The sequence below is a fragment of the Paralichthys olivaceus genome, chromosome 23 (assembly GCF_024713975.1).
Source record: "Paralichthys olivaceus isolate ysfri-2021 chromosome 23, ASM2471397v2, whole genome shotgun sequence".
In the NCBI taxonomy this organism is placed as follows: domain Eukaryota; kingdom Metazoa; phylum Chordata; class Actinopteri; order Pleuronectiformes; family Paralichthyidae; genus Paralichthys; species Paralichthys olivaceus.
In genome coordinates this window covers 15,558,383-15,691,485 of record NC_091115.1, presented here as the reverse complement: position 1 = coordinate 15,691,485, position 133,103 = coordinate 15,558,383, and the positions used below count along the sequence as shown (strand labels likewise).

At 39.1% G+C, this 133,103-nt stretch overlaps 3 protein-coding genes and 2 long non-coding RNA genes across 7 annotated transcripts; 2 read left to right on the top strand and 3 right to left on the bottom strand.

The window, feature by feature from the left end:
- Nucleotides 1–13,710: 13,710 nt before the first annotated feature.
- On the bottom strand, nt 13,711–14,572 carry LOC138406808 (uncharacterized). Of its 2 annotated transcripts, none has more exons than XR_011240195.1 (2): nt 14,347–14,572; nt 13,711–13,998 (listed from the first exon to the last, which is right to left on the bottom strand). It is a non-coding gene; the product is annotated as an uncharacterized lncRNA (long non-coding RNA). The 2 variants fall into 2 exon arrangements; XR_011240194.1 differs by having other exon boundaries at nt 14,199–14,528.
- A 99-nt stretch (nt 14,573–14,671) lies between these two features.
- On the top strand, nt 14,672–18,682 carry LOC109637476 (tubulin beta-4 chain-like). The gene is made up of 8 exons (XM_069520177.1): nt 14,672–14,795; nt 15,237–15,340; nt 15,511–15,619; nt 16,268–16,378; nt 16,613–16,857; nt 16,978–17,300; nt 17,383–17,727; nt 17,834–18,682. The coding sequence occupies exons 2-8, from the start codon at nt 15,284–15,286 to the stop codon at nt 17,979–17,981; spliced, it is 1,338 nt and encodes a 445-aa protein (XP_069376278.1). The 5' UTR covers nt 14,672–14,795; nt 15,237–15,283; the 3' UTR covers nt 17,982–18,682.
- On the bottom strand, nt 18,037–21,860 carry LOC109637477 (uncharacterized). The gene is made up of 2 exons (XR_011240193.1): nt 19,710–21,860; nt 18,037–19,620 (listed from the first exon to the last, which is right to left on the bottom strand). It is a non-coding gene; the product is annotated as an uncharacterized lncRNA (long non-coding RNA).
- Nucleotides 21,861–22,069: 209 nt separating this feature from the next.
- rergla (RERG/RAS-like a) lies at nt 22,070–26,456 on the top strand. Its single transcript, XM_020099860.2, has 5 exons — nt 22,070–22,238; nt 22,379–22,435; nt 23,703–23,776; nt 24,308–24,456; nt 24,623–26,456. Exons 1-5 carry the CDS (start codon nt 22,187–22,189, stop codon nt 24,906–24,908), a joined length of 618 nt encoding a protein of 205 aa, XP_019955419.1. The 5' UTR covers nt 22,070–22,186; the 3' UTR covers nt 24,909–26,456.
- A 2,681-nt stretch (nt 26,457–29,137) lies between these two features.
- On the bottom strand, nt 29,138–75,898 carry arhgef39 (Rho guanine nucleotide exchange factor (GEF) 39). 2 transcript variants are annotated; one of them, XM_020099815.2, is made up of 12 exons: nt 75,768–75,898; nt 74,773–74,926; nt 72,792–72,886; nt 65,385–65,505; nt 64,414–64,532; nt 55,390–55,460; nt 49,764–49,892; nt 41,648–41,877; nt 37,086–37,174; nt 33,200–33,335; nt 31,829–31,926; nt 29,138–31,191 (listed from the first exon to the last, which is right to left on the bottom strand). In XM_020099815.2, the coding sequence occupies exons 2-12, from the start codon at nt 74,905–74,907 to the stop codon at nt 31,152–31,154; spliced, it is 1,263 nt and encodes a 420-aa protein (XP_019955374.2). In that variant the 5' UTR covers nt 74,908–74,926; nt 75,768–75,898; the 3' UTR covers nt 29,138–31,151. The 2 variants fall into 2 exon arrangements, with proteins under 2 accessions (XP_019955374.2, XP_069375742.1); XM_069519641.1 differs by having other exon boundaries at nt 75,720–75,839.
- Between the last annotated feature and the right edge of the window lie 57,205 nt (nt 75,899–133,103).

Sequence of the window (133,103 nt, the reverse complement as noted above, 5' to 3'; positions counted from 1 at the left end):
CACATACAAACATACATATATACACATACACACATACAAACATACATATATACACATATACACATAGATACATACACATACATATAAAGACATACATACATACCCATACATACATGTACAAACATATATACATACTATACACATACATACATACATATATACACATACATACATACCCATACATACATGTACAAACATATATACATACTATACACATACATACATACATATATACACATGTACACATATGTATGTATGTAAATATATACACATAAATACATATATACACATACATACATAAATATATACAGATACATACATACATACATATATAAACATGTACACATATGTATGTATGTAAATATATACACATAAATACATATATACACATACATACATACATAAATATTTATATATATATATATATATATATATATATATATATACATACCTATACATACATATACATACATATATACACATACACACATATACATAAATACACATACATACATACACATATACACATACATACATACATATATACACATACATACAAATATACACATACATACATATATACCCATACATACATACAAATATATTTACCCATACATACATGCATATATACACATACATACATATATACACATACATATACATACATATATACACATGCATACTATACACATACATACATACATACATACATACATACATACACATATACACATACATACATATATACCCATACATACATACATATATACACATACATACCCATACATACATACATACACACATACAAACTTACACATAGATGTATACATGTATACACATACATACATAAATACACATACATTCATACATATATACCCATACATACATACATATATACACATACATTAATATATACCCATACATACATATATCCATACATACATACATACATATATACCCATACATACAAACATATATACCCATACATACATACACATACAAATACATAGACATATATTCACATATATACATACATATACACACATACATACATATATACACATACATACATACATATACACAAATATACATATATACACATACATACGTATATACCCATACATACATGTATACACATACATACATAATTACCCATACATACATAAATATATACCCATACATACATACATACATACATACACATATTCACATACACACATACATACACATATACACACATACATATACATACATATATACCCATACATACACATACAAACCCATATATACACATACATACATGCATATATACACATATATAAATACACATATACACATACACATACATATATATACACACACACATACATACATATATACACATACAAACATACATATATACACATATACACATACAAACATACATATATACACATATACACATACATACATACATACATACATACACATACATATATAGACATACATACATACCCATACATACATGTACAAACATATAGACATACTATACACATACATACATACATACATACATATATACACATACATACATACATATATACACATACATACATACCCATACATACATGTACAAACATATATACATACTATACACATACATACATATATAGACATGTACACATATGTATGTATGTAAATATATACACATAAATACATATATACACCTACATACATAAATATATACAGATACATACATACATACATATATACACATGTACACATATGTATGTATGTAAATATATAAACATAAATACATATATACACATACATACATACATAAATATATACAGATACATATATATATATATATATATACATACATACCTATACATACATATACATACATATACATACATATATACACATACACACATATACATAAATACACATACATACATACACATATACACATACATACATACATATATACACATACATACATATATACCCATACATACATACAAATATATTTACCCATACATACATGCATATATACACATACATACATATATACACATACATATACATACATATATACACATGCATACTATACACATACATACATACATACATACACATATACACATACATACATATATACCCATACATACATACATATATACACATACATACCCATACATACATACATACACACATACATGTATACATGTATACACATACATACATAAATACACATACATTCATACATATATACCCATACATACATACATATATACACATACATTGATATATACGCATACATACATATATCCATACATACATACATACATATATACCCATACATACAAACATATATACCCATACATACATACACATACAAATACATAGACATATATTCACATATATACATACATACACATATACACATATACACACATATATACACATACATACATACATACATATACACAAATATATACACATGTATACATATATACACATACATACATATATACACATACATTCGTATATACCCATACATACATGTATACACATACATACATAAATATATACCCATACATACATATATACACATACATATACATACAAATATACACATACATACATATATACCCATACATACATACAAATATATTTACCCATACATACATGCATATATACACATACATACATATATACACATACATATACATACATATATACACATGCATACTATACACATACATACATACATACATACATACATACATACACATATACACATACATACATATATACCCATACATACATACATATATACACATACATACCCATACATACATACATACACACATACAAACTTACACATAGATGTATACATGTATACACATACATACATAAATACACATACATTCATACATATATACCCATACATACATACATATATACACATACATTAATATATACCCATACATACATATATCCATACATACATACATACATATATACCCATACATACAAACATATATACCCATACATACATACACATACAAATACATAGACATATATTCACATATATACATACATATACACACATACATACATATATACACATACATACATACATATACACAAATATACATATATACACATACATACGTATATACCCATACATACATGTATACACATACATACATAATTACCCATACATACATAAATATATACCCATACATACATACATACATACATACACATATTCACATACACACATACATACACATATACACACATACATATACATACATATATACCCATACATACACATACAAACCCATATATACACATACATACATGCATATATACACATATATAAATACACATATACACATACACATACATATATATACACACACACATACATACATATATACACATACAAACATACATATATACACATATACACATACAAACATACATATATACACATATACACATACATACATACATACATACATACACATACATATATAGACATACATACATACCCATACATACATGTACAAACATATAGACATACTATACACATACATACATACATACATACATATATACACATACATACATACATATATACACATACATACATACCCATACATACATGTACAAACATATATACATACTATACACATACATACATATATAGACATGTACACATATGTATGTATGTAAATATATACACATAAATACATATATACACCTACATACATAAATATATACAGATACATACATACATACATATATACACATGTACACATATGTATGTATGTAAATATATAAACATAAATACATATATACACATACATACATACATAAATATATACAGATACATATATATATATATATATATACATACATACCTATACATACATATACATACATATACATACATATATACACATACACACATATACATAAATACACATACATACATACACATATACACATACATACATACATATATACACATACATACATATATACCCATACATACATACAAATATATTTACCCATACATACATGCATATATACACATACATACATATATACACATACATATACATACATATATACACATGCATACTATACACATACATACATACATACATACACATATACACATACATACATATATACCCATACATACATACATATATACACATACATACCCATACATACATACATACACACATACATGTATACATGTATACACATACATACATAAATACACATACATTCATACATATATACCCATACATACATACATATATACACATACATTGATATATACGCATACATACATATATCCATACATACATACATACATATATACCCATACATACAAACATATATACCCATACATACATACACATACAAATACATAGACATATATTCACATATATACATACATACACATATACACACATATATACACATACATACATACATACATATACACAAATATATACACATGTATACATATATACACATACATACATATATACACATACATTCGTATATACCCATACATACATGTATACACATACATACATAAATATATACCCATACATACATACATACACATATTCACATACACACATACATACACATATACACACATACATACATATATACCCATACATACAACTTACAAACCCATATATAAACATACATACATGCATATATACACATACACACATGCATATATACACATACACACACATATATAGATACACATATACACATACACATACATATATATACACACACATACATACATATATACACATACAAACATACATATATACACATATACACAAATACACATACAAACATACATATATACACATATACACATACATACATACATACATACCCATACATACATGTACAAACATATATACATACTATACACATACATACATACATACATACCCATACATACATGTACAAACATATATACATACTATACACATACATACATACATACATATATACACATGTACACATATGTATGTATGTAAATATATACACATAAATACATATATACACATACATACATACATAAATATATACAGATACATATATATATACTTATATATATATATATATATAAATATATATATATATATATATATATATACATACATACATACCTATACATACATATACATACATATATACACATACACACATATACATAAATTCACATACATACATACACATATACACATACATACATACATACAAATATACCCATACATACATATATACCCATACATACATACAAATATATTTACCCATACATACATGCATATATACACATACATACATATATACACATACATACATATATACACATACATACATACCCATACATACATGTACAAACATATATACATACTATACACATACATACATACATATATACACATGTACACATATGTATGTATGTAAATATATACACATAAATACATATATACACATACATACATAAATATATACAGATACATACATACATATATACACACATGTACACATATGTATGTATGTAAATATATACACATAAATACATATATACACATACATACATACATAATATATACAGATACATATATATATATATATATATATATATATATACATACCTATACATACATATACATACATATATACACATACACACATATACATAAATACACATACATACATACACATATACACATACATACATGCATATATACACATACATACAAATATACCCATATATATATATATACCCATACATACATACAAATATATTTACCAATACATACATGCATATATACACATACATACATATATACACATACATATACATACATATATACACATGCATACTGTACACATACATACATACATACATACATACACATATACACATACATACATATATACCCATACATACATACATATATACACATACATACCCATACATACATACATACATACACACATACAAACTTACACATACATGTATACATGTATACACATACATACATAAATACACATACATTCATACATATATACCCATACATACATACATATATACACATACATTAATATATACCCATACATACATATATCCATACATACATACATACATATATACCCATACATACAAACATATATACCCATACATACATACACATACAAATACATAGACATATATTCAGATATATACATACATACACATATACACACATACATACATATATACACATACATACATACATACATACATATACACAAATATATACACATGTATACATATATACACATACATACATATATACACATACATACATACATATATACCCATACATACATGTATAAACATACATACATAATTACCCATACATACATACATACACATATTCACATACACACATACATACACATATACACACATACATATACATACATATATACCCATACATACACATACAAACCCATATATACACATACATACATGCATATATACACATACACACATGCATATATACACATACACACACATATATAAATACACATATACACATACACATACATATATATACACACACACATACATACATATATACACATACAAACATACATATATACACATATACACATACATACATACATACATACACATACATATATAGACATACATACATACCCATACATACATGTACAAACATATATACATACTATACACATACATACATACATATATACACATACATATATACCCATACATACATGTACAAACATATATACATACTATACACATACATACATACCCATACATACATGTACAAACATATATACATACTATACACATACATACATACATACATATATACACATGTACACATATGTATGTATGTAAATATATACACATAAATACATATATACACATACATACATAAATATATACAGATACATACATACATACATATATACACATGTACACATATGTATGTATGTAAATATATACACATAAATACATATATACACATACATACATACATAAATATATACAGATACATATATATATATATATATGTATATATATATATATACACATACATACATACATACCTATACATACATATATACACATACACACATATACATAAATACACATACATACATACACATATACACATACATACATACATATATACACAGACATACAAATATACCCATACATACATATATACCCATACATACATACAAATATATTTACCCATACATACATGCATATATACACATACATACATATATACACATACATATACATACATATATACACATGCATACTATACACATACATACATACATACATACATACATACACATATAGACATACATACATATATACCCATACATACATACATATATACACATACATACCCATACATACATACACACATACAAACTTACACATACATGTATACATGTATACATGTATACACATACATACATAAAAACACATAAATTCATACATATATACCCATACATACATACATATATACACATACATTAATATATACCCATACATACATATATCCATACATACATACATACCCATACATACAAACATATATACCCATACATACATACACATACAAATACATAGACATATATTCACATATATACATACATACACATATACACACATACATACATACATACATACGTACATATACACATGTATACATATATACACATACATACATATATACACATACATACATACATATATACACATACATACGTATATACCCATACATACATGTATACACATACATACATAATTACCCATACATACATAAATATATACCCATACATACATACATACATACACATATTCACATACACACATACATACACATATACACACATACATATACATACATATATACCCATACATACACATACAAACCCATATATACACATACATACATGCATATATACACATACACACATGCATATATACACATACACACACATATATAAATACACATATACACATACACATACATATATATACACACACACATACATACATATATACACATACAAACATACATATATACACATACAAACATACATATATACACATACATACATACATACATACATACACATACATATATAGACATACATACATACCCATACATACATGTACAAACATATATACATACTATACACATACATACATACATACATATATACACATACATACATACCCATACATACTATACACATACATACATACATATATACACATGTACACATATGTATGTATGTAAATATATACACATAAATACATATATACACATACATACATAAATATATACAGATACATACATACATACATATATACACATGTACACATATGTATGTATGTAAATATATACACATAAATACATATATACATACATAAATATATATATATATATATATACATACATACCTATACATACATATATACACATACACACATATACATAAATACACATACATACATACACATATACACATACATACATACATATATACACATACATACAAATATACCCATACATACATATATACCCATACATACATACAAATATATTTACCCATACATACATGCATATATACACATACATACATATATACACATACATATACATACATATATACACATGCATACTATACACATACATACATACATACATACATACATACATACATACATACATACATACATACATACATACATACACATATACACATATACACATACATACATATATACCCATACATACATACATATATACACATACATACCCATACATACATACATACACACATACAAACTTACACATAGATGTATACATGTATACACATACATACATAAATACACATACATTCATACATATATACCCATACATACATACATATATACACATACATTTATACCCATACATACATATATCCATACATACATACATACATATATACCCATACATACAAACATATATACCCATACATACATACACATACAAATACATAGACATATATTCACATATATACATACATACAGATATACACACATACATACATATATACACATACATACATACATACATATACACAAATATATACACATGTATACATATATACACATACATACATATATACACATACATACGTATATACCCATACATACATGTATACACATACATACATAATTACCCATACATACATAAATATATACCCATACATACATACATACATACACATATTCACATACACACATACATACACATATACACACATACATATACACCCATACATACACATACAAACCCATATATACACATACATACATGCATATATACACATACACACATGCATATATACACATATATAAATACACATATACACATACATATATATATACACACACACATACATACATATATACACATACATATATACACATATACACATACAAACATACATATATACACATATACACATACATACATACACATACATATATAGACATACATACATACCCATACATACATGTACAAACATATAGACATACTATACACATACATACATACATACATACATATATACACATACATACATACCCATACATACATGTACAAACATATATACATACTATACACATACATACATACATATATACACATGTACACATATGTATGTATGTAAATATATACACATAAATACATATATACACCTACATACATAAATATATACAGATACATACATACATACATATATACACATGTACACATATGTATGTATGTAAATATATACACATAAATACATATATACACATACATACATACATAAATATATACAGATACATATATATATATATACATACATAAATATATACAGATACATATATATATATATATATACATATACATACATACCTATACATACATATACATACATATATACACATACACACATATACATAAATACACATACATACATACACATATACACATTCATACATACATATATACACATACATACATATATACCCATACATACATACAAATATATTTACCCATACATACATGCATATATACACATACATACATATATACACATACATACATATATACACATGCATACTATACACATACATACATACATACATACACATATACACATACATACATATATACCCATACATACATACATATATACACATACATACCCATACATACATACATACACACATACAAACTTACACATACATGTATACATGTATACACATACATACATAAATACACATACATATATAGACATACATACATACCCATACATACATGTACAAACATATATACATACTATACACATACATACATACATACATACCCATACATACATGTACAAACATATATACATACTATACACATACATACATATGTGTACATGTGTATATATGTATGTATGTAAATATATACACATAAATACATATATACACATACATACATACATACATATATACAGATACATATATATATATATATATATATACATACATACCTATACATACATATACATACATACACACATATACATAAATACACATACATACATACATATACATACATACATACAAATATACCCATACATACATATATACCCATACATACATACAAATATATTTACCCATACATACATGCATATATACACATACATACATATATACACATACATATACATACATATATACACATGCATACTATACACATACATACACATATACACATACATACCCATACATACATACATACACACATATACATAAATACACATACATACATACACATATACACATACATACATACATACCCATACATACATATATACCCATACATACATACAAATATATTTACCCATACATACATGCATATATACACATACATACATATATACACATACATATACATACATATATACACATGCATACTATACACATACATACACATATACACATACATACATATATACCCATACATACATACATATATACACATACATACCCATACATACATACATACACACATACAAACTTACACATACATGTATACATGTATACACATACATTCATACATATATACCCATACATACATACATATATACACATACATTAATATATACCCATACATACATATATCCATACATACATACATATATACCCATACATACAAACATATATACCCATACATACATACACATACAAATACATAGACATATATTCACATATATACATACATACACATATACACACATACATACATATACACAAATATATACACATGTATACATATATACACATACATACATATATACACATACATACATACATATATACACATACATACGTATATACCCATACATACATGTATACACATACATACATAATTACCCATACATACGTACATACACATATACACACATACATATACATACATATATACCCATACATACACATACAAACCCATATATACACATACATACATGCATATATACACATACACACATGCATATATACACATACACACTGACTGGCTGACACATGTGTATATATATATATATATATATATATATATATATACACACACACAAGAGGTGGAGGTGGAGAACATGATACTTGTATTCTTGTATCTTACAGTAGATATAATATGATATATAGTATAGGTATAATATATGCATACAAATACTTGACTATACACGATATACATACAATAGATCATCTACTATGAATATGTAAATAGAATGTGCAAAAAGACAATTATATTGTATAAAACTATATATATATATACATATATATATATATATATATCAATACGGTTAATATTAACACATATCACATATGATATGAAGTAAATGTTCCAGTATTGGAACAGAGTTTTTTACAGGGTAGGTAAAAGTGTTAAGTCACATTTTTACATGGACCACAGTATAGAAAGGAATAGAGTTCATACACAGATTGAAATATGTACTTATGTTGCCTTGCTGACCAGGAATAGACCCCCATTGGAAGAGCAGTTCAAAAGGGGGTCCAACCCGGCACTAGCAAGGTGTACCTAATAAAGTGGCCGGTGTGTGTGTGTGTGTATATATATATACTGGATTATTGCACACGGATTGTTCATCAGAGTGATGGCCAGAGGAAAGAAGCAGTTCTGGTGTCTAGGTGTCTACTAATAATAGAGGATCTAAAACTCATATTGATCAGAAAATGATTCCCCATCATATGATAAGTGACGCCATGCAGAAATCACAGAAAAGTAGATCATGCGGGGGCTCAAAAAAAACATTTGTCCATTTATCCCTGCATCCTAAAAATAAACTGATTGTATGGAAAGAATTATTTTGATCATCATGATGTCAGACAATGACATGATGCATACATTTTAGCAACTAATAAGATTAGAGACAAAATCTACAGCCTTTTCACACTGACCAATCATTCATCATCATATGGTGTAAATTACACTGATGACATCATTATGATGTGTCATTTTTACAATATAAAAGTAAGCATTGCTTGATTGGAGTATAAACAATGTGCACGAGTTACGTCTCCCTCCTCTGATAGTTTTCATAGTTTAGTTGTGATTTGTTTTTCGTCTAATTTGGACAAACTGTTTCTAACCAGTTTCATTGATCAGGTTTTTAACTCTTTTAAACATCATCATATTCCCAGAATTGACGTGCACAACATTTAAACAAGCTAGTTTTATGAGGACATCCTGTAGTATCCTCTTTGAAATGTATTTGTCCGCCTCATAAACCAACAATCAATATATCAAAGAGAAGTCAGTCCCTCATATCTTCGTCCTGACACCTGGATCTGACAGTTTAATCCTCCACACCTGGATTAAAGCCCCCTCAGCCTGCAGGGACAGTACTGTACCATGGCGGCCGTGGTCAGAAACAAAGCCCACTGACAGCGAGCGAAAGCTGAGTATCAGTCATGGTTCAGTGTGGGCCTGCAGCAGCAGAGCGGGGGCCTCTCCACGGAGGTATGAGCAGCAGAAAGCCTGCTGGCTGACATCAAATGAAGAAGCGCTTGGCTGTGCTCGATGAGGGCGGCCCCCAGTGAGTCCAGGTGTGTGTGTCTACAGATGTTTCAGCCGTTCAAACGGAGATCAGACCTACCAGAGATAAAATGAAGCTTCTTTTCAGAGGAGGTGGGAATGTGGACAGTCAGTGACAACACGTGGTGGTGCAGTACCAAAACAGGCTCTCAGCATAGGTCATTGAGATGACGGTGAACTAGAAATGCTGTCACAAGCTACCACCACACATCTGTGTCCACCACAAATATTGGTGTTTGGGTTCCTATGTTCCAATTCAATCGGATGTCTCTGAATCAGGTTTGAATACTCCAAAAAAACAGAACCTTTTAAATACAATCATAGATATTAAATAAAAACACAAAAACTAATCAGATGATGATAATAACACAGTAAGCCCAATGTAAAAAATGCTGTCGTGAATATTGATCATGGATGCTGATCTTGGATTATAATAACAACTAGACTGCTTGGATACACAATATGCTGATATATAATACTTTTATTGGCAACATCTCTTACAATCATGTCATCACTGCTCCCGTCTTCTCTGTTAGACTTTTTCTTATGTATAAATACTTTAAACATTGATACGTGTCTTAATTTAAGTTAGATGCTGACTTTTCTCATCAGTGTTGTTATTTAGCTGATGTTCTCAGTTACTCGCAGCAGCTATTGCACTTTTGTCCTGGGAGAGGGATCCCTCACATGTCACTCTTACAGTAGTTTTTCCTTACTCTTGCTGAGGGTGGAGGACAGAAGATCTTGCACCCTGTTGATACAAATTGTTATTTGTGAGTATGAGGTATACAAATGGTATCTGACTGATGCGATTGATTGATTAATTGAGTTTGACTTTAAACAATGCTAATGTTGGAGCACATCACAAGTGCTCCCTTTGCAAGGACCATAAAGACCCAAACTTCTAACATTTTTACATTCAACCCTTGGAAAGATCAGGTAGAACCAGACCTCATAAGAACATCGGATAAGCAGGTCAGACAGGAATTGTGAAGTAAAGAAACCCCATTCTGTAAGTAGTTTAGAGTCCCTTTGGATTTAATACACATAGATTTCAAGATCCATAAATTATTCCCTGGGAAAGTTGTGAAAATGATACATTTTACGGTTCTTGCACGTATAGGTGCGGTGAAATGGATTGTGCCTAGGGTTTTAAAAATCAAACCCCCTGCTTTTACTTTGCCCTAGATACAGTAAATTCATCATGGATCTATCAGGCAGGATCCAAATTTAACAGGAAATTCACCATTTTGAATTTATTGGTCAAATTCCTTTGCACGCCTTTTACAATGATCAGCTACTAATGATCAGCATTAATGTGTGCTTTGATGTGTGAAATGAAGAAGGCTCCTTCTGATGACATTGCATCATCTATGAGGCATAGGCTCCTTTGATGACATCGCCTTTTCTATGTAGCACCTTATATGATATCAGAGGAGCCTTATTCATGTAGTAGAGCTCGATTCCAAAACACAACTGACACAAGTCACAACTCCAGCTTGATCCTGTGAAAAATACTCAGAATCAAGACCAGACACTGCCTATTAAGTATATACTGTTCTAGTTCAAATTTTATTTTGTTGATCTAGCTATGGTTAGCTAGCCAGAAAAGGAGCTAGATAGTTATCCAACATCTGGGAACATTTGTAACAGCAGTTATTCTCACTATTACACAATGGTGTAATTTCAAAAAGATTCTTAGTGTCATCTTTTTTTTCTGGAATGATTTATGTCTTCTGGGATTCAGATTTATGAAGATAAGTTAGATAAATAGTTGCTGGGTAACTTGAACTGTGCACATGGTCGTGCACATGAGAAAAAGCAGACGTTCTCTGCAGTGAGAGTTGTGTTTGAAATTTACTTTATGTTATCAAGGCAATGGAGCTCACCTGGGGCACCATCCATCATAACTCCACACTAACTTTCATTGACCAATCACATTCCCAGTTAGTTTTGATTGACAGTAGCTTTCTCCATCCTCATTCACAGAGAGAAGAATCTATCTGTCGGACTACAAGTTTTTAATTTCAACCACAATGAGAGAGATCGTGCACCTACAAGTCGGCCAGTGTGGAAACAAGATCGGAGCCAAGGTTTGAAGAAACGTTTTAAAAGTGTAATAGAACAAATTCATACTGAGTGGGCTGCTGAATTAACTTACCTGGCGACAAAGATAATTATAGTCCATGTTAAATTTGACTCTCTAGGACAGGTCATGCTAGTTAGCCGGCTAATTTAACCCCTAATGTTTGTTCTCCTCCAGTTCTGGGAGGTGATAAGTGAAGAACACGGCATCGACCCAAGTGGGACTTACCATGGAGACAGCCAAAATCAGCTGGAGCGAATCAACGTCTACTACAACGAGGCTACAGGTAAGCATCATTTTGCCAAAGCTTTTCCAATGATCATCTCATTTCCACAGGAGTCAATGTAATTCAATACCCCCGGAGGGTTGTTATTACCCCAACCATCCAGCAGGTGGTCCTCATCCCAGGGGGTCCTAATCCCCTCCTAGTTACTGTCACCATTTTATGAAACAACAAATCAAACCCCAGCTAACAATGTCAGCTTTAATTTAACATTCATTAGACTGCACATAAGGGAGTGATCTAAATCAAGATGTGTTGTATTATGAACAGATATAAAGCAACAGGCTGCAAAATACGAGGGATTAAAGTTTATTTATAAACCACTGTCTGTGCTTTGTCTTGCCATTTAAATTTTAAAATGGTGAATTACAAATGTAAAACGCCTAAAACCCTATTAACTTGAGACTTGAAGTTATCATCTCACAGTATAATGACTTTCAATCACTAGAAATAGACAGAATTAAATACAAACTATGTAGTAGAGTTGAATGTGCTTTTCCTCTCTTCAAAGGGCTTCGTATTTAATGACTGTTAACTCAATAGTAGTGATGGAAAAAGGGAGCGATCTTTACTTGTGTACTATTTTCTTTTTCAGCATTGTTTGTGTGAATTGCCTGTCTGTATTCATATTCTTGCCCCTGTCATCAACAGGTGGGAAGTATGTCCCTCGTGCAGTGCTGGTGGACTTGGAGCCAGGAACAATGGACTCTGTGAGGTCTAGTCATTTTGGCCAGATCTTTAGACCAGACAACTTTGTCTTTGGTGAGAATTGAAATGTCAATATGAATTTGTATTTAAACACGGCTTGATTTGATCTTTAAAACTGAAAGAGTTGCTTTCCACAATTCTGCAAGAGTAAAGGAGTCAGTCCTCTTCAGAATATGCATTGCTCGTTGCAAGTAAAAGGAGTTTTACTTCACAAATACTGTGAAGTCATATTGTAAATAGATCAAGAAGATTTTTCTACTCAAGGTTTTTCTGTATTTGCATGTACAGGCCAAAGTGGAGCAGGTAATAACTGGGCTAAAGGCCACTACACTGAGGGAGCCGAGATGGTGGACTCTGTCCTGGATGTGACGAGGAAGGAGGCAGAGAGTTGTGACTGCCTCCAGGGCTTCCAGCTCACACACTCCCTGGGTGGAGGCACCGGCTCTGGCCTGGGCACGCTGCTTATCAGCAAAATCCGAGAAGAGTATCCTGACCGCATCATGAACACTTTCAGCGTGGTCCCCTCACCCAAGGTACACCTCACTCATTAAAATGTTATCAGATGTTTGTTGCTTTACTTGTTTCCTCTGTGCTTTAATGGTGATCCTGCCTCCTCCCTTTGTCTCCTCTTTCCCTTTTCTCTCCCTCTCCAGGTGTCAGACACAGTGGTGGAGCCCTACAATGCCACCCTGTCTGTCCACCAGCTGGTCGAGAACACAGATGAGACCTTCTGCATTGATAATGAGGCCCTGTATGACATCTGCTTCCGTACACTGAAACTCACTACACCCACCTATGGTGACCTCAACCACCTTGTCTCCTCCACCATGAGCGGGGTGACCACCTGTCTGCGCTTTCCCGGTCAGCTCAATGCAGATCTGAGGAAACTGGCTGTCAACATGGTGCCCTTCCCCAGGCTGCACTTCTTCATGCCAGGCTTTGCCCCCCTGACCAGTCGGGGCAGCCAGCAGTACAGGTAGCGAGGCAGGAGCCACATCAGACCAGCCAGTAGTATTTTGATGTATTTTGAATCTCACCTGAATTATCTCTTTTTCTAGGTCACTGACAGTTGCTGAACTCACCCAGCAGATGTTTGACACCAAAAACATGATGGCTGCTTGCGACCCACGCCACGGGCGCTATCTTACTGTCGCCGCCATCTTTCGGGGCCGCATGTCCATGAAAGAGGTGGAGGAGCAGATGTTGAATGTGCAGAACAAGAACAGCAGCTTCTTCGTGGAGTGGATCCCCAACAACGTCAAGACGGCCGTCTGCAACATCCCTCCCCGCGGCCTCAACATGTCCTCCACTTTCATTGGCAACACCACAGCAATCCAGGAGATGTTCAAGCGCGTCTCAGAGCAGTTCACGTCCATGTTTCGCCGCAAGGCTTTCCTCCACTGGTGAGTGAAATAAGACTGATGTGTGTGGGGAGAAGGTTGTGTTCTTGTGCTGGCCTGTTCTTACTCAGAATTCACACAAGCTTTTACTTTACGTCCATTGTTTCAGGTTCACTGGTGAAGGTATGGATGAGATGGAGTTCACAGAGGCTGAGAGCAACATGAACGACCTGGTGTCTGAGTACCAGCAGTACCAGGACGCCACTGCTGAAGAGATGGGCGAGTCTGAGGGGGGAGATGAAGAGGAATTTGCCTAAACCGCAAACCATGGAGACAGCAAACAGCACTGAGGAGTGCAAAGAAATTTTGCCCCTTCTTGCTGTTTGAATTTTTTCAACTTCTATTTCTTCTCTCTTGGGAAAGATGCTGAACCCCTATAGAACAACAAAAAGTGCCGCTAATAGATGCACTGTATGAATGTGTGTGTGAATGGGTGAATGGAAAACTGTAATATAAAGCGCTTTGAGTGGTCATCAAGACTATAACATTTTACCATTTACCACACTATTTCCTTCATGTTTTTTTGCTTCTTTCCGATTGGATTTTTTTCAACTTCTGTTTCTTTTCTCTTTGTTTTGTGTCACTGTTAGACCCTGATGGCAACAATAAAACATCTGGCATGGGTCAACAAACACAAACACACTTAAACACACAAAAATTTAATTCGGTCTTAGAGAACACAATCTTGCAGGCCCACCTCATCACTCTGACCATCCTGTTTCACAGTCAGCACCATGCTGTCACTGTGCTGGTCCCGGCCACGTCCACACCAAAAGCCTGAGATTATCTGACCTGAGACTGTGTGGACAGCTCTAAGTAAAAGAGTGAATACACCCAGGACACATTTAAGATCTGATCGCTCACACCACATGGTCTGTGACGCATATGGCCACATTCTATTAGAGGTGTTAACTAGGGCTGTTCGATTTTGCCCAAAAATAAAAATAAAAAACCCCGATTTCCGATTTTTTTTGTGAAATGACAAAAGGCAAAGAAAATATTTCAAATATGCAATTTTTTTATTGAACATTTTGCAAATAATTTCCCCATTGGCCTTGCAGCTTGTAGCGGGGGTCCAGCACATGAAACAAATGTTGGAAGCCAGCTGTATATATCGGGGCCATGTCTACTGCGATGTGAAACGCGACTGCATCCGTAAAATTTTTCCACCTCCTTTCGGTCTTGTCATGTCTTGCGGTACACCACGTGAAAACAAAACCGGCAGAGTTACTTGCTTCGGAGTTGGTGGTGGTGTAGCCGCATCCACGTTCTCTTGAGCCGGTACGTGGTTTCTCTGGAGGTGTTGAAATAAGTTAGGCGTGCTGTGGTTTTTAACTCGGAGACAGACTTTACAACGTGGAGTATCTTGCTCTTCATCCGAAGCGTCGAAGCTGCTTCCACACAACGGACTTGCTCTTCCTCTTGACAACGAAATCCAACGCTGACATGTTTGTTTACAATGTGTGGAGGACGGAGGCGGAAGTCACCACCACGGCAACACATACGCAGCCCAGATACATGAACGGGGGGCTGTACCGTAATTACCCTAGTTGATATGAAAAATCGTATTTGCGATTACGATTTAAAACCGATTAATCGAACAGGCCTAGTGTAAACATTATGTTTCCCATATTACAATTGAGTGACAGATCTCAAGTCTATGGTACCATGTTCGTTGGCGCGCTGTTGGAGCTCATGTGTAACCCTCCGGTGGAGAATTGTTCGTACTCACGGTCCCTTGGAAGCTCTGACAGCTGGTGGTACCGGTCCATTCGAACCCCCCGACACCGCAGCGAGCAGAGGGAAGAAGAGAAGCCCTGTCGACGTGCAGGAAGTCCCTGGCGGCATTTCCCGAGCAACCTCTACCGCAGCAGCACGAGCGGCGATGTCCGCACACTAACATTAAAAGTCAAAACCTCAAATGAATACACTGTTAGAACACCAGACATGTGCGAAACTTTAGCGCTCCTAATATTTATACTCACTCAGACACTTGTAAATAAACCCAGGCTTCCCACAAGCAGCCTGGCGCAGGTCCTTCCGCTCCAGAAGGCGCACGCTAGTCAGCTAACTCAGTTTCACGTGCTAACAGTTGAGCTAATTTAGCAACAATGCTCACTCAAACGTCTCCAGACAAGGCTCACAGTCCGGCTGGTTTAGGCTACACTGAGTCGCAATCCCGCTGGGTCTTAATTCTTGCAATATATTGTATTTACTGAGAATAAAACGAAGTTAGAACAGCGTAATGTCCTCTCTCATGTTCTCGCGTTTCTTCACGCTCCGTCTCCTACGGTCTGAACTAAGTCCCGCCCTTCACAGACCCCCGACAGGTCAAAATCCCACCCTGACTTGATTGATTGACACCTGTCCATCCAATAAAGAAACAGAAAACGGACTTGAGAAGTTCAAGGTCTGTTCGAAATATTGGATATTTGATCATCTTAACAAAAATACACAGTTTCCCATATTAATGCAGAAATTAAACCACATGAGTAATACATGAAGAATCTAAATCATCACGAGGATAAAGCTACATTGCAGATATTAAAGTACTACAGTAGGAACTTAAATCAGTAGGGCACTACACACAGGGAGTTGCAGAAGCTGTGTTCATGTGTGCATACTTAAGATTGATAACCATGGAAGTGTCACATCTGGTGTTGGTATAAGGTACACAGCTACAAGTAATGAGACTTGCAACGTGTGTGTTAGATTTACAGTGTGTGCATGATGTAGCATTGATAATGGTCAATAATATTGACAGCACAGAAGCAGTGGGGGGGTGCTTAGGGGCCCATAAAGGCCGGATCTCAACGTATAGTGTTGATGTCACTGCAGAGCAATAGACCCTGTCATTTGCAGGAGGCAAATTAATTTGAGTATTAATGTCCTCATTACATCACAACTCTGAAACCCACTTAACACCTTCAGCAGCTCACTGATGAAAATAGCTTTATTCTTCCTTTAAATGCAAGACCACCAAAAGCCAGTGAGAACAACAGCTTCGGCAGAGAGTGGAGGAGGCCGATGTTAAAATAATACATCACCCGTCCTGCTGAAGCAACATTTCTGCTGTGATAATCTATGTGGGAGAGAACAGTCATACTGCGGACCCTCGGCAGAAATAGACACATATCTTCACTCTGCCTATGCTCCTGTTCAGTGAGATGACACAGTAAAGGATATTTGAAAACCTTCTCTAAATATTAAAAACAACAAACTAAGGAGCTGATTGTCCCTAAAACGGATGATGAGCAGCAGAAGCCGTGGGTGGGATTTTGCCCCTGAAATGTTTCGTTTGGGCCGAACGTCTCTGACGGTGAACAGAGCTCATTCCTGGACGAACTCCAGTCCAGGACAAACTGTCAAAGTGCATTTCATATCTGCTTTAGCCTGTTTCAAGCTCAAAGTATTTATGCTGCTGATTTACATTATGTGATAGGATGCATAACAGTCAGTAAACATTACAGTGATAATTTAATCTTCCATGTCGCCCTCCTTCAGAGTCAGTCACAATCACACTTGCTTTTATTAGCTGGATAAACGTCCAGGCAGCATACTCTCAGCCAATATACTTTGGTTTTTATTCATATGAATTTAGGACGTTTTGAGTCCAGACAGTCCCAGTGTAAACATATAAGTAGACAGAACATAATAAGTACTCAACACATAGTACACAGTACGACACAGTATGCAGTCATAGGGCACATGGTGGATAGGATGAGAGTAGTGCAAACCAGAATACTGCAAGAATACTGCAAGAATACTGCGGTTTGTAGAATTGATTTTAACATCATATGGCTTGGTTTATAAATTACTTACTGGCCCTAGTTCCTCATCCCTTGTACCCCTGCTCTTCAGTCTGCTAAGCAGGTGTTGCTCTGTGCACCGGGGACAAGACAGAGGGTGGTCGAGCTGTCCACTGCCTCAAAATAACCTTCTTTTATCAGACAAGCTTTACCTCTGTCTTAATAAAATGCCTCTCAATCATTCATTATCTCATGCATTAACTTTGTAAACTTGTAATTGCACCAGGTTTTTATGTCACCAAAGCTCTTAACCTATTTCTAAGTGCTTTATAAAGTTAATAATTAGTTTATTATTATCATTATACATTTAATATAATAATTATAGTTTTGAATACAGGGATCTGATTTTTATAGGGTATTTGCAGATACTATGGCTGCATATTTCTCATTAAGATTTACTGAGTTAAATTAGACACTGTTCACTCTCAGTCTATCCAACAGTCTGATTCTGACACTTGGAGGAGGAGCAGGAGGAGGAGGAGGAGGGTCGTGCAGCTAATTGAGGGGCCACCCACCGGCCAGCATGCACACCGTGCAGACTCCGGCAGCTCTCGCCCTCAGCTCTGCGGCTCTTTACCTCCTCGGCTCCTCAGAGTGATGACATCTTGAGGGAGACTTCTGCTCCAGAGACTGAACTGGTTACCACAGCCAACATGAATGAGGTGAAGATTGCCGTGCTGGGGGGTGAAGGCGTTGGCAAATCAGGTAGGAGAGCTGGGACACATGTAACTGAACATAAGTAAGACAAATTTGTCTCCTTTAGTGGACCTCACCTGACTAATTGTCTGTATACACCTGTCTGTACCTGTCTGTCTGTTTATACCTCTGTATCTGTCTGTCTGCAGCTCTCATCGTCCGGTTCCTCACCAGGCGTTTTATTGGCGAGTATGCATCCTCCTCAGGTAAAACTAATAATTAATTACCTGTGTTTAAATATTAATAATGATTACTAAGAATAATACAAAATGAAAAAGGAATAAATAGGTACATTTAAAGGGAGAACACCCGGATATATTGTGAACACATTTAATTTAATTTTACTTCTTTGTCCTTATTTCTTATGTGTTTTTCATTACTCTAAGTTTTCTATTTTAATTATCTTTGTATGTATGGGTTAACCTTTGATTCTCAATGAAAATATTCCTTTAAAAAAATAACAGTAACTATGTCATGATGGAAATCCTGGAGTTGGAACAGTGTGGCTGCACAGATCCAAATCATAACAAACTTTATCTCAAGGCACTTTACATAGAAGGTCAAGAAACCCAACAGTCCCAACAGTGAGCAGCCCTTGATTCATTCTTCATTCTCCTTAAACTATCTGATCCATTCATTTAGTCTTATTTTTGAATCTGCCACCCTCTGCTCTGAGGAGCCACGCTCCACGATGGTCACGTGACCTGCGAGTGACTCAACATTGTCCTTAGATAGTGACTCAATATGCCTTTGTTTTCCTCAGAGTAATCTGGTTTCATGTGCGCGAGTTCTGTTTCGCCTTCAGACCAGAACAAATCAGCAGAGCCGAGAGGAGCTGCTGCAGAGTCTCTGTTTACCTCTGGCCTCGGGTACGTGATTACACGTGAAACGTTCTGGCCTGATTAAACTATCTACAGTCAACTGAGAGCACACATGCTCGGTGTTGTTGATTCTGCTTCAGCTTATTCGATGCTGCACTTTGCCATTAAGAAGGTGCAGGGCCTCCGCCAGTGTTTTTTGAGCCTCGCCACTTCTCAGTAAAGGGTCTGTACAAACAGACTGACACGCAATGAAGTGTTTTTCAGGTACGTAGCAATAAAGGGACATAAGTCTCACTGTTGGTGACACATGCATGGTTCGTGATCTACAAATATTCACAAAATATACAAATGCATCACCATCACCAGCCAAATTTGATGTTTACAAACTGCACATCAGCCTCCTGACACCACAAGGGATGAGCTCAGAGGCTGTCTGAGATCCGCAGCTGCACCCTCACCCCCAAGATTCATTTTTAAATAATACAAAGACCTCTTGCTTGGATGTCGACTTTTTAGTTTGAATCGCAGTGAACACAATCACAATAATCAACGGCCCGTCGTTTTGTTAACTTGATGAAATTCTTATTACACTCTTGTATTATGAGGGTGTGTCTTCATTCTCTTGCTCCTTTCTTTACTCGTTCTTCCACAGAGTGCGTGTACAGGAAGTGTCTGTCTGTGGATGGGAGGCAGGTTCATCTGGAGCTCTATGACCCCTGCTCTCAGGTGAGTTATTATTTATGGGGCCGTTTTCCTATTATTGTTCCAACTGCCGTTCTATTGGTTGGAGAATTTTGACAGACCAGAGTTGGAGCACAGTTGGAGACACATTTTGAGCACAAGCTGAGCTAATCTAAGCACAAGCAGGGTCTACATGAGTGCAGGCATTACAAAATCTGAAAACATGAAATCAATAAATCTTTCTCTAAAACTGAGAGGCCACACTCTTGAGTAAAGAGAGGAAAAGGAGCATAATTATGCATAATTGAAACATAACCCCATTAGTATCATCCATCTTAGTTTGCAGAGCCAGTCATGCATGTGGCCGTCCTCAGCTGAACCACTGTCCATTCATCTGAGTTAGATATCAAGGCCAAATCCATAGACACATCACAACCACAAACTCTAAACCCTGCTTAAAGTATTACCCCCTCCATTTATTTGCTGGGACAACAGTGCACAAATTATTTTGACCACATCCATGTTTTTTATTAATTGACTTTTAATATTGTTAAACTGTGTTTGTCTCTGTTTCAGGCCTGTGAGGGTAAGTCTGCTTTGAACAGCCAGATCCACTGGGCTGATGGTTTCATTTTGGTGTACGATATCAGCGACCGCTCCTCCTTCCTCACCGCCAAAGCCACCGTGCACCTCATCCGAGAGCTGCACCTGGGATCTGCCAAAAGGTGTGGACTAAGATCACTTTACCCCCCGCCAAGGTTAAAGCCCCTTTATCCTGATGTGCCCCAAATTCCAAGTTCTTTCTTGGCCCTATTAGTGTCCCATATTCGGAAATGTAAAGTGATGCACAGATGCACCTGTGAGCCTGCTCTGCTTCTCCTCTTCCCACAGGGACGTACACTCACTCATATTTCTGGTGGGCAACAAACAGGACCTGTGCCACATGCGGGAGGTGCAACGTGAGGAGGGTCAGCGTCTGGCCGCCGAGTCTCACTGCCAGTTCTACGAGCTGTCGGTGGCTGAGCACTACCAGGAGGTGGCGCTTATATTCTCCAAGATGGTGCAGAAGGCCAGCCAGGGCAGCAAAGCCAAGGAACGCAGGAGGCGCCCGAGCGGCTCCAAGTCCATGGTCAAGCTCATCAACAACGTCTTCGGCAAGAGGAGGAAATCAGTGTGACGTGTCGTGTACGAGGACGGCCGTCAGTCAAGACCGGGACGAATGGCTTCATACCATCATTATCTTTAGTGTTGCTATTTATTAACATTGAACTGACACACTGTAGAATCCATGGTTTGGCTCGTAACTCAGCTTTAAATGTTTCTCTCGCTTGATCACCGATCATGATTGGACACAAGACAAAACATACACTTTCCTTAAGCTTTAAATGATTAACATGTGTTTTAGTGTTGGCGTATTGCAGCTCCTTCGTCCTGCATCGTGGTACGAGATGGTGCTCGCTTGTAACGTGGTTTGTCGTCAGTGTCAGAAGCTTAAAACTTATCTCACGCGACTAGAGTAGGGATGTGGCGCTGGACACAGACGTTCCGAAAAGCTGTGTCGAGATTCCGAAGCGATTTAGGTGTACAGACTCGATCCTTTTCAAGACACAAGGCTCTTATTTTGAAACATGTGACAGGAAAGACTTGCGTTAAGCTTGCCAGGCACGACTCAAGGTGTGACAACGTGGTGATCACGTTCATGAATCACAAGCATGATTGGCTGAAAAGACGTCAGGTGAGAAGAGACGTGTAAACACAGACGTGATCCATATTTTATTACAGATTACAACTGATAACACTAAGTGCCACAAAATGATTAAATATCGTACACCACGTGTTATTGATCGCACATCGTACAGAAGGCAAAATTATCGCACAAATATGTTAATTATCGTAAATCTGGCAACACTGCTTCATGTATTTAGTATTTATGACTCCCGAGGGATGAGACTATTAAACGTGGAGTTAATCATATATTGTGTGGGAGTAAATGTTTTTTTTCTGTCAAATAAGTTGTATTACATTGTTCAATATCCATATTAAACATGGATGACTCCTTCCTTAGTAAGCTGATGTCAGCCCTTCAGCTCGTTCTCCCACATCAGTCTACACGGGCAGTGTTGTAGATAATAATGTGCTGCAGCATACAAATAACCAACTGTTCAGGTTTATTACACAGACGCTTGTTGACATATGTTGCTGTCACTGGGCTAAGCCGAATTAAAACTTATGTTGTTATGGCTGTAACACCGCTGACGTTTTTACAGCTCAGCTGAATTCCAACACATATATCTACTAACAGGAGCATAAATAGAAACATATATATTGTGTTTGAAAGAATAAACCAACTGTTCTATATCGTAATAACCAGGTAACAGGTGTATTTACAAGTTGCTATCTTTTTGATGCCAAGACCTGAGACTTGACATCCTGTGTAATTCTTCATCATCACCCTGCCAATGTTCATGTCTTCTTAATGATAAGTGATGATGAGTAGTGAATATACATTTGCTCTGTTCATCGGCTGCAACTTGCTGTTAAATAATATGTCTGTAATGTCAGAAGCTTGCTGTCGCCAAATAAAAATGTCTGTCTTATTCTGTAAATCATTTTTTTAAGTGGACATGGTGAGACCATTGGACAGACAGTGGACTTGAATAGAGCAGCGTACAGTGAATAGGACTGTTTACATTGATATTGGCTTTTCTTCTTGTAGATAATAGATAAAATAATTAAAGTGAGTATAGGTTTTTATTGATCTATTATCGTACAACCTCAGGATCTTACAAGAGACATTATGTTCAAAATCAAAGCAGAAGCTGACATATTCAGATCTTTTACTCTAGTAAAAGGACATATCCAACAGCTCTTTCCCATAATGCAACCCAGTGCATCTTTTCTAGTTCCTTACATTTTTAAAGAAGAAGTCAAATGGAATTGGAATCACTCAGCACTTGTAAATGAATCCAGTTCAGCTGCAGAACCAGTTCAGTTTAGGAATGATCCAAACACATCAGTGCATTCAGCGTAACACATTTCTGCCCGACTTGGTGAGGAAGTAAAGTGTTTCCATGGGGGGAATGTTTGGTTTCAGCAGGTCAGAGTTGTGTTCAGCCTCAGTGGGAGCTTATCTATCATGAGCTGAAATCACTCTCAAACTCCGGTTTCGCATTCCAGCCCTGAAATGTCACCAGTTTGTTTTGCGTCTTGAAATCTAGTTGTCAAACAAACCGGTAGCAGCAGGGAGGGAGTCCTGACATCACAGCGACATTCACACTCAGAAAGTGAAATGACCTGTGTGCTGATCAAAAACTACCACGTATCCAACATCTGTCATAACTAATATCTACTATTACACTATACTATGTGTTAAACTATGTTAACTAGAAAGATTTAGACCTGTTAGACCTATTAATGGTCATTCATTTACATGTCACCAAGTCTGCTGTTTACGTTTAATATCTAATATTTTATTACTCAGGAACTACTTAATAACAATTCAGTGATATCATTCTTTGGGTACTATTCAAACTAATTGAATGTAATGATATTATTTTATATATTATTACTATTATTGTTCAATTTCAGCCCATTTTATCTGTAGCAGAAACAGCCAGAAGAGAAGGGTTGGGGGGGGGGGGTGTCTGTACATATGATCATATCTAAATCCCTGTGGGATCAGGGGGTTGGGGGGGTGGAGGGGCTCTGCCTGCTTCTGGAATCTTTTTGATGTCGTTGAGCAGAATGATGTCTTACACACATGGCTCTGGTTATGGAGCTTTCTGAGGGTCCGGCACCTGACGGCCTCCTGCCTGGTAGACCCCCCCCCCCCAACCCCCCACCCCCGGTGTTATGACAGTGGATTTGAAATCAGCTTGGCGTGCGGTGGCTCCTAAGCTGTTCCAACTGTTGAAAATCCCCCCCCCCGACTTTCTCTCTCACATTACTCTGCAGATCCTCGTGACAGACGGTTCACTGGGAACCACCTGTAGCCCAACACACATGGAAGAGCTGCTCTGCTGTGTCCCTGTATGTGAAACCTCCGCTGTGTTAAAAGGAGCATGAAGACATGAGGGTGTCTGCGAATCCTTGAAATGTAATATCACAATGTGTGGCAGTAGTAATAAGATAATATAGCTCACTGCTCATCCCTCGAGCAGAGTTAAAACTCAACTGTAATTAGAAAAAGCTGTATCAAAGATATTTAATTCTGCTCTCAGTTAAGATTCTATGAAAATGCCAGAACACATGAGGTATGTTTGGAATAAATAAGCTGCTTTTAGCCATCATCTCCGAATGTTAAGTCTTAGTAATGGTCTAAAAGAACTGCTGTTGCAAAAACTTGATTGAAAGCCCCTGATTTAAAACTGTCTCATGTACACAGAGAAAAAAATAAAATAAATAAAATGTAATTTGCTGTTTTTATTTTTCCTTGTGCCACCCTCGAGACAAACTGTGTTTTATGCTTTCAGAAAAGTAAAACTATACACAGTGATATTATTCCAAATTTAGATTTGACTCTGGGAAATGACATCTTTACCAATATGTTAAAACTTTATGAACACATGACCTGTATTAACTTGACTTGTATACAATGAACAGATGAATCTCCACTCTTTAAGATCAGGGTGATAATGGCAGGACTGTGGTGCACCACTGTTAATTGTCCCTGCTGTCCAGTAGGGACACTGTTGAGCCTCATCAAGCTGCACTACAGTAGTTTATAAGATTTGTCTTTGTCGCCACCCTGTGTTCATAAAGCTGTAGTGCAGGTTTGGAAAGAAGCAGTGATGGAGGTCTGAGGACTGAAGTGACCACCGACCATCATCTGTCTTCGAAAATAGAAACCTAATCACTTCCTGTTCTCTGCAGTCCACATATAGAAGAGATGAATATTTAAAATATCCCCATTAGCGTGACACTGGCCTGAGCCGCCGCTCAGTTAAAGATAGTTTCAGATCAAACATCTTCAGATTTGTGAACTCGAAACACATTTCTACTGTCGTGTGGTTTAGTTCTTTCTTTTTTTTTTCTTCTGGCACTTTGGACTGACGAATGCCACATGGTTCAGCCGTTTACTGTGAGGATGAATGACAATTAAAATGAAACTTGCAACTTGATCTAACGTGATTTCTTATTCTTATTCAACGATCTTTTATCGGCCTGAGTGAACAGGAGGGAAGGTTAGTGTTAATTTGAGCTGCTCACTGTTATTGTAGAAACATAAAAACCCTTCAACACTTTGGTCCATGGTCGATATGTGTGAGAGAACATGACGAGAAGAGTGTGGGATTCTTTGGATCTCTCTAATTTCACATTTTAACTGACAGGAACCCTTGAGTTTAAAAAGACTGTTACTCTCTGTATGCATCGAAATCAAAGAGCTTAAAAAACACAAACACACAGTGACTGCTCGAAGAATTTTATTGCAAAGTTGCCATTAATCCCATGTATGATTTGTAAGCAGCTTTACACAGAATCTTAAAAAATAGTAGAATAAGATAATAAAAATAAACTGTCAAATACCCACACAACTTTTAAATACAAAAACAGAGTTAGTCAAATCTACCTTAGTGAAAAGAAGAATATATTAGTTGATTGGCTTATAAGATGTAATAAAATATAGGATAAAGGACATTATGGTTATGATGTAAAAATAAAAAAGGTATTAAGATAATCAGCAGAGTGAACATCTGTCTGAACAACCAGATTTTCACACCTGGTTGTTCACATTTCATTGAAATCCCCAGAAATGGATTTAGGATGTCATTTCTAAAATGCAATGCACATGATTAAATGCACTCATTTAACATCAAGTATGAAAAGACAGACGTCACTGTATCACCGTATGTCGTCCATGTTAAAGCTACGAATACCTGCTGTATATTTGGCAGCAAATCAGTCAATCAAATCATGCATTCTATAAAAATGTCTGAGCAGGACTGGTCCTGTGGCTGCGATCAATAACGTGATAATTCATATGTTCATGTTCATGTGAGATAAAATTGATGGCATGCATAAGATGAATAAAATAAATACTTTGTCATAATAATGGAACACCTCATCATTTTGACCGTTACTAAATAAATGAAACATTGTGAAACAAATAATCAGATAATAAAATAAAGTAAAATGCATCAATGAACCAATAAATTGCTAAATAATTAAACTGCGTAATGAAACCGAATATCATTGTTACATTGGAATTTAGTTTCATTATAGACATCGTTATTTAAAAACAGGATTTTTCTCTTATGGGTTGAAGGTGTGTGTGTGTGTCTTCATGGTTGTGAGGACACATCATTGGGCAAACACTTTGTTGTGATGAGGACGTTTTGGACGACCCCCCTAAAATTCAAAGGACTTTTAAAGATTTCATGTCAGAGTCAGAATTAGGTTTGATTTAAGATGTGGATCAGTTTTAATGTTTAGCCTTTTGCAGTGATGGTTACGTGACAGTGAGGGAATGGATTCTGTCATTGAGTGTCCTCACAACTATAGAAAGATAAATGAGTGTGTGTGTGTTTGTCTTTAGAAAAAGGGGCATTGGAAAAGAAACTATTTTTCTATGATGAATTTCAATATTAAAATGTGTCTGTGTGTATTTTATTTATTTACATTTTTGGTTCATAGATTTAATATTTTAATCTCTATTTACATGATTAATCGTTTCATAATGTTTGATATTATGTCATTTCTCAGTGTGTATGTCCATTTTTGTATTTCCAAACATAATCACTACTTACATGTAACAATTGCCTTTGGATTACAGAGAATTCCACATGGCTGCTTCATTGCTGGTAAAGCAGCACAGTGGCATCTTCATGTTTGGAGTCAGTGAAAAGTGAACGCAGGTGAAGATCAGAACCACTCTTACAAAGAAGTGAGGGTCCACTTATAAGAAAGTGACTTTCCCCTGCAGATATCCAGATCTCTGCCATTTGTATTTTCCTTTTTCTTGTGTCTGTCCGTCAGTAAATAGAATATAAAATGCTGACTGAAATAAAAATATGAGTGGAAGTGTAACATTTAGGCACAGACTGTGAATAAGGACAGAAGTGTTGTATCACAGTTTCTAATAAAACATTGTGAGTAGATGAATCTTTGCTGGGGACCAGCAGCAGAAACATTAAATCAAACTTTCATCCGATATTTGGTTTTAAAGCAGCACATCGACGATACGTTATATTGCACAGGATGAGCGGAGGCTGAAGCTGCTGTTAGTGACAAACCAGACTTCTCCCGACCTCGTGTTAGAACAGAAATAATCAAAGAGGCTGCGAGCAGCTCAGACAAACAGTAGCATGAGCCTCGTGTTGCAGAACGGTACACAGACATCAGGCTGAAACAAAACTCTCAGACTGAGCTGTCCAGGAGGCTCCGTCATCTCAAGCTGAGAGGCTGAAGAACAGTCGGTCCATTAGAGGATCACGCAGCCAGAAGTGGACGCCTCCGCACCGCTGGGCACAAGAACACAGATTTCAAACCATAGAGTCAGAGAGTCACCACATCATCGGCAGCCTTCACTTTGAAATATGCCCGAGGTCTGAATATCTGCTGCATTAAGGTTAAGTCTCTGTACAGATCTCCTTCAAACTGATACGATTTAACTACAACCAAGTTAAAAATACTTTTATCTCATCTCCCTCGCTGAAAACTCTGGAATCTACGAATGTGCCAATATTAAATGTTGAACCGTAGAGTGCACAGTGTTTGCTGTTCAGGTAAATGCTGTCTGATATGTGCCTATAACTTTTTACAGAACGTACTGGAGGTCAGAGAAAGAAATGGAAAAAGATGTTGAGAATTACTATAAGATTTATCTCAAAAGAAAAAAAGACACTTTGTACAAAATAATTATTAATAAGAAATAATATTGATTCATTATTTGTAGCCCCTTAGACAAGTGAAGTGATAAAGTTGCAGATGACAGTGAAAACTAATTTAAAATAAAATGATGAATCATTTTGCACTAAGTCAAACAGCACCATGAAAGGTTTAGCTCTAACACTGAAGTGAAGGAACAAAAATCAAAACATGTTTTCAAGTGGAATGAAGATTATAAAGTTGTCAGACCAACAACTAACATCATCCCACCTCTGCTCTGGAGCATCGGACTGCTTCATCCTCTTGGGGGCGCTGCCCTCCCACTGAACTGGAGGCATGTGAGCGCGTTGGGCGTCCTCGCTCGTCTCCTGAAGAGAGGATGTGACGGCGGATTACACGGGATGAGTATTCAAGCTTTCGAAAAAAATTTAGTTTTAAAAATGATCTCCGCAGTGTAAAAATATTAATGAACCACTGCGGTTAAAGTTTGAAAAGAAATATCCTCAGGTCGTTTGCTCTCACAGCATTCATGTCTGCATGCACAGTAGGTAAAGGCTCATTGAAACATATATTTCTAGTTTTATAATTTGTTATCTGTGAAATATATGTAAAGAATAATTACAGAATTGTTTCATATTTTTCCCAATTTCCTCTATCTCATTTTGTTTTCGTTTTTTCTCATCCTGCTTCCAATGAAAATTATTGATGCCGTGACTAAAACGTCTCCCAGTTAGACGCACATCGACCTACACTGCATAATCCACTGGTTAAATCAGAAGGCGTTGGGGGAGGTGGTGGTGAGTCCTTGAGAACCAAAATTGCAAATGAAAATCCAGAATTTCCTCCATAGTTTTGAGTTTTTAACCAGACACATGTAAAAATACAGGCTCTTGGAATCTGTCCTCACGTTTTCAGTCCAACGTCGATAAAATCCAGATTTGTGATTCATCATCTCTTTACTTCAAACATCACGTTTGACTCAATCACTTCCTGTTCTGCAAATTTAAACATATGGATAAGTGCAGCTTTATCTGTTATAGGAACAGTTCAGTCAAGATTTCATCCGGGTTATAAGATTACTACTATCATTAATAACTTTCTCTGCTATCGACGACATCAGTGCATCTATGAATATCACTCTTATTGGTTATTATCTCCATTATAACCACGCTGACAGAGCAAAAATATGACACACCCGTCTCTCTTCTCTTCCCCATTTTACTCTACTAACCCCAACCGGTCGAGGCAGACGGCCGCCCGGTCACAGTCTGGTCTGGTTCTTGATGTTCCTTTCACAGTTTCTTCCTCGATTTGCTCCAATTCGCAATTGTTCGGCTCCTCTCTAATTTTGTAAGGTGTTGACTTTAGATGATGTGATTTGGCACAATGCAAATAAAAGGCTCTGTCGGTTCTCTGTCCCAGCAGGCACCAAATTTGATATCTTTTTGAATCTTAAATAGAATTTATACAATCTTGTTTTTCCCTTAAGTTCGATTTTATGAATTTGTTCGGTGTAGTATCATCTAATAGGACGACTAAATTCAACCTGTGTCTGCTGTGTTTGGGTTTATTACCGTCTGCACCTGGATGAGGACATCTTTACTAGTTTGAAGGGATTGTACCACTGTGTGTGTAACTCACCATGTTTCTCTTCCTGCCAGGGTTGCTGCTGCTGCTGCTGCTGCTGGGAGTGTTGTGGCTGTCAGCGGCGGAGTGAAGGGCTCTCTGGCGCGGCTCAGCTCTTTGATGCACCACTGTCTCTTTAGACTGCAGCTTCCTGTAAAGACAGCACACTCAGTCAGCGGCTAATCTAGATCATACAGCAAAATCACTGCGTAGAGCTTATAAAGTTTCTGTTGAATCTCTGTGCGCTCGTGTTTTCTGTGGAAAAGTCACTCACTCACGAGTTTGCAATGTAAAAAAAGTGTCCCCTGGTGGACAGACGGTGTACTGGACTCAATGCTTAAACTAAAAACGAATTTCTCTACTCATTGTTCTGGACACATAAAAGATAAATAAGGTAAAATAGGACATAACACAGTGAAATGTGAAATATGCAGTGGCAAAAAACTTTCCTCCGAGTGGTCAATACATGATGAGCTTCACACCCAGCACCGCTCGGCTATTTTCACCATATAAGGTCCATTAATCTCAAAAATAGACTTAATTGTCAATTTGTCTACGTGTAGTTTTCACTGATGTTCCTGTACATCACCTTGAATCGACCTCTGTATTTAGATTTAACATATACAAAAAAAAAAGACTTATTTAAAGAGTGTGTATCGTTATTAATACATCAATGTGTGATTTGAACCCTGTTCTTCATATTTTCACCAGCTCAACTCTAAATCACACATACTCTAAACCTACACCAGTTGTTCTTCCTGGTAATAAGTCATAAATGAACAGATAAAACAAGTTACACTTATAACGTCTAATTTCTATAAACCACTCAGTTCAGCAAAGAGTTAATAAAGGATAATAAGGAAATCGTGACCTGCTACATGATTATGAATTTATCTTCTGAGGTCGGCCTGAAGACCCTCTCCACCGTGTGAAGATGAGAAGTAAGTGAGAGTTAAACTGTCTTTAGCCTTCATTACATCCCTGGTGGTCAGGCCTCATCCTGCCTCACCATTCACTTAGTGTCGCCAAGCATTGATCTACACACTAATTAAGTCCCCTGGCTAGAAGATGTGTGTGTCTGTGTGTAGGTACTAGGTAGTAATACGATTCCTGTAGAACAAAAGGAAACACAGAAAAGAAATACAATAAGGAATTGAGGGGGAATAATACGAATGTGTATGTGTAAAGTGGATATTTTGACTTGAAAAATAATGAAAGATGCCCACCGGTCTAATATGACTCAACCACAAAAATAATAAATGTTTGATAATCACTGAGAGCAACATCCAATAGATTCAGAGATGTCAGTCCAGAGAGTGTGTAGTCTTAGTTAAATCAATAATTCAGCTGTGTGTAGACACACACTCACACCCCTCAGCCCTGCACTTCTCCCCAGTGGTGTGAGTGCTGCTGACCCCTGGTCCTCTCAGCCTGTCCCCTCCTCGGTCCTCCATCACGGCTAATTACACTCCCTGGAGTTTAGAGCCATCAGCCTGCAGCCTCGGCCCCCATCTGCTGCAGCGTCTGAGCTCTCTGACAGCCTCCCCTCTCTCTCTCTCTGCTCTGACAGAGTGATAAACTAATAAGTCTGGCTGGGCACACAGAGGTCGGGGTGAGAGGGGGTTGGTGGGGGACCTGAGCGGAGATGGACCCTTCCACGTAGCCAGGCTGACTCGGACCGTGCTCGGGGGAGGTGGGGCCAGGCGGGCAGGGAGTGGAGTTACTGAGGTCTGGCTGATCAATGCTGAGAGACAGACAGGCCTGAGGTCCAGCACCAGTGTGTGTGTGGAAGTTTTGTTAAGAGTCATTGTGCACCTTGTTAGTCGAAACACTCACAGATATTCATATTTCTACCACCTCATTAGCTACATGCTTCTCATCAGGTCATGAAAAAATACCAAAAATAATACATCAATTAAGCTCACAGCAGCTAAACCCAATTAAATGAATTGTAAAGGAGACTGGGGATATTTTATATTTTTTCTTCTTGTCACATAAACCATGGACGGACCCAAACGAACACTGAATGTAACCGACTCACATGTATTTCATGCAAACACACAGTAGTTTGTTTCAACTCACACTAGAGGACCGACTGTGGATGAATCAGCCACTGGAAAAAACTTTTCAGAAAGAAACTAGAACATCACCCAGTAGAGAACATTCCTCCACCAAACACTCCTCTTATGAAACCACACTTAGGCCCGGTTTTGTGATCCGATCACAAGTGGGCAGCTACAAGTACAGGTGTGGATGTACTCAGATCGGACAGCGATCCCATCACGCCAGACCTCATTACACAACAGAACTCCAAAAGAAAGCAAAAACGAATTCCTGGATCTGTTCCACAATTTAATGGGTTCTTTCCTGACCCATACCACATCCTCCCAGAAAGTTCCGTTACACTACGTCTAATAGTTTTTGCGTATTCTTGCTTGCTTACAGACTGAGAGACAGACAAAAACACAAGGAAACATAACCTCCTTGTTTCAGGTAACACAAAATATGATATTAGAAATAATGCACATTGTAATATGTGTTGTTTGTGCCAATTACTCACAAATAATGTGATAAGAGCACAATTGTTTCGAGGGCATGTTGGTTTTATTTAATTTAGGACATTTTTGGAAACAAGTTTGCTTTTGAGAGAAAAGACACCAAACACCAAACGTCTGTCGACTTAAATGTATTTGATGCAAAAGACAATAATCTACAATATATCCATCTGATGGAATGATGCAGACATAACATTGATGGCTGAAACTGGCATTAAAAAGAGCCCCAGGCTAAATTATTAAAGACGGTCCAACTGACAAGCTCTGACGTTATCTGTTCCGCTCTCTGCACTGCAGGAATTAAGAAAATAGATTCCCATGTTTATTATTGCTCAATAAAAGTTATACGTCTTATCTCTCCAAACTCTATTTTTAATGAAGACATTTGTCTAGGATGTGTTTTCAGTGTTACCACAACAAAATAGAGATCGCACTCTCTCGCTGAGCCAGATTTTCAGATTCAGACCTGTTTTCAGCTGCCCCCGCTAATAGTTCATCAGTTGGTTCCTCAGATATGTTATTTTTTATTATTGTGGCAGCCCCGAGAACATCTTTCATGTTTTCATGAGAGGTGTATGAAATTCGGTTTGATCATTATGAAACTGTGGCGGGACAAATGAGACTATGGCGAGCAGTCTAAGTAATTAATGCAAAACACTGTAATGTATGCGAGCAGCCTGGAGCCCACACACCAGGAGTTAACTCATTTATACAAACATGGGTTGATGATTAAAAGCAACTGCTGATCGTTATGTTAGTGTTCACGGATTCAATCTGAAACGGTCCGAGCATCTTCTGAAGTGTCGTTCGGAAATGTTCGCTTGGAGTTCCGCATCATTCCGAGTGGATTCGGTTCGGTGAAGAGTCCTGTATTAGTTTTTCACTTAGGATAAATAATGAGCCATTTTCAGACATGACCTCTGGGTAAAATCCGGAGAATTGGCCAGGGAGTGAACCCCCGGTTTGCCTTTCACACACGCACAACGCAGCGGGAGGTTCTTAGCACAGATGCGTTCACAGCAACAACAAATTATTGACATTATTCAGGGGAGAGGCGGAGCAGCCGGCTGCAGCAGACAGAAACAGGAAGTGACCTATTAACTCTGCTGAGTAAATCATGTGATTTAGTTTACAACACCCCGGCTGTTATCACCACAAACTGTCTTGACATCTTCGTCGGTGTCCTATACGAGTGTGACATTGTTTTTTCACCAGGAGATATTTGTTTTCTTATTGTTTTTTACTTTTCGATAGAGTCCAGTGCATGTCTGAAAGCAGCTATAAAGAATGGATCTATTAACTTATAGATCCGTGTGTGTGTGTGTGTGTGTGTGTAGAGCAGGTACCTGATTGCTGAGTTCAGACTTTGGTACCAGTCATTCAGATCCTCCTGGTTGCTGGACATCAGCAGGAGTTTGGCTTTGGGGAAGGTTAACTGGAGGAAGACGAGGCAGAGGAGATGAATTAGGACGATTGCTGGCAGTGTGAGTGTGTACTGTGAGGTATTGTGTTGTGATGCACAGTTGCAAGAACACCACAGCAAAATAAACACGATTCCATTAAGATTGCAGTGAGAGGAAATGTAACTAAGGACAGTTTCATAATTTGAAGTATTTAAAGAGGCACAGGAACGATAAACTTTGTCTTCCTATCAGGTTTGTGTTGTGTTTCAGAAGCCTGAAACTGCAGTAACACTATAAAAACAGTAGAGGGTAGGCCAAATTAAGCAAAATCCTTCTCACTCTGTCAGCTCGTCATAGGAGCAAAACCTACGGCCGCTCCTCACAGGCATCCATCGGTCCTACAACTGTGCAATGTAAAGGTGAAGAAGACGGAGAAGTGCACGGCGAGTAAAGAATCTGATGCAGTCAGGTCACATTTAGTGGGAAACTATAATCGGCTGGACAGAAACGTGTTCTCGGATGTCTTGCTGGCTTGTCAGCGTCCTCTGCCTTTGAGTCAACAGTAATTATCAACTCTCTCGCTCACGTTGTTAAAACCAGACTGTGATTGTACTTGTCAAACAAACCAATGGGAGACGTCTGGGCCCAAACGAAAGGGGCTTTTAGAGCAACGTAATTACATTGGGAAAGCTATTACAGGGGATCAAAATTAGACCTTCACCACATTTAAATGGCCTCTCCCATTTACCTGTGGCTCCGGCCTCCATGAAGGAGACCGGAGACGGCGAAGAGCGGGCAGACAGGAGGTATTGATCATTTCCATGTGATTTTGGACAGAACTTTAACGCTCGAACAGAGGAGCATATAGCTCATCAAACATAATGATGTTTTTACACAGAGGGAGGGGCGTGTCTCTCATTATGCATTAAATAGATTAAGATTTCAAATGTACCATCATCAAAAGTATTATCTAATTACAGAGTTCAGTGAATGGGGCCCGATTTGAGTGGCGCATGATATTAGGCACTCGCTACTTGGGGGACGGCGGCTGATTTATGCACAAATGCATTCCACTTCTATTGGAATGCAGTAATTAGGGATTTGTCAGGAAATCTGACCCTCTTAGGTAGAAATTACTTTGTATAATAAGAACGGCAGAGCATGGAGCCTCATCGCTGCACATAATTTAGCTTGATTATTTATACATCAAAGAGAATCTGTCAGGGATGTGGGAAAATATTCAAGGAGCGAGGGAATATTAGCAGGAGGAGGACTGCAGACAGAGAGAGAGAGAGAGAGAGAGAAGAAGGAAGGTCGAGGCAGACAAAAGGGAAGGGAAGACAAAAAGAGGGAAAAATGGGCAGAGGCACATGTAAAAGCGAGCTCTCTGCTAACATGCAACCAGAGAGGGAGCAAAAATAACAGGAATTTTAATAAAAGCATTTTTTTCCCCTAAACTTTGCATATAGATTGCCATGGCATTTACTGCTGTCAAATTTAATTTGGCTTTAATTCTTCATGGCCCTGGATGACGAGGGCCCTGGAGTGCTGACAGCCCTTTTCTTTGAGCTTAGGTAGGGGCCCAGGATCAATAATGTGTCCTTATGAGAAATTACAAGTAATGCTATTGAGTATGCATCTGGGCCTCGGCGGGATAAGAGGCTAATGAAATGCCATTTCTGCCATTAGATAATGTGCAGCGCGGCCGGCGGAGAGCGGCGACAGGCTTGAGGAAGATGTATTTACTGGAGGGGCCGGAAGAGATGGATCTGCAGCCTAATCTGATCCAGCAGCTGAGAGATTCTGTTGCAGCTGGCAGCCATCACTGCACACGCACACACACACACACACACACAATCACCCCAAATAATACAGCTCTGACTAATCTCCCCATCAGCAGCCTTTTCATTCGTCACTTGAAGGATGCTTTTAATTCCCACTGCTTTTAAAGATGAAGTCACACAGGCCGAGCTGAAGAGACCATCACACATGCTGGACACGCTGGAGTCTTATACACTGAACTACATTTACGTGCATCTACCCTCATCTGTGTTTTGTGCTGCACATCCTCGGAAAATATATAAACTACACATTTGTGAAAACCCTGGACTCCACCGAATCACAATATCTCAGTTGATTATCACGACAAGTTTTAAACTTCTTACTGTGGCCTGAACAATTATTAACTGTCCAGATCTTTTTATTATCAATAATTAAAATATCTGCTTATTATAAGTGCTTAATTTTCTGTCTAGTTTTATGAAGTCGCTTAGTGCGTGAGCCAGCTGTGTGAGCAGACAGAAGAGGTATCAAACCTCTCTGTAGCCGCTGTGCATCACAGGGAGGCACATTAGAAACACAACATAAAGAGCTCTTTGAGCGAGAGCGCATCAGCTGAAATGAATATTGATACCGCGCAGCATTGGCACTAAACACTTGCTGCATAAACGCTTTGGTTACTTGCTCAATGACGCACAACTCGTTCCCTTTGAATGTTTCACGACAGCAACTACATCATTTAGACACAATTTGTCAGCCAGCAGCTGCACCGAGACCTGGAAGACGGATCAGACTGAGAGGAAAGACGCAATAAAAGACAAAAAAAAAAAAAAAAAAAAAAAACAAGTTAAACTTTTGGGCGCCATCAACAAGGGCTTGAAGGGATTAGGGAGAAGAGGCGAGGTAACCGCAGGTCTCCTCTGACAAGCGGAACTAAATGACATTTCATTCAGGGAGACTGGAAAACATTCAGGAAACCTCCGTTTGGCAGATTATACAACAGAAGCCATCAAGGCCATAAGTAAGACAAATCAAAGCAGCATTCATCAAAAGAGGAAATTAAATAATGCCTCTGCTAAGGACTCACTCATGTGTATACTCAAACCAACGAACAGATGTCTCCCCACCTGCTGCCCAACAAACACTTTTCTCTTTTTCCTTTTCAACTTTCCTACAGTTAGTTACGCAGGACATCACAGAGCCTGTGCCAGCTACTGCAGAGGGCCCTCGTCTACAGCCCTGTTGTACAGTGAGATCTTTAGTTTGTTAAAGACCTTCAATAAAACTGTCACACAGTGATAGCCAATGACTTCAAAATCTGACACAACAGTATTTTATTTCCTTGTGTGCTAAGAAGGGTATTGTTTTCAAACCTTTGTGTGTGTGTGTGTGTGGACAAAATAACTCGACAACGCACAAACTTGTTGGGAATATTACTTGTATCTCCATCTCAACTTTCGGAGTCGATTGATCAAAGGACAAGGTCAAAAAGATATCTCTGCAAAATAACAGAGACAATCGAGAGCTTGTGTCGATCGGAAAATTAGTAACCATGATATAATAAATGATAAAATGAAGAAAATTACGTCATGCATAGTTTAAAAAATGCATGTTTCCGGATATCTCTGCGTTCTGCAAGACTATAGCAACAACCTAAAGATTTTTTTATATTAGAAATCATAACTTGTGTGTATTTGAAAGGAATTATGTCATCATGGCATCACTAAGAAGTCAGAGAATTATGTTATATAGCTTAGAAATGCATGAACTTTTGAGACCAATAACATTAAACACATTCAACAGTGTATTTATTTTATGTGGTGTTATTGAGAGCACTATCAATTATAGCACTATTACAATATGAAAAGTTAAAATTGTCTGATTGGGGTATATTTGCAGGTTCTGTATTTCTGTATTTTCTGCTCAATCTGAATTCTTTTGAATCTCGTATCAAATCTGTTTGTTTGGTCGGAAATGAAAATGTGCAGCACGGTAACAAAACAGGTTTCAGTTGTTTTGTTTGTTGAAAATTCATCATTCTAGCTTTTGTTTGTCACATTGTGATTCAGTAACCAATGAACAGACAAGAATGACTCTGGCACTAATGTGAACCGAGAGCATAACGTTGTTGCGTGTTCAAGTGCAAGAAGAGTCATACTTCCTCACATTGTTCTGTCCTCCACCATCGGAGCCCACCTCATCAAACACCACAGACAACTGTGCTGTGAACATGTAACATTTCCAAAGCACAACATTTCAGCCAATTGATAAATGGTTGTTTACTAAATTTAACAAGACCATAACAATGTGCAGGCACTTAATCTGGAACCTCAAGGCGACATAAAGAATTAAACCACATTGTGGTAAATAGCTTCATCAATTTTAAATAAGGAAAGAGCTTTGAGAGTGTGAAAAATGCCAATGAAATGTCTCTTACAGACTATGTATGGAAAGGTGAAATATTTCCAGTGTAATCATTCATTTCCTGCTGTTTTCCTTATGTATCATTCTTCCTGCTACTATGATATTTCAGCTTCTGTTCATAAATGAGTCAACACTCCATTATTTTCCCCTTCCTGGTTTTTTAATGTTGTTTCACGCCTGCTTTCTGCCAGATGAACAATCTAATAAAATATTCCAAGATATCCCAGAGACACTCTGATCGATCTAAAGTCACATGAACCACACAGGTAACTCTGCTAAGGCTCTATTTGGCTGATACTCACGCTGAGCAGGCCTCCTTTGCTCTTGGTGTGTCCGAACACCTTCTCCACAGTGCAGTCCTGCAGGGGGAACATGTGCTGGCCGGTGAACTTGTCTCCATTGGTGGGATGCAGGGGACTGCAGCGCTTGGCCTGCAGCAGCATGTCGGAGAACAGGAAGAACATCTTGGGCTTAGCCTCTTTACCTTTAGGAGGAACCATTTTCAGCCAGCCCTCACGGATGTACCACCTCCCTGTGAGAGGAGGGGAGAGCAGACAGAAGCATGAATGGTCATTATGGTTAGCAGCTCAGTTCTTGTTTGAGTTTCAGGGAAGCTGCTGGTTTTTCCAGTGAACACTAAACTAACAAAATTATAACTTTACAAATTACAAAAATGATATCAGCACTGTTGCTGATCTACCAAGCCATGTGGGTCTGTCTAAATGCAGTCAACCAGCAATGGCCAAACTCCTCACCCAAAATATAATAATTGCATAAATACTAAACCACTGCTGCAAAGCTGCAATGTGTATATACAGTCTGTACCTCTCGCACAAACTATAGTACATCTATAGTTCTATGCACATCACTGTTTAACCCACAGAATTACAAAGTCCCCCTATGGTGCCCCTCTGAAGAGTGTGCTACAAATGACATTAAAACATTAAATCAAAATGCCATGGTCAAAAAATCTGATTGGTTGATGCTTAGGTCCAGATCTAAGATAAGATAAAATAGCAAATAAATAGACAACACTTATAATTGCAGGGAAATGTAAAAAATATATAGTTTAGAGTTGGTCTCTAGTGGGTTTAATGGTTAATTGTCTGTATTTATATTGCGCATTCACCAATTCACACACACAATCATACAGCACTTCTGTTTGCAGTGCTTTCTCTTATACACACACAATCACACACTGTTGGCACAGCCGCCAATTTGGGTTTCAGTATCTCGCCCAAGGACACATTGGAATGGAGACTGGGATCGAACCACCGACCTTCAGGTTAGTGGACGATCCTGAGCAGGGGAGTTAAGCTCCAGATTCCATTAGCTCTATTTATCTCTACAGACTCTCTCTGTGTTAGCAAATGAAGATGTGCAAGGCCTTCTGGTTAGATTAGCAGGCATCTCATTTTAGTTGTTTTCCAAAACACACAGCCGGCAGCTAATTGTATCACCTGTAGCTAATGGTCATTGATCCAGGTTTCTCTGAGTCTGTGCATCAGTGTTTGGAGAAATGACTTGAGGACATGACTCTGGGAACTTCGGACGTCTAGACCAGTTAACACAATTCAGTAATCGACATTTGATGATTTATGCTGCTTAGCTTATTTTTAGGTTTTCATTATAAGTTGCTCAAATAAAGCCAGCAGAAGGGATAGAAATCATTAAATTTAATTTATACCTGACAACAAGGGTATGTTTTTGCTGCTGTCCTTTTGTTTGTTTGTTGGGTGATATTCACATAACCTGGATGCTGGATGGGACATGGGCCCAGAAAGAACCAATTCCATTATGGCTTGGATCAAGACAAAGGGATGGATCCAGGATTCTTTTCTGGAGATTGGGCATTTACATTTTAACCAATTTCCTAAGGAGAAATTCCTGGTCTTGATGAAATAATAATGATAATAATGATAAATAAGGCAAATTTAAGGGACTGATAATTATGCATGTGCACAATCTGGTGCAGCTTGATTGAATTTAAGGGGGCAGTTTGGACCAGAGGAAATTGCTCTACTAGGTACCATTCTAGTAAACTTAAAGGTATTTGCAGATGTTGAAACCTAAACCAGATATAAATTCAAGACTGATTTTAAAAGGATTCAGATTCAATATCTGGATTTAACACTGAATTTCAGATTTGATGGTTGTGAATCCAAAACCAATGCAGGTTTATCTCATTTTACAGATTCAGTATAAAAGTGGTAATAACCTTTGTCTCCTCAGCATCAAAAAAAATAAATAATGAAACTAAGCTATGCTGACTTGGAAAGATAAATGAAGGCTATTCAAAGGGAACAAAAAAGACAAGAGAGAATCTAAGACAGACTCAGTGGGAGGCAGGCATATCAGGGTGTGGCTACAGAGGAGCGCTCTCATCTCTTTGACTGTGATTGGCAGCAGCGTGATGATAGCTAATAAGCAAAAGGCTGACATTTGGATAGATAAAATGAAAATTGAGCCCGAGTTCCAGGATGTTTTTGTAATTGCCCCAGCCAGTAGCCTGTGATTGCAGCTAGCCTGAGTGGCTGGAGCTGTGCCTCTGGGGCTTAGAGAGGACATTTTCAGCTACAGACAAGTCTACTGAGATTAAGTGGCACTGCCAGGCGGGGGTCAAATTGCTTTTAAAATGCCATGGGTCTGAAACGGAAAAAAACAGTCGAGAGACATGCCACGACTCTCTAAGGTGCTCTGTGGAGATTGGAGCAGTGGTTGTAATCGTTCTATTAAATATGATATAAATAAAACCCTGCTTGAGCCTTATACGACTCTTTAAAGACGCATTTACTGTGTGTGTAGTCAATAACCACTCAAACATGCTCAGTTAAAGAAATTAAGAATGTTTTAAGTTGAAGACAACCGTAGGGGAACTGGATGCCGCACAAATGCACCACACCCTCAGATCTGTCAACTTAACTGACAGTCTTGGGACTTATATCAATATTGTATCTAACATACAATATAACTGCATAGACAGTTTGTGTTATTTAGCTTAAATTCACAATCAAGTAAATTCAAAAAGAGGTACGAGTAGGAAAAAGTACTACAATGGGAAATGTGTTGCCGTGGGTATCCATCCTTCAAGTATAAATACACAACTGTCTTGTAGCCATATACTCTCAGTAAGAGTGAGGTATACCAGGAATGAATTATTGTCTTTCTTGATGTCTTCAGCCTGCAGCCTTAAAATGTTGGTACAAGATTTGAAGGTTGTATTTACAGAAATACTCAAATAAGTCCCCCTTAAGCTGTGGGATTTTCAAAAAGCAATAAAAAGCTAAAACAGCAATTAGGCAAATCAATTAATAATTTAAGGAGTGATTTTATCTTTAGAATGCCCCCCCCAAAAAAAGAATTTACTGGTTACAGCTCATACATGTGAGTATTTGCTGGTTTTCTTTAGGGGAAACATTGTTTCTAAGAAAAAAGCTATATAATTTGAACTAATTGTTATTATTGGGCAGTTTAATGAGCCAAGGGGGTCTTGTGTTTCTGACATTGAGTCTGAATATAGTAAAAAAAGTGCAGGACAAGGTAAAACTTTCTCAGAAACAATTCATTAAACCTTTGTTGCCTGGGAAATGCCAACATTTCTCAAACCACACACCCAAAGCTTGAGACAAACATTTTCTGTTATAAATTTTGATGCTTTCAAATAAATCTTCACCAAGTACTGACGCGGTGAGGAAAATGTAAAATCAGCAGAATGCCCCTTTAGAAAAATTCAGATTCTTTTGAACAAAAGTTTATCTACAACATTGTTCCTCTCAATTCACCTCTGAAAAAACTATGAATGTATTGTTTGATGATTGTAGATATAAAAATGGCAGAATATGTCATCTTCGTGTTTGATTGATGAATGTTCTAACCCTAATGTCATATTTACACTGGCAACAGAAATTATGTTTTGCCCATAGATCAGACTCAGATTGTACGGTGGCACAGGCCTGAAAAAAAAAAAACATAACAGCAGCATTCTGCGATAACAGTGTGTTATCACTTTTAATTCACACTTGGGCAGTTATGTGTTGAGTGTCTGCTCAAGCATCAGAATGCTGCCAGTGTCCAGTGTGCCGAAACGGACATATTTCAGCAGACATCAAGTCTGCTAGTTACCCAGATGTGTTTGTATCGTCTTTTCTCCTTTCACTATTCAAACCATACGAACGATTCAACTATTCTAACGATTGCTTCTGACCCGAAGATGTGAGCTAGAGTTCGACATCTGTCCTTTATTTTGCCCTTTAGGAGGAGAGGTGCTGACATTCATACTCTGAATAAAATATCATACACAACACTTGTCATAATTCATTACTATCTGTTGAATACATATGAATTATTGTACTATGTTTAGTAAAAAGTTGATTACTTTTCATAAATTTAGTTGTACACACTAACACGAACATATAAAGTGTTTATTAATGTACTATATGTAAACGTACAAACTTTATTAAAATTAATTGAAACTAAATTTAGTGGCACATTGGAAAGTATGGCTGTGGAATGGGACAATAAATAGAAAGTCAGTCGGTGTCAGTCTATGCTTTGACTTTTTTCACACGACATGGATTCAGGAAGGGAATTTGCATGAAGGCAGCACAAACAAACACGGAGGCGAGTGAAGTTGACACAGGAGGACGACTCCAACCAGGCAAAACTAAACGAGGAGCTCGTACCTAGCGGGGCTACATCTGTTGCATAAATATAAAAATTAAATAGACTAGGAAACCATACATTGCAAATTATATTACAAACTGGTCCCAGCCGAAAACTAGAAAACAACAAAACTTTGAGCATCTACAGAAAAAAAGTCTCAAAGTACATTGGAGTGTTTGAAAGAAAGCCCAGACTCTGCCTGCAACACAACATATGACAAGAAAATAGAAACACAGGGATGGAAGGAGATTAACAGCTGCTGTGAGACATTAACATCTGTTAAGACATGGACCTGATTTACACAGAAAAATTCACAGAAATTCACAGAACATGTTCTACGTCATGATGTGCATCATTAACTGGTTAAGAAATGACCGATCCCAGGATACGAGAGTTCGGTGATATCACATGGCCCTACTGGAAAATTCTCATTTTCCAAACCTTTGAGATAGTATCAGATATTCCCTATCAGACCCCCTACCTGCTCGAGTTGAAAGGGTCAGAAGGGGTTGGATGTGCTCTAGGTGAGGAGGAGTCTCTTTGTGGACCAGGTTCCCTTTAGACCCCCCGCCTACATCTGACCGTCCACGGTACTTTGAGGCAGCGGCGGGTTCAAAGAGCAGGGGGTGCCAAGCACTCCTCTCCATGTCCAGGCCTTTCAGCTTCCCTTGTCAAAGAGCACCTCTGCACTACTACAAAGTCTTTTGGGCTGGACCAAGTGGGGGTGCTGTGGAAACTGGGGCAGGAAATAAAGGTTGATCTACAAAGGGTCCTGTTCCTCCTGGTGTGTCAAAGGCCAGAGGAATAACAGAAGCAGAGGGCTGCCAGTGTGGCAGAATGAGGACAAGTCAGCTTTGGCATTGTTGAGTTCGGAAAGTCAGGAGACTTCTTTCACCTCGTTTATATGGACTATAACCGAGGTGTGTGCTGTAGGTCAGACACAAGGAATAATGGAAACTTGAATATTTAAGTTCCTTATGACATTCAGTTACAGATACGGTCACTATTACATAACCTGATTGCAACCAAGTCTTCTAGATCAACTAAATTGAGGAACTAATTGGAAACAGATTCCATTTTCTATTAGCATAGTCGGGAAAACTGTCAATATTTGGCAAATAGAGCAATGTTCATTCTCTAAGGTTACAGAATAACAATTGTGTTATCATCTATCATCACATCAGGACTCTGACCCCGTATTCTTCCTTGTAGAAGGAAATTGCATAAAGAAAAAACGGAGGGTTTTATAATTATTATTATTAGGCCATGTAAGTCAGCAGAAGGGGAGAGAGGCTTTAGAGAGGGCGGCACTTACCACCCACAAGGTCGTACTCAAATGACACGACAATCATCTCAACCAAAGCATCATTTTCCAAAAGGCTGTTTGATAAATCGAACACTCGGTTTAAGTGGGACAGGATGAAGGACAAGTCAGAGAAATTAAGGAGTATTTCAAATGTAAGAGGTTTTATGTAGATGAGGAGGTAATTCCAAAAGTGCTACGAGAGGCCAGCTGAAAGTTTATGTTGGTTGTACGATGCAGCTCTCAGAAGTAATAAGTATAGCATAGGGAGTCTTTAGATTAATGGAAAGAACGTCAGTAAATAGGGTAAAAAATTGTCGTTGGCAGAGCGCATGTAAGGAGGAAAAAAGAGGAGAGCAAGTCGTCCTCAACATAGGATGTGATCAGACTGTGTCACCAAAAATAGATGGTGGACAGTTAAATAAGCTGCTGTCAGAAATGCACGGAACTCCAGAGATCCTCCGCATTTTCTCCAGAGGACGTTTATGTGAGAACGCAAATGTCCAAGTGTATAGATAAATACATATAAGTAAATAAATGAATATCTTTTGGAAAGATAGTTATTCCAGAACGCCATCATGCTATTTATATGTTTAGACCTCTGTTTAAAGAGGTTTTAGATATATTGTATTTTTGTAGAGGTGCTGTTGGCAGGTCAGTCTGGGCTGGTTTGTTTGGTAGATTACCTCGATGGGGGAGCGGTAGTGGTTATACTGTGGCTGTGGCAGTGGGCTAGTTAGCATGGCCTTCTGTTAGCATGCTCGTTAGACCAGTGTGTGTATGTGCAATTTGATAATCATGCCCTGCTCAGAACTGGTCTTAACATCCGTCCTGAGAGACCTTATCACAACTGGATGCAACCCTTAGGAATGCAACAGGAATGCAACCCAATGCCCAAGAAGCTCAAAAGACTGAACCTATTTTCATTTTTACAAAAGCAAATATTGAATCCTCACACGGGAGAAGCCAGAACCAAAGAATGGTTGACATTGCTGCAGTCGCTAAAATGATCACTGGTCAGAATTGCTGTCAATTCATTTTCTGTGGACTGACTGTTAAATCATCGAAATGTTTCAGATCGAAAATGCAAAAAAACCTCAGTGTAGGGGGAGAACTTTCAAGGGAAATAGAGGAAACATTTCGTCATTTCTGCTTCTTCAAGTTTTCTTAAGACTCACAATAATGCTTAATTGAATGAGGTAGTCTGAGCCCTCGACACCTGAGACAAGAAAAAAGGAAATGCATCCATATAAATGACAAAATACGAAACACAATTACGTGCAATAGTCAGGGGGCATAAAGGGACATACATTTGAGAAAAATCAATGAGAGACATGATACAGAATGTAAGACATCTTTGTTTTAAATTGAAGGAACAGGCTGGCAGACACAAATATGCAGCCTCCCAGGAAACAGGCTGACTGTCTGCTGTATCAGTGTCCCATTGATTCAGGCTTTGTGTCTCACAATTGCCCCCCCCCCCCCCCCCCCCCTCCCCGTCTCCGACAGAGCTACTTAATATGTTTGAGGGGCTCCGACGCCTCTCATCTGTAAAAGGCAGAGCTTTTCTTTTACCCACATTAGAAGTGGTGTTGGTGGGAAGGAAGTAGAATGGGTCTGCATGGGGTTACGGGTTGGGGTGGTGCTGCTGTTGCTCTGAAGTCTGTCTGGTGGGACCGAAGCTTTATTGGCTGGAAAGGGAGCCGGCGGAGTTGCAAGGGCCTGAGAGCCTGGATGAGAGGAAGCTTTTGAAACTTCCCACATCGGCATTAGAGAGATGAGCTGCTATTCAGCACCCGCTCCCAGCCTACACACCAACACATCCGTAAATACACACACACACACACACACACACACACACACACACACACACACACACACACACACACACACACACACACACACACACACACACACACACACACACACACAAAGCCAGCCTGCATATCTGAGCAAACACACACTCACGTTCACTCGCATCCAGCAAACACACTTTGGCTTCCTTTTTATCTGCTGGTCCGTTAGATGAGACTGGGCTCTAATTGGTCCTGGGGGATATTGGCAGGACGAGCGGATCAACGAGGAGGCCAGGCCCTCTGGAGACAAACAACAGGAGAGGGAGTGGCAGGAAGGAAAGGGCCACAGCTCCACAAGTAGAGAGGGAACCGTGACGAACGAGGGCCCGTAAATGAGCGGGAGGGAAGGCAGGATGACGAGGAAAAACAATGGCAAGAGGGACAGGTATCAGGTAATAGAATACCATTGACTAAAAACTATTCAGACCAATGTCTCCATACTTGGCTAATTCTACTTCAGTTTATCTATACTTCTAAACTCACCCCCCTCCCATGTGTCCCATAGGACATAGAGCAATACATGCAGAGGGGGGGTAGAGGGGAGATGGAGGTGGTTCTTGGACGAGATGAAAGGAATATGTGATCAGAGACTCTAACCTGCAGCCAGCACCTTTGTACTCCGTCCTTTCAGCAGTTTCTGCACACGGCAAAGCTGCAGGTGGTTCTCATGGCGCCTGGTATTGTTCTGGATGCGCTGGGACACATCGCTTACTGCAGTCACCGCCCCTGCGGCACACATGCACACAACACTTTTATTACCGGACATGTGAGGACACTCGCCGATCCAATCTTTTCTGAGGGATAATATGAAACAGATTATAATCAAAATCACGAAGCAGGACTGATTAATAGCAAAAACATTTGTCAGGTTATATTCCTGTATAATCACATGAACTTTAAATTGAATTGACAACATCAGAAGTATCAATAACATTGCAATAAACATTCGATAATACATTACAAACATGATCTCAGCACAGGTGCTCTTTAGTTACAAATGCCCATACATAACAAAAAGCATTTCCCTTTCGTTTACCACAAGAGCTAAAGAAGGCCTGAAGCACATGTAAATATAGAAGTACATGGTTGGAGCTATTTCAAATCTTCCTTTAAGGTCCTACTCTTCTTCTTGTCCAGGATTTATAAACCTGAGTCACTAAGTCATGTTTCATTTGTTTACAGTATAAGACTTCTTTACTTTATCACAGGTAGTTTTAGAAGAAGGGTTCTATTAAGATTTAATCCGTTCAGCTTATCAATACTCCTTATTGGACTGGCACTTTATTTATCAGGCCCAGACACCTTTAATGCATGCTCTCCATGACATGCATTTTTACCAATTAAAGCAACTGCTATGTTATGATAACAACACATATGCTACAGCCCTTTTGTCGTTGGTGTGTAGAATTTTGTGATATCTAGTGTTGAAATTCTATGTTGCAGCTGAACACCCCTCACCTCACCCTCTCCTTCCAAACATGAAAAAGAACCTGTGGTAGACTTTAATTGTCATAAAAACTCAAAAGGTGTTTAGTTTGTTCAGTCTGGACTAATGTAAAAAACATGGCGGCCTCCGTAGAGAGGGTCCCCTCGATGTAAATATAAAGTATATAAATATAAAGGGTATTTTCTGGGGTAAAGAAAACTACAGTTCATACAATTTAGATGAAACAAACTAGTGAAAACATCATGAGGATTATTCTACATTAAATTTCTGCCAATAGTTCTCTTTCACATAAATCTTACACACTGGACCTTTAAGTGTATTGCAGGCTAGCAAATGCTACACAGGAAAAGGGAAATGGGCATTTCAGGACTAAGAGCTAAGAACCTTTGCTTTTGGAGGCTCACTCAGCATTGAGGCCTGATTGTGCTTGATTTCATCAGCCAGCACTTGCAGAGAACTTAACCGAGCTGTGCAAATTGAAATATCCAGACAGCCCTGATTGGGCCGGATGGTCTGCTGCGTGGCTCAGACTGGGCTGGGTCTTGTGTTTGAATGTGTGTGTAGGGGCACCAAAGCATGGTAGTATTCATTAGGGGGTGCTAGTCTCCACCACAGGGGCCCTCGTAGCTTATAATGCATTGCCCTCCTGCAAATCAGCCAAACTGTCAGTCTGTAATTGTATGCAAACAACAGCAGCCCAAAATAAGCTTAGCTCATTTGGTTTAAGTGTTCACTACAACATCAGACAAAGATAGGTTCCCTTCCCACCTTATCTGCTGTTGAACGTATAAGGCTGACACTAGCTAATATTAAATATTTTAACTCAATAAACACCTACAAATTAACCCTCCAAATTGCAGTTCAGATTTCTGGTGACACTGGTGGTAACAGCGGTTAAATAATAGGGGTTCAAGGTTTTTGTTGGCAAGTACATATTGAGCACAGGAGAGACAAACATACTCTAAGCAGCTTCAGGCAACATCCACACTAAACTGTTTTAGTTTTAAAAATCATCACGTTTGATACGTCTGAGTGTTTGAGCATCGAAAACAGACACTTGGAAACACGTCTGGCCCCAGTTTTAGTTTAGTTGGGTGCACAGGAGTGGCAATTTTCTCAGGTCAGTCAGAAACTGAGACTTGAAATTGTGACGTGACCTTTTTCGCTTCCAAATTGGGCCTAATCGGTTATTCCTCAAAAAAAAAAAAAAAAAAAGAAAAAAGTGGTGACTGCAAAATGGATGATGAATTACAAACATTGCAAACTTTCAGCAACAGTTTTACTACATTGTCTGTCTTACGTTTCACCATCGTTAGTTTTGAGAATTTACACAAGTTCCTGTTTATTGTTTTATTATAACCATACATTATCGTAAGGCACTTACATAGTAAGAGACCTTAGCAGACCCAGACACAATGTGAGCAACCATCTGCCTCATCCAGTTGGGGTGAGCGGAGAAAAATGCATGAGAGGGGACAGGTAGGTGAGAAATGGAGCCTGAACGCTTGTCTGAATGAAGAATATTTTTGTCTGTAGCATCATTTTAAAACGAAAACATATTAGTGTGGATATTCAGAGCGAAATAACTACTGGTGTTATACTTGATGTCACTTTGTTTCAATGAAGCATAAAGAAGTCTGTCAAAAAGCTGTGTCATAGCACTGAGTGTGGCGATTTGATGGTGCATCTGTTTCCATGTTGAAATAAAATATCTCTTCCAACCAATGCTTACGATTTAAGGACAAAAGGTGTTTTCGGATCAGAGGAACTTTTCTGGTTCTGAGACAAGTCGGAAGACCCTGTATGTCTTACAGAAGTGATGTTTCCATACCAACCGTCAGCGAGCGTGCCACACACAGAAAAAGCCCTTGAAGGTGCTGAACGCAGTCACAGTTCTCGAGTTGTGAAAAGACACTCAAAAGTAAACTAACCCCGCTGTACTATAATATGCAAATGACGTCTTTTGGAGCGTTTGAAGAATAGATTACAGTGAGAAAACAGCATCTTGTTTTGATAAACAACTACATTTTCTTGCATTTCTATTATTTTAATCAGTGTCTAACAATAGGCAAAGTGGGCCTCAGGATAAACCAGCACACTGAGGAGAGCACGGGGGCCCAGAGGCAGCTGCAGAAGAAGAAAAGATTGAGGAGGGTGAGAGAGATGGAGGGAGGAAGAGAGAGGGAAAAAGCCAGGGAACACATTGTTCTTTTCTCTTTTTTATGTTTTTTAGACTTTTTGACTGCAGAGGTGATTCACATGCATGTTTACACATAGTGATACTTTGCTGTAGAAATACCCTGTGACAAGTAAATGTCTTGCAATGAAAATGTTAATTAAGTAAAGGTAGAAAAAGTATTAGCAAACCAAAAGAAACTGTTCTCATTATACAGAATATTCTACAATCATATCTATTAAATGTCCAGGGTTGAGAATTAGTCATCACTTTAATGTGGCAGCTTGTAAATTGGAACCCAAAGTGTAAAATAAATGTAAATATAATTGAGTAAATGCAATTTCATTGAAGATTGAAGTTTTCAGGTTGATTTGAATTAGTTATTTGAAGCTATAAAACGAGTTGTGTAGATTGGCAGGTGATTGACTTGTGATTGGTTGAGCAAATATATCGATTGCACTTCTACCAATGTCATCCGTCTATTATATACAGACATCGGTTAGAAACTCACGGTGGATAAGGTTGTCCATACATTTAATTATGGACAGAGTTAAGCTAGTTTTGAACAATACCCAGCTCTACTCAATTATTAAGTTGAATAGCAAAAGTGAACAACTTTCAACGAAACGCCATCAAACTAATGGATCTTCTATTAATGGTACCAATCCAAATCTATCTGTGTGAAACTAACTCTCTCACAAACTGCCTTCCTTACTTATTTTTGTACAAAGCTTTAAAAATCTTTGCCCCGGAACAAATAGGCAAATCATCAAAATAGAGAGAAGCATCCAATTACTGTGTGTCAGCCATAATAACTGCTGTAAACATTTAGAACTACATCATTAACGCGTCCAAAATAACAACAAACAGATGGATTCTAATTTCAAGCTCAACTTTCCTGCTTTTGTTCTGAGCGCCGAAACTCTGCAGATGAACTTGATCCTCAGGGCGACTTGTCTACACTAAAATAATCATGGCCTAATTGGCTCGCTTAACTTCACAACAATTACAATGTAAACCAAACAAGGCATCCGTGTAGATTTTTTTTTTTCCTCCCTTTGTTGTACGTGTTTGGAATATTTTCCATTGCCAGCTTAAGAAAAACAACAGCTCCTAATTACAGTATTCTTGGACTGAGTTCTGGCTGAGGCATTAATAATACATCTGGCCCATTACACATTCTGAAGACGACTTCCGCCTCTTACATCTCTTTATTCGTTTTATTCACTATTTAAAGTGTTTGACCGTGGGATGAGGACTGTTAACTTCTACGGTTAAATCTCTGACAAAGTGGGACAGTTGCCTCTATTCTACTCAGAATTGGTTATGGTTACTACAGTGGTGTAGGGCGTGAGATGCCGCCTGATGAAAACTGCTAAAGTGATGTCATTACTACAATTAAATCCAACCTGAAGGCACTGCGAGGGAAAGAGGGAGGCTTGAGGGGAGGGAGAAAGAGGAGAGAGAGAAAAAAAAAGAGACAAAGACGAGGAAAAGCAGAAGCCCAACAAGAAAACAATAACAACAACAACAAAGCCTCTTGTGATTTTATTTGCTCGTTTGCTTAATCAGATACAATGTGATTTGTCTGGAATTTCTTTTTTCAATTATTCCCTTTACAATACAACCGTGCTGACTGTATGAAGTTCCTCCTGTACCCCCAACCCCCAATAAAAAGCAGAGGAGTTTAAAAAAAGGATCTCTAATGAGAAGAGGAAGAGGCGATGGTGGAGCGCATTTAGAATATGTACCTTCATCTTAGAGTCAGGGGCTGTTTTAATTTGTAAGCAAAGGCAGCACACCAGCAATGAGATTTTAATTGATACACATAAATAATTCCTTGTGTACATCCGCACTTGAGTCAGATTTGCTGTTTATTTGACGATTGAAATTAGTCATTATCGGGATTCGTGTTGATGTTGGAGATTTTATTTATTAATATAGCTCCCGCTTAATATCCTCTGATCCGCTCCCAATTAATTATGTCAAAATCCACATCAAACTAGAACTTTACACGCGCATCTCGGCTCGCCTCGCTTTCATTTCTCCGCGAGCCGAGCACTGCTGTGACAATAACAACAAATGAGGAATGAGAGGGAAAAAGCACTTTCCTTTGTTCCTCAAATGAAGATAATGAGGGCTGTCTTTCACTATGAGTCTGACTGGTGCGATGAAAGTCTTCACAGGTTGATTTTTTTCTTCTTCTTGTTATTGCGTGTTTGTTTCCCCACTGTTGGAGGGCTAGACTTTTCTGATGATCGTACAGCTTTGCTTAACTCTCCTGTGCTCCACGCTGCTTGTTACAGGTAGCAAGAGTCCCACTGTGCGCGAGCCAGAAGTCTCTGTGTCTAGTGATGCAAAGCACATCATCACACAAACACATCACTTGTTGTTAGGTTGCTGCCATGGAGGATCCTGACAGAGCGGGAGAGGCAACAACGCCGACCCAGGGTTCATGCATGTGCAGCTCAACACACATCAATAAAAACACACGGTAAAACCCACACAGGATCAATCTGCAGGAATTTTCCTTGAAAAGTAAAAAAAAAACAAAAAAAAACAACGATTGGGGGCGCAGCATGATCAGAAGAGACACTTACTTGAAAGCTGCTCAAACTCTGGATTGTCTGGACAGGTGTTGGCGGTCAGGTCTTGTAAGAAATGCATATACCTGGGAGAAAACCGAAAAACAAGGTCACCATCTGAAATACGAGCGCGAGCTGAAACTAGCAAGACAGACTTTTTGAGTCATGTAGTTTTGTCTTGTCACTCAAGCCTCAATGCGGGAAAAGCACCAGCAGCGTTGTACAAAATGCACTTCAGGGGAAATCAGAAGTAACAGGCCCGATCATGCACACAGTAAGGCTCCAGACTTATGGTGCAGATGGAGAGAACGGCTTTTTGCTTTGAAGACTTGTTGACGGTGACAAAGTCTGACAGATACAGCTGGAACACCAGGAGATGGAGATCTCCCCTGGTTTTACTTTGAGGCTTCCCCAGACACATTGCTTGGCAGAAAACAAATTACTCCATCGAGGGGGGGTTTGTAAATGACGTGTGAATCAAGAGGCAACCTGGTAATAAAATGGACTTCTTCACCTTTCGAAAAAAAGTTATAAAATCAGATGAAATCCATCAACCAGAAATCTGGCAAAGAGTAGATACCAATCAATGTATTGTGTTCTTAAGAATGACAGCCTAAAAACTACAAATTCAATCTGGCAAGCTCACAGGGCCCAACCCTCTAAGAAACAAATGACTTGCTCCCCTGCCCAGTCTCTGTCAGTTGAGCTACAGAGGAGCGGTCTCATTTTTAATTTATATAACATTTAAATGTCTCCGGCTACATCTAAACCAGTGCGTTTTAGTTTAATAACACATCATTGCTATGTTGACGCCTGCTGGAAATACTACTCCACACATTTGGTAATTTAGTTTGCAAACTTCAGGGCTGTGGCATTTGGAGACGATGACACCCTTGTTGTAAACACTTACTGCCAGTAACAGTTCCACCCATGAAAATAAATTCCTAATCTTACTTTTCATTATTGTTGCTCCTTGTTCATTATTTTGCTGCAACCAGGTAAGTAGACAATCTGCTTCCTGTTTACTCTGGTGTGCAAATTCACAGTGTCACGTTTTCAGATGCGTTAGTATGGACGGGGATTATTACTGATACAGAGCTAAAACACTCATGTGGAGGGAGAGTCAGTACTCAGGCTCGGTTACCTTTGTTACTTCAGTACTCAGGCTCGGTTACCTTTGTTACTTCAGTACTCAGGCTCGGTTACCTTTGTTACTTCAGTACTCAGGCTCGGTTACTTTTGTTACTTCAGTACTCAGGCTCGGTTACTTTTGTTACTTCAGTACTCAGGCTCGGTTACTTTTGTTACTTCAGTACTCAGGCTCGGTTACTTTTGTTACTTCAGTACTCAGGCTCGGTTACCTTTGTTACTTCAGTACTCAGGCTCGGTTACTTTTGTTACTTCAGTACTCAGGCTCGGTTACTTTTGTTACTTCAGTACTCAGGCTCGGTTACTTTTGTTACTTCAGTACTCAGGCTCGGTTACTTTTGTTACTTCAGTACTCAGGCTCGGTTACCTTTGTTACTTCAGTACTCAGGCTCGGTTACCTTTGTTACTTCAGTACTCAGGCTCGGTTACCTTTGTTACTTCAGTACTCAGGCTCGGTTACTTTTGTTACTTCAGTACTCAGGCTCGGTTACCTTTGTTACTTCAGTACTCAGGCTCGGTTACCTTTGTTACTTCAGTACTCAGGCTCGGTTACCTTTGTTACTTCAGTACTCAGGCTCGGTTACCTTTGTTACTTCAGAACTCAGGCTCGTTTACCTTTGTTACTTCAGTACTCAGGCTCGGTTACCTTTGTTACTTCAGTACTCAGGCTCGGTTACCTTTGTTACTTCAGTACTCAGGCTCGGTTACCTTTTTTACTTCAGTACTCAGGCTCGGTTACTTTTGTTGCTTCAGTACTCAGGCTCGTTTACCTTTGTTACTTCAGTACTCAGGCTCGGTTACTTTTGTTACTTCAGTACTCAGGCTCGGTTACTTTTGTTACTTCAGTACTCAGGCTCGGTTACCTTTGTTACTTCAGTACACACTATTCTTTCCGTTTTTTAAAAGTTAAGTAGAAACTAAATTTAAATTCAGTCTGAAGAAAATTTAATCCATTTGTGGCACATTAAGGCAACTTATTTCAGTTTCAATCTCCGTCTGAAGTAACAGTTGTGAAGCGCAGGCTTGCTCTGAAATCTTGATCCTTTTCACTGGGATGATGTTACCTTGAAGTGCATTGACAATTGACATTGATTTCCAGTGTCTGTCTCTGCCTGTGCAGCCCTGTGTTTGTGCAGTCTGGGATTGTTTCAGAGACACAGCGGTGCCAATGAGAGAGGCCATTATTGATGCCAGCAGACTGTACACCACCGCCCGTGGGCCATTTGGTGGCATGGGTGGGACGAGACATGTGTTGGAGAGTAACAACTGTGTAGTAGGAAGGTGTTTGTGTGTAGAGGATAACAACATAATGGTGGTTCTTCAAGGTGCTCTCTGTATATCAGTGAGCTACGTGAAAAGATGTCAAATTATTTTAATCATCTGACTAGTTAAGTATTTGTATTTCTAGAATATTTGCTTTGTTTTAAAATATCAGAAAATAGCGAAAAGTAGCCTCTTTAATATTCCCAAAGGTATTCTGATTTACTAACACTTCAAAAATCACATCACCATCAAAACTTCCCATTAGAGATGTAACCATCACATTGTTGGAATATTTTCTAATGTCTGATGAATTTCTTCCTCAACAAATTGAATTAACTGACTTGCATTTAGTGTGTAATTCTACAAATATTAATTAAAGCAATATCTTTCAAACAATTTGCATTACATGTGTGTGTTAAATACCTGTGTGTATTGGAATGTAAATGTTATCCTGTGTGTGCTCTTGTTCCAGGCCATGTATACATTTATAAGTTATGTTTCATTTTCATAATTACTGAGTATAATAGTTAGCACAGATTGTTTCTGATCTCTATTCTATACGATAAATAAATTATTCACTTATCCTGCTTAGTTACAGTACAGTCCAATGCATGGTGGGCATTTCACGTATTTAACTCACGTAACAGCTTATACTGTAACACTTTCAATGCGTTTGCTCGTCCTCAGTGGTGGCTGTGGCCGAGGGGGTGGATCATCCTCCAAACAGAGGGTTGGTGGCTCGATTCCCAGCTCATGTTAAAATTGGCGCCCCCCCCTATAGATGTTGAATGTATCTTAAGTCGCTTTGGGTAAATGACATGTAATGTAATGTAATCTGTGATGTCGTAATATCAGATTCACACACTGTACTTCAATACTTTTGCAGCACTCAACACCCCTCTGTTTACATTACAGTGCAGCTTCTGGGATAATGAAAGTTGAAGTGATGCTGTTCGGCCTGAAATTAATCTGATCAAGTGTGAGTGTGTTGTAGATTTTAGAGGAGCTAAAGGAGAAAGCAGCATGTTAGCATGGTGGTGGGTCTGTGACTGCAATACAAATGTTTTTGTAGTCAGCTTCTCATTGGAAATGAAAACGGAAGCTCCAATTATGCCTCCTCCAATTAAGAGACATTTAAAAGGAGGAATAATTTCACATCTTCCTCGTCTTGTCTCATCATGTAATAACAAATACATTACAGGTATTATTAGCAGCGGCGCCCCTCTTTTCTTATTAAGGAGTGCAGACGAAGAGCTAATTAAAGCAACCGCGTAACAAAAGAGAAACACGCTGATGAGCGTTATTACGGCACATTTCAAATAATGTAAAACCAGACTCTCTCATTTAGCTGTCCTGTCCCGCTCATTAGCAGCAAAGCAAAGCAAAGATAATTAGACAATAACATAATCCGAGCCATATTTATAACAGTTAATATATATTCTAATGATGAACGCAGCTTCAGAGAGCGTGTCCTGGTGAGGGGATGTTCCTGCCACCGCAGCAGCAGGAGCCGCTAATTCCTTTGTAATATGCAGATGATATGCAGCCTTTTTTCCCCTCTCCCTCCCTCCTGGCAAACACATCAGGTCATCTGGGCATTTACACACAAGTCGGTAAAGGGAAAAAAGAGGAGGAGGAAATATCTGTCTAATTATTTTGCTTCAAATTTGTAATTAAGAGACAAGAGGCACTGGCAGGCTTCTGCATGGGTTAGTGAACATGGCATGGGCTTGTGGGTAATTACTCAACTTTAATAGCTTAAAAGCAAAGGAATGCACATTCGTGGAAAATAGGACTGGAAAATACTCCACAGTCCAAACTTAAGCAATTAATATGTAATATGAAGTGACTGAAGAGAGGATCTTATCTCTCTGAGAGTGTGAATAAAGCGGCTCTGTAGCTGTGGACATTAGAAAACACTTCAAAGTCCAGAATGCTTGTATTACTTGTGCTGCAGCATTAGTCAATTTAAGCCCAAGGCTTCTACATCCACCTGTCATTAAAAGGCTGGCACGGGCTCACCTGAAACAGGGCTCCAGGCCAACCTTTACATTTGTTGCACCGGTGCACTTAATAGTTTCACTTAGGTGCACCAGCACATCATTTATGTGCACCCAAAACATTTTGGCGCCGCAATAATACACCTAATATACCTTTTCTCGACAGTTCATATATGCATTGGTAATTTCTTAACAAGGGCTGGGTTTGATTCCAGTTGTTTGAATATTGATTCAGTTCATATTTCATCAAACAATAGCAATTTTGCCTGGATATGACATACATTCTGAGGGAACTAAACTGAACAAGGAAACCTCTAAGAAAAGTCCATTCTTAAAAATATTAATGAAAGCCATTTCGACATTGGCTGTCGCAATTCTTCAAATGCTTAAATCACGAACAAATCCTTATTTCGTTAATACAATTCACAACCCAGTCGAAATGACTTTTCCCACAAAATGAACTTGTTGTTATGGTTTAGTTGTACATAAACAGTTCCTAGATGACATGACATGCCAACATTTGGAGACTTTCCGACTGAGCAATATAATCAAATAATGTACTGCATTCATATGTGCCAACAGGAAGTCAGTAGATGCCTTAATCAGTGTTTCCAATTAATTATCTAGACTGTGGTGGCCTTTCACATTCTAATTTGTCCCACCACAGTTCCATAATGAACCAAAAAATGTTTTCCACTTCTCATTTAATATAATAGATCTCTTACTTGGTGTGTGCAGTTCTATTTGCCACGTATTCATGCTATGTCCATAGCGTTTTTACCATCCACACAGACAGTCAGACCTCATATAGTTTCAACTGCAGTTGCGGCATCAATGCAGTTTTTTTCCCCTCACGTGAAATCGTATCTATAACTCTTTAGTCTGTGTCCATTTATTAGATCCTGTTGAGCATGAGAGGGTGCATGTACACCCCCGCTAAAGACTGAATTCATTCTGTAAGAAACGCTGCCTTCATCTCTCATGCTCTCAATCATCACAACTAATCTTTATTGGCCCAAAAAAACTGAAACATGAGGATAAATGTGGAGGTTTTCTCAGCATACAAATTCTTTTAATTAAAAATCTATAGACAAGAAAAGTTGTTTTTTTATATTGAGTGAAAATATTAATGCATTGGCCCACAATGGCATTATTTGGACAAAACTGATTCAATAATATTCAATGTTCATATTCAGTGATAAGGATTTTGAACTTGGGAAATGTGGATTCTAAGTTCAGGGTCAATAAAATTAAGTAAAGATTCATGACAAACCACTGTGGAATGCAATAATTGAGGCACTTTACTGCCATCCTCTCTACAATAAAGCGGAATATATTTTTTCACTAAAATCCGGCCCAGTACCTGTAGACCACAGAAAGGAGCCTTTTCAGAAACATTTTCAGAATTCCTTTTTTAAAAATTAATCAAAAGTCCAACCTTGTGTTGGAGGACCTCGCTGTGTTTAGCTGAAGGAGATGATGGAACTACTTGAGCACATAAAGGAGTCAATGTGAAAACCCACAATGATAAATTAAAGACCGCATAAGGCATGAGTAGTGCTCGCAGCTCCACACTTACTGCTTAGCAAGTATGACAATGACCCCACAACTTCTGGAGAGTTGCAGCCTTTGCATACAGCACACACTGGGTCGTTCCCTTGTTAGACTAAGTGATGCTCGTCTTAGAGCAGATATTTCTCCAATTGCTGCCCTCTCTATGAGAGCTGCATCTCTAAAATCGACAGAAACATGGCCAATACAGACGGAAAAGGTTGCTACTCACTGCCACAATCAACTCAAGGCCCCATCACTGTCATAATGGGGGGCTCAGTGGGGAGGACACCAATCCAGCTGGCTCTAGCGAATGCCACTTAATAAAGGCAATGATTTTATTCCTCCCCTGGCAGCAACATAAGTATCCGCACTCAACACATCCTGCTCGCCATCCATCATTCTTGAATGGTGATAAGTGACAACAATTCCGTGCTATTCCCAGCCACAGAGCCAGAGCAAGGTAAGACACTCATCCATTGATGACCGTCTGCCCGTGCTACTTAAAATCATCATAAAATTAAGACGTGTCCCTCGAGTCTCCTGTTTAACAGATGAATCAATAATGATGATGCGGGGAAATGTGGAGCAAAAGGCAGAGTGAGAGGGCCGAGATATTTTAATCATTCACTAACACTAGAACGCCTGGGCCACACTGATGTATGCACAGCGTGTGAACCGGGGTTATTATAGTTAACGAAAACTAAGACTAAAACTAAAACTATCATTGAAAAAATAATTTAGTTAATTGAAATAAAAATAAAAACGACAATTACCAAAAAAAAACCCGGAAACTAAATAAAAACTACAATGAGCAATGCAAAACTAACTTAAACTAAACTGAATTGCAGATAAATTCAGCTTTGTTTCCGTTGTCATTTCGTTTTCTCCCTCGATTACTGCCTGTCCTGCAGGTGATGGTTAAAGAATGAAATTAAAGGACTTGATACACCATATTTGGTGTCACACATTGTTTCATCCTTTTTCAAGTCAAGGCTTTCTCTGAATACCTGGAAAAACTTAAACTAAATCTAAATAAAAACTAAACTGAAACTAGTCGATTCCTCAAAATAAAAACCAAACTAAAACTATAAAATCGCTTGTTGAACTAACTAAAACTAAACTGAAATAAAAAAGCAGAATGAAAAACTAAATTAAAAAAAAAACTAATGAAAATTTAAAAACTATAATAACCTTGACCCAAACCCAAAAACATGAAGCATCCCTCCCAGCAGTGACAATGGCTTTGCAACTGTTGTGTCATTGGTGTGTTGCTTCTTTTGTAGATTCTTTGGCCAGATGGAAGACATGACAGCTGTCATAAAGTCCTGACATAAAAAAAATGTGAACATGGCACTAACACTAACAAACAGTGGCGACAAATCATCAGTGTACGCACAACATGTCAGGATATACCTCTGTCATATTCGACACGTCACAGCTACTTGTGTGTGGTGATGACCCAAGGCAACAAACAGCCCGGCATTCTTTGATTGTATCAACTGTACAGAGCCCAATCTGTTTTCAAACCTGTTTGCCTTCGGTATGCCAGCAGCCAAAAACAAAGTAGAGCGACCATTCCATTACAACCCTTCAAATCACTGCAGTGTTGTGAGTGAGTGACCCATGGATGACCTATGGAGTTCACAAAATAAATAAATACCAGCCAGCGGTTTTGAGTAACCCAGGGGCTGTGTTTTCCTGCAGACGCAATGCAAGTGCAAGGGCAAACACAATCTGTATGCAATTTTCCTCAAGCACGAGTCTATTGTTTTTGTATCTACCCATAACTGAAACTCAGCCCAACTCCACCTGCTGATTCTTTATCCCTCACAGTAAAATTGTATTCAGCCTCTCCTCTATGTTGCACCAAGCTGAGTGAGCATGGTTGTACCTGGCTTGCACCAGCGCCTGTAGCCACCAAAAATGTAAGAAAAAAAAGAAAAAGGTATTAATGAATCGATACGTTTCTGGTCAAACCTAATTGTGTTTGCTTTTAAATAGAGAAAATAGAGTCCCGAACAATATGACATGCAAATGTAAAAAGATTTGAGAAAAGCTTACGTCCAAAAATAATGGCATGAAGAATCCAGGCCGAAAATGTAAAAGGGCTTTATTTAAATGGGCCTGAAGCTTTAAAATACCCCAACACAGACTGGTTTATGCCTTCATCAGGCTGTACTGAATGTACTCCATGCAAAATATAATACCCATGGTACTCACATAATGAGCTGCACAGATTCTGAATATGTGAAAAAGAGAAAACTGGTATTGGATTGATACTCATTGTTGGACATACTCTGAGCTGAGGTAGGAAAAGAAAAGGTTGGATTAGTGCATCCCTCTCATTCTCTATGGCTTGGAAGCTGCATTAAGACTTTCACATTGTGCCTTATGTGTGGGAACTGTGAGGGAATAAAAGGGAAACCCATCCTTTGTTATACAGGGGAAAGTGAACACGAATGAGATATACAGCAAAGTGTCTCAGATTGAAAGGTGAAGAGTCAGCCCATCTCCCTCGCGTGATGGATGAATGTAACATTACGAGTGCGCGTCTATACATCTGGAGAGATGAGAAGATGAGGAGGGCCTAATTAAGACACGAGGCAAGCAGCTTGATAAACCAGTGTCATGATATCCGCTGCATCGGGAAGCACGTTTCAGCCCGTTTCTCCTCCTTGTTTCACTAATTAACAAGCAAGATCAAGACCGCGTGAAATTACAGCTAACAAATACTGGTGTTTAACAAAAGGGATTTTGACAGTTTCTGGACAGTCTGAGTGCTACATGTGTGCTACACCAAACAATAATGATTACATCTGTCACGGACGCTATACGTGGTGCAACGTAGCGGGTGACTGGTGAAAAAACAAACAAACCAAACAGTAACCGAGGAGCTCAAGTGTGAAATCTGTGACACAACAGAACTCGTGATGGTGGAACAGCAGAACACACAAATCAAAATTTGTCTTTTCTCTGTGCAAAGTTGTTTTTATACAACTTGGGTATGAAATAGAAATAGAAAAGGGACATATAGACTTCCTTCATTTTCACAGAAGACAGAAGGCGGGCTTACTGATCAATCCGCTGAACGGGAAGTTGCAGTAAATCCTCCAACTTGTGGTCGTTGAACTCTGGTCGTGATTCCTGTAGTTTCTTGAAACGTCTGAAAGCCTTGTTTTTCTTCAGCTGGATCTGAGGCAACACCCAAAAAACACATATACTTATTCTCTTAGCCATACAGGTGTTTTAACAAGTCATGTTTCGTGAGGTGGAAGAAAGGATTTCCTGGGCTGTCTGCTATGACAGATATCCCTGTTTACAACCTGAAAGCTCCTGCTGCCTTTGGCCATGAAAATAGTAAATGAAAATGTCCTGTGCACACTAGACAGTCTTGACTACATGTTGTTTAATGTCAATAGCTGCGTACAACGTGTCTTCTCCCCCAGGCACATAAGGTATTTTGGTAATAGCAGAATATATAGCCCCTACAGCAAACAGGTATTAGGAATAAGCCTGTGTTCAAATGTTAATGCAACATTTCATTTGTTTTTTAGCCTCTCATGTTTGTTTATGGAGGGGGAAATGTCCATTCACAGTATAAGCTCAGGCCTCCTTAAAGAAAATAAAACCAATGAAACCTCCTTAAAAATCGAATTTCTTCTGATCGGCCAAACTGATTCCCTGCACTGAGCGCTTGGGAGTGCTACCTCATCCTTTGTTAACATTCTTAAAAAAAATCAATATAGATATGACCATCTCTAATGGTGGCTCCCAGAATGCCGGTCCACAATTCAAGGATGTAGCATTTTGACAAATCTGACGCATGTTAAGAGAACGTGCTCCTTCTCTGTCTTGACTGACTTTTTTAAAGGAAAGTTGAAAGTTTCTGATTTAAATAATGTGAACAATTGCGTGAGGAATTTTTTGACAACTTTGACTACAGGGGTTATTAAAATCTAATCTAATGTAATGAACAGCTTGTCAAATGCTCATTGGTCTGATGCAGAGTGATAGCCACTTGGAAAGGAAATGTTGAGTTCCTACCCCGAGCACTTTGCTGGCATTATAGATGTTGTCCACATACGTGCTGTAGTGTTGCAGGTGTGGACAGAACTGGTCGAAACCTCGGCCAAAGTAGCCGTTCTCCAAATGGACCAGAAGTGATCTGCAAACAAAGGAAATGGATGTGAGCTATAAATAAACACAATAATATCACATCAGAACTTACCATGACTAAAAAGAATGCAATTTTTCAAGACTTTTAAAAGTAAAAGTACACAAGATGACACATACAAACATTCTTCCTCATTGCAACTATTGGTTATTCTTGTCTTGGTCAAAAAAGTGCGATGTTTAACACACTTACACACACACACAAACATTAAATAAAATGACTTAATTGCAATTAAATTATAATTAAAAATAATTAAAATTGTAATTATATTATCAGTGTATACATGAATGTTTATAATATTCATAATGATGATTTCATTAGTGTTATGAAAGACCGGAGGTCCCCGCGGAGGTAAGAAGAGGGAGGAGGAGATGCAGAGCTGGATGCTAAGTGCCGGGAGAAGAAACCTTGTATACCTTCTGTGATTATGGGGAACTAAAGATCTTTCCCCAATAAGATGGAAGAGCTAACGGCGCTAACCAGGCTGCAGAGAGAGTACGGGGAATCTAGCACGAGTGCTTCACAGAGACCTGGCTAAATTAACTCACTCCGGACTCGCTCAACTCTCTGGACGGCTTTCAACTGCTGAGGGCTGACAGGAAGGGGGCGGTAAGAGGAATGGTGGGGGAGATGGTGTAACCCGGGGCTGTTGACCTCAACAACAAACAGGACTGGTCCACCAACAGAAACATCTTGTAGAAGAGGGGCCAGAGTCACCTCCATCCGCTGTGCAGGAATAAATAACAAGGATGGCTTCTGCAGTGTTTCTACTGGGGGTGTGGATGCACTGGGAGGAACAGAAAAATACTAAATAAACGGGTTAGGAGAGCCAGCTCGGTCATGGACTTCCCTCTGGATTCCACTGAGGACGTGGGTGAGAGGAGGATGTTAGCGAAGCTGAATTCCTTCATGGACAACACCTCTCATCCTGCATGACACCGTGGGGGCCCTGAGTAGCTCTTTTAACTGCAGACTGCTCCGCCCACAGTAAAAGAAGAAACACTTCCGCAGGTCCTTCACTCCCACCGCTGTCAGACTCTACAACCCCATCCGTACTGAAAAATAAAATACTGAGCTGGTACTTTCTCATGTCATGTTACTTATATGACTTGCAATATTTCTAAGTAAAATGTCATTTTGCACACTAGTAATACTGTGTGTAATGTGTACACACAGTATTACACGTCTTATTGTGAGTTCATACCCACATCTTTCTATATTCATACAATATTGCATACTATTGTGAATTTATATATCTATATACAACTTTCTACAATTGTACTATATAAAATATACTTTTGTACACCTCAATACAAACCATTTCTGCAGAGAAAGGTGTATTGAGGTGTACATATTCTGAATTTACTTTGTTCCATTTCCTTTTTATAATTGTATTCTCTTGTCTACCTCGCTCTGACTTGCCTGCTGCTGGAACAACAAAATTTGTGTGGATCAATAAAGTTTTATCTTATCTTATCTTATCTCCTGAAACCAAAAGTGTGTTTTGGTTGCCTCAGAATGATCCTTTTATTTCTATATCAGGAGCTGGTCTTCTTCCAAGGAATGTTTTTCCTGATACCTGAAGGCCACTATACGTTCCCCTTACACAATAGGAAGGAGAGGGTGAGGCAGTGCAATCTTCCCTACAAGACTAAATCCAATACGCTGAACATTTTCATCATTCAGCCCTAAATCAAACACAATCAAACATTTGCTCGAGTGTTCTCTATCGTTTATAATTCACTGGGTCACTATTTCCAGGGCGTTCTCCTCCCGGTCAACCAACAATGGACAGGTTAGCGTACAGTGCAGCTTCTGAATGAACTGCTGCTCCTCATCAGTGGACAGACGCAGCTCAGATGCACCTTAAAAATAACTTTCTTTTCGCACAAGGCACGCATGTTTAGAGTGAGTGCGGAGGTTGAACAAAGTTCAGAGGATTGCTTCCCTGTTAATGGGTGGTTTAGCAGACGGGGCTCTGTCATGTCATTTGAAGGCCCTCTCCCTGTGGGTGACGTATTTTTTCCTGGGACCCAGATGGTGGGTCTGTCTTCGGGGCACCCAGGGCCACTTTGTAGTGAGAACATGCCTGCTGAACTCAGGAACAAAACAACTAGATCAAGGCAGAGGCAAAGCAATCGTTCAGCCTGTCAGGCACATTACAGTAACACGGACGCAATTGGTTGGGGGTGTTGACACTTGTGAAGGAGCTTGTTATCCAAACTTAGAGGAAGTACCACACACACACACACACACACACACACACACACACACACACACACACACACACACACACATACACACACACAGTCCTACTCTAATGATGCTCCCAGAGACTTCTGTTCGTACATGCTGTAAAAAGGAACACTTTGCAGCTGAAGTTGATTTAAATAGATTTTAATGAAGTTGCGTGCCAAGGTAGCCTCTGTTCATAATCAGGAGATGCAGGAGCAGCCGAGAGAGTTCTAACGAGGGTAAAGGGCGGGAAAAACTGTGTTTCCGTTTTTTCCACCCTCTCTCACTGCCAGAGGCTATTATGATAAATGTGAAATTATGGATTACATTTTTATACTTTTTTTTTTTTCCTACACACAGCAATTAAATTGTCTGGCCATCAGCGGCAAGGAAGGAGATAACATTAGCATTCTGTGTGACACGTTAATCCACATTAATTCCAAGCAGTTGTGACATCTGTGGTGGATACAACCTTGACCAAACAATTCAGGGTGAGACGCCTTCATTTGGGGAATGCTTGAACAGAGGAATACTAATTGTAATCAGAGAGCGAGGACATCCACGAGACACAAATGACTAATTACTGAAATAATAAACATAACCAGAAATCACTGATAGGAAACAGTAACTTTCTGTGAACTATGGGACGTGTTGTTCATGCTGCGTTGACACATACGACATGTACTGGACACTGCACTTCTCCCCGTATTTTCTCTGGAGGAGGTGCACGTGTAAATGCAAATGTCCCGAGTGAGACGCTCCGTAGTCTCTGTGGACTTTCTCCACCTGGCCTCCTAGAATAAAGTCTGTAGAAATCAAGGAGAAGTGGATGTGTGAACACAGCGATTGGGGGGGGGGGGTTGATGACGCTTCTAAAATGTGACGCAAAAATTAAAAAGACATCCATACTTTTCTGCAATGAGTCAAATTTTTCTTCATAGCTTTTCTTAGATTCTTTCAGAATTCAGCTCTTCTCTCGCGCTGACACGCACTCACGCACACAAACAGTGAGATCGGACAAGTGTGAACTCAGACTCGGTAAAAACAACAGAAGTTGTAAACTGAGTCAAAGTACGGACAGTCGGAGGAGATGGCAGGGCGCTCTCCGTTTGGTTTCATTCAGTCGGCAGTGTGCGGCATGAGAGGAGCAGTAAATTACTGACGGAGCCGGTAAGAACTGTAAGACTATAACTTTTTCACCGTCCAAACATGTTTGAAAAGACCCAAATGAGCTCCCTGTGCATGGCTCCCTGGGAGTCTGCGCCACTGACTCACCATTGTTCTGACTGTGTGCACTGATTAGAAATGAGCTTGGCTTGATCACATTCCAGGGGCGAGTCACGTGGTCTTGCTCTCTGGCTCTTTATCTAACATACACTCTCTCACTCACTCGCGTGTACATACTCTCTCACCCAGATGTGCTCGCAGGTACTGAAATTTGGCGCCGATTGAATGAATGTGAATCGTACCTGGTAGTACTGGTGTTATTCGGTCTGCACCCTTAAAAGTACAGTGAAGTAGTAATTTGATTCAATAAACCCGGGATTCATGGTATGACAGTAAAAAACATATTTACTAATCAGGGCCAACATTGTATTGAACTTAATTTTATCAATGTATAGTATCATGAAATGTATTTGCGTAAAAGGTTGAATGATAATTGGTAGAGTTTATTATCATTTTTATTTGGTTAATTTAACCAAAGGATTTATTTCCTTTGGCGATGAATAAAGTAATCTATGTATCTATGTATTAACTTATTTGAAAATAATCAGTAGATTACAGAAATAATCAATTTATCGACTGATAGAGAAACCCTCCTCATCCCCATTGCATCACATTACATTCATTGCAGATTGTTTGCTCCTATCTGAATGCAATGACGGCTCTTTCCTGTCTGTCATGTTAGAAGCTCGGAATAATTGGGTTCCTGCGTCTGCTGCCCACTCTGTTCGACACAGACAATTAGAAGCAGAATAAATGGCACGACCTATCGATATATTCAGATATCTTGCCCTAATGAGGACAGAAGTCATTGGCACTTTTCCCACTCTACTCTGAATTTAGATAAATAAAGATGGAAAGATCAGATCAGATCAGACGAATATACCTTCTGCGCTTGTATTTAGGGTCAGAGAACTGAACTGAGTGGAGTTGAAAAGCACAGTTCTCACAGAATGTTTCTGACACTGGCAAAGTGGTTTCTTGCTGCTGCGTGAGGATCAACAGCTCGTCTCAGGTATCAGTGCCATGCTGCAAAAAATCATCCAATTAAAGTACGTCTCCGCAGATTCTCTTAGTATTGGATTCTTCAGAAACCGCAGAACGCTCAACATCCGTTTGGAGCTCCATCATATTGTGACCTGCTTGTTTAGCCTTTCATGTGCATGTTGTTTCCCACGGTTTCTAGTCAAAATGTAAAAGTTCTATCTATTTTGAATAATAATGGATTTTATTAAATATTATCGCCACAATTCTAGTTCTATAAAAACTAATAATATAGTCGTAGTTATAGATCCTGTCATTTTCTCTGCAGGGCCACAGAGCTGACATTGACAGGACCAGACTCACAAAAGAAGCCGGCCATGGAGGAGCTTTATGGGGATACCTTTGAGAGCATGGACACAAGCAAGAAGATGTTTGCACCATCAAAGAGGAGGTGGGCATCCTGCAAGGGAGCAAGTGGCATTCTAGTGGATGGTGATTCACTGGCATGGTGGAAAAGAAATGAGTGTAAATACCCTCATATTGCTATGATGGCAGGATGCTACCTCTCTGTCCCTGGCACTTCTCCACAGCAGGGAACATAGTTACTGCAAAGACATCTACCCTCTCCCCAGACAATGTAGACATCCTCATCTATTTGAAAAACAATATGATTGAAAATTCAAAAACTGCGATACGATCAGAACCGAATGTTTTGTGATCTGTTGCGCCCCTACTGTTTATAGAGGTTTCTTCCAAAGTTTTTCTTTGTACACACCAAGTGCTTGCTAGTTGGGTGTCTCTATAAAGTACTGTCTCGTCAATAAGTACCTTGAGATAATGAATGTATGATTTGGCGCAATACAAATAAAATTGAATTGACTCGGAGACATCTTCCGCTTAATATGATATGATTAATTATGATCTGGAGCTGCAAAGTACTGCAAACTGGATACGGAGTACCTGCATGCTTGCAGGCAGAAGCAGTAACAAGATGTCTTTTTATCATTGTCAGCCTGTTTAATGCAGTAATGCAGTGAGACGTACACTTTATAAAACGTGATGTCTCACGTGTGACAGATAGACGACAGAGTCAAACACATATCCATCTATGAGATCTTATTATCACCACTTACTATCAATTACTCTCGGCACCGGGACACCTATATTCAATGAATGCCAAATGTCAGAGTGAGAGAAAGTGAAAAGAATATGGGAAAATCTATAATCAATCACTTAACAGTGGTAAATAAGTCTGGCGCGAAGACATTGTGTCTCCATGGACCATTTTTTAAATGGAGTGCTTGCCATTATGTTCAACCATTGATTCGCTGAGGGGCTCATAATGAAGACGTATGAGATGTGCAGAACCATTTATCCAATACATGAGACTGTGTAATTCATACTTCAATCTTCATTGTGCAACTCTCAACAAGAAAGCCCGTCAGTCTGCAGAAGACGTGAGCTTGTGGGAACCCACACAACTCATTATCTGCCTGGAAATGGAATTCTCAAAATCAAAGGTATTCCAAGCTCCCACACCACAGTTTGTCATGCCGTCTGATACTGAGCTCTGTATGATTTGTCCATTAGACTGTGTGCAGACTGCAAATCTGATGGGTTTCTCAAATCCAGGGCCTTGACTTTTTACAAAGTCTATAATAATCAGCAGTGAATTCAGAAAGTGTTCTTATCCTTTCTCTTTCTACAACTATTTGTACTGTAAATGTAACTGTAAGCTAATACAATTCTGATTTATGGTATTTAAATTTTTTTAAAAATCAAGAATTTCACTCATTATCCACTCACCCCTATGCCGAAGGAGGGGTGGGTGAAGTGTTTGAGTCCGCAAAACACAAACCCTTCACTAATAGGCAGCCACAGGGATACCTCCCTCCATCTCTTCATCTGACAATCCACATAATGTGCCAGCCATGTTAATGTCAGGATAATATATCCAGTAGTCGTCCAGAGTTCATAGAACCATAGTTGCACATGTAACTTGCTTCAATCCATTAACTGACCTGAATGTAATGTGGTATTGTCTGGGGTTGTCATCATATTTAATTTTTGGTCTAGAATACGGATTTATTTTTATAAAATATATGTTGCAATGAATATTACAAACTGGACCCAAATTCAATTAGTAATACAACTGAAGTACTGTGCATATCATTTACTAACTGAAACTTTGTGATCATACATATTTCCAAGTCTTTTACTGATAGAGTGAGACTCAAATCCATCAAAGTTGAAATCTTACCTCTTTGAAAGAAAAACATACATTTTGGTATCAGAGTTCAAACACAGACTCCTACTGTAAGCTCTGTTTTTCTTCTCCATTGATTTATGGATACCATCACTGAATCCAGCGCCTCGGCCTGTACACATGCACCAACTTCAAACATCAACCTTTTATTCGCGCGACCAAACTTTCTGAACTCTTTCAAGTGCATTTGGAGATTTTACTTGAACAGCGTGAGATCAATTTTCACTTTTAGACATGCAGTAAGATCAGTTTCTATCAGTTCTGACTTTTAATCAGCCGCCCATTTTCAACAGCAGGTCGGGTACGTAACAAGCTCATGAATTTTCAATGGAAACAATAATGCTCTCGGGCTTGTGATAGCACCTGGAGTAATTCCCCCTGATATGCAGAAAACACCTCCATGCTGGAACACAACATTATTGACTTGTACTAATGGTGAAGATAAGGACTATGCTTATGCAAACCAAGAGTGTATCTTGACTTCATTCTAAGACAAGAGACGACCCAATAATCTTCACCACAGTCTCCAAAGCAGAGATATTCTTTAAATTATTCAGAGGGTACTTACTGGTTTATGGAATGAATTGCTTTAATTGAACTGAAGATGTTTTCTCTAATGTCCTGCCTCAGGGTTCCTTTGGCCTTCAGGATCTCCACAAAGTACTGTGAGGAACAAGAGAAGGAGAAAAAAAAAAAAGCCTCAGCATCTGTATGAATAAACTGGAACTGGGCTGAATCTGATGAGATCTACGATTGATGAATGGAAATATTCTTTTGGATAAGGAGGAGCTTTCACTGCAGACATCTTAATTACTCTCCCAGAAATTGTAATATAAAGATCAGACTGCACCAAACATACAAGACCCTTAACTTCTTACAACAGGGACTTGACGTGCATATGAGGAACAGACACAGAGGGAAGTTACACAACAATGTTCACAATAAACCAACAGCTGTGTGAGTCAATTGAAGTACAAATGGGATTAGCAAATTGAATGTGCATTTGGCCTGAAATGACTCTGAACGGGTGAAGGGTGAGTAATTGTGTAGAAATGAGGCTGCAGCGAGTGCGGAAAAGTCTGTTCTCTCCACAGGGAGGAAGATTACCATGAATTCTACCTTGAGTCTGTTAATATGTACTGAACAGTACACTTCATAATGTAGCAGTGGAACACGTTGTTCAGAATCGCCTGTTTGCTCAAACTTTTGACTGAGAATGTTTGGCATTGAGGTTTTGTCTTCATTCTGTGAATATTTTTTGGAGTAAAACACACTTTTCAAAAGGGTGACTAAAGCCGTATTTCGACCAAAAGTTGCCAGAACTTTTTTTTTCAAAGAACTGCATCTTCATCACCATGTAAAGACCAAGTGCTAATTCACCTGCTGACAATGACTACAACAAGCTGTTCCATTCCAGTCCACCAGGCGGCCATCCTCTGTCAAGCCAAGTACTCTTACTGCCTTCATTAAACCAGTGTCATATACTTCAAATAATTGTTATTCATTACCAGCTACGGCTGTACGACAGTTTTTTAACTGGGTCAGGAGTTTTTAAACTTATTACCCAAACGTCTGAATTTGGATTTAAGGTCAGAGGTCTAGAACAAGGGTCTACAACAATATCACATAATCTACTCCCTTATAGACACGGGTCAGACAGTTTGTCCACTTTTGCTCCTGACTCTAATAATATTCCAACAATTATATTTACACTGATTGTAGAAGTTGTCTAAGAGAGAAATTTAGCAGCCAATTGCAAATTCTCTGATATAACATTGATGTGTGAACCCACCTGTGACAACCTGTATTCAGTAATATGGGAATAAACCGCATTAATCTGGGGAAAGGTTGATAATCTCAAAGTACAGAGTAGAATCTTTGTCACACATTGAACTGATCAACAGAAATATTATTTTTTTAAAAAAAGGTTAAACTTTATAATATATTATATTCATAACACAAGGTGTAGGCTGGGTCCAGACTGACTCACTCTTCGTGTCTAGACTTTGACAAGTCCTGAAGATTATTCCATAAATTTTAGTAGGTTCATTATAAGATATTAAAAACTTAAATTGATAATTATAAGTTTTTATGAGACTGATTTTAGAAGACTGATTAGATAACCCCACTGCACCTATAAGACTGAGTGGATTTGTTAACTCTACCTGGTCTGTATTCATCAGAACATTTCCAAAATAGTTTCCATGGAAGGCAGACCATTACTTAATATATATTGGTGTGCATCTAGAGATTTAACAGTAAAACACAAACAAAAATAAATAGTTTTCATGGTCTGATTGGAGCAAAATAGGTCATTATGCACTAAAGATTGAACGCCAAGAAAAGGAGGGACACAGAAAATTAATCCTAATAGAATTTGAAAAATCATAAAAACCTTTTAAATGCTACACTAAAATGTTATTTCAGTAATTCCCTGTGACGGTCATCCGTGGTTATGGTTAAGGTTTCTGATGCTAATACTCAAGGTCTTTGGTTCACACAGTGTGTAACACCTCAGAACTATAGCTCATGACTGCCACATTACGTACAGTGGTGACCAGCTTCAACTGTTCGCAGTAAAATTGTTCCGTCTTCACCAACTCTTTGGCTGTTCGGCTGCGTTTTCTCTCCCAGCGGTCCCTCTGCTCCTGGATGGTGCCGCGTTGACCATTTAGGCAACTCATGGTGACGAGGAGGAGGACACTGCAGAGACACAAGCAAGCAGAGTTACTTAACAGATTCCATCAAACTAGGTGGAAAGGGGCCTGGGCAGAACCCAAGACATTTTGGTGCGGTTGCTGATTAAATAGCAGGTCCAGTTTTTTCGAAATCGCTCAAGTAAGTCATTTACATTTTTGTTAATTCTTCAGGGAATAGAATAAAAAAAATCTATTTTAGTGGGTTGATTTAATTAGTGGATACAATTGCGGATGTTCAGCCTTAGTAGAGGTTGTATGCACTTTACTTGGTGCTATTGCAGTTCACTGTGATTGCTCCTGCTGCCTGTGCAGTGGCAAACTAAGAGACTCCTTCTTGCAATGATGACAAACAACAGTTGTCAGTGTATTCTGATGTTCAGCTGATGGCAACACGCAGTTTGATGAGCCTGGTGTAGACGAATCAAGTGGGGGTCTTCTGTCCGGAGTTCCAGTCGAATTAATTGGAGCTCAGTGCAAAGCAGGAAGTCAAAAAACCCAAAGCTGCACATATCTACATCTCCTATAACACTCAGATGAGAAGTTCCAGGACCCGTTAAGTTTCATCTTAAGGCATTTTGTTGCCTTGAGTAAATAACAGTACTCTTAAGTTCAGTTCAATATTGTTTAAGCGAATACAAGAACACATGGGACGGTGTTGTTTTAGTCAGAGTGACAGTCTCTCTGCGATCTGTCATTGTGAAAAGACGGTAAAAGGAGTGGTCGCGTGAGGAGGTGAAACGATCGTGATGTTTCCCAGCAGCGCAGGTTAGTTAGAGTGAGAACGGGTTTGTATTTACACGAGAAGTCTCCGTGTGGTTCCTGTGTCGTGTGTTGACGCTGCTCACCTTCAGGTAACGTCTCCAACTTTTGATTCCAGGCGCTCTTTTCTCCCTCCGCTTCCTTCTTCCGGGCTGCGGTGTAAACGAGCACGCCGATTGGCTGCCCCGCTCAGCCGCAACCGCAGGAAAGACCGCCCACTCTGTGACGCAGCTACAGCGAGCTGCACCGATACCACAGTAACTAGTATGGACTGTATATAAAAAGTACTACTACTGGTACTAACTACACTGTACTCTGCTCAGTGTCTGAATACTCATTGCAATGGGTTTATAAATTATCATAATTTTTAATAACAGGAGCCTCTAACACCCACAAACATCTTGCAAATATGCAACTTTAAATGAAATAATCCACAAAACAAAAATGTCATAGCAGTTGCCTACTACACACGTAATACGTAATTTCCTGCAAACGTAATAGCTACTACATTGGCAGGGATTTGTTACGTTTGTGGGATGTTGAAAGTATTCAGCTTTCAAAATTGTAATGACTTCCCACAAATATAATATGAAATTGAAAAAAAGATGATGGGGATAAAGTTGAACTATATCAGAGGAGAATTTTTCAAACTCAACACCTTCAGGATAAAGCAGAAATGTCACAAATAAGTCAAACTAATAAGAACATATCGACTTAATGACGTTTGCACATACAACAAAATGCCTTAAAATAAAAATCAGGTTTAAATACTAGAATTTCTCCTTTTTGGATTTGTGCTTGTGCCAAAATAAACTACATATGTTGTATTGTGATTTGATGGACTAGAGGTATTAACTTAACTTCTTGATCTTTAAAGAAGATTTCACAAAATTACATTTCAATTTTATTCTCAAAGTAAAAAAAAAAAAATCCCTTTACATCACTAGTTTAAAGACAGCACACTCTATATTATATAACCTTTGTTTCCCCTCTCAGTCAGATTGAAAAGACCACCACATGTTGGACAGTAGAATGTGAAAACTCTTCTCTGTTTAATTAAAACATGCAAATTCCCAGATATATTACAAGAGCAAGACCTCAGTGTTCTCAGTGGTAGCAACAGCTTATAGTGTATTCAATATGAATACATTAAGGGAGAAGAATACTTTAAGATGTCACATTCTGTTACTCCTTTTAACAACTGTTCTTCAATCAGGAGCAATATCGTTTAATTCATTCTCACATGTGTTTAAGCTGGGCTGCTGTGGTTATAGAGTCGGAGTAAATATTTCCCATGACTAAGTCCCTGATCCTTTGAAATAGACCAATCCAGCTTTCCATGCTTTCAGTCAGCAACTTCTTTACAGATATGAACAACAAATAAGACAAAAAGAAAACTTTGAGAAGGCTATTTGAAATTAGATTTCGTTTGAGGTTTAAAACTGAATACACGGGATTTAATAGACCCTCATCATGAATTGAAAACTGTCATAGTAACATTTATTCTCATAATTATAAAAAATGAAAATGTACTGAAGAAAAAATGGTTCATTGTGTTAAATAAAAGATTGGAACACGTTTGACTATTTCTCCTTCAAACCCAGTCCCTCAGAAATGAATTGAAAAAATTGCAGACTTTGTGATGAATAAGTATTTTCTTTTAAGCCTTATAATTTAAAAAAAATGATATATCTGTGTTTTCCATCCAATTTGAATGTTCAAAATATATTTCATGTTTGAGAATATGTCCCTTTTACCATGAGTGGATTACTCTGTTATTGAGGGCAAAATGAGCTCCATGATTTTGCATTACTTTTTATATAAAATCATTCATGCTAGAGATAGTAATCTGATCGAACATATAATATCAAACTAAACAAACAAGCACAATGAGCTGTGCTTAAACCTGAACAAATACTCCAATAAATTTGCACAAACCAGTTGACACATGGGCTCCCAGGAGGTTTAAAGCCCCCTGGGATTCTGGTGATCCAGCTTCTCTTTTCACTCAGGCTCCTAAATGTAACTATAAGTAATAGAAATGTTTTCATATATTAGACTCAACAGTTGAGTGAACTTTTGGGCATCGTGTTTTCTCGGATTTTCTTTTTTGTTACTTTTTCTGACTCATTCTCAGACCTTCAACTGATTTTTCCTGCGGACTTGTAAAGTTGTATCTTTTATTTATTTATTCATTTAAGGAAACCTTGAGGAAAGATACAACATAACTGGCAGCAAGTGGTGAGAGCTGGTGCACGGGCCGGTGTGAGACTGGCTCCAGAAGGAAGCGCAGCTCAGCACTTTGCAGCTCATTAAAGATAAAAGTGATGCCCTCAGTAATCAGGCTGTGACGCAGGAGGCTACAGAATGAAATCCACGAGGACTGAGGACTTTCAAGTGAAAAAAGAGATGCATTTCTTTTCTGCAGCGTATCCCAGGCTGCAGTTCATGTTGCCTGCAGCTCCTCAGAGCAGCGAGAACACTGACATCTAGTGCTGATAGAGGCCAAGTCCTGCTGCAGGACAGGACATGTCTGATAGAGCCTGCAGTAGTTACTTATTGTTTCTTGCTATTGATTATTGTTATTATTGATAAATGCATTGTGGATTTGCTGGCAACTTTATTGAATTCACATCTGGACAGTAGGTTGAGTGGAAAAAACACAAACTGTAGGGGTTAAGGACCAATCAGGCGTTTATCTATTGCAGTAATGGTCTTGTCTCATATACAATATTGACAACAATGCATCTCAATCAATTTGGAATATGTGCAGGGTGCAATCTCAATGTAAATTGACAGTGGGGGTGCTCTTATGTGATTTGGATCATATATAAACAACTCATTTGTTCACAATCTTAGACAACATGTAGTGATGACAATGATAATGACTACGTTTTGTCACACTTCCTGTCTCAGTCCTGGACAGATGTCTACCAAATGGATGTGACCCCCACCAGATGTCCTCAATCTTTCCCTCCATCATTAGTAACCTTACATTCAGCAGCATATACATCGGCTAGCTGCACTAGCCACCTGTCTGTGCCCCATTCACCTACCACTGGTTCTGCAAGGAACTGGCCAGCTCCTGTTCCTCAGCTGGTTAGCATCTGACCCACTAACCTCCAATGTGTTTAATGCATCATCCTCGGTCCAGCAACAGCAAAGCATCTGCCGTCAATCCAGCAACTGCTGTCGACCAAGCGTCACCCCTGCCAGCCTCCAGTTTTAATTCCAGTTTTAGGCTTCATGAGCTGCTAGTAGTATTGTTTGCTAGAATCACACTACCTAACCTCCTGGCTGAACCATCCTCAAACTTGCCCACACCAAGCCCAGTGCAAGGTGTTCCATTATCTGCCCTCCAGCTACCAGCCTCCACCAAGGTTTCTGGTTTCCAGGCCTGATGGAGATCGAGAATTCAAACTGCTGTCCATTTCCTCTGCACTCCAGCAGATGGCTGCAGGACCTGATCTCCAGTCTTCCGCGAGTCCTGGACTGCGCTTTGAACCCCAATCTCCTGCTTGCCTTTCTTTGGGCTTCCTCCTTCACTGCTGTCCTCCTGAGTACAACGTCCTGTTGGTAGACATTCACCATGGAAGCCGGATCATGCTTCTAAATGTTTCTGCCTTCAGTGCTTCAATGCTCAAGCCTTCATTGCAGCCCTCCAAAGACATCCCGCCCTTCTGCCCCATCCTTCAGTCTCCATCCAGAGAAGCTCACACCATTTGTTCCATCTCTTCCCAGAAACTCTCTGAAACATCCTTGTTTTCCTCTCAGGTCTAGAGGCTCCCCAAATGAATACTTCTGCTCTGCCGGTTTAAAGCCCTGAGGTCTTCTGGTGGACTCAGGACGGTTCTCCTTTGTGTCTCTGTTCTGTCTGGGAGGTGTTGCTCAAAGAGATGGCAGGGTGGTGTTACCTGTTTTTGTTCCGTTCCCCTAACTGCTTGCCTGCGTCGTGGTCCTCCCTGTCTGTGCTCCACAAAGCAACACCACTTCATCTTATCAATCCTAATCAATCAATCAATGTTTTAAAGCCACAGTGTAAATATAACATCAGTATATGATGCTCACTCTATCCAGTCAACCTTTAGCAAAATAATGATTTGAATTATTATAAGAGATAATATTTTACATTATACAGACAGCATACAGTGAAAAGCACTACTTTACAATGCATCATTATTAACTATACATTTCCTTTTTTATATACAATACATTATCTTGCTTAACTATGGAAGTAAGAGTCATGTCAAAGGAAATATTAAAGATACTAACCTTGTTATATTGATCTTAGAATTATTAAGACATGACTAGTCTGACTCACCGCATGCAGACTGTGGAATAAGGCTTCCATTAGTCACTGTATCCTGGCCAAGATGATTGTGATTGTTTTTTTGTTTTTTAAATAAAGCAAGAGTGCTTTTTCCCCCCCGATGGCTGAACGATATGGGAGCAGCCAGACCATTCTCTTGCTATGACACAGCACTGAAGAGATAGATCTGACTATGTAAGAGAAAGCATGGCTAATTCAAAAAAATGTTTCGCAGGACCATGAAGGGATCACATAAAGAGGCACATTTCACTGTGACAATAACTTCACGTGACAATGTAATATGAGCTCTCAGTCATCATCTGTAGAAGAAGAGGTGAAGATTAAGTCACAAGTTGAAAATGTATTTTACTTCAATTAAATGAAAGGTTACAGTTATCAATACTTTCACATATTCCATGTAAAACATATTCAGGGATTTATACTAAGACAGAATGTCTCTGTAGACCAGGTGCAGGATGTCCAGGCTCTGCAGGTAATCGGGCAGAGTCTAGAGAGAGTGAAGCAAAACTCTGCAAATTGCTGAACAGATAAAATGCATCTTTAATGAGATGATTATTAAAATGCACGATACTGGTAGACCCATTCTTTATTGTTTTCAATTTTATTGTGTTTCCACTACATTTGGTATTATAATAATTGGCCCCATAACAGATCGGTGCAAATTAGGCTTCTTTTGCCTCGAGGCGATGGAGCCATGAACAGTGCAGGAGACCACAGACAAAGGGTCCTTTTTTTCTACCTGAGGATAGGAAGAAAAAAAGTAAAAGCGTCAATAATCTACACAAGTAGAGGAACTCTCCCAAGGTTCTGGAGCCCTCCGGTGTATTATTCATATCAGCTATTGCCAGAGGACTCATAATTGACCTATGCACTTTGTAAAAAAAAACTTCATGAGATGAAAGACTGTGATGTTTTGTAATTCAACTTTTGAATTCAACTCTCCCCAATCCAATAGTATTGGATTGTAAGACATGAATTATTCAAGACATAGGAGGCAAGGCTATCTTAGCTGGAAGATGTTATATGAAACAAGGTTTCAAGACCAAGAGATATCAAATGATTTGGCTCTAAAAGAAAAAAAACCCCCGAAACAAATAAAAGTCACATCAAAATAAATAGGAGCACTGTTGGACAGAAATCTCCTAAGTGACTACAGGGGAAATAATTCTGTCAAATAGCACTTTTTCCTGCAGGATGCCAAAACGAGATGTGAACACAATCTCTTTAAGTGTTTATTGATGTGGAATCCCATTATCTACCTTTGCTGAAGGGGGGCAAAGGCTTCATTTATGTATCAATGCTTTTCCGCCAGCTCTTCACTTAACTTCTCCGATGTAATTATCAATGTTTTTGTTAAATTGTAATTATAGCGTCAAGTGTTGACACTTTAGATGTGTTGCTGGGCTGTTCACAAGTACATCGGTGTATCAGTTAGACTTACGTAGCAGAAACTTTCATGTGTTTGTTTCTGTGTTTTGTGTGAGAGCTCTTCAGAATAAAGTATCTGTTGTCAAGAAAAGCATGAACGCTTTAAATGTGTAACTGTCACAGATTTGTTGATTTGTAAACCTGAGGCTATAGAAGTGATAAAGCCTTGCCAGGGACATTACATTCCGAACAAAACAAAAATCCCAAAACACGAACAGAGTGCAAATGAAAAAGAAGAGTGTTTTTCAGCAATGTTCAAAAGCAATTAGCTGTAATTGCTCATTGTGTGCCTTTAGTAGCCTTGGTTAAAAACTCTCAATCAGCATTTGGAACCTTGCACTTCACACTCCTTTGCTGCTTTGTGTTTCATAGAATGGTGGGCTCATTAAAGCAAAATGACCATTTGGCCTTGGTAGAGGAAAAAATAATCCCATGGTAACAAACAGCTGCACAATATTAAGTGACACTCAAGTGATGGAGGACCATCAAAACAGCAATGTGTTTGCAAAACCCAGCGGTTTTCATGGATAATGATAAACTGTCATGCCTGCAATTACTGAAAGCACAGAATGGCGTTTTTTTTTTTATTTGTGACAGTGAGGTCTGCTCCTAATTGATGGTCAGGGACACTAACTCACTCAAAAGCTGTCGCTCAAGCATCCCAGACAAGGTCTGAGAGAAAAGCTCCAGGATATTATAACACACCTCTGAAGACCCCCTTTTTCCTCTGTGTCCTTTAAATCAGCTCCAAATAACCACACAAAGGTGCTGCATACTGTCCAAGACAAACATGGTGGGAGCTGGGGCAGAAGAAAATTTAAAGGGTTATTTTCCCTTTCAAAATCACCACAAGATACCGATCAACCCATTGTTGGAGTTGCAAACTCTATACTTTCCTACTGAACTGTACAGACTTATTTCATTTCGAATTATACATATAACTGTGTCATATAATATTAAGTGTCAAAATCAAGGCATTTCCTGCAGAATAAACATTTAATTGTGAAATGATAATTCGTCTATCCATTATATTCCTCTCATCCGGGTTCAGGTCGTGGAAGAAAACAGCCAAGTAGGGTATCCCAGACATCTCTCCCCCCAACCAGCTCTTCCTAAGGGATCCTGAGGAGTTCCCAGGACAGATGGGATATGGAGTCCCTCAAGTGAGTTCTGGGTCTGCCTCAGGGTCTCCTCCCAGTTGGGTTTACACTATAAACCTCAAATGAAAAGCGCCCAGGGGGCATCCTGACTAGATGCCCAAACCATTTCAGCTGCCCCCTTTCAATGTGAAGGAGCAGCGAGATGTCTGAAGTCCTGTCTATGAAAACTGTTCCTATTGACAATAATGTCCTTTAATTTATTCTTGACTTTTAACTTGACTAACAATAAAGCAGTGTATGTTTAAGGCCCATTGTAATTGTTCAAGGTTGTACTCAGAGATGGCACAAGATGGTCATGTTGTTGTGAGCTTCTCACAGACCTCGCAGTTTTTTGTTTATAGCCTATTTTCCTTCAAAAACACATTGTTGATGATCTCTTAATCCAATTTCCCCACTGATCCCTTACTCATTCCAAAAGCAACCTCAAAGCACCATATACTACTTGGTGAGACCTCGGGAATGTTCTTACCCTCAAACCTGTAAGTGTCTCACATTCCTGGCTATTGTTGCAAAAGCTGTGAACATACTGGCCAAGATGACTCATTTAGCTGTACAGGTCAATCAGCAACATAGAAACCTTGCACCCAGAGGCTGCTTCTAGTTTCCTGAAGCACTGCTACTCTCCCTTCCACAATGCCATCCAACCCATCCTCCGCCTGCTGTTCATCAAATCAAATGATGAAACTCACTCCTCATCCTCACTGCCCAACCTGTAGGCAGGCGCTCAAGCCAGAGGTACCCACAGCATCTTTTCGGAGATAAGATGTTATATGAAATATGATGAATATGATTTTAAATGATTATGACAAGTAGGTTTACGCAAAATGATGTTTTACGTATTGTATAATTGTATATATGTCTTATATATGTTATCATCAGAACCAGACTAATGTGTTGGTCAGCCATGCCACAACAAAGTAGGTTTGGTCCTCATGGAGCCCCTGTCTTCCCCAGGGTAGTTGATTATATTGAATATTAAGAAAGAATATGGACCATTCATTACCAACAGTAATATCAAACTCTTTCAAACTAGAAATTGACTCCGTCAGGGCCAAAGATTATGTAAAACAGGGGGCTGTCACTTAAATGCCTTATCTATTTCAAATTAAAACACTGATTTGAATTATGGAGACTGGTGAAAAACCTTGAAAAACCTATATGACACTGCAGCCCAACTATCAACACGGAGGATGAAGCAGCAAGACTAGAAAACCTCTTTTATCCCTATATTATTGGTTTATTCTCCAGAGATATTGTTTATTTTCAAAGCCAATCTCTTTTTATTCATTCCATTCTTTGCAAAGAGAATGTGGTGTTACTGAAAATATTCTCCAAACACATTATTCCTGCTTCTGATGTCTCTATTGTAGCTTTCATGATTTTCATGATTCGTCATAAAATGTATCAAAGGACATTTACGCTATTTCACATTTAAAAAAAAAAAAAACCCTAATAAAGGTATAAGTGGCAGAAGAGATCATGTCCGAGCCTTAGTTCGCCATTTCTCTCAGTTATATTTAATCATTACATAATACAACTTTCAATGTTTATTGTAATATTTTACTAATTGACACAAAGTAGTAGTTTAATAAAGCTAATGCATAATGCCTGGGTCACATCGGATGCTTTTGCAGCACGTAACAACTGGTTCCCTGAGCTGCTATGTCTCGCATGTGTCTGTTGTTCACACAGGGAGCATGTTTGATGCGTGTCTAGTGTCAATGCTGACTTAAAATAGTTAAATGTAAGCCCACCGCTTTGTGCTGGTGCAATTGTCATGACAACAACAATCATAATTTAGACTTGCATGAGATCACCCCATTCACAGCCTTTGTGTGAGTCCTGCATAATAATTGAATTTTGTGAATTTTACATAACTACTACACAGTATGATGAAAACACCCCAGTCATTAACCAACAAACACATTAATAATGCAGCAACAGGATGGCCGGTCCCTCCAATATTTAGTTTGATGGTGGACACTTTCGAAATTGCCAGTTCAGGAAAAGGTTTTTGGTGGACAATTTATTTAAATTCTACAAAGATGTAGAACCAATGTTTGGAGCTTCCTGATTCACAGGTCAAGTGGTCAAGTTCCAGCCATGCAGACTTTTTGGAGACCATGTAAAAGCAGGGGTGATTTAATTTTAGGGGAAGATACAGTTTATTTTACTCTAATTGCGACAGTGCAACACAGTTTTATCTGTTTCCTTTTTCATGAAGCTTATCTGTTTTGGAGCAGTGAAGGAAATAATCACAGAACACTGCTATTACTAATTAGCAGTCTATTTCATTTATTTCATTTATTGGCTCATTTGGACTTGTTTCTGAGCTGAAAAATGCTCCAATTCAAACGATGTAATGGATTTTTATGTGTTTGCCCCCACATCCTAATAATTACACATTTCTTTGAGCTGCAGTTTGGATGAAGGCATTGTATTGGAATTACCGAAGAATAGAGTCACTGCTTTAAACTGGAACATTTCTGCACTTTTCAAGCAGACATTGTCAGATGCAACCTGGTAATTCAAATCATCATGTTATCTCTCACTGTTTTGCGTGTTCTGGTGTCCTTGATAATGAAGGGATTACAGGAAACTGGTAAATATATGTGGATGGAAAGGGAGAGTTGGTATGGAAGGTACAAATTGTTAAATGAAAAATGTACAACAGTAAACAATGGACAACCGCTATGATATAGTAGCTTGTAAACCTTTAAAAATATAATCTGGGAAGATGTTGACTTCAAGGTAAAGCGAAAAAGGACCTGGGCCACTCGATCCTCTCTCCATCATGAGGACCTGGAGAAGGGACAGACTGCAAAACCATACAAGAGGTAAAACCCTGCAAATCATTTACATGTTTAGGAGGAAACAAACACACAGAGGGAGAGAGAGAGAGAGAGAGAGAGAGAGAGAGAGAAAGAAGTAGAACATCTGGAATGAAGCACCAACGGACAGGATAGAGAGAGAGATGTCCCAGGACGGCCAATTGTCCAGCACAGAGTAAGAGGTAGAGTCAAACGAAAGGAGGGAGGGGAGATAATAGGGGGGTAGAGTGAGAGGAAAGGAGACACATACACACAGACACACACACACAGTGTCATGTGCTTGAGGGAGTAAATATTCAAAGGATTACAGAGATGCAATGCTTATTCGAAAGGTTACAGCAGTTTCGTCAGGAAGACAATGTAGACTGCACTCAACGTAGTAAGTTTGATGGATTCATTGAGACTAAAAAATAATAATAATAATGTCCGGCCTGCATGCTGCACCGCCCTTCACCTAAACCCTTCGGAGATTTCCCTGTTGTTGTTGTGAGCGCATCTGAGCGGAGAATCTTCGGTGGCGTTCTTCTTTTCTGAAAGAAAAACTCATCGACCCCATTGCAGTTCATATCTGAATACGGCTTGTGATTGGTTAGTAAAGAATAGTAAACAGGTACTTACTCCAATTATGTCACAGAGAGGAACAGATTGGTCTTCTTTGACGGATGAGTTGAAATGTCTGCTCATCGTCATTTGAAGATTTTTAAATATTGTTCTTTCTCCTGCATCTCCCAAGCTGCTAAAATGGATATACCATCATGAGAATAATTTGGACACTGGGTAGAGTGGGACAAATTGTCTTCTTTTCACTTTACACTCCATCTCTACCACTCATCAACGTCTACCTCTTCTGATCTGACCACTTCCCACTGTAAGCATAATCCGTTTGTTTTTGCGATCGAGCCAAATGCTCCATACTCTCCACTGGTATTTATAGAGCTGGCCTGGAACATTGCGTATCTCTCTATGCTGATGACCTTTCGCTATATGTCACAGACCCAGGTAATTGTGAAGATGATATTTTACAAATCTTGACAACCTTTGGATCATCCTTGGGCTATAAGGTAAACATCAGTAAAAGGAAGTGGTTCCTTTTTAATGACTGTTTCCTTGCTGAGCAGATTCCATCAGGAGCTCTACTATTTCAATTGGTCCACAATTGTTTCTGTTATTTATTCAATATCACTCTCTCTCCATGAAATTTTTCTTTCCTAATAGGCAGAATCAGTTCTATTAAAATTCTGTCCAGAATTCTATCTTTCAATTTTCTTGGTAGAAGCATTTTTTTGTGGTCTTGCAAGAACATGTAGAGAAGGACTGCAGAGAAACAAACCAAATGGGGGGATTGTCCAACCTATTATTCAATCGTTGTGCAGCTAATCTTTAATCTAGGTGTAATTCTTTACATCTTGATTGATATAAAGTGGAGGATAATCATTCCCAGAGAGTTCCATTTGGTTGTATACACACAGAAAGCAAGAGAAGTAGTTCAGTCAGACAACTCACATTCAAATGTTTATTACATCGGTAGAACATGTTAGTGTTTGGCGTCTAGGCTCAGACTTAATCACTCCCCTAAATATGATAACATAGATATGATGGGAGTGATTAGCAAATACTCATAACATCCGTCAGAAGCCACAGGTGGTGATGGGAAATTTTCTCTGCTTAAATAGACCGCCAAATATGGTGGGTGTGTTTTATAGAGGATTGTGGGGAGTGAGGTATGTCACAAATGGTGCCTTCTTTCTCAGCTCCTCTCACCTGGCCAATCACTGTGAATCGAGCGTGAATTTCATTTGTTCAAGGACGTTATACCAGAAACCTCACGAAACAGTGACACTGCTGAACAACAGACGGCCGCAGACGCAGCAGAAACGCAGCCAGTGTGGCCCGGGCATTAAGAATATGGGTACTGTAGCTATAGGAAGATTCAATTCAATTTTATTTGTATGAGATGCAAACAAATAAAAATGTTAGTGAGCACAGTAGTTGTTACATTACATTTTTTATGCTAGTTAAATAGAATGCAAAGAATATTGAGGTTTCAGCTTTTCAGAAAGACTTTATACTTTTTACATTGGCAGCCTTTAAGTGTTTGATATAATATTCCCCCAGTGATATTTATTTATTTATCCAGCGAAGTGTTACTTGATATGGGAATTGGATTCAAATTGATAAGTGCAAAAGCATGTCCTTCTGAATACACCACGGAACTTAAAAAAAAATCTACTGAAGAAATACTTACAATACTTACAATACCTACAGCAGAAAGTCTCTAAGAGCTGGAAAAATTAAAACAAAATGTCAGCCCGGATTAGCTCTCATACAAACCTAAGTGGCACAGCTAATGGGGATGTGGCAAACCCAACCCGCTAACCACTCTTTACAGCCACTGAAAAAGTAGCTCACCACTTCAACTAAAAATAAATCCAGTTGTGTGAGTTGTTGTCAGACAAGCTTGTGAGGTCAGTGCTGACTGCTTGTTTGCATCATAAAGCACAGTCCCCCCCCCTCCCATCCCGCGCCTAATGATTTCTCCTAGGCTCAGAGTATCTCCCCAAAGCTGGATCCCCCAATGGGCACAGGAGCCTTTAAACTCAGCAGAAAACCTATTTACCCGCAAATGAAAGCACTGCACTGGGGTGGCGCAGGAATCCGTAGTTGCTGCAAAACAGGGCAATTACTTGGAAAGAGTGAGGTGGGGGAATAAGCCCCATCCAGAGAGTAGGTGTGGCATGTACTCAAAACTTTGTGTTTAAAGACGAATGGGGTGGATGCTGGAGTGTGGGTGGGGCACACTCTTAAAAACTTCCTCTCTTAAAATGAGTGAAAAGTGAAGATGAAAAAGGAAAGATCTGAGAGTGATGAGAGGAAAAAAAGGGAGAAGCCTTGCGGGTTCATTACATCATAGAGGACTGAAGATGTGTCTGTTTGTGTGAGTGAGTGAGGGGAAGCAGGAGATACTGCACATGCATGCAAGCAGTCAGAAATGGCCGCTCTCCAGTGGGAATTGCTTTGTTGTCTCTGATTAATGTGGAGATCGACAGGCTCAGGGGAGGGAGCCATGAGCTTGATTGGGTGTTTCAGGCTTTTTATAACGGTCCCAAATCCCCACACCACCCATGCTGCATTCCACGTTGCACCTTTTCAAGGAAGCTTCCTAGATTTGGCATGCGAAAAACTGCTTCCGATGTGCCTTCCCCTTTGGAAGTGTTTGCCCGTGGGGAACTCCAACATGGAGCCGTCAACAGGGATACCAGCCGCTGAGGGAACGGCAGAACCTGCTGTACTGGCTGGCTGAAAGACGATGATGTGTTTGATAACGTTACTTTAGGTGTGTGCATGCAGCTCATTTAGACTTCCTCCATAGCTTGAGGGCCATACTGCTACAGAGTGAGGCAGTGTGGAACCTGGCTGTGATTCACTGGAGCTATTTGTAAGTCCCTTGCTTACTGCTACATGTAATTAAATCCATCAGCTCTGACTTGTGTGACCGCTCAGTAGCTCTGGTTCTTCTGGATCAGGTGTAAATTACAGTGACGTGCTCGATACCTTGTTTTCGAGGGTCATCTTACCTCTTGAAATGGAGTCACAAGGGGTATTTGTTGAAATCTCCCCGTATGAATTGGGGCAGCCCTTTAAGAAGCCGGTACATCATCAGTAGTCGTCAGTAGTCGTCGATGAAAACAGACGAGACAATAAGTTTTGCTGGGAATTTCATTGTAATAACATTGTTGAGATCTTAAATAATTTGGTAACTGAGGAACTATAGTTTAATAAGTCAGACATTACCTCATAATTATGACACTGATGCCAAGGTGATGAAATGGATAATGATGAGTTGCTGAAGAACAGACTGGGAGACTCATGAGGTGATAAGTAGTTCATCCTCAACCCACCGATGTCCAGTACAAAACCCCTGATGTATTACTTATGACTATAATGACTGTTTGGACATTATAAGTGAAATATCCTTCTGATTCCTAACCTGTACTCCTGTACTGCATAAATTATAAACCTCACTAGTACCTATTGTTCTTGTGCACCTCAAGGTATAAAAAGTAGTTGTAGACGGGGGTCAGCCATAGCAATTCATCATGTGATGCACAGACTTGATCAGAGGCCAAGACATAAATGCCTCATTGTTGAGGTATGTGTGCACGCTGCCAGTCCAGACCACAAAAGGTTCTGGAGGGATCTATTGTTGCACCACCGAGGAGATCCTTTTGTAGAACTAAATTTTAAGGGAAGAGTAGATATTGCTGTATAGTCTAATGGCTAAATGTTTAATTATGATTATGTGCAACATTGATGTAACCCAGATGAGTTATTTGAGATCTCACAGGTCACAGATATCACCTGGATTTCAGAGACACACACGAAGGACAAGGAAGCAGAGTCTCTAAAGAGAGTTTGGGCAGAGCAGATGTTTCATTTTCTAGGAAAAAGAATGGGAGGGAAGTATTAGTGCTTAAGAGGATGAATTTAGTAGTACTTAACCACAAAAGCGTGAGGAGGGCAGGGGGTAAATGTTAACATATACATACATGTTCCAAACAAAGAACATAGTAATTTTAATTATGTGCTTTTGAAGACAATGGGAAAAGAAATTGAGGAGGGCCAGATGTTGATTCCTGGGGACTTTAATCAGGTGCAAGGCGCCCAATTAGATCGAACAAGGCATCATATAGCCATGCCAAGGGAATGATTAGCTTTATAGTTGATGATGAAAGACCTTGGCCTGGTCGACATATGGTGACATGAAGAAGAGTATTCCTTCTGTTCACTGATGCATAAATCACTCTCAAGGATTGACTATTTCCTGGAATCCAGAGAAATGATTGAGGAGGTGGTGGATTGTAAGATCATAGTGATATCTGTCGGAACATGCTCTGGTCGAGGCAGGTACAATGATGAAGCAGTGTGAGACACTTCAGAGGAATACGATGGGTGGGATAATTACACAATATTAAAATGACATTAAAATGGATTGATTTTATTGATTTGAAAGAGCTTGAATCACAATAAAAACTATGGGATACCAACAGTTACACCATTAAAGTCACAGAGCTTCACAACAAAAAGGCAGAATATGCAACCGAGATTCTATGAAAGGGGATACAAATCAGACAAACTGCTTGCAAGACAATTTTAATTTTTAATTTTAAATGCCAGCTCCTTAATCCTGTATAACGATGATAGGGTGGAAGATTTAACAGTGAGGAAATCAACAAGGTCATCAGACGTTTTTATGGAAAATAGAAGTTATTCTGGTAAATCAGTAGTTAAGATGAATATTGCAAGAACGTTGACATGGTAACACCAACTCTTAAAAGTGGTTTACACAGAGGCACTAGCAGAGGGACAACTGCCACTTCCACCAACATCCAGTGTCACAGTACTGCAATGCAAAGTAAAGACAAGATTAGCTTTTGGCCAATTAGTCTGTAAAATATAGATTTCAAGCAGTTATTGAGTTCAATGTAAAGGGTCAGTGTTTTCTATCGTATATCAATAACTTGAGAGTGATTTAATTAGGTAGAGTTATACTTATACATACAAGTATACATTAAACACACACTATATTTAATCAAATCCCTCTCAAGCTGGTTGATTCATTAACACTAACTCAACATGACAGAAAATGCTGAATTAAATGTGAGCCTTTATATTGAACTTATTTGATGAAGTTACATGGATATTTAATACATAACTAAAAATACATAATTTCACCGGTAATGTTGATAATCGGCTGATAACCTTAGATGCCCATCCCTTCAGATTTGGTTAAATTGTAAAAAACATGCTTTTCTTGTTTGAATCACTGAGAATAATAATGACTAGACTTTGCAGGCCTTTGAGAAGGGTTTAATAAATTGGTTAAGGACCGTGGGCAGCAGTTCTTATGAATGACAGTGCACCCCCCCTTTATTAACCGAGGATGTGGGACTAGGCGTGGTGTTTCCTTGTGCCCCATTGCTCCTCACCCTGCGTATGGGACATTTACGGTGTCAATCAGCGACGACTGGAGAATTAAGGTGGTGACAGGAGGTCGGGAGCATTGGACTGGTGAGAGTTTTTCTGAGATTTCAGGCTAAATCAACTGGCACAAATCAGAGGTAGCGCTAGTCTCTCCGGGCTGGTGTTCACGGGGTGGTTTCAGGATGGATCCACAGGGGTTGATTACATACAGTCACTGCTGAGCGCTGCATTTGCATGACTTGAGAATTTGAATACACACGACCACAAGTTCACAGCGGCCATTGAGCCCAGTCCTGAAACACTCTCATGCAGTCTCATGTGGCCCACCTGGACTAATGTCGCTCAGTTTACACAGAAACAATACAACTGCATGCACACACTGTGCAGCATTGTATTATCTCTTTTTTTTACATATTAAATCACTATGATCTGTGCTGGGTCCTTATAATTCACTCTGCAAACAGTTCTCAGCTTTACAGTAATGTTCACCGTCATGAACAGACATTCTGCATTTAGGAGCATGAACACGGGGAGACAATGCAGGACGTGAGCAGAGTCTATGTGCAAAACATAATGCCAGAAATATAACTTCACTGTATCACATAGACATAGAAATGCAAACACATTCACACATTAAGCCAATTTGGTATCAATTACCAGTGCAGTACTGTCAAAAGTCTGGATCCAGAACCTTCATCGGTGTCACTTTTCAATGTCCTTAGGCAAATCTCTACAGGGAGTGGTAGAGGTGGCACAACACATCACAGGAAACAGACTCCACGACATCTACTACCAGCGGTGTCTGCAGAAGGCACACAGCGTCCGGCAGGCGGTACAGGAGCAGGGCTGCACGCACCACCAGACTTGACAACAGTTTCTGTCACTAGGCTCGCTGGTTTCCAAACTTGAAGTCAATTCAAGACAACAACCTGCATGTTTGCACTTCACCTTAGGAAACATAATAATTATAGACACACATTCCATACAGTTAAAGTTGTCACTACATTTGCATCTTCAAATGATACACTGCACCTTTGAATGTGTATAGTTTTTTTAATGTTGTATTGTATTGTATTCAAATTTGTTAAATCTCTTAATAAGCTCATTTTATTTCATTTGAAGCTAATACGAGGCTAGTGTGAGTCAGTCAAGTCAACTCAATCAGGTGATGTGATTGAAAACTCAAGAAGAGCCCAAAAACGCACCTCGTGGTGAGATTATTTTCTCAACTGGGATTAAATCATTGAACACCAGAGTACATTTCTACATGGCATGTTCTTGCTTTTAATCTGACTGCTCTGCAATGACAGCAACATCTGCCTTTGTGTGATGTCTCTGTGCTGATTTCTCAATGAGACGTCTGGCTGGAGATGTGAAATTTCCCCTACCCTGACGACAGAAATCACTTTTCTTCTTTACGTTGCATTGAACAAATGAGTTCTCAGCAGAAACACGATGTAAACGTACTGATTATTTACTGGATAAACAAGCTTCTCTCTGCGTAAAATCCTTGACTGCTGCATATTTAACATCTCACGAACAACAAGCACCGCTCGCACATGAAGCGCAACACTTAGTCTCCTCTGGACCTTTGTCTCGCTATTATATTCACTTCCATAAAGGCAGCCACAGATGCAGTAAATGCTTCACTGCTTGCATCATTGGTCTCTCCTCTCCAACCACTGCGTTTGCATTGAGTGAAATTACATATCCGCTAACCTAACAACCACCCCACCCCCCAGTCAGATTGCTTTTGAGTGTAATAAATTGCCTCCTGAATTGCGGCTTTATAAATGGCTCTTAAATGGAGAACAGGCATTGGTCTGATGATGTTTTAATTGTAACTTGCAGAATGTATTAGCTGTGACCTACAGGCTTTTTGTGGCAGCTTCCATTCAATATGTATGTGCGTTCAGACACCTTGGGTTTAGAAAGGTTAATTAACCTCTGGTGGAAGACCTTTCTTTGCACTTAACTCGGTCTATGTCCTGATAGTGCCATTAACCCATGCCCTAGCCTCTTAACCTCCCCTATCATTACCCACATAAAAGCCATTAAAACTTCCTATTGATTTTCTTTTTAACATGCAACTTCTACTTGTTCTGTTCAGCTCTGTAACATTTTCTATACTCCGCATACATTAAATTAGCATCTTATAAGCACGTAGCAGTGCAGTCGGCACGGGGGAGTTTTAGTAAAAAGATCAAACGTAAATCAAATTGGCTGTGAAATGATTATACTTTTTAAGGTACTTCAACAAGATATTAATCAAATTTATTAAATGGCTTTGAGAGTTTGAGGTGAAGTGTATGAAAAGTGACACTGGAGTACATTTGAACACCAGCTGGAGAAGGGGCTGCCTGTGTAGCCTGGTTCAGGATTCTTTAGTTAAATTTGAGTCACATGGTGGAGCCCACCAAATGTGCTTGTCTGAATGAATGATATACTGCGTGTGTGAGGGCATCTCATGGTATCTACTAATTCCAGAAATCTGTGGCATGCGTATCTCCAGAACCGCTCTTACAATCAGCTTCACACTTGGCTGAGAAATCAACGCAAGTGACCTTGGCGATAACAACAACCCGTCCGCTCACGACACCAAAGCGACAACTGGTTCCTGGGTTTCTGCATGCTGAGTTGAGTTTCACCGAGCTTTGAATAAACAGGGGAACAGCTCTTTGTGCAGCCGCAGTGGTGCATGATTCATATTGTAAGAACACATTCAATAATGGGTTACATTCATTAAGCCTGTTTAGCTCTTTCTCTCTCTCCATGTTTCAGAAACAATAAAGCACAATATCATCGACCTTGCTGTTTGCTCTGTTACCACAGTAACGGCATGATTCATTCCTGAGCAGACATTAACAAATGAACAAAGTAAAGGCGACCAGACGCAGCTCCTTCAAGCAGCCGTGTGTCACTTGTGATGTGGAGGTGGTTCATTACAGTATATGGATATATCCCAAACAGGGTTGTTGCATATCAGATCTTTACTAAAGTAATATTCTAGCCAAAAGTATTGATGATATCACAATATCTATAGAATGATAATATAAGTGATAATCATTTTTATCTGTGTGGTTTGTCTCTTTTTTGCCAAATGAGTAACAATACAGATACTAACACACGCTGGAGTGTGAGCTAGAAAGTTCCAGCATCTCATTAGAAAGAAACAGAACTTAGAAACAAACCCCTTGATTATGTATACAATATGATTATACGTGTGTAATTAACATAATACAAATCTCATTATTTTTTATATATTACAGTTACCATCAATACCAGTAGATTGCATCACCCCTGACTTCTGCTCTCCTTAGATTTAAGGATTTCAGAATAAATTGCATTTAACTGTTCTTTCTCACGGCAGCTAAGTTCTCCGTGTCAAACAGAAATAATGCTTTTATACCTCTGTGTCCCTAATGATAGGTCAGTCACCATTTCTAAGAAGCCTCATTTAGCTGATCGAGCTCCAGGTCTGTTGCTATATAAGCGTTGATCCAGCAGAAGCCCCTCCCCTCTCCTCCTAAGCAGCTCATTTAGCAAAGTTAGGTCAAGGCACACGGAGCCTGTAACAACACGACAGGTAGGTTGCGTTGCAAGACAGCAAGCCGACAAAGGTTGACTCTCATTAGGTCTGCAGGGTCCCACTGTCAGCCTTAACAACGCTCATCTTCACCTGCAGCTGCTACCTGTGACAACACGTCGTCACACTCCTCCGACAGTCTCTGAAAGATTAGATTCAAGTTTGAAGGGAAGTGAAAGACTCAAATTTGCTCAAGCTGCAGAAGAATTGATGAACATGAAGTCATGATTGGTGATTCAATCATTTTCCGAAAGACCGCTCCAGTGACGAAGGGAAGCAGAGTGACCTCCACAGGCTCAGCAGAAGAGGTGATGGGTTGAAACTGAGGGGAAAGGGCAGGTTTTCACATTTGGCTGTGTGCATATATTTTAGCATTTTGTAATTGTGCTGAACCCCAAATGGCCACTGTGCCCCCTCTAACCGGTGCTTCCACAAAAAGGGAGAGTTCTGGTGGCATGGAGAAGCATATCCACAGAACTGCTGTTGTTAATTGTTGCAGGCGACAAGCAGACATAAGGCAAATAGCATAGCAGTGGCTAGTTAAATCCAAAATAATCCCTGAAGTGAACCATGAACCAGTCAATGGGACGTGGACTTTGTTCAGAGCAGCAGATTCTCCCATCAGACACGTTCACAACAACAGAACAATATGAAAAGTTGTGAACCACAGAAGGGCCAATGGAAGTGGCGAGATCTTTACTGGCAGGGAAATTATTTAACGACAACACATTTAGAATAATGAAGTTCTAACACTGACAGTTGTAATGTTTAACTAGTGTTTTAACAATTTGTATGCTGGAGATATTTATAAAATGATCAGATCTTTGCACACGACTGCACTGGCATGCACTGGACTTGATTGACAACTCCCTCAGACCCTTTCAATTGATTGCCACCCCATCTCAAAAATGCTAAGCATAACTAAAAAAGAAGTTAAAGCATCTGCCTCTCCAAGATACATATGTAATCTTTACTCCTCCCAGCTGTGACTACATCAGTTCATGCTCTGTGGAAATGGGCACTACATGCTGTGTACCCTGTGATAACAGCACAGGAAGTTACGCTGAAATTACACTGGAGCGACTGGGAGAAAAGAAGCTCTAGGGGGTGCACTGAGCTGTTATAGTGTTAATCTGATTGGATTCGCCATGGGGGGGGGCACAGTCTACTGTTTTTTTTTTTTTAAGATGCAGCCCCACCTGAGCAGGTCTGACACAGTTATTGCAAACACTTAAGTGCATAGAGGGTTTTAAATAAAACATAATGCATCACATTTGGCTGAAGAAATAGTGGAATTTAACATTTGTTACTTATTTATTCTTTTTGGTGGATAAGAAATGTACTGAAGAATCAGAGGACAGAGCGCAAGGGTGAATATTAGGTAGGTAAAAACTCTTGAAGGGATTCAGCTGACTGAATTGAGTTTCGTTCTCTTGTTCCACCACCGAACAGGAAACAGGAGGAGTTTGGATCTAGAGTTCCTGCCTTCATTTTCAAATTAAGAGGAAGTAAAGAGACGGGTGAGTAGGGTGCTGGTGGACACTCTCCAAAAATAAATGACTTGAACAGTATATAGCTTTAAGATAGATGCCCTGGAAAGGAACTAGGAAAATTAAATAAATTGAAAACATTTTAGGATTAACGTATGAGTAAAGATTGTCTCATTTCGGTTTTATCATGTCAGGTACTTTGATAACCTGCTTCCTCATTTAGCTTTTACACACAGGAGGCACAATTCAAATAACCACCAGAAGTCCTTCCTTAACAAAAATATACATACACATTGTTTTTGGAAAAATTAAATGAAATCATATTGACCCTCACATCCAGCTCTTTGAAAGGCAATGACCAAGCTTAGCTCCAATATATACTAATATTGATTTGAGCTTTACTGGTATTAGTAACATTTAAAATTGCAATCTCTAACACGTCTTAATGTGTTTCTGAGTTTTGCTTTACTGCCCAGTGCCGTTGATCACTCATGACAGCAACTATGTGCTATGCGAGCAAATTGCTGCGTCAAAGCCAAACATTACTGATTCACCCACAGATATAGAATTACTCATATTTCTTTATATTGTTGAAGGCAGATAAAGGTTAAATTAAAGGTTAAAGAAGCTAATTTCAAATGCACTGAGAGAAAATATGACAAAGGTAGAGTCTAGTTTAAAAATAAACCTACATTCCTTATGATTGTCTCAGACAAATGTTTTGTAAAGTCTGTGACCTTTTTACATGTAATTAACACTGTATAGCTACCCCATAGACTTAGAGGTTATCCTTATACACAATAGGGGTTATGCACCTTGTTAAGCCGTATGAGAGAAATTGTGATTTGTGAGTATGGGCTAAATAAAATTTTGATTTGATGCACAAACAAATTAATTGCTGTCCAAGTTTTAATTATATAACATGGATTAGTAAAAAGAACGTTTTTCATACATGTTTATATTAACATTATATTATTGGACAATTAAAAAGATTAGTTAACTTATTAATTCATAAATTAGTCTAACCTTTGAGGTTCACTGGGTGACGGAGCCTCAGAAAATGTTTTAAAAATGTTTTTGAAGTAAAGAAGACAAAAATAATATTTCTTTAAATGGATAGGAAGCCAGCTGTAATTAGCTTTGGAAGCCATTAAAGTCAATTAAAGTAATGTAAAAGTATAATTTACTTCAGTGATTTGTCATCTTAGTTAATTAACCAATGCCACTGGAGTTTGTATTTATATATATGTGTGCTGTTTATTTGTGTATCTATGTGCAGTATATGTTTATTAGAGTGCTTGAATGTGGATGTATTTGTATGTGTGTGTGTCTATATTGAAATAATGTTAAGTTGTAACAATAACACTCAATTAATTAATTATTAATAATTATAATAAATTTTTTCTTCCAATAGGCTTTTGTCATTATGACTGTTTTGTTCTTTGTAACACAATAACAAAATAAAAACCGACAAACACCACGTTATAACCATTGGATGCAATATGCTTTGCAATAAGACAATAAGAGACAGAATATTTTGACGTTGATAAATAATGTGCGTGAGACAAAAAAGGGGCAGAGCTTGAAGGGTATTAAGTCATCAGATTTACTTTTATCTTGATCGCATTGTGGGGGTCGTGAATAATTAATGGAGGGAGCTTATTAGGAAAAGATGATTAGGCAAATTACACAGGTGTCGGATGCATTTTTCATGATGAATTTTGCCAGGACAATCCTGGATTTCCATCTGTTCGGCTCCCATCAGAATGTCACTGCAGGGGAAATTAATATGACACATTAAAAAACGCAAATTGCAATCTGGCAAAAAGCGAAAATAAAAGTATAAATAAGACTGAAGGGTTTGTGCTGAAATAAACATAAAGAGGGAATTGCCACTTTCAGAAGCTTCCCAGTCATCAGCAAGTTTTTGGCAACAGGGACATAATAAGCTGGTTCTTTTTAATGGACGCTGGGAATTTCATTTTATGATTACACCGTGCGAGAAAACGACTTTGTCCTTCGCCATTATGCAAGTCTGAGCTCATTCAGTTCTCACTATATGTAGAACATTACTGCAGGTATTAATTAAGACTCACCTTTCATTTGGTCTTTTATAGAGGAAGGTTGGGGGGGAAAAAGCTCAGTATTATTCCCTGGCGCTGTTTATCACCCCTTAAACATAGCTGTCTCTGCTCTCAGCTTATCACTGAGGCATTTCTTTTAAATGTTGATGCTTAGAGACCTTCGCCTTAACTGAGCAGCTTTGCAAACACCTCTTCTAAAAGCAACCATAAAATGACCCAGGAATTGGTTTTTTATTTACACCTTGACACATTCTGAATAGTTCTCCACATTTTCACGAACATCTGAATGCGACGAGGCGAATCAGACATTGAGCAAACCACTTACACTCGAAGCATTTAAACAAATTTACCGTGGTGAATCTGCAGCAATAACAAACAGAGAAAAGACATATCAGACTTATAACACCAGGCGTGTCTCTCTGCAGCTTCCTCGCCAACGATCAAACCTCATCAGCTCCTGCATTATTGAAAGGAAAACTCTTCTCTCGGCTCAATGTGGCCACCTTGTCTTTTCTTGGTGTGGTCCTCCACTGCTTGCCTTTATTGGGGCTCCCCCAGGAGTACTTCAAGGCCCCCTCAGATCAGGCTCAGGCGGTCGGGGTTTTCACCTCTCACACCTGTGAACTGTCTTCATAAATTCCATCCGAGCACAAGCAAATCAGCAATGCTGTTTGTGCCGCTTTCATCCCGGCCTCCTACTCCGGCTGTTGGTTGCCGAGCTGCTCATTTGTTAGAAGAGGAGTCTTAGAGACACCTATGAGTGAGCCCGTGTGTGTGATGTTGTTTGTCCAAGTTTGTGTGTCTATGTGTGGTTCTGTGTGTGTGTTTTACGTATGTGTATTCTGAAAAAGCCAAGGGTTATTAAGATTTCTATGCCCCTCTGCATTGGTATCTTCAGGGGCCACAAAGGGAAACAGAGCAGGATGTCTGCAGGACGTGTTCGGGGTCTCTTCCGTCCCTAGCTTTAACATCTGAAGGGGAGTTGGGGTTATCTACAAAGGGGACGTCTGCTTAATTAGTAAGAAGCTTATCAGACCTCAACTATCCCCATAAGAATGTTTTATACTTGAATGTAACAAATCTAATCTCAGTGTGATAATAAAATATAGAATCATTTTAAATTGAGCAATAACCAGGGAAATAATTGAAAATAAATAGTAATATGTCATTCTTACTACAGGCTTAATATATTTAGCAAAATTAAGTTAGATGAAAATATATCATGCATTTATTTTCAGTTCTCAGGTCATCTCCGTCCAATGGGAAGACTCATTTACAAAAGTATCAAATGTTTAATTTTGGATTAAAAAAAAGTCTTATCTTGAGTCTCATTCTCACGTTGTTATAGAGGAGATACATCTGAACATCTCAATACTGCATGATGCTGAATTGCTAATTCAATTACTCCTATAGTGCCAATTATAACACATTATCTCAAAGCACTTTACAGAGTGAGGTCAAGACCTTTAAGGAGAGAAAAGTACGACTCACCCCAACTCAATGTGGTTCCTTTAATCCCAAAGACATGTTCCAGTCTCTGTAATAATAATGTGATCGCTGGAGGCCGTGAGAGGATCGCTGGTAACTTTCCTCAGTGCTGTGATGCTCTCTACATCTTGAAAAGCTTCAAAAACCCCATTCCTGTGCAAATAATTACACTGTAGCTTCTCTGAGGGTTTGTCTTTTAATGGAGGAGGTTCTTGGATGATGGTCAGAGTTCTCAAAGGAGATGTTGGACAAGGCTCTTCTCAGCGAGGAGGGCTCAATTCAGACACAAGAGACAATGTTTCTCAGTTGAGGCTTTTGAATACAGCGCTGGGTCAATGTTCATTCTTCAACATCGAGAAGAAATCGACAGACAAAAAGCTCTGCAGGGTTTATATAACTTATATATAGTTTATATCGCTCTGTGTGGTAACACAAACTACAACTGAGCTATAACTCATGAGACACTCTTGTTTCTTTCTGGACGTAGAATGGAAAGTTTTCAGCTTGAACCTTTCCTGACATGAACCATGGATCCACCTCCAGCACAGTCTTAACCGATGTCACCTTAGAGAGTGCTGAGTTTCTAATGTATGAACCTAACAAAGACAAGAAAGTGTGTGTATCGTCAAAGCAAAAACATTATATATATGTATATATCTGGTTGATATCAGTATATATCATATATGCAGATGCACTAATGCTATACGATGAGAACTCTTTGAGCTACATCCAAAAATGTATGAAAATGAAGTGCATATAGTTTTGTCTTAACTCTGAACAGGTGGAGATTATATTACACATGGGTGCATTCATTCGTCTTTTGATTTTTCTTTTTTCTTTTATTGTTTCAATATCAAAACAGCGTAATGAAAAATGGCTGTTCAACAAAGTGAAATTTGCTTCCAGTTTATAATGACCTCCCTCCAGCAAGGGAACACAATGCATGCCTCTGGCTGCAAGGATACGTCCCAGTTCACAGCAATAACACCTCACGAGGGTCATGTTCTATGGCAGAAAATCAAACTTTGTCAAACTTTCTGAGGATTTGCAAAAGTTTATTTATTTGTATAACCGATATTCACAGATCACAATTGCCTAATAGGGCTTAAGAAGGTGCGACATCCTCTGCTCAGCAAGATAAAGGACAAACTACCAACAAAAACCCCACTAAGGAAGGACAGAAGTGCAATAGATGCCTCCTGAAACAGAGCACATCGACAAAATAACAGTGTGATCCATGGTGAAGAAAGACCAGTCTCACTATTCAGCCAAGGTGGATTTAAAAATGCAAAATCTGCAAGAGTAGAAACGGGCAAACATGAGCAAACATAGGCTCCTTAGGAAATCAAAGCAAGCATGCAAAAAACAGCAATCCTTTGCAAATGAATACTTTGTCAGGTCAAAGGTCAATCAGTTTGAGCCTGTGCAAAATGCATGTGATGGATAAAATTAATTTGCTCTCCTTTTGGCATGAGGCTGTGATCCTGCCTCTGATTGCCTCCAAGTTGTCCTATTTCATTACTTGAAGTGGTGCTTCATGCTACAGGGCTGACAGATATTTTAGGATAACACACTCATTAATCACACTATAGCTGATTTAATATGCAGTCAACTGGATTACAGTTAAATACTGCTGTGCAATATATTAAATTCCAGTAGGCTCCACTTAAAACACAAATTTTTATGGTATGGTTCACCTTTCATTATTAACTTTTATTGGAGGTTCTCCAAACAGCTGGAAGGGAAGGCGACAAGCTGTCAGGACTTTGTGGCGCTGCCGGGCAGCTTCCTGGCTGCGCCGGATCCCCTCCGAGTCGCACTGTATAATGTTCCAGTTAGATGATGATGAGGAGGGTGACAGATAGCGAGAAGTTTGAAGGATGGCTGAGTGGACAGACGTTTGACCTGAGAGGAGAAATTGGATTTGGCTCCTGTCTCTTGGCACTGGCAGCGGGTGGCGACAAGCTCGGTAAACTACCCTCCCCTCACACACACACACACACACACACACACACACACACACACACACACACACACACACACACACACACACACACACACACACACACACACACCATACACACACACACACCTCCCCTCCATGCCATTTCCATTTCATTTTCCGCAAAGCATGAAATTAAAGCTATTTATAACCTGGCTGATAATTACATTATACTTATTCCATCACGATTAGGTTTCTGGTTTTTATGATACAATGTCACAGTTTTAATTAAACCATCTCTGGCAGCCTGCTCGGCCAGCCGCGCTGTTTATTCACTTCTCACATGCTTCGGGAGCAACTCAGGCCTGAGATGACCACCTGATGACACCCTTCACCACAGCCGGCTGATTGACAGCGCCGCCGCCGCCACCGCCGCCGCCACACCACCTGTGATTACACTGGTAATCTGTCTAATTTGACTTGGACATATCCCCATTTGATTGTGCGCCTTAAGGGTGGATGTGATGAAGTTTGACATAGACGGATCATGTCACCTTTAAAATGTCTCAGTGTCTGTTTAATGGCTAATTACATTACCAAAGCAAAACCCTGACTGGTGGAAGTCCTCTGTCACCTTGGACGATTTAATGATTGAATTATGAATCAAAAGTCCCCCGAGGGGAGTAAAAGAAAGTTGAGATCTAATGTTAGCAGTGATACTTTGGAAAAAAAAAACGAATGTGAAAATGTACCCTCTAGGTATTGTGCACCGAGACCTAACTTACGGGTAAGAAAGAAGAAGTTGGTGAATTATTTAGCAGTGATATATCCTCAATAATAAATAGGTGATAAATAAAATATACAAGCTTGTCTTGATTAAGGTGTGTGTATTCCCCTCCCCTGACGCTGACAGGCCTTTGATTCATGTATCTGTGTTTGTGCAGTCCTCCTTCCCCCTCATATTCAACATTTCCACTTTGTGAAACACACTTGAAAAGGCACTGGCTCTTGGCTGGAGGGATGTTGTATAGAAAGGAGCCAGAGGAACGCCTTGCCTATGGCATTGGCTCCGGGCATAGTTAGAAGCCAAGACCACCCTGGATGCTCATTCATGTTTCATTGTGGAGGGAGAGACTATGACTGTAAATGTGTCCCACTTGAGTGAATAGTGGATATAGCAACAGAAAATTGTGGAGAACATTAATTAATACCTTGTGGATATTTCTCTCTTTTTTCCCTCCGTTGATTGATTAAATCATGCAAAACACTCCTAATTATAAGACTCCCCACAGGATGATGTGTCTCTGAGATGACTGAAAAATATCAGGGATGAGTGTTCGTGGCACCAGCATTGACTCTCAACTCTGCTGGGGACAGATGGGAGTGAACTTTGTATGCATCTCGGCGTCCAAATGAGCCACCAGCCGGGCCATCTAAAACCAGCGTTGGAGCCATTTATCACTGTGCTGATATTGGCCTTTCAATAAAACTCATGTAGTGGCCAGGCAGCGGGGCCCGGTGGAATTGATCTGAGAGAGGATGGGACATGACTTCTGGTTGCAGCTTCAGAGGTGTCAGTCTGTAGAAGCCGCGGTGAAACATGCTTCACCATTCATTAAGGATCAAACATCAACAGCGAGCCGGCAGGATCGTTTGGGGATTAAATGGAGGTATCCTGCTTTCCAGGAGCGGGCAAGTACAGAGGCACCATGTGTCCAAATAATTATATAAAGCAGAAACGTCCACTTTTTTAAAGAGACATCGCACTGCAGATTGTGTTTTTCTCAACAAAATAAGGACATATTCTTAATGAGCACAGCAGGAAAGAAAAATCTAGATTTACTTCTTTTTTTGGACTTCTGTGTTATAAAAGAACAAAAAGTGCCTCCTTGTGGAGTCAGATAAACACATGCCAATGAACAAAGCTAAGGAAGCGACTGTCTTTTCTTAGTAAAAATCATTAGAGGAGGCAGGGCTCCCAGAAGACAACAAGTCCCCAACAAAACTCGGCAAGATTTGGTTACATCGAGGCAATAAATCCAATGATTAGGGTTTTCAACTGCAATGTTAAAAGAAGCCAATGTTGGCTGCTGGCAGGAAACTGCAAGAACAATGAGCTGCATCTAAATTCAAGGGCCAACAAAAGAGGCGACAAAATCAGAAGAATTTAGTTTTAAATTGTAAATACTCAACTGAACAGCTAATAGAACACATGTATGGTTTGCCATTCACCCATACATTCATACAGTGCCTCTATAAGCAGCACTTTTTTTTAATCTGTGAGGGGCAACTTGTGGTTCAGCATCTTGCCCAAGGACTCTTCAGCATGCAGATGGGGAAGACTGGGATTGAACTGTTGATCTTCTGGTTGGAGGACGACCACTCTGCCCCTCTGCCTCATTTAAATTCAGCCAATGCGTCCATGTGGCCCCTGAATTGAGACACAGCTATGGACTTGTCTCAACTTCTCAACCTTCTTTATCCTGTTTGTTCTCCTGTGTATTCTCTTTCTTCTTGTGTGTTGTTTGTCCCCTGTATGTCAGTCCTGTCTTTTAACATATGTTCTGCTTCATGATTCAATAAAACATTTTTTTGCACAGAGCCACTTCACAATATACATTATCTCAAGGCACTTTACATAGAAGGTCAAGACCTTAAAAATTATAGAGAAGCCCAACAGTTCCCACAATCAACAAGCACTTTGGTGACTATGGAGAGAGAAAAACTCCCTCATTAACTGCAACGCCTGTGTCATCTACAATCATCCACTCAAAATGTTGCGCCCACTCTCTGTTTTTCTCTGCAGGGACCTGTTAAAGCCCTGTCTGGTTCATCACCCTGCTGTTCCCAGTAACCTGTCATGTCCAGCTTAGTCCTTTGCTTCAGATGGGGTCGCATTTATTGTGTTCACAAGAAGACTCCATGTGACGGTCCCCACTTTTATTGTTTTAATGACCTCGAAACACTCCGATTTTATAAGTTGTGATGTGTTTGCTTACATTTTCAGAAATTACATCATACAGCTGAGGAAAATGTTGATATATTTTTCCACATTGTGTCATTTCCTGTATTACGTAACCTGATTGCTATTTTGTTTAAATATTAGCATCTGGGGATTCTAGATGCCTACAGTAACTTTAATACTAGTATCTATGTTTCCAAGGGTGTTCTCGTGACTTAACCACATGAATGCTGAGCACACTGTTGTGTCATAACCATGGGCTCCTGAGCTCCTTTTGAATGGAGCACATGTCGACCTCTGCCAAACTTGCCTCATTGTATTCACAAGTTTTTAAAATATAGAAGCTCAGAAGTTTCCAAGTTTAAAATGTAAATTTAATTTCCTCATTTATGCATACATATTATTTCTCCGTTCAAACTCAAAATGTTCCCACGATGCCTTTCAACCAAAGCCATATATAGAAACGTCTACCAAAGGCCCTGATGTGAATGAGATGAAATGTTGCCTGGTGTATTGTGGCAGTATCCTAACATTGAACTTTAGTGAAACATTTAAATAAAGTGTTTTTGTACTTCAGGATACTTCCATGCCTGGGTAACTGTAGGTGCTCTCGTCTGTTACATATGGACCCCGTGTGCTCATAAATATGCTGGTCACACCTCCAGCCGAGGAGACAGCAAACTAAAGGGTAAATGTAAAGTGTAAATAGTACACATGGCCTTTAAAGCAATGTTAAGGTGAGAGCGGCGGTGCTCCTCAATGCCAGGACACTAAAGGTTGCACACCTCTCTGTTGGCAGAGCCCTCATAGTTCTGACAGTCCCTCAACACGCCGCTCTCCCAGTGGCGAAGCGAACCTTCCACTAAAGGTTTGGGGAAGTGCTACGTCTGACCTTTTCCCATCCGCCAAGATATATGTGTGTTGGTGATGTTGATTGTTGGCTGTGGGTCATAAGTACAAGTTTAAGGGTGAATGGCCCTCTGAGGTGCGGCTCTGTTGGCATTGTTTTCTTGTGTCGACACTGGGGTTAATTACCAACAATAGCTGCTTGACCTTCTCACAAGTCTCCGTGTGAAATGCTGGAGATGGGTGCAAAGCACCCAGCAGGACTGTGGCTGTCAGGCTACATCCATACTACTACGTTTTAGTTTGAAACTATGAACCAATCTCTGTCTATACAAGCATTTTGGGCTGTGTATTAGTTTTAGTCCCACATCAGGCTTATCCATAGTAGAGCTGATGCATTATCAAAACACAGTGTAGTAGCGTGGATGTAGCCTTAGATATAGTCAAGAGATGTTACTAATTTTTATTTTTGATACTACTTTTTGAGGGGTAATGATACTAGTGCTCCTGACAAGAATTGTGAACCAAGGATGTTGCAGGTATGTGTTGTATGACGAGGCCATCAGCCTCCTCAATCACATCAAGGTTCACAAAAGTGCAATTTCAGAGCAAAATAGAACTTCTGCAGTCAAAGGGCTGCAGTCGGTGAATTTGCTTTCTGAGACAAAGTACCAGAGCTTTGAATCATAAGCCCACATCTAGGAGCCATAGAGTTGTCTCAATTATAGGCTCAGTAATTAGTAAAAGCTGTTTCCCTCAGTTGGAAAGACAATCTGAGTTTTGTAGGCAGGATTAAGCATTGGGGAATGATGCCGTCCTGTGCCAGAGCCGGAAAAAAGAACTACATCCAGGAGAAAAATGCAGAGAGACAGAAAAAGTATGCTGAAAAGCACGGATGAGATGGATGCAGCTGTACAGTTACTCACAGGAACAAAAAGAGACTCCAGATAAATGGTGCGACTGATGTAATGTAATACAGGGCTTGTAGCTAAAGCTAATTTGCAGCTCCCTATCCTTGGGTGGTGCTTTTGAATGGAGCTTTAAAACATCCGAACAAACAACTCCGTAAAACTGAAACAGCTGTAAACAGTAGAACGGATGAAGCCAGTGGTAAACATATGTACGTGTGATCACATTGACATCTAGGTATATATGACATGTGAATTTAAAGAAGTTGTTCAATGTTCCCGTCATGGTTCTGCTTAGAAAAGACTTTTCATGAACATAATCGACAATGTGAACTCTACTCTCACTGCCCCTCCGCTCTTGACTACTTCCCTTTTCTTTTATTTATCAATTTATAGATTACATTGTGGGCGAGGCCTTTAAAACATGTTGTTCTTATGAATGAGAACTTCATAAAATTGTCATAACAAAGCAAATTGTTATTGAAGACAGTGGGACCATTAAATTCATGTCTGATCCATTACCTTTAAGGTTTGTTTGTATGATGATACTATGACTCCATTACTGTGTGGGAGTCCTGGTTACAGATGATCGCACAAGAGGATATATGTGATGTGAGCTGCTATGATTCATGTTTTACCATAGTGTACATAATAATATATGATAGCTCATAATACCATGTTCATGTGTATGTAGCACATTGCAATTTCGTTTGAATGTCACATTTTATGAATGTGTCTGCAAACATAAGCCTAAATACTGTCTATACAGTAGTTCTTGGTCTCATTTTACTTTCTGTCTCTGTCTCTGTGCTTCCTTGCAGAATAAATCACTGTGCCATTCATTTCCTTTCAATGTTTCCTTGAGAGTAACAGGAGAGGGTGTGAAAGAACCCTCACCCCCAATGTCCAAATATGTCCTTGTATGATCAAATAGTTTTTCATTTACCAACTTGGTAAAAACTGCTTTCAAAAGAATTGTGTTTATCTGTGACTCGCTTGTAAAAGCCTTGAGCTGCAGTCAGGTTCAACTCGCCATTTTCACAACATTCCTTTATTATCAGTTCCATCCATCACTCTCATTGTTGCTGGACTTTGCTTGTTTGTTTAGTTCATGTGTGTTGTGATGTACCTTTGTTGTGTCATTTGGGAGACTTTTGACAGTTATTGTGTGTAAAACATTTTTATAGATTTAAGTTTAAATTGTTTTTTAAATATCCTCTTATTTTAAATATTTTTTTCAACTCATATTTTTAGTCGTCATGTATTTGTCATATATCTTTGCTTTTTATCTTGAAGAGTCAGTGCTTGTCATATGAAATGTGCAATATAAAGAAACTTGACTTTAATCTCAATATTGTTACATTAAGCACAGAGAATAAAAAAGGTAAATTGACTAACTACATAGAGGACAATACTTATGGTTAAAGGGGAAGACAGACACATTACTGTGGACCCTCTCCCGATTTATGAATGTACACAGATTTCTCTATATTTTTTAATATATATATTAAATATATTTTAAAAAATTAATAAATATAATATATATATATATATTTATTTTTTAAAAATATATTAGGAATAGGAAATTGAATAGGAAATCTTCTTGCTAACATGGTTTTCTTGGAGAGATTTATAAACTTTTTTCCATTCTGCACATCTTTTATTTCCTAATTATTAATGTCAGTGATTTAAGCTTATTTAAAAACACATTCCCCGACCTTTATATATGGATGGAAATACTTTGTGGAAATAATTAGTTAAAGGTCTTTTCTTATTTTCTTCCTTTCGACCAATTTCCAGCCAGCTTCCATCTTTTGGCAGTGAGACTTGAAAAAGCACTTTGTGAGCAAACAGGCTTTGCTCATAGTCGCTCATCCTCTCATGATGGAAGGAGATATTTCAGTATTTTGTTTCAGACTCAGGACCGCCTGTCTCAGACAGTTATAGTCCCTGTTGACGCTGACAAAGCAGAGTTTGACAGACTAGAGTGGAGATATTGTGTGTCTTTCTTGGAATATTATAACTTTGCTTCCATTTTTTTTTCATTATGGATTGAAATACGATATAAATCTCAGATGACCACAGACCGCAGTAATAATCGATATTCGGATGCTTTCTCTCTAACCAAAGGAACAAGTCATGGTTACTGTGTCTTACTAGCGAGGTTCGCCCTTTCAATTGAACCTCTTGCTGTTATCAGAATGGCAAAAAATGGGAATGACTACCATACTATATTCTACCCAATTAATTCCATTCAACCTTCACTGTTACTCAGGGGCACCACCAGGGGTTTGGCCTCATTTAAGATGCAGTATCACATTGAGACCTGACACAGGCCACGCTGAACCTGACAATATATCTGTGCATGGATTCACTATTTGATTGAAGACTGGTAACCTCTATGATAAATATAGTTACCCTATATTTATTTATCATAGACTATTTTACAGTGTAAATGTAAAACAAATACTCTCAACATTAATGAATACATAAGAGTAAATATAATGTAAGTATAATCTTAATTATTGAACATTAATTTATTCAGTTAAAACAATTAAAATAAATTAACATCTATGACAGAAATTTGGGTTCCTGACACTTCCTTCCTAGTTCATCGCTCTCTTGTTTTTGAGCAGCAGCCCCACGCGTGTGGCTCCTCTCTGAATCATTGAACGAAGCCACTCTTGCCTGGGGCTCCATCATGTGGGGGAACCAATCAGCTCCCGGCCTCTCCTACGCTGACTTCACCTAGGAAATGTAAAAGTGTTTAATCATCCTGTGTAAGGAAAGCACACAGTCGGACGTCTCCTCTCTCTCCACCAGGGTTCCAGCAGAAACCTCCTCTCAGAGCTTCCCAGTTTCATCTGACCAAAGGATGCAATGCGATGACCTCCACACAGCCTGAGTCACCGAAACACCAACTTTCACAGATGATCCTTGAGCAGAGTCCTAAGCACTGTCCGATCTGTTTGTTTAATACAAGGTTGTTCTGGCAGTTACCCACCACGTGGAGCCAAGTCGCATTCGACACAATCCAGACTATAGCTGTTATTTTTCATAGTCTTAACTGGAACTCAGAGTTGCAATCACTTTTGCAGTGAATTGACTTTTGCTGTAGTTATGTTGGATTGAGATAGTGGTTTGTGGCTCACATTTTCAATGTATTCTATCTAACCAGCTAGATTTTTTAATGAACTTAATAAAATAAGTTTACCTTCAACTTAAATATAATGTAATTATTTAAAGATTATACAATTCTTAAATAATGTAACACTATTGACAATGCATAGGAGTGTACTCAGGTTCGTTTTATACCGCACAATCTGTACGGCACCATTCACATTTCATTGGGAGAATTCTCTCCAGAGGAGACAATAGAGCAGTTCTGCAGCTCGAGCAGGTAATCTTTATGGAAGTCCTGGAAACAATGGGAGCCAGGAGGGGTTCACGTGATAATAAGTGGACAAAGCCAGGAGTGATTAACTGTGTTGTAATCCTATTGACTTCAATCAAAGCAAGCGAGTCGTACTTTGAGAAAAAAGGGAGGACTAAAGAGCCAAAGGAAATGAATGACCGAGTGTCGTTCCTGTAGAAATGGATGCAGGGCACTGCCTCAACAAGTGAACCATTTCAGGCACTCGGGAGGTATTTGAACCTGTGTGAAACGCTCACAGACGAGACGGAGCTGGAGCCACAGTAGGTTTTTAGGTTTAGGATTTTTTCCCCTGTTTGGCTCAAGTTTTAATACAAGACTTTGCATCAAGAAAATGAAAAGCAGAAATGTTTGGGTTTTCTTAAATAAGTCCTTTTCCTGGTCGTAAGTCGATCTATGGAAGAATTAATACCACATGACAACCAATAAAAGTTTTAGTTGCTGTTGAAATCCGCATCCCAAAAATGTGCAGAAACGTTATATCGATGAGATGACTTTCATATTTCCAGAAAATTGGTCAGCACAGCTGTCATTCAATAACATAATTTACCAGGTCTGTCCAGGACAAGTCCACAACTCCAGCAGTAAAGTGTCATATGAGACAGTCATATTATGATGTTCCCGCTTTTCCCAGAGCTGTAGAAATCCAAATCCAGTTATGGATTTAGTGTTTACGGAAATGAGATGCTTACAGGATATTTGAATATGTGACCAGAGCATCTGTCATATAAAGCATTCCCATAAGGGGAGGGGTCAATAGGTAATCATTGTCCAGGGCAATACATTGTGAGCATGTGATATTGACATGGAGGCGCTGCATACGGAACTGTGGAGACATGAATATGATGAGAACGCAAACTGTTCAGCTGCATTTGTTTTATTTGACATGGAGGATCGAGTGATCCCAAATCAATACAAATCCAAAGGAATGATTAGTTGGTGATTGTGATGTAAAAAGCTTTGACCATATAGGGCCGCTGCACACTCGAGGGTAATCGGGTCGATTTTAGACCCGATTTGCCCCTTCCAACAATCACAGGGGCATTCCTCACTGAAGGTCACTCGGTGTGACTATCTGCCCAATATATCCTGAAGTGCAGAGGGTTTAAAAAAAAAATCTTAATGCTACCGCTTGAGTCGTAGCCTTCCTGGTCTAATATTTCAAATGGCAACGCCCATTCTTTTTGTGTAGGCATATAAATACATGTGGCTAATTTAGCTTTTATAAATTAATGAATAATATACAATAGCTGGCACAATGAGCTTGTTTCATTAATTAATACTGATACTGATAACCCAAACTGGGTTATTTTTAACCCAGCATTTTTTAGGCTGTATGCTCTTGATGACCAAAGTGCTGAACAGTACAGTTTTGCCATTCACTCATTCACAAACATTCTGACAGTGCATCTATGTGCCGCACTTTCTCTTTTATATCACTCACAAGTTGTCGGCACAGACGTCAGGAGCAATTTCGGGGTTCAGCGTCTTGCCCAAGGACACATTGGCACATGGAATGGGGGAAGCAGAGGATTGAACCATCGGCCTTCAGGTTAGTGCTATACCTCCTATGTCACAGCTCCTGCTTTTATTGGATAAATTAATTTGACTGCTTTGCTATTTCACCCGGAAAAACCCCTCATCCTTTGTGTTTTTATATATATATATATATATATATATATATATATATATCATATTTACATTATTAGAACTGAATGTCGGTTAAAAATGAATTTGAACTGATTTCCACTGTAAACCAAGTTACTAGCTGATTAAAATGTTAGTTACACCCATGATTTTTAGACTCACAGTTTAAAAACCACTGGGATAATCCATGACAAATTGTGCACTTATCTCATTTAAACAGGTTATTGTGGATTATCCTGCTTATTTAAAGGCACCTTTGAACTAGAATTTAGTTTTCTTTGATTGAGATGATTCAGTTTGACATATTTCCAATCCAAAAATAGCACAGATAGATGTTCACTGCTAGACCTTTTTTCTAGTAGTGGTGGGGAGAGAGTATAAACTTTTCCCTCAATTAAAAAACTTCTTGATCCCTCCTTCACTGTTTCAAACATGTAGGTAATGGTTAAATCTATTTTGTGGTAATACTATTTAAATTGTGATTTAAATGCCACATCCGATGATGACCAATCAGAGTGGAGTATTCTCTGTGGCCATGGTATATGAGACGTTCATTCGCTAATAATGCGATTGATACTGTGCTGATTCATCAAAAGTTGACTGGTGGCAGTGAGTCGCCAGTGTTTCCGGTAAGAGCAGGGAACTAGTGGAGAAGGACAGAGACTGTAGAACAAGGTTACAAGAGCAGGGGCGACAGGTTCGCAGCAAGGCGACAGAGCAGATAGTATTGATAATATGGGAAATGTGATCGCCTTTAGTCTGCGCTTTTTCATTTGGGCAAGGGAGAGGAATCAGAGGGAAGACAGAAGGGAGCGTGTAAGAGATCCTGCCAGTCTCTTAGTGTCTCGCTGAAACCTCCTGCAGTCTGCCGTTCTAATCAGTGGAGCAGCGACAGCCATCCTGTCTTACTGCTGCCTGGCTGCCACTGCGCAGCCTATTGATGGGAGTTTGGGGCGGCCCAGCCCGGCACTTTCTCATCTGCCACTGGAGTCAGGCCGTCTGTCCGGTTCATATCCAAAAATGGACGACCCCGTCTCGGAACTGAGAAGGGGACCAGGGGAGAGGCTCTTGTGCGGATAAGATGTTTGATAAAACCCTAGATCATGGAGCAGGTTTTAAACCAGACAGATCACTGGCTGTTGGGACAAATGTATGGCTCCACTTGTGTACTAACTCCCCAAATCAACCTGCATCATTTTTTGAATGCAGCTATCACATGTCCCTTTGAGATAATTGCAGGGATCTCATGTGAACACATTGCTGGGGTTGAGGTGGTGAAGTCGTGTTGTTTGTGGGACCAGTGAGACAAAGAAATGGGATCCAGGAAGTCCAGCTGGAGTAACAGATTAATGTGTTTGTTTGTTCAATAGTTTGTAACACTCACAGACTGGGTTTTACTACTCTGCAAAGTTAACACAGTGGGAACTATTTTATTGTTCGTCACAGTAATCGCAAGGTAATAATAATAACTGCATTTATATGGCTCTATTCGTAACAGTTACAGAGTGCGTGGTCATAAAACCCACAGACTAAACTGTAAAATGCTAAATTAAAGAAGAATTCAAAGTACAACACTGAATTTAACAGTGAAACAATGGGAAATAACATTTTAATTTGATGAAAAGTGAGTTTTAAAAAGTGATTTCAAAGATGCTGCAGAGGTGGCCAGCCTCAGATACCCAAGCAGGGGAGTTCCAAAGCTGAAGGACAAGGCCCGGTTACGTTAAGCTACTAAGTGAGTCGCTGGAACAAACGCTGCTGCCTGAGGATCTCAGTCTGCGGTGTGGCTCTAAAGGGATTAACATATCAACTATATCTTCAGGCCTGACCATGCAAAACCTTAAAAGTTGTCTCAAAAGTAGTTAAAAAAAAAAAGTCAGAGAGAGCAAGCGCGAATATACAAGAAATCCATCCACACTATATGTTTTGGTTTTAAAAAGCATCCATTTAGCTATATTTGAGCAAAAATGACACCAAAATATGGGGATACGGGTACTGCCCTCTTGCACTGGTGATGTCATGTGGAGCCAGAGTATATGTGCTGTAGTTATCGTGGAGTGAAGCCACCAGTCCAACAGATGCTTGAACTCGACCAACGGCAGGTCAGTCTAAGCTGTCAATCATGACGTTTCCCCCTGTTTTTCTCACGTCGAATAATATCATCAACACTAAACTTATCAACTTACATCAGTGTGAAAAAAAACAATGACAGAAACTATGTCTGACTTTTAATTTGGTTCATGTCCCATGTGCTGACATGGCGGAGGCTGGGTTTATCACCCAAAGTCTTGTTTTGGCTTTAATTTTGAGAGCAGCTATATTCTGAAAATTTAAATTTCATATACACTGCTGTCCTCGTTTTATTTCGAAAATCAATAATCAGAGAGGAATAACAAATAGTTTAATTGTCTTGTTTGTTTGCAGAAGTACAAATTTAAAAGTTTGTACTTTTAGAGAGTCACTCTTTGTTAGTCAGTTGTTGCAGGTGATTCACCTCTTTGCATCAGTGATATGCAAAACTTTAATGGTAAAAAACTATAACTGGGATATTTTGAGGATCATCATTTAATGACGTGAGATGAGATACAAAGATCACCAAAGATGAGAACTCTGCAGTGCTTGGACTCAGGAACATTTCAGTTTGCAGCTCTCTTGTCCACAAAACACTTTGGGAGTTGTCGGGGCTTGGATGACACCACATAAGCAGTATGGAGGCATGTTTTTTTTCTACGTCTGAATAAGTGGTTCCATTTACTTCAATTGTATTGGAGTGTATAATTCATTGCCCTATAATTGAAGTGGTTGATTTTCACGTTCACTGACAGACACTGGTCACGTGTCTTCACTGAGGAAATCTTGAGAAAGTTTAGTCATCCATAGCAGCAGCATGAACCCAGCCCCTGCTCTTAACTGAGGACTTCCCCACTCTACAGGGAAATCTCCAAGGAACATTTGAGCCGATCAGTTTGTAAGATAAGACACTTTGTAAATACAGCCCCTGAATCACTGTAACTCAAAGCTGGCATGATTCAGCTCATATTTCATTTTAAATTAGATTTGAAGTGAAAGAACAAACTCCTGCTCACTGTCTGCACTTGCTCCATAAAGAACACTTAATACATTTATACAATTTAAAGGTTCAGTGTGTACGATTTAGGTGAAAGGGAACTATTGGCAGACATTTAATGTAGAATAATCCTCATGATGTTTTCACTGGTTCATTTCACCTAAATTGTATGAATTGTAGTTTTCTTTACCCCAGAAAAGGCCCTTTATATTTAAATACTTTATATTTACATCGAGGGGACCCTCTCATGTTTTTTACATTAGTCCAGACTGGACAAACTAAACACCTTTTGAGTTTTTATGACAACTGAAGCTACCACAGTTTCTTTTTCATGTTTGGAAGGAGAGGGTGAGGTGAGGGGTGTTCAGCTGCAACATGAACCTTTAAAATACTGTAATAGAGATAAGACGTACTAAAAACTATACATAATCCCTGAGTAAATGATACACAATAAAGTACTAGAATACACAGCAAAGTACTAAATATAATAGAACGATGAACAAGCCTATAAACAAGAGACTAAATACAAAAGATGACAAACTATGAACAAGAAGTGTGTAAAGGTGCAGTAGTGTTTGCATTTAAAGACATTGTAATAAGAGACGTAGGAATATGACACATTAAAGTAAATGTATAAGATGTGCAGATTCACAGTTTTTGCAGGAGTAAGCACAGAGTTTTCAGGGTCGTGAGAGTTCAGAGAGTTGTATTGAGTCATATAGTATATTGAACAGCAGAGGTTTCTGTTGTTCGGTGTTTGTGCTATGTTCCTCTGTATCTGAGCGAGGTGACTCATATCGGTGAACCCTGCAGAGAATTATCACCGGAATCTGGAGCTTTACTCAGCTTTACAAAGCTGTAAAGTGAGTTTGGGCTCGTTCGGCATGTCTGACCCGCCGGAGCTGCAGCCGCACAACGCTGCTGTTCTTAGAGAAAAACAACTCACTGTCCAACACTTGCTCAGCAACAGGCTACAGACAGACACAGTTGATATAAGCTGGTGGACACAGTGAAGCATTTAACTAGAAACAGAGCTAAATGTTGGACCGCTACACATGAATCCTAATGCCGTGACACTACTGGAGATATATGAACTTAAAAGTAGTGCTTTGTGTTGTATTCACATCTTGTTTCTGCTGCCTCTGAGTGGCCAGAAATCAGTTATTGCAGGTTTAACCCTGATCCACATTCGACCAAGACGTTTTAGTGCCCTGAACAAAACAAAATATGAATCATACAATTGGCTGGTTAAAATGTATTTTGTCATATAGGTATCAGGCCTGATGCTGTCATGTTTAGTGAAGTGATTAGTCCTGTAGAAATTGAAGCTGTTATTTGCGTTGTAGGCACAATAGTGAAGATTGGTATATAATTTGCTAAATGGTTGAGAACATATTTCATTTATATTTAAAATAAAAAGGACAAAACATCTGCATTTTTTTTTCCTTTGTCCACTTTGGTCGCTCCGGACACTAGACCGTTGTGCCATCCCTGGGTCCACACACACAATTAGCTCCACTTTCAACATGGCTGCACTTAAGCTTAAGTAATGAGGCCCAATTTGACTCTATTAGGTGGTGTTTGTGTTGATGGTTATTGAGTGTGCGTGTCGTCGGGCTTGCAGGCCGTCCCTCCGGGACTCCCCGAGGCCACAGTGTGGATAATTAGAGTTCGTGTGAGAGGGTTAACCCACCTCAGTGGGCACAGGAGCAAGACAGCTCACTGCTACACCTCACTTTTGATGTCTGGTCAGCTCTCTCTCTTTCCCCCCTATCTACCTGAATGTCAACCAATTGGGACAGTGCAAGGGCTTGACATTATGTCTGCCGGTTATCATTATATGTTTTTTTTTTGGTTTTTTTCACCTGATCGATTGGCTCTGGTCTACAGTAGTGCTTCTGGGGCTAACTGTCACCGCTAGTTAGGGATTGACCAGTGGGTATCATTAAGAGCGAGAGCGCCTGCTTGGGGGAGGCTTTGTTGTGGGGAGGGGTTGTGAAGAAGCCAAGCCTTTCTCTTTTAGCCTCCTGGACTTAGTTGACCTTTCACTTAGGGAGCAGCTGGAGCTGAGAGATATTTAATTGAATGGAGTCTTCAGATGTATTTTGGAGAGAGAGCAGAAGAGATACCAGCAGCTCAAGACCAGGCAAGAGTGGGGAGACAGAGACATAGAGCGCGGGAGGAGAGGTGTTGAGGAGGGGGGGAGTTTGCTTGACCTTCAAAGCCTAATTGATAGGCTTTTCATAGACCTTGTTTGAGATGAGCGTGGTCCCTGTTGTTCAGCAGACCCTTACAACTCCTGCAGAAGTACAAAGTCAACCGCAGGTAGGGAGCCCCCAGTGGCCCGCTACAATCAATAGCAGCCGGCTCGGCTAACGAGAGCAGCAGTCACTCTCCAGCTTTCACAGGCCCCATTAACAGGCAGTGCCCATCCTAATTCTGCAGCCTGCACTCATTAATGTGGAGAAATACAGGGCAACAGCAACATTACCGAACAGCCTGGAGAATAGCCGATGCTCATATTTGGCAAAAAGTAGTCCGAAACAGAGCGGCAAAATGATATTGTCTGGTACTTGATTGATTAGGAGAAAGCCAAGTTAACAAACGAGGGGATCAGAACAAAAGCAGCCTTGCAGTGCTCGCTGCTTCACTCTCCGCCCAGTATTTCTCCTCCCCTCCAACCCCCCCTTTTTCTTCCTCTGTCTGCTTCGCTGTTTATTTTAGCTCAGTGAATTTTGATAAAACAGGGCGATGGGCAACGCGGGAGGCTAAAAGAGATTAATGACAATTCAATTTCCTCCACACCGCAGAGATGCAAGGCTAAAAAAAAAAAAAATAAGGCCGAAGCTTGGCGTCTGCCGACGACAGGGGAAGTTCAAGAAGAGGGGGAAGCTGCGGCCTGATTGTTTTGGATTTAATTAGACCTCCCCGCCGTCGCTCCGACGAAGGCGTCGGACTTGGACGCGTGGAAAAAAATTGTGAAGGATCATGTATGGAGATCAACAGATAAGCAGCTAATTTTGTGTACTTATGGGAGCAAACGATCCGGTGGCCCACCCTCCCACTCCCACACTCCTCGCAGAATTCCTCCAGCCGAGAGGATGAAAGCAGGGAGCTGAGCCCAGATCTGAGGCTGTTTCGGCCATTAATGCTGATCTCCAAAATTAAAGATTTATACCACTTGATAGAGCTCACTAGCAGCAGCACACATGCACCGGATAAAGAGGGATGGGGGGTGGGGGTGGGAGGGGAAGCTTTCTCCTTTATAGCTTTTTTTTTAAGTATTTGAATAGGAGCGGGGGGCGTGGGTGGGTGCGAGGAACACAATAATGAAGAACCACTCCTCGGCTAATTGGAATCCCTGGAATAAGTTAGCGGTGAATGATGTTTAATTTGGGAAATGAGTGATCTTACCGACACTTTGATGGGAAATTAAAGGAGAAGGGACTCATCAACTCAGCCGGAATCTAAAACAGACGTGACTGATCCCACATACCTCAGGGCCTGACGCAGGGCGGAGGAGCCACTAAACAAAGTGCACTCACTGAGATGGCTTCATGATAAGTTTGGTGATAATTAAGCTCATTTGAAGTAGAACAATCCTTCAATGTGATATCACTGTAGTTTACTGACACTGTAGTTTATTTTCACACTCACAGAGCAGTTTTACACAGTATTTCGCAACACTTGTGATACTCGAGTTCTACTGATGCCTAAATTAGACTGAATCATCTCCATGACAACTGAGCAAACTTCCCTCAGCTAATGAAGGCCACACAAGATGACCCTGAGTTCTGGGAATTCTCTAACAAATGCAGCTCATTCATAAAGTCTTTGTTTTTCAAATATAAATGTTTTTTTTTTAATATTACTTAGAATTGTGTATTATAAGCAACAGTCGAGGATTTGCAGGTTCCCTCTGCTCTGCAGGGGGTGTAATGCAAAGCTACAGTCTGTATCTGTTTCTGTCACATGTAAGCTGATTTCAGACATGCTCTAAGCTCCAAAATTAAAGAATTACACCACTCGATAGAGCACCGGATGAACAGGGTCTTTATTTGAGGACGCAAATGTCCGAGTGAGACGCTCCGGGCCTTTTTTCCAGAGTTTCTCCTGCCAGCGTCCTTGTGAAAACTAATGTCTGGATGAGCCGATGTGAGAACACAGCCGCCTCCAGAGGATTCACCGCGAGCGAGTGGGCATAGTGATGTTGAAAAAGCAAGACTGAAATAACAAAAGAATAGAAATTTCTCAGGATGAAAAAGAGGTGCCACACATGACATCAACGAGGATGTCAAAAGAGCTTTTGGTGATCAAAGACAAAGACTCAGGATCTCTGCAGCAGATTTAATATGTTACTTTTACGCACATGCATAAAAAGCTGGTTTTCAAATATTTGTGATGAGAAATTTGAAAGCTAATGACAAGTGGGCCACAATAGCTCACATGGCCCTGCTACATGTAAAGAAAATTATACAAATAAAAGGTTCAAATAAAAATACATTTTGCTTGTCTGTTCATTAGACTGAGTAAGTCATTGAATAAAAATTTGAAAGGCTCCCATGGCCCATTAGCATGCAGTTATGAGACGGCCTCTAATTTCATCTTCTCTGTTTCCTGACGGCTGTTACGGTGGCAAGCTTCAATGAGATCACGTCGTCATTTATGCACTGCACGACTGATCTGGAGGAGAAGGAGCATCAGTAATCATCTGAGTATTACACTTAAATCCTTAAGTGCACCTCTGTGCTTTCAGCCATTGGCCTGTTTGTTCTGGCACAGATGTATCATGAAAAGTCACGTTGCTTCAGCGGCCAACAGCCCTGCACTTTGCACATTCAGCAACCACAGGGATTTCTGTGATACTGAAGAAAAAGTCTGAATAAGGCTGAGAAAGAATGCAGATGTTTTTCATATTTGAGTAATGGATCTGGATTGTACATACAAAACTACTTCACTGAGATGTTTTCAGTATTTTTCTTTTTGGTTTTGGGGTATTTCAAATAAGCTCACATCACTGTTAATTCCAGGCAGCTGTTTTCACACAGAACCTCAGATAAACTCATTCGATGCTACACTACCTGCTCTGCTGTCAGAACAAAGTCAGACTCTTAATAATAAACAAAATAGAGCATTTAGCAGAGCAAAGCAGAACTGGGCTTTGGTTCATCAGTTGAATATTAACAAAGTGTATTCTTCTGCGTGTAAATAATTTGCAAAACCTTATGACATGTTAATATGTGTTATGTTTAGTTATTACTCTGCTCTGCTGCCCCAAAGTGGCAAAATCAAAATGCAGCTTTAAAAACAAGCAGCCAAACATGTACACACAGAAAACTGCTCGAACAATATGAAACAAAAGTTCTACCAAATTTCACACACGTATAGGAACCAGTCACCAATATGCCTGATTTTATCATCATAAATTATTTCCTGAGAAATCAATAAAAATGTACAAAAAAAAATGGATCTAGTGGTTTCATCTCTGACCAAAACCACATCTTTCCAGCACGTTTTGTGGTGTCAGTCCATCTATTTGTTTTTACTAAATCTTGCTCGAGAAGGAACAAGCATTCAAACATTTAACAAACAGACAGAAGGGGGTGAAAGCATGACCTCCTCGGTGGAGGTAAAAATGAGATTTAATCATAAACAGCCTGCTTAAAGACTACATTCAAATTCTGACCTTTCTTCCTCCCTCAGTCAGATTTAAAAACCGTAACGAGTCTAGAAGAATATAACACAATTGAGTCAGACTGACACATTGCTACTTCTGCTCTTTATTAGGATATTCAAGAATACAGCATCTCTGACAAATTCACTGCAATATTTCATAGTTTACTTTCAATCTTTTTCAACTCCTTTATTTAAATTTCATTTTAATGCACATCAAACAAAGGGAGCATGAAAAACAACTGAAAAACCCATCCACACTCATTATTTCATTCGCATCCCTCTTTTAAAATTCAGTTTTCCTCAAATTAAGAGCTCACAGACTGTCATGGGACATCATCTGTGTGGACCCAGTGGGTCTATGACAAACATGAATCAACAGCATCTTATTAAGGATGACCTTGATATTACATATTAAGTTTGGCCTGTCAATCAGAAGCCAGTCCCCACCCATGTTTGCACATTAGGCATGAGACTGAGGAGAGGGTGAGTGTTCCCCATTCAAGCTCTCACAGTTTCCCAGGTAACCATCACAGGTTGGTCTGGCCAATAAGGTGATGTTAACCCTGGCTTCTGAACAGGCAGGACAATGGCGGAGGCCAGCAGACTCATGGGAATCCATGGAGGCTGAGCAGAGATGTGACGGCATTCTTTGTTGCTGCACTCACCTCGCTCTGCCTTTTCTTTACACTGACGGCCTCCACAGAGATCAGAAAACGACAGGATAATATGATGCTGTTGCCAAGTTTGATAAAGAATCTTTATCATCCATTCGCCTAATGAGCCTGATATGATGTCTCTTATTAGGTTATGAGAGGTTCAAATTCTACTGGTGTTCCAGCAGCGTTTACCATCTCACAGTTAACAGAAGTACGAAAGGTGTCTCAGGTGTAAGTGTCACATTCTCTGCTCCAAACACATTTGCTGTAGAAGAGTCAGTTTCTAGGTCAGTTTAAGAATCTTGAGGTCAAAATGTCCACAGGGCGATGGAACCTAGAAACGCCAGCCCAGTGCAGAGAATGTGAATCCGTCGTTACTTAACTGATGTAACACAACTCAATATCCATCTCACAATTAAATCTATAACCTGTAAAAATACATACAATCATCTACCTACTAACTCCACAGAGGTCTGTGTGTGGAACAGATATTTCACGAACCAGTTATCTGGTGTGTTGTTATAACTTATATATAAACCACAAAAATATTGCAGATAAACCTGGTAGGATGAGCACAAAGCTCTCGAACTTCACTCTGCACCACAGACGGTTTATCAAAAAGCTCTGCGCACAACTTTCAACACACAAACAATAAAAAGCGACAGTTTATTATAGAGCTGTTTGAGGAGGACTCACTTATGACAAGGAATAATTTTAAGTAGCTCTGAACTATCAGCACAGGACAAGAGACTAGTCTATTCCAATCAGGCAGGTTATTGAGAGAGAACTGTATATTGTAGAAATATTACTTATATTTCATTGTCTATTTAATTATCTCAAGATCTATAACAAATCAAACATTTTCTGTATTTGTCATGATACATTTTTAATTTTTAACACTACTTTTTGTGTAAGGACATGTTGAGGCTTGGAAAATGAAGATTAGAATTAGGTGACTTGTGATGGTTAACGGTAAAGGGCAAAGGAATGTACTGTGTGTGTGTGTGTGTGTGTGTAGATATCCTCATGTGTGGTAAACAGGGAGAACTGTTATGGCCCGTCCTAATTACTGGAGTGACTGGAGAATTGTGTAATTTATTTCAATTGCTTTTTGACATTTGGAGAACGGCTTCTGCAGTGACTGTGCCTCAGTAATTATTCAATTACACAAGCTAATTGACACCCTGTATTGTCTTTTATAGGTTGATTTATTGGGTAATTGTGCCGCCTCTAAAAAGCCACTTCACCCTCGCTATTGAAAGTCTGCGCTTGTTCAGGTCACAGGGCACTTTTCAGGGTCCGCAACAATGGAGAGAACAAAGATTTCATCATGTATTTTAATTGGAGCTGTTGCTTGTTGTAAGTGTTTTTTTACACGAACAAAGGGTGCTTTAGTTTGCTCCCCCAGCTCTTCGGCTGTTGTTGGGTCATTGCTGAACCTGTGAAGCACCATTGAAACACAATGTCATGAAGAGACTGCAACACATGGGTGTCTCATAAAACTTTGCAAAATTGGCTCAAACTCTGTAATGTCACGGGAACACGACTGATGTGCAATTACATTGTACTCCCACAAAATAACTCTTTTTTTTTATATTTGTCATGTGAAATTTTAAAGTAACAAATCAATGTATGTGAGTTCTGAACTAATTCGTTATTATCTTACCCCCACTGTATGCCCAAATGTCTGCCCTGCACTCTTGTGGGGTGAAATACGTCAATCACACCAAAATTAGTGAGTATATGCAAGTTTTTTAAAGATGGGTAAACCTGCTAAAAAAGGTGATTGACTCCTTTCACATTGCTTTCTTGTGTTTGTGATGTTTCCATCACTGAAGATCGGAGCCGATAAAAACCTGTCTGCTACAATCATTTGACCCAGGAGTGAGTGCTGATTGTATCTGTTCCCATTGTAAACACAACTCAGATGTTAGTGGGTTTTTTGACCGGTAGGTATTAAACACAAAGTCCTTAGTGTTGGTTTTATTGGTCAGTTTTTATTCAAGTCCAACAAACTGAGACCCTTCTTGTCATTTGGTCTGATGGCGGTTGTTTAGTGTGCTCCCACAGCCTAAATGAACAAAATGTCTGAAACACACCATTGAGCACTCTTAAACTTAAATGGCTTGGATTTCTCGCGTCTCCCTTTTCAGTGGAGGGGTGAAATCTTTGGTTGTCAGTGGTGGTCCTGGATATCGCTGTGCTATGTCTCCCGTATCTTTGGAGACCAAAGAGGGCCTGCATCAGAATTCAAACAGTGTCAGAATTTTAGAACTACATTCTCACTCTGTGACTGTTGCTACAATCCCTGTGGACAAAGCAACCGTGTGTGTATGTCATATAGTGAGCCATGATGACTGTAGGGGTGATGGGCATTAGGAAGCATTGGAAGGGATGGATTGAAAATTGTGAGGTATGAAAACAACGTACAATATGTGATTTTGAATCATTTAAACACTGTCGCCTCACAGCAGGAAGGTTCCTGGTTCATATCCAGGTTGACCAGTCTTTCTGTGTGAAGTTTACTTCTGGGAACTCCGGCTTCCTCCCACAGTCAAAAGGCATTTAGGTGAATTGGAGACTCCAAATTGTCCAATGCCAGCTTATGAGAGCTGTCGAGATAAACAGCAAGATAAATAGATAATGAATTAGTTATGTCCAATATAGACTGAGTTCCAGATTTCTGAGACCATGTGAATCGGCCTGTAGATGCAGTCCAGACTGGCATCCATCTTGACTGGTACTTCCGGAGCTTACAGCTATATTATCCCTACTTCGTTACACTTTTTAATTAACAAACTACTTCCTGATTTCCCCTGTTTGTACTTGTGTCTTCTCTAGCTTGTCATGGTCTTATGGAAATGCAAAGTTTTTCATCACCATTCCAAATCTGGTGTTTCCTGGTATTCTCTCTTTCACCTACTCAATACAAGTGAACTGCTCTGCCATGTTCTCCGTGCCACCTTTGTCTCCCACACAGTTTTAATGACTTGGAGAAGAAAGTTTCCTCCTGCACACAACTCTTCAAAATCATAAATCACAGGATTTCTGCACATGCTAATTGACATTTGACAACATCATTTGCATAATGATTCAAAACAGCCTCAAGGGAGATGCTTAAGAGGAGGGAAACATTATGGATTTGCTAATTAGTCATCGTCAATTCTTCTGTGTTGTTGCTGTCGTTAGTCTTGGTGAACTAACTTGATCAGACAACCATAGCTTTATGACAGTCATCATCACTATTCAATCATGATTATTGCTGCTTTTCCTGAGCGGCTGAAATTACCATGATATAATATGCCTGATAAAACTTGGTGGTGAAGTTTTAAATCAAAACGTATAATACGCACAAATTTTGTCAGTTTTGTTTATAGAGCCGCTCAGAACGAAAGAATGACTCAGAGACTAAAATAATAATAAAAGTTGCATCTGACTCATCCGCTACTGTATCAATAAGCATCAGGGGGTCTATCCTAAAACCTGGGATGGACCCTCCAGTGTGGGATCATGTCAACGAAATAGGGTTTCTGAAATAACATAAATGTATTTTAAAAGACTTTTACAGGAATTTTGTGTTTGTGCCTATACATTTTGCCTAGTTTGAATTGTACTCTATAGCATTGAACAGTTGATATTTGTGGTTTCATTTTAGCCGGAAACAAGCCATGTGAGGTGAGTAGTAAGAGAGTAATAAACTAGAAGCACAGGAGGAAAGAGACGACATGCCAACCACACACTGTGAAAATGCCTAAATGGAAATGATATCCTAATTCTGGGATGAGGTTTAAGCATTAAACCAACACAACACTTTGGTGAATATGGTTCATTATGAGAAACAACTCTACAACTGTGCAGTGTTGGGAAACGTGTTTTATGTAAAAGGCTGCAAACATTAAAAGAGATGTGTCTGATGGCCTGGAGGAGCCCTGGAAACCTCATTTTAATGACCCCCTGTGGTTTTACTTCTGACCCTGCTGCAGTAATGAACCGTGATGGACAAGTGTACACCAGGATCCCAGTGACGTCACTGGAAGTGCAGTACTCACTGGAAGTAGTATAATCTCACATTCGTCCTCACCTGATCATGATTCTGCTTCTCCTGATCTATGTCCATTGGTAATGTTTGGAGCCAGTGCAGGAAGTAAATAGAATTTTTATTTTATTTCAAAAAACAATATAATATAACAAAAAGCTTTAAGTGATTGTTGTTATAAAAAGCCTCCAAATTATTGCTTTATGGACAAAAATGAAGTGAGGACACAGTGATCCTGACCTCGGACCAAAATCTAATTAGGTCTCACCAGATGTGAAAACATTTCCTCAACCCAATCTTGAGATATCACATTCAAGAGGCCAAAAACAATAATGGTTCTGTGAAATCAAAGTGGCCATTGACCACCAAACTCTCAATTCATCTTCGAGTCCAATTGAACCCTTTGCACCAAATTTAAAGAAATCCCCTCACAGCACTCCTGAGGTATCAGGTCCATGAGGACAGCCACACGGAGGGACGGATGGACAACCTGAAAACATGATGCCTCCGGCTTTGGCTGTCACAGAGGAATAAATATCTAGCTGCTCAGCACTCTCTGCTGTTCCTCTACTGAAGGATTAAATGCTGTATATTCTCATCGAGCCAACTCTCAAGTTAAAACCTGTCCTCTCCTTTGTTGGTTTCAGCATCTGCTCAGTCGTCTGCAGATAGTGCACCTGAAGATTACAGGCCTTCACCCACTCTGAGTGAGGCCCCTTAGTCTGTGTGTCTGACATTAAGCTACCGGCACCTCTTTGTTAGATACACTGTTAGTGGTGCCGTGAAAACATTCAGCCTAATTGGCCCAAACATCTCTATGTCACCGTCATATTTGCTTTTGTTCTTACTTCAGTGGAGAGAGGCTGAAAGAGCTTTGCAGTCTAGAAGCTCTCTGCTTTGAGAGCTGCCATTACCTGTTTGTTGTGGTTGTGTGTGGGACTGGAGAGGTGCTCCAGACTCTCAGCATCCTCACTAAAACTAAACATCAAGCTGTGACTAAAGGTTCCAGCTTCACTGTTAAAGCTGCCATGAAAAGACTTTTCCCGCCATGTTAGCTAATGCTTCATAACACAACAGAACACCTATTTGACAAAGAACACCAAATACAAAGACTCTGATGGATGTCATAACTCTACTCAGCACATTTATTTCCCAACCACAGTTCATCTGACAAAGCATCAGTAAATGTCTGCTTGTGTGACTATTGACATGTGTTCAAGTGAAAGTGGATAAGAAAGTGACGCATGCCAGTGAATATTGGTTCACAGGCGACACAGAAGGACCTGCCTTCACTGTGCCGTACATAGTGGGGTGTATTTTATATTTTATAGCGTGGAAGTGATAAATATTTTACTTTTCATTCACCTGTAAATGGATAAATATGATATCTCAGCCCATCAACCCCATACTGACAAGTTTTATATTATTGTATGTGAACAAGGAACTAAAACCTCTTATTTGTAAAAGTAGATTGTTGATTCAGTACTTAGCAGAAGCTCCTTTGACAGCTTTGCACACCTGGATTTGAGCGGTTTGTCCCGTTCTTCCTGTCAGATCTTCTCAAACTCCATCAGATTGGAGAGGACGTGTCGGTGAACTTGATCTTCAGGTCCCTCCACAATTGTTCCAAAGGGTTTAAGTCTGAGCTTTGGCTGAGCCACTCAGGGACAGAGACTTGTTCCAAAGCTTCTCCAGCGTTGTCTCAGCTGAATGATTCAGGCGATTGTTGTGTTTACGGGCACTCTGAAGCAGGTTCCCTTCAAGAATGTCTCGTCAATTGGCTGCCTCATCCTTTCCTCAGTTCTGGCCAGACCCCCTCTCCCTGCTGCTCAGGGATACCTAAAGCAAAGAGGAGGCATCCGGCCACATTTTCCACAAGTGTAAATAAAGTATCTCAGCTTTTAATTTTCAACAACATTGCAAACATGTGTAAAGACATATTTTTGCTTCATTATTATGTATTATTGAGTGTAGATTGAGTTTTTACAGTTTAAACATATAATTTGTGGTCCCTGACAGTGGAATGGGTGACCAAATGCTGTAAGAGTAGGGACATCCCTCTCAAAAAAATCTCTCAAAAATCCCACAAACATCTGGCTTTTGTCTGCAAAGGCAATGTATACAATCACCATCCTCTCCAGGGTCAAATGACTCCGCAGTAGACACGTTTTTTTATTTGCTCCGGCTCCAATCGGCACTAATGGAAACAGGATACCTGGGTGAATGTGCTAATTTATTCTTCATCTTTATTTTGGCTGTCTAGATGCTGATGCTGCACTTTTTCCAGCACAACATTAATGCACACATTGAATGTCTGACTGTTGGCACGTAAATAGATATGAACGTTTTGTGTATTTATTGTTTTTACATCTCGGGGAACAGGGATTTTTTTTCGACACTTTGTATATCGTGAAAAATGCAACACTAGCAAGAGGTGAGAGAGAGAGAGAGAGAAAGAGAGCGCCTCAGTTTCTGGTGCATTTGTGACATTAAACATGGCTCACCGGGGAAAAAATAAACAGAAAGGCCAAATATAAAGTAATTGCCTTTTTAACAGGTTTAAAAAAACCTGTGTATAACCATTAATTTTGGTGCAAAATAGGTTTAACTTCTAGGTACTACTTCTTCACCTCATCTCCTGGCACTGGAGCTTTAGAGTTGTCCCTCAGCTGTAAGTCACTTTGGATAAAAGCATTAAATGTCATCTGATCTCCTCTCTGAAGCCACTCTAGTGGGGACCAAAAGTCTAAGGCAACGTGTTTCAGGGACATAAACCTCTGCTCCTGAGGCTGGTGTGACACACATCGTCTCCCACAATCTGATACATTCGATACACATATGAACTTATATGAGAAGATAACAGCTACAGCCAGAGGTAAAGCGGTCGTCCTCCAACCAGAAGGTCGGCGGTTCGATCCCAGTCTGTCCCCATCTGCATGCTGAAGTTGCATAGGCAAGACGCTGATGCACAAATTGCCCTCTTGCTCCTGCTAATAGATGCACTGCATGAATGTGTGTGTGAACGGCAAACTGTAGTGTTAAGCACTTTGAGTGGTCATCAAGACTAGAAAAGTGCTATATGAATATAAACAAAACCATAACATCTGCTGCATTGCAAATAGATGCAATTTGTCCCACTGCACGTAAACACGCAACCATGTGATAATACTGTGCAATTCAATGTGGTGTTGATAGTTTGAGTTTAATTCTTTGGTTCTTAAGCAGAGCGCAAATGGGTTAGGATTAAAAGTAAAGTAAAAATAAATTTTGACTTCACATATTGTACATGTTTCTCCATAACTGCAACTGAGTAAACATCCAACTCATACGGCTTATTTTTGACTTCTATACTTGGACCTGTCCTTCTTTCCTGTTCTGTTAACACTTCTCTAAGCTCACACATTTAACAATTAAAGAATTCAAGGATGCTCAGGATTAAAGAAGAAGCATTGTGCAATATGGTAAACACTGTAGCTGGGTGAATCAGCAGTGCCCTAACAGTCATGATGTTCTCTTGTCCTGTTGAAGATATATAACCCATCCCTATGCTGCTGCACAAACAAAATCTCAAAATAGTTTTAATGAAGTTAAAACCATTAAGTTAGTGGTTTACATAAGAGTTACTATGACTATAAGGTGAGGGGACATTTGTCATCAAGGTTGACTCTTCGCAAGCTGAGAAGATGCAAATCATGTCCAGATTCAAATGATGCACCCTGAAACCTACAGCAACAACAATAAAGCATGTTGATTCTGATTCAGATTTTCATTCTATACACACAACCAAAAGATGTTACTTTTTAAAAAGAATATTAAACATCGTCTAATTTGAGAACCGGTTCAGACCTGGTATTATCATTTGTCCTGAGTGATCAGATAACAAGTGGTCAGCGTTAAGAAGAGGTCTGAACACATCCAAATGTGTCCTGAATGCATCCTGAGATCTGATCAAGAAAACCCAGAATCATAGGAGGCCTGGGACACATGTGGCCACGTTCTTATCGCTGTGTGAATGCAAATGCGTCCTGGGCCACATATGAAGGGCGCCCTGCTCAGCTACAGTTTCATAATAAACCAAACCCTTCTCTGTGTCCATACATTGATTTGTTTATGGTCACTGCCACAATATCAACACTGACCACAACACAATGTTTGATACTTATCTTAAACTGGTAAGAACTTCACAACACAACTGCACGAGATTCAGTGAGACCCTCCTGACTCCTCTCTCTCTCGCTCGCTTGCTTGTCCCGACACGCAAGACACTCCACAGTCTCTAGTTCCTTGGTCTTCTAGTTCCAGGCTGTTTTCACACGATCATGATTGCAACAATTATCCAACAATTAAAATGAGCAAAGAAAACGATTTGTCAGGTGAGATGTTCCAATCCATTGTTGCCTCTATATATATACTGTGATTATTGAAAGATACAAGAAACAGTCTGGAAGGCAACACCTTTGGTTTTCCATTAGCTGTCTCACTGATGTTGTCTCTGTGCCACTTGCCGTGTTCGTCCATATCTGATCTTCTCATTGTTTTCCTACAAATTCACTCCAGTGCCAGTAAGATACTGGAGCTTACCCCGGAGCTACTGGAACACCAATGTTCCATTTTCACATCTATTCTGTTCCTCCAGCTGCTTGATAAAGGAGAGGAATTAGTTGGGGAATATATTGGGAAAGGCCTCCAAACATGGGCAAAGTAGGCTGTTTATACTGTAGCTGAATGTGAAGGCCAAGTTATTTGGTGGGGTTAAGGAAACATAACCACTGGAAAGAGCAACTGCTAGAGAAGCTGTGAAATAATTTCCTCTCAAGGCCATAAAACGCTCCTCAATTGAGGTAAACATTTCTACTTTCAAAAGCAATTTATTTTCTAACAGCCGCTGAAAGCAGACAACATATCTTATGTTCCCTTTCCTTGAATTTTCATTTTATTCCCCCTCCTGCCCAACCCCCCTCTCCTCACATGTGACTGTTTACCACCCGCTTGCAGCCATGACGAGGGTCTGGATACTGGCAGTGAGAAATTGCCTGTTTCTGAGTGGATTTGGATTAGGGTCGATGCAATATGTTATTTGGGGGGAAAATACCTTTGTGGCTTTTCTGTTGACACCCCCCCCCCCCTTTTTTTTTTCTCATAACAATTAAGGACACATACTAGAATAAAGTCTTTGATAAATGGATTGACTCGTATGCTGCGTTGACATTTGTCCTTTTTATACTGTCGTGGTTGGTGTCAGGTGTTGGTGCCCTAACATCTCACTGAAGTAATGTTCCAGTTTTTCCTTTAAAATCTTGAAAATAAAAACTGCCCGTGTTATTGTAGTGATATTTCAAGCTATTCATAGATTCTAATGTCTCCAATTGGTATCACAAGTGTCTTCAGTCTTATAATACAGTTATTCAGCCGATTCAAATGGAGAGAAGTAATCATGCTGTTTGATATCAGTGTGAGCAACCCACTGAGAATGGACAAGATAAAGAAAAGAGATAAGGATTTGAAGAAGACATTCATTGCCAAGCATGGTCACTAGACTTTCTTCAAGCAGCTTTATCCATCCATCCAACCAAATTGTCATGGTGGAGCCAGAGCAAATCCCATCTTCTAATGGACAAGAGGTTGACCCTGGACAGGTGTAAGTCCATCACATACATAATTAAAACTTAAAAAAAATAAAAGCAGATCTCCAAGATCCAACGGTGTTTGTTAGCATCACATGTCAATTTCTGAATGAAAGTGGAATCGTGCTTCGTCTGTCAGAGGGAGTCTTGAATCTGTGCAGGGTGCAATGAAATCGGATGATCAAAGCATCCTGCAAACATACAGCCAAGAGAGCACAGAGAGCTCTGTCACAGTCACAGGTCATGACTCCTCCCAACAGGAGCATGACCCAAAGCATTTATCTAAAAACCGAATGGATGAAGAAAACACTGGCCTGAGATGACCTGCTATGATCAATGACCTTAATCCAACGGAACCTCCCATCAAACCTGAGAGAACTGGAGCCAGAGGAGCTCAGCAAGTCCCGTGAGGAGCAAAATTACTTTATTGCATCAAGTGCCTCAAAAGGTGCTACAGAATAAATAAGTCTTTTTTTAAAAAATGTTAAATAAATATTAAATCTTGTTGATTTTGAGTTTTGGGATTGCGAGTCTCCCAACCATAACCAATCAGGGCATTTCCTGAAGTAGCCAGGCTACTGCAGCGGGAGGTTTGCCACAGATGAGTCTTGAAAATCACTGATAAAAAATGTTAAAAGGTTCGTCGTGATTTAATTTAAAAATTGAATTATTTTAATCTGCATTTGAAATGGAATCATTTAATCCTTGACAATGTAACTATAATCTAATTTAAAAAACATTCAAATGTAATCCATATCATTTATAGTAAATCAGTGTTGTAATCTGATTAAATCTAATATTGTATCACCCAACCCTAGTAATACTTTAGTAATACAATACATTTAAAATCAGGTGTGCACTGTAAATAAGTTGAATACAATACTAACTTAAAATAAATATAAATATATGAATAATATAAATGTAATGTTTCTCACTCAAACAAATGGATTATTATAGGTTGAATGACCTATTGAAATATTTGCTTTTAGAGCAAATCAGTTTGATTTAGTGAATAGGATTGCTTCGCTTTTAATTCTGTACAATGCCCCAAAGATTTAAAAAGATTTCCTGACATTGATAATATGCAATGACACCAATATGTAAAAAATTGAAGACAAATGAAAGATGTAGACTGTAGTGCAGTCTCAGCTGTGTGGATCCCTCACAGGTCAGTTTGTAGCTCCTTTGTGTTGATTCGATGGTTCTAATTAATCCATCGTGATTTGATGTTAATATACAGGGTGTAATATACAAGCTGTCATGTTCTCATCATCCATTATTTGAATCAAGCGGAATCCCTCTGTTAATCACTGTTAAGTTGACAATGTCCCAGCTTCTGTCAGGGAGACCAGGTTTTATTCCAGTAGTGAAGTAAAATCTACAACTTTTTAGTTTTATTTGACTCTTTCACCATCAAGCACTGCTCCGATGGGCAGTGATGAACTGCTCTGTGTGCAGCCTGGCCTTGGGAGGAGGCAGGTAGCCTTGCCGGTTTTAACAAATGGTTGTACTACAGCATGCTGTATACTTAATCAAAACGTGCAAACAACACAGTTTTTTAAGAGCACCATTGTCGAATCACACATTTTTGTCTTTAACCATATGAGACACATGCAGTGAGTGAGTTCGCCTCCTTTATGCGATTCCATTCAATTTGATTTAACTCGGCCACCCCCGTCAGTTGGTTTGTCATCGCTCACTGAACTGTATTTTAAACCATAGCATAACACTCTGTATCTGTTCTGCTGTCATTATGCATTTTTGCCACGTCCGCAGAAACAGTCGGACACTTTTCAGGGATGGATGGGACAACAATTCCTGAAGAGCAGAAAGAAACCGAACACCCCTTCAGCTCTGGGAGCCGGAGGTAAAATGTGTGGTTCACCATGGATTTAGTGAATGTCACATTTGATTTGCTTTAAGAAAGGGTCAGTGCTCGTGCCCTCCCAAAACTAGTGTTTTCACCTGATGCACATTAAACTGTGATTGAGTGAACCCCTTTAAACTTGTATAGAATAACCTCACCTACTATTACTTATACTGTTGACACTACTACCCCAAGTACTACTACTGCTGCAACTACTAAAATCGCCAAGTAGCAACACCATCGCTGTACTATGATACTTAAACTATAACTACAGTGGCATAATGCTTTTAAACAAGAATCAGTACTATAACATTTCAATTATAGTATGAAAGTCAAACTGCTCCTGCAACAAACACTGCAATTACATTACTTCCAAACA

Coding starts and splice junctions, on each gene's coding strand:
- LOC109637476 (XM_069520177.1), top strand. CDS start 15,284: ATGAGAGAGATCGTGCACCTACAAGTCGGCCAGTGTGGAAACAAGATC. Junction 15,341..15,510: donor GAAACAAGATCGGAGCCAAG/GTTTGAAGAAAC, acceptor GTTCTCCTCCAG/TTCTGGGAGGTGATAAGTGA. Junction 17,301..17,382: donor CGGGGCAGCCAGCAGTACAG/GTAGCGAGGCAG, acceptor CTCTTTTTCTAG/GTCACTGACAGTTGCTGAAC.
- rergla (XM_020099860.2), top strand. CDS start 22,187: ATGAATGAGGTGAAGATTGCCGTGCTGGGGGGTGAAGGCGTTGGCAAA. Junction 22,239..22,378: donor TGAAGGCGTTGGCAAATCAG/GTAGGAGAGCTG, acceptor GTCTGTCTGCAG/CTCTCATCGTCCGGTTCCTC. Junction 23,777..24,307: donor TCTATGACCCCTGCTCTCAG/GTGAGTTATTAT, acceptor TCTCTGTTTCAG/GCCTGTGAGGGTAAGTCTGC.
- arhgef39 (XM_020099815.2), bottom strand. CDS start 74,907: ATGAGTTGCCTAAATGGTCAACGCGGCACCATCCAGGAGCAGAGGGAC. Junction 49,893..55,389: donor AGAGTTTGAGCAGCTTTCAA/GTAAGTGTCTCT, acceptor TGTGTGCCGCAG/GGGCGGTGACTGCAGTAAGC. Junction 31,927..33,199: donor CTGGCAGGAAGAGAAACATG/GTGAGTTACACA, acceptor TCCTCTCTTCAG/GAGACGAGCGAGGACGCCCA.